Here is a 132,886-nt window from a genome sequence, read left to right on the forward strand (position 1 = left end):
ACTCTCTCCGTGGTGTAGCATGATAAGAAGCACCTATGTCAATCACCCACTCAAGATCCTAACACACACAAGAAAAAATATCATCAGAATGAGACAAAATCAAATAATCACCACCCTGCATTGTAGTTGTGATATTATCTTTTGACTCTATAGACTCCACTTCTTTTCCCTTTTTCTTGCTCTTCTTAGGTTGCTTACATTGGTTCTTGTAATGTCCTTTCTCACCACAATTATAACAAACAATATCTTTTCTTGATCTTGACTTGCTTCTACCCATGCATGAACTGCTTCTAGACTTTGACATTCCTCTGTTCTTTGAGATAAGTGCCTGTGAATCATTATGAGATGTTGCCGAACTCTTTCTTCTCAACTCCTCATTCAACAAACTGCTTGTTACTTGACTCATAGTGACAACACCATTTGGCGCCATTTGGCGCAGAATTACTGAGGGAAACCACCAGTGTCTCCCAACTTTCTGGTAATGAACTAAGAAGTAACAATGCCTGTAGCTCATCATCAAGAGACATTTTCATAGAGGATAACTGGTTAGTAATATTTTGCATTTCATTTAAATGTTTAGCAATAGAAGCACCCTCTCTATATTTTAGGTTCACAAGTTTTCTGATCAAAAAAGCTTTGTTGCCAGTTGTTTTTCTTTCATAGAGACTTTCCAACTTTTTCCAAAGAGAATATGCAGAGATTTCAATAGAAACATGGTGAAAGACACTATCATCAAGCCACTATCGAATAAATCCAATTGTTTTTCGATCTAACCTCTTCCACTCATCATCTGTCATAGTTATGGGTTTTGCACTATCCCCCTGCAAAGGTTCATACAAATCTTTGCAATACAAGAGATCTTCCATTCTTGATTTTCATATCATCTAATTGTTTCCATTTAAACTAATCATGCGAGAAACATTACTAGCCTCCATGTTCAAATACAAAATTTAAATCACCAAAACCCCTATTCTGGTACTAATTGATGGGGATATAAGTAGGAATAACCTTTGTATATGAACAAATACTAGCCGGTCATAATACGCAACGAAATTAAATGGAACCACAACTAAATAGAACACTAAAATATACGTGAAAAACCCCTTCAATGTGAAGGGTAAAAATCACGGGGCAAACTAGAGATAATCCACTATGAGAATAATGAATATACAAATCTCAATCTTTTACCCTAAACCTTAGCAACAATCAAAAGAGAATAACTGGGATACAAGGATCACGTCACTGCCTACAATATCTAAAACCTCCCTAAGTAATTACAACAAGAGTTTACTGTAGATTTGATCTAACCTGAGATGAGAACACTGCTAGATGAATGAGAATAGTCTCTCTGCATTGTCCTTGTTTTCTTCCCTTTCTTTCTCTTGTTTTTCTATCTTTTTCTTCTCCTCTTTATTGCTGCGAAGATCACCACGTTGCTGCCCTTTTCTACCCAAAAAACACAGCCACTTCCTTTTTCCAAAATGCAGCCACCACACCATCTTTATATTGACCTAGGATTAGGTTAAGAGAGGATATGAACTGTGGACTGATAAAGCTCACCATGGGCTGAACTCACTTTCGGCTGTTAGCCCAACATTAAAAACAGACAAATCATCACAATCAAAATACACAAAATATATTGGTAAATTTAAAGATCACATACCAGATCAAGTATATGTTTGTCTTTCGATTTCATATTTATAAGAGACTTACTAAATAATTTCCTTCTAGGAACATGATTGAGATGGAGTCTATTTAAGGGGCCATTGTGAGACTTTTTACCCTATGGTTAAGTAAGCTAAGAGGTTAAAAAAAAAGGAACCTAAGGTGTAGGTGCAGATCCTTAGGTGCCTATAGATCTAATGCTGTTTCTATCCAACAAGATATGGTGATAAAGATTGTATGCAACAATGTTCTTTAGGTATCAAAATTTGTTTCTGATGGAAATTGTAGAAAACACAAGAACAGCCCCTGTGAGTGTGATATTTTCACTAGTTAACAAAAATTTATTTGACGGAGGAATATTTCTGGGTTACAAATATCAATTTTAATCAAGTGGATTGACATATCTAATTTTAGTATAACATGCAAGCCATTACCTTATGCAAATAAATAGTACATCCAATTATGTCAGCTTTATAGTCGCTGCTAAATAAAGACAAGTCAATATCAAAGATAAAAGATTAGAGGCATTATGTATGGAGAACTACCTCATTAAGCATCCTTTGAAGCTCATCCCTTGCTTCAGCCACACGATCTCTGTCATTGCTGTCAACAACAAATATAAGATCCTGGGTGTTCTGGAAGTAATGCCTCCATAAAGGTCTGATCTGTTATCACATGGCCAGATTACCAGAACCTCAGTCAAACTATAAAAAGATACATAGATGGGCCAATGATAATTCACAAGAATTTTATACATTAAAAGAAATTTTAGTAGTGTTTAATTTTCTTAATTAACGATCAGAAATAGTAGATTTCAGTGTCATTAAATTATTCAATGTCAATTATTACACCTATTTTCCTAACTCAACACTTGTCTGCATCAATAAAACAGGTACATTCTAAGAAGGCAAAAATTAGCCATTTATCATGCATAATAAGAAAAATTTTAGAGATCTATGGACGTACCTTATCCTGACCACCAACATCCCAGACGGTGAAGCTAATATTTTTATACTCTACAGTCTCAACGTTAAACCCTGTATTAATGGACGTGGTTAACAAGTGTATAGAGTAGATATACAACACTGTTACTGGACTTCTTTTTCTAACAATATGGTCATAAAATTTACACAATATGCTAAACAACAAAACTCAATTTCCATCATAAGAGGGACAAAAAGTTGACAAGCAGGTTATCCAACTTTTTTAAAAGTTGCACTCGGGAAAAAAAATTATCTCCACTTCTAGTGCTATAAATGCATAAAAGCAGTATCCAAGACCATAATTGTAATTTGCGATAATATATATGCAAGAAATAATTTCAAAAACATTAGATGAATGTGATCATCTATAAGCCGAATTAGAAGAATTTGGTTGAACCGTCAACAGGAAACTCTCTTCCAAGAACTTGAAAAATCTGCACCATTGCCCCCAAAAAATGCATAAGATTCACAAGTGCGGATAAGATTCTGAAGAAAGATCAATGCTACCAATTATTTTAGTGAATATTCAATATACTAAAAAGAAAAGATAAATGCTTTGGCAACAATCAGCAAGTAACCCAGTATATATGATAAAAATCTATTACAGATAATGACGAGAGGCACGTCATTCACATGTTACCATTATGCCAAGAGCCAAGGGCATATACTTGACATTGAACTCATATAAGGTTTTTTTGAGTGATGAGAATTGGAATCCCTTCAATGACTCATAAATTAGATGTGAAATTCAAGAGGTGTGCCCCTACTTGATTCCTTAAGTCACTACTGTAGAGGGTGGATGGTGGTACCACTTATAGCAGATAAAACTGTGTACATTAATTCTTTGCATACTTTATATTGGTGGGAAACTCATGAAACAAGTATATTCCTTCTTTATCCTAGAATCTTAATCAGAAGAGCATCTAGCCAGAACAATTGGAAGAGGGGAGCTTAACGAGGAAATGTGGTATGGGGCAATGCAATACCATCAATCTATGTGGTATGCCCGCGCCCTTGCGACGACCGCATGCGGGCAGAACCCGCGTCCATGTGGCGGCCGTGCGCAGGCGATGGCAACCGCGCAGGCAGCGACCACACGCGCGGGCAGCCGCGCCCAGGCGGCGGCCACGCGCGGGCAGGAACCACCGCAGCGGCCACGCGCGAGCAGAGGCAACGTCGCACGTGCAGGCGGCGACGATGGCGCAGGCAAGATTGCCCTTGGTCAAATTACAGTTTTGCCCTTATATATTTTATTAATATCCTTTAAATCTTTTGACAGTTCTGCCCTTTAAAAATCTCATAATTTCAGTTTGTTTCCTGTCAAATATTTACAGTTTTACCCTTATAAAATTGAGAATTCTAATTTATATTTTTAATTATAAAATTGATAAATATGATTTATTATAATTATGATTATATTTTAATTATTTGATTGGATTTAATTAAAAAATTATAAATTATGATTTACTTTTATAGTTTTCTCATATAAATTATTGATTATATTTTTACATATGGTAAATAAAATCCAATTATTGTACTTGAATATTCATTTGGTTATTTACATATATATATATATATATATATATATATATATATATTTAAAATTATAAAATAATATTTATATTTCAGCATGATTTATATATTATCATAATTATCATATGAGTTTTTTTTTTGCTGATTAATATTCAATAATTATTATGGTTGTTATTCTATTATTGAACTACTTAGCATAAATTAAATTTAATAAATTTGATGAATATTATTTATAATTCATCTCCCTAAATTTTATGTGACTTGTAGCTATCAAAGTGGCTTAAGATGATAAACTTTTATGATGTGAATTACAATAAAATTTTTATCATTTATAAGATATTTTGAATTATATTTTATATTATTATATTAGTCTTGTAGCCACCTATACCAATAACTTATAAAATAATATTTAAAAAATTAATTTTAAATAATATTAAGAAAATAATATTCACAATGACATACAAGAGATTTAGATAATCTCAAAAGAAAATCTATTTCAAATAATTATGTGATAGGGTAAGATAATACTATTTTGGATATCCTTGTAGTTTATGATGGTGTAATATAGATAATATTAATAGTTCATCAAAATTTTGAAAAACTAAAAGCATTATTGTTATTTTATATTTTATATTTTTACAATGGTACTTTCGTCCATACATTCATATGTTTATAGTGTTCTAGTACTATCTGGATTAAATTATTCAGAATTGTTAGAACATGTACAACTCACACTATGCGTATTAGATCTTGATTTAACATTGCTTGTTGAAAAGCTTATAAACTGAACTGATGAAAGTACTGTAAAACAAGTTAATAAAATGAAAGCTAGGGAAAGATATGATAAACTTAGTTTAATGTTAATAAGAATGACGATTGTAAATAATATAAAGATTTCATTACCGATTGCAACTAGCGGACAATAATATTTAAAGGTTATTGAAGACTGATTTAAATATGCTGATAAGTCATTAGTTGACACACTAATGAAAGAACTAACTACGACTCGACATTCCAAGAATTCATGATCAATCCTCAATATGGCTAACAAAGATGCAAAACTTAAAGCATTAGGTATAAATATTAATGAATCTTCCCTCGTGTGGTTCATTCTTAATTCCTTTCATTCTCAATTTGACCAATTCAAGATTCATTATAATATAAATAAAGATAAGTGAGACTTGAATGAGTTAACTAGCATGTGTGTTCAGAAAGAATTGAGAATAAAACAGGAAAGTTTATATAATGTCATGACTATCACTCAAAGAGCTAGTAATAAGAAAAGAAAATTGAAACATCATCCATCAAAGAAATTTGCCGGATCTGAAAATGTTAAACAGACTAATGAAAAGAAAGCTTTTACAATAAAGTACTTCTTTTATGGTAAGAAAGGACATGTGAAGAATTACATTAAACATAAGACTTGGTTCGAAAAGAAAGGTATTAACTCGACCTTTGTATGTTTCGAATCAAACATTACACAAGTTCCTTCTAATACTTGGTAGATTGATTCTGGTGCTTCAAATAATGTTACTAATAATATACAAGGATTTTTTTCAACCGGAAACCAAAAGAACATGAGAGATTCATCATTCTGGGAAATCGTCTTAAAGCGAAAGTGATATTAGTGAGAATTTATCACATACGCTTAGAGACGGGTCATCTGATGGAACTTATTGAAATGTGTTGTGTTCCTATTATTTTTAGATATTATCTTTTTTTTTTGTAATGGTAACTCGATATATTTTATGATTCAATAAAAGTTGGTTCTGGAATTCTGTGTGATGGTTTATACAAAATTAATTTGGATTTTGAGTTTGTAAAGACATTATTGATCTTGCAATCAAGTGTTGGATTGAAACATAATTTCATTAATGAAAAATCTTCTATATTGTGGCATTCATTAATGAAAGTTCTTCTATATTGTGGCATCGATGATTGAAGCATATCTCCAAGGAAAGAATTGAAAAATTAGTGAAGGATAATATTTTGGAACATTTAGACTTTACTAATTTTGATATTTGTATAAATTACATTAATGGAAAGCAAACTAAATATATAAAGAAAAATACCATAAGAAATAAAAAACTCATTGAGATTATTCATACTGATATCTACGGACTACTCTATATTCCTTGTTTTAGTAGAGAAAGGTATTTTATCACATTTATAGATGACTTGTCCAGATATGATTATGTTTATCTAATATATGAAAAGTCTCAAGTCGTTGATACTCTTGAAGTGTACATAAATAAGATCGAGAGACAATTAGATAGAAAAGTTAAAATTGTCAGATCTGATACGGGTGGTAAATTTTATGGTAGATATGATGAATCTGGTTAAAATATTAATCCTTTTGCTAGATTCCGAGAATAACGGAGTATTTATACTCAATATACATTATCAGGTGTGTCACAGCAGAACGGTGTTATTGAAAAGTGAAATCATACTCTTATGGATATTGTTAGGAGTATGATAAGTTATTCATTTATACTTGAGTCATTATGGGGTGAAGCTCTTAGGACAGCTATATATATCTTGAACAGGGTTCCTAGTAAGTCAGTTTCATCAACTACATTCGAGTTATGGACTGGTAGGAAGCTCAGTTTGAGACATTTACATATTTAAAGGTATCTTATAGAGATAAGAGTAATCAATCCACATGAAAAAAAATTGGATCCAAGAATTATTTCAGAATATTTTATTAGTTATCCAAAAAATCCAAAGGATGTAGATTTTATTACCCAAATCTTAGTATGAGGATAGTAGAATCTAGTAACGTAAGATTCCTAGAAAATGGTGAAATAAGTGAGAGTAAAAAATATTATTTTATTAATAGTGTTTTCCTTAAATCCGAAGGAAGTAATGGTATTATGAAACTTTATATATCATTATATAGTATTTTGTTTAAGATCATAAATAGATTTTTTAAATTTACAAGCCCAACTTTCTTTTCTCTTTTCTATGAATCCTTCATGTTGTACCATATAGATTTCCTCATCTAGATCTCCATTCAGAAATGTTGTTTTCACATCCATATGATGTAACTCAAGATCATAATGAGCTACTAATGTCATGACGATATTTAACGAATCCTTTCTAGAAACTGAAGAAAAAGTCTCATTATTATCAATGTCTTCTTTTTTAAAAAAACCTTTGGCCACAAGTTTGGTTTTATATCGTTCAATATTGCCCGTTGAATCACGTTTTGTCTTAAAAACTCATTTATAACTTACTCTTTTACAATTATTGGATAATTCAACGAGTTTCCAAATACCATTCTAGACCATCAATTTTAATTCTTCTTCATTACATCATACTATCTTTCAGAATCGTTACTTTTTATGGCTTATGAAAAATGATAAGAGGTATCTTTTTATTCTTATATTATAATTTGATTCTTGTAGATATACCACATAATCATTAGAAATATATGTTTCTTTTTCCTTTAAGATCTTCTCAAATCTAAATCTCCTCAATATCAAAATTGATCCTTCAAAATTTTTTACTCCCACTGATTTAATCATTTTCTAAGAATTTTGCATTATCGGATTCTACTATCCTCGTACTATGATTAAGGTAATAAAATCTGTATCCCTTGGATTTTTTTAGATAACCAATAAAATATACTGAAATAGTTTTTGGATCTAATTTCTTTTCACGTGGATTGAATACTTTTATCTTTGTAAGACACCCCCAAATATGTAAATGTTTCAAGCTGGGCTTCCTACCAATCCACAACTCAAATGAAGTTGATGAAACTGACTTACTATGAACTCTGTTCAAGATATACATAGTTGTCCTAAGAGCTTCACCCCACATCAACTCAAGTACAAAGAAATAACTCATTATTCTCCTAACCATATCCATAAGAGTACGATTTCGCCTTTCAGCAATACCGTTCTGTTGTGGCACACATAATAATGCATATTGAGCACTAATACTCGATTGTTCTAAGAATCTAGCAAAAGGACCAATATTCTAACCAGATTCATTATATCTATCATAAAATTCACCACCCCTATCAAATCTAATAATTTTAATTTTTTTATCTAATTGTATCTCGACCACATTTATGTATAATTTAAGAGTATCAACGGCTTAAGACTTTTCATGTATTAAATAAACATAGCCATATCTAGACGGGTCATCTATAAATGTGATTAAATATCTTTCTCCACTAAACCAAGTAATATGGAGTGGTCCGCAAATATCAATATGAATAATCTCAAATAGTTCTTTACTTCTTATGACATTTTTCTTTATATGTTTAAATTATTTTCTCTTAATGCAATATATACAATCATCAAAATCAGTGAAGTCTAAATGTTCTAAAATATTGTCATTTACTAATCTTTCAATTCTTTCCTTGGAGATGCCCAAATTATTTATGCCACAATATAGAAAACCTTTCATTATTGAAACTACGTTTCAATCCAACACTTGATTGTAGGGTCAATAATATCTTTGCAAACTTAAGATCCAAATTAATTCTATAAAAACCATCACACAGAATTTCAGAACCAACTTTTATTGAATCATAAATTATATTGAGTTTACCATTACCAAAACAAAGTCAATATCCTAACTCATCAATTCTAGATAGAGAAACTAAATTTTAGAAATAGTAAGAACATAACATGTGTCAATAAGATCTATCAAATGACGCGCCTCTAAGTGTTGACGATAAGTTCCCACTAATATCATTTTCACTTTAAGACAATTTTCTATCATGATGAATCTCTTATATTCTTTTAGTTTTCGGATTGAAAGAAATCCCTACATATTATTGGTAACATGTGTTGAAGCATCAGAATCAATCCACCAAGTATTAGAAGGAACTTCTGTAATGTTTGATTCGAAACATATAAAGGTCGAGTTAATACATTTCTTTTCGAACCAAGTCTTATATTTAATGCAGTCTTTTTTCACATGTCCTTTCTTGTCACAAATAAAGCACTTTACTATAAATGTTTTCTTTTCATTAGTTTGTTTAACATTTCCAAATCCGACAAATTTCTTTGATGGATGATGCTTTAATTTTTTTTCTTGTTACCAACTCCTTAAGTAGTAGTCATGATATTATATGAACTTTCTTACTTTACTCTCAATTCTTCCTGAACACACATATTAATTAATTATAGTGAATCTTGAATGAGCCAAACTGAGAAGGAAGGGAATTAAGAATGAATTGCACGAGGAAAGACTCATCAACATTCATACCTAATGCTTTAAATTTTGTAAGGATGTGATCATGAATTCCTCGAGTGCCATCATACTGAGCAATAGTCAGTTCTTTCATTAGTATGCCAGCAAATGACTTATCAACAGATTTAAATTTATCTTCAATAATATTTAAATATTTCTGTGCACTAGTTACAATCGGTAATGAGGTCTTTATATTATTTGCAATCGTCATTCTTATGAACATTAAACTAAGCCTATCAGATCTTTCCCAAGCCTTCATTTTATTAACTTGTTCTATAATACTTTTACCAGTCAAGTCTGTAGGCTTTTCAACAAGCAATGCTAAATTAAGATTTAATATGCCTAGTGTGGAGTGCACATGCTTCAACCATTCTAAATAATTTGATCCAAAGAGTACATGAATACTAGAAACATATGAATGTATGGATGGAAGTACCACTATAAAAATATAAAATAATATTAATGCTTTAAGTTTTTTAAAAATTTGAGGAACTATTGATATCATCTATATTACACCTTTGAGTGAAATATTAACATATCTAGTGTTCACTCAAGATCATTTATGTAGGACTGATACCATCATTGTGGAATAGTATTGTTACATTTGGGTATACAATCCTAAACTGCAAGGATATCCAAAACGGTATCATCCTACCTTATAACATAATTATTTGAAGTGGATTCTCCTTTGGATTACCTAAATCTCATAATTATGTGTGTCATTATGAATATTATTTCCTTAATATCATTTAGAACTAATTCCTTAATATTATTTTATAAGTTATTAATCTAGATCACTTTGATGGCTACAAAACTAATATAATAATTTAAAATATAATTTAAAATGTCCTATAATGACAAAGCTTTTATTGTAATTCACGTCATAAAAGTTTATCATCTCAAGCCATTTTGGTAGCTACAAGTCAAATAAAACTTAAGAGATGAGTTACAAATAATATTCATTAAATTTCTTTAATTTAATTTATGCTAAGCAGTTCAATATTAAAATAACAATCATAATAATTATTGAATATTAATTAGCAAAAGAAAACTCATATGATAATCATGATAACATATAAATCATGTCTTCTTGTGAAAGAAAAATATTATTTTATAATTTCAAATATATACATGTGAATAACCAAATGAATATTATTTCATAATTAGATTATATTTATCATATATAAAAATATAATCAATAATTCATTTGAGAAAACTATAAAAGTAAACCATAATTTATATTTTTTAATCAAAATTAAATCTAATCAAATAATCAAAATATAATTATGATTAAATTCAATCATAATTATAATAAATCATATTTATCAATTTTATAGTTGAAAATATAAATTAGAATTCTCAATTTTATAAGGGTAAAGCTATAAATATTTGGCAAGATATAAACTAGAATTATGAGATTTGTAAAGGGCAGAATTATCAAAAGAATTAAAATATATCAATAAAATACAAAAGGGCAAAACTATAATTTAATCAAAGGGAAACCCTAGGGTAAAATTGTAATATTTGCCAAAACCTTATTACCTGCGCGTGTGGCGCTGCCGCTACCCGCGCGCAGCCACTACCGTCGAGGGGATGCCTCTGCCCGCGCGCAACCGTTGCGGCGATTCCTGCCCGCGTGTGGCCGTTGCCACCGTGGTAGTACCTTTGCCCACGCGCAACTACTGTGGTGGTTCCAGCCCATGCGTGGCTGCTGCGGTGGTTCCTGCATGCGCGTGGCTGCTGTTTGGGCATGACTGACTGCCCGTGCGTGGCCACCACTTGGGTGCGGTTGCCCGCGCGTGTGGCTGCTGCCTATGCGATTGCTGACGCCTACGCACGGCTGGTCGTGGCTGCTGCCATCGTGTGATCACTGCCTAGGCGTGGCCTACCCGTGCCCGGCCGTCGTTTATGCGTGGTCTACCCGCGCACAAATTTGATCTCAAGAACCTAGCTCTGATACCAATTGTAAGCATAAAATATGTAATATGCTAAATTAAATATGAAAATATTTTTTTATGCTAGGATTAAAATCAAATATAATTAGATCTAGTTTTACGATACGTACCTTTTGATGTCATCTGAAAAAGAGATCTTTGTTATGATATGTAAGGGTACCGTCTTTAGATCCAAGATCATTGTGAATCTGTAAGAGAATTAGAACTAGATCCTTCTCTTCTTTTTTTTTTTTTTTTTGTTCAGTGCCTTTAGGTCATGTCTATTTATAGGCAAGAGCAGAGGTCTAGAATAAGTAATTAGAAGAGTTACTCCCATCAAAATTATCTACTAAGGAATCCTACTTTAAGTGAATTTCTTTTCTATTAATCAATATATATCATTAGAATCTAATTAGTTATATTATATATATATCTTATCAAATTATAAAAATCACACAATCTAACAAATAAAATATTAGTTTGGCAAATCCCATAGTCCCACATCGGGAAAATCAGGCTTGTTATCTCCTATTGGAACTATAAATAAGGGTCTGGGCTTTGAAGTCAGATGCACCATAAGAAAATCTAATTGTCTGCTTTAGGCTTTTCTTATTCAGTAATTTTCGGTGTTTTATGGCCTAGGAACATCTTCCTAAGGCATTTGTAATAGTCTCTCTTTTATAGTAGTGATTTGCTCCTCTTTCGTCCGTGGATGTAGGTCAATTGACCGAGCCATGTAAATCTAGTGTTCTTGTCGCTTCTTTTATTCTTCCGCTTTATTGTCTTTGTTGGGTTACCAAAATTACCCTTTGGTAAATTTCCTGGGGCTAGCTCTAACAAACTGGTATCAGAGCCTGGTTTTGGGATCTTTTGGCAATGATGATAATAACAAAGAGTGTTGTCGAGAAATTCGACAGAAATATCAACTTCAGCATGTGGCAACTCAAGATGGAAGTCATTCTGATTCAAGACGGAGTTGATTTGACACTACAGGGAGCTGAGAATATTCCGGATGGTACGTCAAAGGAAGATCTTGCGGGTATGGATAAGAAAGCCCGATCTAACATTATTCTAAATCTCTCTGATGAGGTTTTACGGGAGGTACCTACGGAGACTACGGCTAAGAGCATGTGGGACAAGCTTAAAGCCTTGTATATGAAGAGAACCGTAGAGAATCGTCTTTACTTAAAGCAGAGTTTGTATATGCTTCGGATGACTGAAGGTACATCTATACTCTCACATCTTGATAAATTTGATTCCTTGGTTATGGATTTGGAAAATATAGATACAAAAATTGATGATGAGGATAAGACCATGTTACTTTTGTGTTCTCTTCCCCAATCTTTTAAGCATTTTCGTGATATTATGATTTATGAAAAAGAAATAATTTCGTATTAGGAAATTAAATCTGCACTAAAATCTAAGGAGCAAATAGACAAGGATATCACTGGAGAAAGTAGAGAGAATCAGGCTGAAGGTCTGGTTGTTAGGGGGAGAATGGATAAAAGAGAATTTGACAGTAGTAGATCTAAATACAGACAGAAATTTGGAATGCAGATATTGTCATAAAATGGGGCACATTAAGGCTGATTGCTTTAAATTAAAAAATAAATTAAAGTAAAAGGAAAAAATTGTTGAGAAAACTATTGAATCTGCTAAAGCTAGTGTAGCAATTGATGAGAATGTTGGAAATATTTTCTCTGCTATTGATGATAGGATGAGGTCTAAAAATGATTGGATTTTAGATTCTGTTTGTTCTTATCACATGTGTCCTAATAGAGATTTGTTTTCCACGTATGAATCTTGTAATGGTGGAATTATTTTGATGGGTAATAATGCAGCATGTGATGTTATTGGTAGAGGAACAATCCGAATTAAAATACATGATGGTATTATGAGGACGCTCACTAATGTTAGACATGTTCCTGATTTAAAAAAGAATCTCATCTCTTTAGGCACCCTAGAGGCCCTTGGGTGTAAATACACAACTGAAGGTGGAGTTATGAAAGTTTCTAGAAGTGCTCTTATTGTTATGAAAGCTTGTAGGTCTGATAACTTATATATTTTGCAGGGAACTACTGTCACAAGCTTAGTTGCAGTCTCATCATCATCATTGTCTGATTCTGACATCGTCAAATTATGGCATATGCGTTTGGGTCATGAGTAAAAAAGGTTTGAGCATATTGAGCAAAAGGGGTCTACTTTGCGGAAAGAGAACAGGGTCACTGGATTTTTGTGAATACTGCATTTTTGGAAAGCAGAAAAGAGTCAGCTTCAATTCTCCGGTAGTTCACAAAACGAAAGGTACTCTTGACTATATTCATTCAAACCTTTGGGGTCCAGCTCATGTTCAATCTAAGGGTGGTGCCACGTATATGTTGACTTTCATTGATGATTATTCTAGAAAAGTTTGGGTTTATTTTCTGAAGCATAAAAATGATGTTTTTCTAACCTTTAAATAATGGAAGGCTTTGATTGAGAAGCAAACATGTAAACATATTAAGCAGCTTCGAACAAGCAGCTTCGAACAGATAATGGCATGGAATTTTGTGAATGTGACTTTGATGAATTCTCAAAAATGAAGGAATCATTCGGCATCGTACTATTAGGATGACGCCTCAGCAAAATGGTGTGGCCAACCGTATGAACAGAATACTCTTGGAGAGAGCAAGGTGTATGATCTTAAATACAGGGTTGACAAAGGACTTTTGGGCAGAGGCAATTAATATGGCATGTTACGTTGTCAACCGCGCTCCTTCTGCGGCACTTAACTTTAAAACTCCGGAGGAAGTTTGGTTGGTACTCCTGCTGATTACTCTGATTTAAAAATTTTTGGGTGTTCAGTATACATGCATATAAATGAAGGAAAACTAGAGCCTCAAGCTAAAAAATCTATTTTCCTTAGGTATGCTTCTGGGGTGAAAGGTTACAGATTATTGTGTTCTGCTCCCAAATCCCCAAAATTTATAATCAGTAGAGATGTTATTTTTGATGAATTATCTATATTATCTTCTAAAGAAGAATCTACTAGTTGTACAAATAATAGTGCGCAGAAGCAAGTGGAGCTTGAGATTGGTAGTTCTAATTCTTTTAAGTCGAACTCTTCTACTCAAAGAATACCAATAGATGGTCCCGAGTCTACTAACACAGATGATCCAGAAGAAGAGCAATATTCCATAGCCAAGGATAGACCACGGAGAGATATTCGACCACCACAAAGATATACAAATTTGGTTGCATATGCTTTGTCTGTTGCAGAAGAAACAAGTAAAGTTGGTGAGCCTACTTCCTATTCAGATGCAGTTTCTTGTAATAATTCCGCTAAGTGGTTGATTGTGATGAATGAAGAAATTGAATCTCTCCATCAGAATAGAACTTAGGATCTTGTGAAGCCGCCTTCGGGTAAGAAAATTGTTGGATACAAATGGGTCTTCAAAAAGAAGGAAGGTATTCCAGGGGTTGAAGATGCAAGGTACAAAGCACGATTGGTTGCAAAGGACTATAGTCAAGTACATGGTGTTGATTTGAATGACGTATTTTCACTTGTTATTAAACATAGCTCTATTCGTGTTTTGCTTACTTTAGTTGCCATGTATGAGTTGGAATTGGAGCAACTTGATGTTAAGACAACTTTCTTACATGGTGAACTTGAAAAAACAAATTTATATGGAGCAACCTCATGGATTTGAAGTTGATGGTAAGGAAGACCATGTTTGCTTATTAAAGAAATCCTTGTATGGATTAAAGTAGTCTCCAAGACAGTGATATAAGAGGTTTAATTCTTTTATGTTAGGTCATGGTTACATAAGGAGTATGTATGATAGTTGTGTCTACTTTCGGAAGTTAACTGATAGCTCTTTTGTGTATTTGTTGCTTTATGTTGATGACATATTTATTGCAGCTAAGAATTTATCAGAAATTCACACTTTAAAAATGTAACTAAGTAGTGAATTTGAAATAAAAGATTTGGGAGCAGCTAAGAAAATTCTTGGCATGGAGATCAAAAGAGATCGAGGAGTTGAAAAATTATTTCTGACTCAGAAAAATTACCTCAAGAAAGTCTTAGAGAGGTTTGACATGAAAAATGCTAAGCCAATTAGTACTCCTCTTACTAGCCATTTTCGGCTATCTGTTGCTCAGTCACCACAATCAGTTGAAGAGAAAGAATATATGGTGAAAGTTGTATATTCTAGTGTCATCGGTAGTATTATGTATGCAATGGTTTGTACTCGTCTAGATATTTCACAAGCAGTCAGTGTGGTTAATAGATATATATCTCGCCCGGGTAAAATACATTGGCAGGCTGTGAAGTGGATTCACAGATACTTGCAAGGGACTTCAGATGCTTGTTTGGAGTTTGGGAAAAATCGTGACACTTTGGTTGGTTTTGTCGACTCTGATTATGCTGCGGATCTTGATAAACGAAGATCTTTGACAGGTTATGTTTTTTACATTAGCGGTTGTGCAGTTAGTTGGAAAGCTTCCTTACAACCTGTCGTGGCTTTATCTACTATAGAAGCAGAATATATGGTAGTGACAGAGGCGATCAAAGAAGTTTTATAGTTAAGAGGTTTATTTAGCGAATTATGTCTGCATCAAGGTGTTACTACAATTTATTGTGATAGTCAAAGTGCTATTCATTTGACTAAAGACCAAATGTATCATGAGAGGACGAAACACATTGATGTAAAGTTTCATTTTATTCGGGATATCATTACTAAGGGAAAGGTCCTTATTCAAAAAATTCATACGAAGGACAATCCAGCTGATATGCTTACGAAGCCTCTTCCAGTTTACAAGTTCAAGCAGTGCTTGTACTTGGTTGGTGTTTATTGTTGGTGATTGCCCATTGGGGCTTTTATGAAGAAGGTGGAGCAAGTTTTGTTGGGACATGCTAAGGTGGAGATTTATTAGTTTGGCAAGTCCCATAGTCCCACATCGGGAAAATCATGCTTGTTATCTCTTATTGGAACTATAAATAAGGGTCTGAGCTTTAAAGTCAGATGTACCACAAGAAAATCTAATTGTCTGCTTTAGGCTTTTCTTGTTCAGTAATTTTCAATGTTTTATGACATAGAAATATCTTCCTAAGGCATTTGTAATAGTCCCTCTTTTATAGTAGTGATTTGTTCCTCTTTTATCCGTGGATGTAGGTCAATTGACCGAACCACGTAAATCTAGTGTTCTTGTCGCTTCTTTTATTCTTCCACTTTATTATCTTTGTTGGGTTGCCAAAATTATCCTTTGGTAAATTTTCTAGGACTAACTCTAACATAAAATTGTATACATTAATTCTTTGTATACTTTATATTTTTGGGAACTTCATGAAATAAGTACGATGTATACCCCTTCTTTATCCTGAATCTTAATCAGAAGAGCATCTAGCAGGAACAATTGGAAGAGAGCTTAACGAGGAAATGTGGTATGAGGTAATGCAATACCATGTTAATAATAGAGACTAGAATCAGGATCAAATCATGGCAAACAGAGCAATAGACATTATAATTCTCTTTCTAGCTTTTAAAGATAGAGATATGATATCATGTGTTAAAGCAAAAAAAAAAGCACCACAATTAAAGAGTTGCCAACAAAACTACTGACTATAAACAGAAAAGATGAAGATGATGAGTGATATGAGACCGACTAATACAGGGGAAAACAAACAATAAATTTAGATGAAAGAGGAATTGTTAGAGCTAGCCCCAGAAAATTTACCAAAGGATAATTTTGGCAACCCAACAAAGACAATAAAGTGAAAAGATAAAAGTGACAAGAACATCAGATTTACGTGGTTCAGTCAATTAATCTTGACCTACATCCACGAACAAAAGAGGAGCAAATCACTACTATAAAAGAGACTATTACAAATGCCTTAGGAAGATATTCCTAGGCCATAAAACACCCGAAAATACTAAACAAGAAAAGCCTAAAGCAAACAATTAGATTTTCTTGTAGTGCATCTTGTGGTGCATCTGACTTCAAAGCCCAGACCCTTATTTATAGTTCTAATAGGAGATAACAAGTCTGATTTTCCCGATATGGGACTATGGGACTTGCCAAATTAACAAATCTCCACCTTGGCATGTCCCAACAAAACTTGCTCTACCTTCTTCATAAAAGCCCCAACGGGCAATCACCAACAATGAACACTAACCAAGTTCAAGCACTGTTTGAACTTGTAAACTGGAAGAGGCTTCGTAAGCATATCAACTGGATTGTCCTTCGTATGAATTTTCGGAACAAGGACCTTTCCCTCAGCAATAGTATCTTATTTGAATCCAACAATTTTCTTGCCCGAAGACGGCTTCACAAGATCCCAAGTTCTATTCTGATGGAGAGATTCTATTTTTTCATTCATCGCAATCAACCACTTAGCGGAATTATCATAAGAAACTACATCTGAGTAGGAAGTAGGCTCATCAACTTCACTTGTTTCTTTTGCAACAAACAAAGCATATGCAACCAAATTTGCATATCTTTATGGTGGTCGAATATTTCTCCGTGATCTATCCTTGGCTATGAAATATTGATCTTCCTCTGGATCAACTTTGTTAGTAGACTTAGGACCATCTACTAGTATTCTTTGAGTATAAGAGTTCAACTTAAAAGAATCTGAACTACCAATCTCAAGCTCCACCTGCTTCTGCGCACTATCATTTGTATAACTAGTAGATTCTTCTTTAGAAGATAACATAGACAATTCATCAAAAATAATATCTCTACTGATTATAAATTTTGGGGATTTGGGATCAGAACACCATAATCTGTATCCTTTCACCCCAGAAGCATACCCAAGGAAAATACACTTTTTCGCTCGAGGCTCTAATTTTTCTTCATTTATATGCATGAATGCTGGACACCCAAAAATTTTTAAATCAGAGTAATCAGCAGGAGTACCTGACCAAACTTCCTCCGGAGTTTTAAAGTTAAGTGCTGCAGAAGGAGTACGGTTGACAACGTAACAGGCCATATTAATCGCCTCTGCCCAAAAGTCCTTTGTCAACCCTGCATTTGAGATCATACACCTTGCTCTCTCCAAGAGTATTCTGTTCATACGTTCGGCCACACCATTTTGCTGAGGCGTCATCCTAACAATGCGATACCGAATGATTCCTTCATTTTTATAGAATTCCTCAAAGTCACTTTCACAAAATTCCATGCCATTATCTGTTCGAAGCCGCTTAATTTGTTTACCTGTTTGCTTCTCAATCAAAGCCTTCCATTGTTTAAAGGTTAGAAAAACATCATTTTTATGCTTAAAAAAATAAACTCAAACTTTCCTGGAATAATTATCAATGAAAGTCAACATATACCTGGCACCACTCTTAGACTGAACATGAGCTGGACCCCAAAGGTCTGAATGAATATGGTTAAGAGTACCTTTCGTTTTGTGAACTGCTATAGAATTGAAGCTGACTCTTTTCTGCTTTCCAAAAATGTGGTGTTCACAAAAATCCAGTGGCCCAGTACTCTGTCCGTAAAGTAGACCTCTTTTGCTCAATATGCTCAAACATTTTTCACTCATATGACTCAAACGCATATGCCATAATTTGATGATGTCAGAATCAGACAATGATGATGACGAGACTACAACTAAGCCTGTGACAGTAGTTCCCTGCAAAATATATAAGCTACCAGACCTACAAGCTTTCATAACAAGAGCACTTCTAGAAACTTTCATAACTCCACCTTCAGCGTATTTACACCCAAGAGCCTCTAGGGTGCCTAAAGAGATGAGATTCATTTTTAAATCAGGAATATGTCTAACATTAGTGAGCGTCATCACAATACCATCATACATTTTAATTCGGATTGTTCCTCTACCAACAACATCACATGCTGCACTATTACCCATCAAAACAATTCCACTATTACAAGATTCATATGTGGAAAATAAATCTTTATTAGGACACATGTGATAAGAACAACCTGAATCTAAAATCCATTCATTTTTAGACCTCGTCCTGTCATCAATAGCAAAGAAAATATTTCCATCATTCTCATCAGCTACTACACTAGCTTTAGCAGACTCAATAGTTTTCTCAATAATTTTTTCCTTTTGTTTTAATTTATTTTTTAATTTAAAGCAATCAACCTTAATGTGCTCTATTTTATAACAATATCTGTATTCCAAATTTTTATGTCTGAATTTACATCTGGATTTAGATCTAGTCAAATTCTCTTTTATCCATTCTACCCCTAACAACCAAACCCTCAGCCTGATTCTCTCTACTTTCCCCAGTGATATCTTTGTCTATCTGCACCTTAGATTTTAGTACAGATTTAATTTCCTGATACGAAATTGTTTCTTTTCCATAAATCATAGTATCACGGAAATGCTTAAAAGATTGGGGAAAAGAACACAAAAGTAATAGGGCTTTATCCTCATCATCAATTTTTGCATCTATATTCTCTAAATCTATAATCAAAGAATCAAATTTATCAAGATGTGAGACTATAGATGTATCTTCAATCATCCGAAGCATATACAAACTCTGCTTTAAGTAGAGACGATTCTCTACTGTCCTCTTCATATACAAGGCTTTAAGCTTGTCCCAGATGCTCTTAGCCGTAGTTTCCGTAGCTACATTACGTAAAACCTCGTCAGAGAGATTTAGAATAATGCTGGATCGGCCTTCTTATCCATACCCGCAAGATCTTCATTTGACGTACCATCTGGAATGTTCTAATAATGTCAAATCAACTCCGTCTTGAATCAGAATGGCCTCCATCTTGAGTTGCCACGTACCGAAGTTGACATTTCTGTCGAATTTCTCGACAACGATCTTTGTTATTGTCATTGTTGCCAAAAGATCCCGAAACCAAGCTCTGATACCAGTTTGTTAGAGCTAGCCCTAGGAAATTTACCAAAGGGTAATTTTGACAACCCAACAAAAATAATAAAACGAAAAGATAAAAGCGATAATAACACCAGATTTACGTGGTTCAGTCAATTAACCTTGACCTACATCCACGAACGAAAGATGAGCAAATCACTACTATAAAAGAGACTATTACAAATGCCTTAGGAAGATGTTCCTAGGTCATAAACACCCGAAAATACTAAACAAGAAAAGCCTAAAGCAGATAATTAGGTTTTCTTGTGGTGCATCTGACTTCAAAGCCCACACCCTTATTTATAGTTCCAATAGGAGATAACAAGTCTGATTTTCTTGATATGGGACTATAAGACGTACCAAACGATGAAAGCAAATAATTCTCACCGATGGTGGGTATGGTGGTGACGATCTCCCCGAGCTTGAGCTTGTATAAGATGGTCGTCTTACCGGCGGCATCAAGCCCCACCATCAGGATCCGCATCTCCTTCTTCGCAAAGAGGCGGCTGAATAGCTTCGCGAGACTAAGCCCCATTCTTCCCGATCTGATAGACCCATATGAAACGAAGAACAAGTTCTAAAGTTGCACGGATATAAGATGTCACAAAAGAGATACGTAAGATCACAGATCTACATCAGAGAAAGGCAGAACTCAAAGATCAACGAACATGGAGGAGATCAGACCGGAGAGAGACTAAATAGGCTATGGACCAAAGTGATTGAGATGATCGATGAGGAAGAAGAGATGAATCTTTACATCAAAGATCCATAAACAAACGCTGAAAAGAACGGATGAAGGATGCCGGAAAGCAGGGAAGGAAAAGGACCTTGATATCCACAAAGAGTCGCCATGTCTTCCTCTTCCTCTTTCTTCTCTCGTACTTCTTCGTCCGCGGAAGGAGGCTGGAGAGGGGAAGGCAGGCGCGCTATTTATGCGGGAAGCGGGTGATTTGGTAATAAAAATGAAAATTGAATGTCATAAATGCCCTCGACAAATTATGTTTTCTCCTTTATGTCCAACACCAAAAACGGCTTTTTACTTAACATATTAGACATGAAAAAATTATGTGCATGCAATCCTTCGTTTTCTCTAATTATTATCAGCTTAACTCAATCTAATCCATTAGTATATTTGGGATGAATAATTATTTTTAAGGGGATAAATGCATTGACGTTCATAGATTTGTTTACATGGGAAAAAGAACCATTTATTGATACAAATATTTTAATAGTGTGATAAATCAATTCTAAATTTAATATATTGCTTACCTAAGTCATTTATGAACGGCTGGCACCCCAATTTAATTTGATAGAGAAGGAAAATTGAGTTATTTTTTATAAGGTTGCATAACTCAGGTACTATTAACTTGGGTTTAAGTCTTAGTTTTCCATGTATCGTATTAATAAATCAGTTCTCTTAATGAGTTTGATTAATAAATAATATTATAATAAGTCTAATATTAAACTGTAAAGTTTTAACCATTAAGATACCTTCAAATATATCGGATAAGATTTCAAACCATCTTGGATAATAAAAAAATGTTTAATGAGACCTTAAATCTTCGATCTTTAATATATAAGTCTAGTACACCATCGTCGAACTAACCTTTTTAAGATGTAAAGAATATATTGATAAGATTTTGAACTCTCAACTTTTTAAATTTTTATTCATATATAAATATTTTTTAAATATCTCTTACATCAAAAGATTAAGTTAAATTATGATTAGATCTATTTTCTTTCACGTAACCACGATCAACATTAAAATCTTTTTTTTTTTACATATTATTTTTTATAAATTTTGATTTTTACATCATATAAATGATTTTTCTTTCCTCGAAAGAAAAAAAAATATAAAAGGTAAAGAGAGAGCAGAATCGTGAAAACTGAGTTTAAGAGAGAGAGAGAGAGAGAGAGAAATAATTTGTATCATCTAGAATCATGGATCCTTCCATCAACAATCTTAATTACTTTTCTCTTATTATTGATTTTGGTGTCTATACTTATAAAATAAATAAGTAAATAACAATTTTCATATTTCTATTTTTTTATTCCTCTCAATCATGGGAGCTAAAACAAGAAACAAGAGAGGTTATTCTAGTCAATACGCCCAACCACAAATATATTTATTTGGTACCTATAATAAAATGAAACTAATCCAAATTAATCACATATAATAATAGAAGGGAGTAGTGTAGCATAATTACACATATCCCTTCCAAACTTAAAATACTTTCATATATGTTATTATTAATCATCTCAATCAGTCAGACTATATGATTTACTTTAGAGAGAATAATTAATTGACGAGAAACAATATTGTTTAGAGAAAGAAATAACTTTATAGAGAGAAAATAATAATATGATCGTTTAAAGAGAGAAATAGTGTTATAGAGAGAAAATAAAACTCTTAGAGAGAGAAACAAAGTTATAGAGGTAGAAACAATGCTATAAAAAGGAAAAAAATAATAGAGAGAATACAAGGAGATAATCTATGGAGAAAAATTCTAAGGAGAGAGTATCTATGGTGAGAAAAATCTAAGAATAGGGAAAGTATAGAGACAGAAAATTGTAGAACAGCATTCATTGACAAGCAGATTTGATTGTGACAACCATTAGATAAGAGAAAATACCAAAAAAAAAAAAAAAACAATAGATTGAGAAAGATGATTGACAGAAGAGATCACTACAATATCAATTAATTGATATATAAAGATTAATAGATTGAAAGTTTGATCACATTAAAAGAGAAAATTGAAGGTATGAATGATAACTTTTATAGTTTATTTTGGATCTTGTTATTAACCTATATTGAATGAAAAAATTACCAGAGATAAAAATTATGATAATTTTTTTTCTCAAATTGAAAGATTTAAAAATAATAATCTTGTATGGTTTTAGAAATGTAATAGATAATAGAGATTCTGAGTTACTCTCCGGAGAACAGAAATAAAAACTATTTTTTTAATAAAAATGCATGGATGCTTATTTTTCAATCAATATCAGATGAAAGTATTATTTTATGGATTCTAAGTCAAAACATAAAAAATATGTCTAGTTGATCTTAGAAGATTTTTGAAAATTTTTTATTTTTTATTTTTGAAAATTTAAATAATAATTGTCTTGTTAATTTAGCGTGCTAGTGGGTTGATTTTTTTTAATTTCGGCTAAATTTCATAAATTTGATACTTCTATGAATTTTTTTAACATTTGGACTTATTAATTGGTTTGTAAGGTATTTATAAAATGTTATTAAAAATCAAATACTAGGTTACAATTTCTTTGGACTATTTAAAAATAGTATAAATTAGTCTAACTCTAATCAAAACAAGCCTAAAATTTCAGCAAACTTTTGAATTGGTCCACAGTGGATAAAAATTATATAATTTTTGAGAAATTAAACGATATTTTTGGTATTTTTAAACAATTTTTTTAGGGTCAAAATCTGTAAAATAACTATTTTAAGGATAAAAATAATGGTCATATAGATCTTTTAAATTTATTTTAAATATTTTTAAACTGCTAAAAAAATTTACATTTTATTTTTATCGTTAAAATACATAAATATTATTATTAAATTATTTTTTTACTTTATCATTTTTTTATTTTTTATTTTTTATAATTTAAAATATATTTTATTTTTATATTATAAATTGATATATATCAAAAAATTATTTAATATTATTGAAGGTTTGAAACCTCCACTAATATATTTTTATCACCTTAAGCATTGGTTTGGGGGTAGTATACCAAACTAATTTACTTAAAATTGAGGGTCGGAAGTTTCATCCGATATATTTTTTCATCTTAGATATTGGTTTGGTGATGATGTACCAAATTAACTTACTAAAGATTGATGGTTTAAAATCTCATCTGACATATTTTTTTTTTATCTTAAATACTAAATTGGTGGTGGTATACCATATTCTCTTGCCAAGGATTTGAAATCATTAACATATTTTATACTTTAAAAATTAATTGTTGGCAAGTAGTCATGTAACAAACCCTCTTATCAATGGTTGGGGATTCAAAACTTTAACTAACATATTTTAAAAGGTGCAAACTGACTTAGTTGATAAATATGTACATATTATGAAAAGTGCAAACTTAGTTGATAAAGATTTTGATAGTTTATCATAAGGGCTTGAAATCGAATCCCGTAATCAATCAGGTCTTGGATTAGTTTAATCAATTTAATTGAGTGATTTGGTTTAACTTACATGAGGGAGAGAGAGAGAATTTCTTTTTTTAAACAAGAAAAGACAAAAATAGATTGACCTTAGTTTTATCATTTTAAAATTTTAGGGCCCTTTGTGAGAATTTTTGGAAAAGGAATCTCTAATTGAAAATTTCACAAAATAAAAAACTTTTATAATAAGTTTGCCCTTAAATAATATAATATTATATCTATTGTAATAAATTTTTTATAATATAATATTTTTAATGTTAATTTTTATTTTATTTTTGGTAAATAAATAAATTATATATTAATTTTTGTTTATTTTGGATCAGTCTAATGCTCGCTTAAACTAGTCCAATGTATTGGTTCATTTGTATTGGGTTCAATAGGGACGTAAAAGAAAAAAAAAGATAAAAGAATTATTGACGGCATTTTGTCGGAGGCAAAAAAAAAAAAATAGGGATGTTATATAGGAAAAAAGAAAAAAAACAAAAGAGGGGTACTCTATGGCAAAATGATAAAAAGAGAGGTTATTATAGGCAATTCGCCCAACTACAAACATATTTGATACCTAAATCTTATCTAATTTAACCTTTTAAAACTAATTATACGATAAATGTAATAATAAAATGAAAGTAATCCAAATTCATCACATATATAAGTGAATAGTAGCATAATCACACATAGATCCTTCCAAAACTCGAAAGACTTTCATATATGTTATTATTAATCATCTCACTATATGATTTACTTGAGATATTATTTTAATTTAATATGTTAATATTAATTACGTGAAGGATTTTAATTAGTGTTGAAATCCCGTATCTCCCAATTTGTAACTTTTATAGTAATTCTATCCCCCATATTATAAATAAGATGAGATTAAGCTAAATTAAGCAGCTAAAAGCAACTGGAATCCGACTTATACCTCTCTTCCTTCTCGGAAGAAGTCCTAGTCGAATTGAGCAACACCATCTCCCCTCTCGTCTTTATTGAGGAGCCTCTGCAGCATCGATCCGGAGGAGGAGGAAGAAGGAACGCGTTGAGGAGGAAGCAAGAAGAGCAAGAGATGATCCGGAAGGGAAGCTTTTGGTCCAACACCCGACGCGCGATCCCTTCCCTTCGCCTGCACCCGTCGCACGGATCGCAACGACTGCACTGGCTGCACCATCCTCCTCTCGCGAACGAGGTGCGCGCGGATGCACGTAAAGCTCTCGACTCACCTAATTCCTATTACAGCTGACTTGTCGCGACTTGCTCTCGCAGATGGAGTGGCGCAGGGAAGAGGAGGAGAGGCTGGTGGATCTCGCCAGGCTGCAGGCGCTTGTTGATTGGAGAGCGGTTGCGGCTGAGGTGGGTCGAACGCCGGCTCAGTGCAAGGAGCGCTACGAGGAGCTGCTCGACGTTGCATGCGCGAGAGACGAGCGCCACGATCCCAGAGACGACCTGCGAAGGCTTCGTGCAGGAGAGGTGGGACCTGACGCCGAGGACGGCCGGACACCGCCGGCATGAAAGTCAATCAATCATGCCGAACACCGCATGCGGCAGACCCCAATTAGCATTCAAGTTTTGTTTATTTGGGATACGCTTGTTTGGATTATTAAATAGAATTTTGGTTTCTTAGTGTCTTGAGTTTACCCTCAATAAATAAAATTAGATGATTCTTGAAGGTTAAAGATATGGGTGCAAAGCCAATAAATTATCTCCTTTATTCTCTTCTATTGTTGCTTTTCTATGATTTCTAGATACTCACCATCCTTATCCTCAAAGTTAAATCTCACCCTAAGAGTGAGGGTGCAAAGCCAATAAATTTTCAATATGTTAGGGGGGGGAGGGGGGAATGAATTAGTATAGTGGTAAAAATTACGTCGGTACTTCGTTACGATTAAATCCGTTTCTAAAGTGATTTGCAATAAAGTAAATTGCATAAGAGAAACACAAACCAGATTTTTATAGTGATTCGATCGTCGTGACCACTTTGCCGATTCTTCTTCCGTTGAGGCGACCAGCATCCACTATCGGTTTTCTTTTGCAAAGACTAACTACCCTTTTACACCCCTCTTCTCATTTTCATAGGTTTAGAAGACAACCTTACAACCCTCTTTTACAATGTATCCCTCTCGCACCTCCCTCGGAACTCTCTCTAAGCTTTGGATGGAGAGAACTTAACTTTCTAAGGTTTACAACTTTATAATCATAAGGTTTTATTCAATATTTCTTCCTAATCTAGCTGGGGTATTTATAGGCCCCAAATGGATTCAAATTTGGAGCCCAAAATTCAAATCCCTGAAATTTCAGGGTACGGGCGGTACCACCGCCCAGATAGTCTTGGAGACTGAGTCTAGGTGGTACCACCAATCAGACTAGTGGTATCACCGTTTGATACAGTCTCAGAGATTGTGCCATGATGGTTTCACTTGTTTGGTCACTGTTTGGGCCTTTCTCTTAGCCCAACACAGCCCAAACTTGGCCCAACTATCCCCTAATTGAGTTGGCCCAATTCTAATCCCAATTATATGCTAACTATGAATTTTAAGATATTTACTAAGCTAAACAAAGTCCATAAGTCTAGGTTTCTTCCGGCGATCTTTCGGCGAACTTCTGACGATCTCTCGGTAATGTTCTAGCGGACTCCTAACAAGCTCCTGGACTTCATGATGATCTTCTTGGCGAGTTCTGATTAGCTTCTTTGGCAAGCTCTGGGACATCTCGGTCGATTCTGATAGAACTTCCGATAAACGACTGGACTTCCGATGAACTCCCAACGAAATCGTGTTCTTGACTCTCGGACTTCATTTTGCTTTATGTCTTGCTATCGTAGTTAATCCTGCATATGTAAAAACATACTTTGATCTAGATAATTATTACTAAGTATGAGTTATGTTGCCCAACATGTCATTGATCCATCGACGCATCGCCCGATTCTTCGACGCATTGTCCTCTTGCGGCCTATTGCCCAATCGGTCAGTTGACCTCTACAACTCTGATATCCTTGGTGCAATTTCCGCTCTTCTTAGCCCGATGCCCGAATCCATGGCCCGAAGCATTCTGTGGATACGTCATCCGATCCTCCGGCTAGACGTCTAATCTTTTGACATGTTCCACTGGCCCAACATGATTCTTCCTGCTTTAATTGTCTCATCCTGATCGAAGCATCCTACGTCACTCAAAACGCAGATCAATTCATAAACACTTATTAATTGGTTTTATCTTTAAAATTCGAGATTCAATAATCTCTCCCTTTTTGACGATGACAACCAATTGATGACGGAGTTTAAACAGACTCCCGGAGTTTAAATAGACTCCCGGAGTTTAAACAAACTCCCCCTATCAATATGTCATATTTATAGAGATACTTGGATTCAAAAATCCAAGTAACATATTATCATAAACTTATGCATAACATCATACTTCTCCCCCTTTATCATCAATAAAAAAGAGAAGTGCAATTAGCAAGTGTTTTTAGACATCTAAGTTCAAATCATTGGATAATAAATCTCAAGTTTTATCATCATTGCAAGCTAGCAAAAATTTTGAGTTTTACATCATGTAAGCTAGCAATATTTAAGATGTTCAAGAAGGCAACTTTTGGTTCTTGAAATATGCAAGTTAGCAATCTTTGCTTCTCTTTTGAGATGAGCAAGCTAAATGTTTTTGCATCTTCTTGACTTGTGCAAGCTAACAAGTTTGCCTCTTTTTATGATGTGTACGTTAGAAATTCTTTCTCCCCCCTTGTCATTGGCAAAAAGAGAGGTATAACAAAACAATAGTGTAATTCATCAATTTTTAAATTATGATAAAAATAAAATATCATTCTTATTTCAATATGTCATAATTGAGATAAACCTTGAATTTAAATTTAATTCAAGTCAATGTAATTTTAATCATGATTCTCATACATGATATACAAAACATCAAATATATCATTATAATAAAATCATAAGTATTGCATGCATCATTTTTGAATAAGTTAGTAACTTTGCTCATAGAAAGTTTTTCTCCTTGCAATTTGTGAGCTAGCAAATTTTACATATGAAAATTGGCAAAAATTTTTACATCTTTTGGGTTGAGCAAACTTTTTACTTCTTCTTGAAGTATGCAAGCTAGTAAAAATTTTCCCCCATTGTCATTGTCATTGTCCAAAAAGAAGGGAAGAATACAATTTTGTATCTCTTTTTTCCTTTACAATAATTTTCAAATCACGACAAAGGATGAATAATCAAAGATGAAAAATCAAGTTATGAATATCAAAATAATTTTTCATTATGAATATTTTATCATTGCATGCATCATTATCATAAGTTAAAGTATTGCATATATAATATCAAATCATCATTCATAATTATATTAATGTTTTAATCATTTTTTCAACATGTTTGTGCATCATTATAGTTTCAATTTACAACATACATAATTTTAAAACTCTACATATCATCCTTACTCTATGCATAATAGTAAAAATAAATCAATCATCATATCATACATGATACTCATAAGCTAGTAAATTTATATCATTTTAGAGCATCAAAACAATATCATGAGTATTTCATGCATTCATATCATCAATATTTCGATCATTATTTCAATCATCAAAAATGAAAGATCAAATCTAAAATTCAAGAAATCAAGAGAAACCATGATCCATTTTAACAAATCTCCTCTTAAAAAATTAACGAAAAGAACTCTTAGGAGATCATGATATAGATAAAATTCATTTAATCTTGCAGGAGAACAAGACCTCAATTCATGCATATAAAATATTATGATTCACATAGAAAATCTTTTCTTTAGTAAAATACCAAGAAAAATCATAGGAGTACAAAGAAGAGATCTTGATTAAAAAAAATATCTCAAGTAATTCCAATAAACCAAGATCATGATTTTGATAAAAATTATTCAAATTCAGATTATCAAAATTATCAATATCTTTTCAAGAAAATTCAATGAAGACAATGTAAATAGATTCTCATGAGAACTCGATTCATGCATAATGTCACAATTTTTCATGAATGTCATAAGACATGATTTATTTCAATAAATCTCTTCTTTTATAAGTGGATAAAAGAAACATAGGAGATCTTGATTCGTGCATAAGAAATCTCAAGTTATAAATTTTAAAAAATCAAGATAAAACTCATTTAAATTCAAATCATCAAATCAAGATTATTTTCAAGAGATTATATAAGATGGATTCATCACTAAGAATCACTTGTTAAAAACTCGAAAAGCTTTAGAGGTATATTCAAGAAAAATATGCATTCCCCCTTTTTGTTTTAATCTAAGTGATTTGATTTCATACAAGTATGCATTTGTCTTTTTATGCCAAACAAAAACATGCATCAACATTTAAAGCCGAAAAAGAACTTTCATAATGGCAAAGATCGATAATCCATAAATTATCCAAAAATCATTATTACTTCAAATCATCATGCATAATTTCGAAAGATAAACTCATTAAGCATGATATCAAATCATTACTTCAAATCAAATATGATTTCATGAATCATAGATCATTTTCAATCAAAATTGAGAAGCAATATGATTAATCAACATAATACACATTAACGCTTCTTAAAATCATACATAGAATTATCATTAGATTTAAGTCTAACATATTTATTCGTTTATCATAAAACATGTAATTTTTATGATCATTTTCAAAATTGCTAGAAAGATAACCATGATCCTAATTTTTTAGCATTTTCATTATATTATTAAACATGTAATTTTCAAGAAAAATAATTTTTCTAAACTAAAATAACTCATGAAAAGCATTATATAATTTCGAAATAAGGCAAACGGGTTTTGGTTACCTCATTGTAGAAAGCCCTTAAGGCACAGTTTGCCATATCACCTTTGTTGATTTTCTTCTTATATTCGGATGAGCTCAATTCATCTAAAGTCGCCTTCTTCTTCTTTTTAAGTTTATTTTTAATTTTCGATTATTGTTTTAAAAATTTCATGAGGAGTTTAAGTTCACTATCACTTGAGTTTATCCTCGAGTGGTCTTCAATTGTTCTGAGTCCGAAATCCTTCATATTCTTTGGAAGGTGGTTCTCAAGTTTTTTACGTGTATTGTACGTAATTTCATAGGTCATCAAAGACCCTATAAGTTCTTCAATTGGTAAATTGTTCAAGTTTTCTAATTCTTGAATATCCATTACTTTTGAATCCCAACTCTTATTAAGAGAATGTAAAATCTTGTTTACAAGTTCAAAATCCGAAAAACTTCTACCAAGTGCTTTTAAACCATTGATGACATTTGTAAAACGGGTGTACATGTCAACAACGGTTTCACTTGGTTTCATTCAAAAAAATTTAAAATCATGCATTAAAAAATTAATTTTTGAATCTTTAACTTTGCTAGTGCCTTCATGTGTGATTTTGAGAGTGTGTCATATATCAAAAGCCGTTTCGCAAGTAGAAACCCGATTAAACTCGGTTTTATCCAAAGCGTAAAATAGAGTGTTCACAACTCTAGCATTTAAGGAAAAAGTCTTCTTCTCCAAATCATTCCAATGATTCATTGGAAGAGAAGACCTTCGAAAACCACTTTCGATAATATTGCATAAGTTCAAATCCAAAGAAAGCAAGAAAACTCTCATTCGAGTTTTTCAATATATGTAGTTCGTCCCATTGAACAAGGGAGGACGAATGAGAGAGTAACCCTCTTGAAAGCCGAAAAGAGTCATTTCTTTTGGGTGTTAAACCAAATGAGAAATCATGAGGCTTTAATACCAATTGTTAGGAAAATAGTCGGCACTAAGAGGGGGGAGGAGGGGGTTGAATTAGTGTAGCGGTAAAAATTATGTCGGTTCAAAACTTCATTGCGATTAAATCTGTTTCCGACGAAAAACTGTTTTATAAAGGTATTAACTTTGAAAGCATACGAAAGAGTATAGTGGATGTAAAGTAAGTAAAGTGGTTTATAGTAAAGTAAATTATGCAAGAGAAATGCAAACCAGATTTTTATAGTGGTCCGGTCGTCGTGACCTACATCCACTTTGCCGATTCCTCTTCCGTCGAGGCCACTGGCATCCACTATCGGTCTTCTAATGGGCGAAGACCAACTACCTTTTTACACCCCTCTTTTCCTTTTCATAGGTAGGTTTAGGAGACAATCTTTTACAACCCTCTTTTATAAGATATCCCTCTCACATCTCCCTTAGAACTCTCCCTAAGCTTTGGGAGGAGGGAACTCAACTTTCTAAGGTTTACAACTTTAGAATCATACGATTTTACTCAATATTTCTTCCTAATCTACGCAGGAATAGCTAGGGTATTTATAGGCCCCAAATGGATTCAAATTTCGAGCCCAAAATTCAAACCCCCGAAATTTCAAGGTACGGGTGGTACCACCGCTTGCAGCCTGACACTGGGCGGTACCCCTGCCTAGACAATCTTGGAGACTGAGTCTAGGCAGTATCGTCACCCAGACTGGCAGTACCACCACCTGACACAGTCTCGGAGATTATGCCATGATGGTTTTACCTTTTTTGTTACTGTTTGGGCATTTCTCTTGGCCCAACATAACCCAAACTTGGCCCAACTATCCCCTAATTGGGTTGGCCCAATTCTAATCTTAATTATGTACTAAATATGAATTTTAAGATATTTACTAAGCTAAACAAAGTCCTTAAGTCTAGGTTTCTTCCGGTGAGCTTCCGACGAACTTTCAACGATCTCTCGATAATGTTCCAACGGACTCCCGATAAGCTCCTGGACTTCATGATGATCTTCTTAGTGAGTTTCGATGAGCTTCTTTGGCAAGCTCTAGGACTTCTCGATCAGTTCCGACAGAACATCCGACGAACTATCATGGACAAACTTCTAAATAGGATGTTTGATGTAATGCTTATGTATGTCCGTGTTTTTTGGTATATTCATGCTTTGTACAGCATGTAGAGGGACGATCGAAGGCTTAATACTCCCATTTTAGTTAGGTTGGTAGCCACTGTAGGCTTGTAAATAAAGTTTGTGTCATGTGGACACGTGTGAGAGATTTTCGATCTATAGTGGACCATTTTACCCTTTGTTGTGCAACTGTTTAGAGCTTGTAAAGTCTGTTTATAATTTGCATTGTTTATGAAGTGTTTTTAGAGATGTTTGCTTGTGGATCCCGAGTGAGGCATTTTCTCTATCCCGCTCTCTCTTTTGTGGGTCCTAAGGGACCCTGGGAGGCTTCAAAGAGGCTGACCTTTGTGGACGGACATGTAAGGGTGCCGCACGACTTAGGCAAAACCAGCTAAGGCCGTGACAGATGGTATCAGAGCGGGATAAGCACTCATAGAAACACTTAGCATGCAAACGTGGGGGAGCTAGCGGGGCTGCGTTGAGGACAATCAACACACGCACGACCGTTTGGGGGAAAACGGGCATGGAGATGTAGGGAAAAGAGTCGCTCGGAGGAGCGGGCATTTGAGATTGGCATTCAAAGGAATGGCCAACCCTTCGTGGAAGAGACACCACGAGAACAAACAATCTTGGAAGAATGTGGAGTGCACAAAGGTTGGGATGGCTGAGTTTGAGCTACGTCTCAACGCTGACAACTATACTTGATGGTGCTTAGGGCAAGCGAGGCGGTTGGTAAAGGATGAGACCATCCAAGGTGGAATGAGTTGCTCAATGACCGAAAGAGTTGTACAAAGCTCACAGAGATGAGAGGAATTGTTAACTCAAAGAATTCGGTACTCATGCATGGGCTTATATGCGGATGATAGAATGTTCGTGGCTATCCCAAGGCGACTGAAACTCGGCGCCATGGAGCATTGAAACTTTCTCTTCGGCATGTGAAGGATACATCCGTAGGAGGTTGAAGTGTGCAACAAGTTCAGCATGTTGCTAGGTCTTGAGTGGTGCAGCGGGGGCTGTATTGACGTGGAGTCGCAATCTAGCAAGTGTGTTTGTAGGAGGTAGAATAATGCACAGTTTGTTCAGCAAATCGGAGTAGTCCAAGGGGATGGTGGTCTCCGAAACGAAGAGAGATGTTGCTCCAACAGGATAGTTATCCAGGAGGGATAAGTCCCGGCTCTCCAAAGGGAGAATCATGTGGGACGGACCTTACAAGTTGAGGAGTACCTCAACAAACAACAACTCCATGAAGCTCAATGGATTGAGCAAGAGGTGAGGAGTCGTCGCATGATCTCGCTCGAGAGAATGCATTGGTAGATGCATTGCGAGATCAAGTGGGGGAGCGACCCAAAGCAACACAAATAAAGGCACACTTGGGGTCGATATGGATATCATACTCAAGGGAGGGCTGACCAGTGGAATGGTGGACGCGAGGGCCACCATCAACTCAATGCAAAAATGAGGAGTGGAGCAACTTGGGTGTAACTTGGCGAAGTACCCAAGCCGCATGAAGGGAGCCAGCATAGAAGATGGAACATGGAGCGAAGGCATAGTGCTTTCCTTGGACAGAGGTCAAGGACATGAACTCTTGCAAAGGCAAGAGCAGGATCATGTTGTTCCATGGGTCATTCATTCTGACGGAGCGGACTCATCTTGTATGGTACCAAAGACGAAGGGAGCTTCTAGGCACATGCACCTTATCTCGGAGGAGTGTTTGATGGAGGAACTAAGGCGACTCAATTTACGGAGGCGAAGTTGGGTTCAAAAGGCCTTAGCACGGGGCAAGAGGACGTAGAGGTGGGTACTCTTGAAGAATATGCCATAGTGTTACCATTCAAGTTGCCATGAAGGAAGCGGTGCGCAGCGAAGATTGTGCTGGTAGGGGTAGAGGCCCAGGATCTAGGCAATGGTGCACTAATTGCAGCGAAGTCGGGGGACTTCGGGAGCTACTAGGTGACGGACTGTCCTAGAGCAGTGCTTCATCTAGGTGTGACCCAAGAGTGAGTGGATGAAGGTCGATTGCCAAAGGAGCGAATAAAATCGAAGGTGGAAGAGACCCTGCGATGTATTGGCAGAAGCCACACATGAAGGGTTCACAATTCGAGTTCATCCCACAAGGATCAAAATGCAATAGAGATATCACCAAGAGGCGACATGGTGCAGCGGATCATGGTGGAACAGTTTGTGGCGATGCGATACACACGACATAGTCCCGTGAGGGACTAGATCATACGGAGGTATGATCGGGAGCTACTGGAAGCTCCACTTCGGTGAACAACACGATGATAAGAAGGGCTATGGATTCAAGGAGTGAAGGCCATGGTACCGCAGAGGCGGGTCTTCCGTGCGTGCATCAAATTTTGCATCGGATGAAAGCCTTGATCATCAGCATATGGGGGTTGTGTTCCACTAATGGAAAAAGTTCGAATGCAAGTACCAGTGAGTCATAGGGGAGGGACTTGATTATACAGAGGTATGATCGAAGCAGTTAGAGAGTTGGACTGCTCCAGAGCCCATATTCGCTTAAGGGAGCCCGAGAAGTCAGAGGATAAGGTCGAGTAAGCGAACATTGCTACCAAGGAAGCTAAGGAGAATAGAATCGGTGCAAACCCTACAACGTGATGGCAATGGCCATGCATGAGAGTTGTAGTCTGTCTTTCCATCGACCAAAGGGATTTGCTTGGAGAACACTGAGGTGTTGAAGCAAGGGGTCGAAAGGGGCAAGGAAGCGATGACGAGTCTAGAGGGACTTAGCTACCCAAAATCAAGCATCAGTTAGAATGGAGGTGGACTCAGAGGAGTACCACAGAGACATATCTACTGATCGTGAAGAAAATGGATGCAGATGCGAGACGACGGATAGTAGGGCCATGAGCATGGCAACGCCATGGTACCATAGAGGCGGGACTTCCGTGAAAGTCATTGATCCCTTGCTCTTATGGAGGGAGAGCGCTTGGTCGTAAAAGGGCCAAGGAGGTGGAGCATACAGAGGCAAACTCCAAGTCCCGAGACAAGGCTAAAGGGCAGAGGCCAAGGAACTTCGTAAGACCGGCGTTAACGAGCTTCTCATCAAGATAACCAAAATTGAAGGACTTCGGGTCAGGCAAGAGTGCATGACCAAGGAACGAAGTAGGCAGTACACGGTGTTGTACCTTTGCTACTCAGTGGAGTAGGCGACAGGGTTGATGGAGAAGACGGTACAATCCCAAAGGCAACCAAACCTATGAGAGAATTACTCCAAGTCAGGGTGAAAACTTCTTGTATTCCAGAAGTTCGATGGCATTGAGAAGGTGAATCACAGTAACTTACTCAACGCAAGGAGTGCAAACACTTCAAGTGCTTCAGAAGTGTGAGCAAAGAGCAGGCGAAGGCCAGTAACCAGCTCGATGCATGGAGTACAACCTCGAGGAGGCGGGCGAAGTCAAGTAACCTTTGCCTTCTCAACTCTTAAGAGAATGGGCGAAACCGAGTACCCCAATTCTCTTATCTATCCAGTAGAGGAGCTCTACATATGTTCAAAGACCCTTCGAAGATAATGGAAGACAATAGTTGTCAAATCCTCACCAACGGTGATCAGTGTTACTAAGAGTAGATTGTCCGCTTCATTTCCCAACGAAATGCCAATCGAAAGCGGAAGTGATGCGAACTTATTTGGATGTGACAACTAAGTGAAAGAAGAGTCAATGAGCAAATTTTGTGGAGGAAGGACCCAAAACTTCAGAAGTTTGCGAGACGATGCTCGTTAAAGCTCCAACAAGCATCCACCCAATTCAAGCAGCATGAGGCATTTGAGAGACTGGTGCAGTAAGGATGGTCTTTTCCTTCATCTGGAGGATCCGCAGGAACCAATAGGGATCAACACAACTCAGCCAACCCCACACTAGAGTCAGAGTCATTGGCGAGTTGAAGCAGCATGGCGGATCAAAGGTTCGACTACTCAAAAACAACAGTGGAGAGCAGTTGGGAGCTAAGAGGCGCATTACAACTAGAGCAGAAGATTGAAGACTCAGCAAAGGCGAGGAGTTGCAGTATCGACAAAGGCTTCGACGATGATGTCGAAGGAATAAGTGGAGGAGAATGTCACAGACAAACTTCTAAACAGGATGTTTGATGTAATGCTTATGTATGTCCGTGTCTTTTGGTATATTCATGCTTTGTACAGCATGTAGAGGGACGGTCGAAGGCTTAATAGTCCCATTTTAGTTAGGTTGGTGGCCGCTTTAGGCTTGTAAATAAAGGTTGTGTCATGTGGACATGTGTAAGAGATTTTCGATTTATAGTGGACCATTTTACCCTTTATTGTGCAACTGTTTAGAGCTTGTAAAGTCTGTTTGTAATTTGCATTGTCTATGAAGTGTTTTCGGAGATGTTTGCTTGTGGATCCCGAGTGAGGCGTTTTCTCTATCCAGTTCCCTCTTTTGTGGGTCCTAAGGGACCATGGGAGGCTTCGGGGAGGCTGACCTTTGCGGACCCGCACGACTTAGGCAAAACCAGCTAAGGCCGTGACAGAATGTCCGGACTTCCGACGAACTCTTGAACTCCCAACGAAATTACGTTATTAACTCCGGGACTTTATTTTGCTTTATGCCTTACTATCATAGTTAATCTTGCACATGTAAAAACACCATTCGATCTAGATAATTATTACTAAGCATGAATCATGTTGTCCGACATGTCATTGGTCTATCGACGCTTCGTCCGATTCTTTGACGCATCGTCCTCTCTTGCGACCTATTGCCCAATCGGCCAATTGACCTCCGCAACTCTGATATCCTTGGTGCAATTTCTGCTCTTCTTAGCCCGATGCCCGAATCCATGGCTTGAAGCATTCTATCGATACGTCATCCGATTCTCCGATTAGACGTCTAATCTTCTGACATGTTTCACCGGCCCAACATGATTCTTCCTGCTTTAATTATCTCATCCTGATCGAAGTATTCCACGTCACTCAAAACGTAAATCAATTCATAAACACTTATCAATTGCTTTCATCATCAAAATTCAAGATTCAACAAAATAGTACTATAGAAAAAGAAAATTGGGTTGTTAGAGAGAGAAGATAGAAAATATGAGGAGAGAAGTTACAAAGAAAAACTCAAGGGGAAAAAAATTATCTATAATATTCACAAGTTAGATTTGATCATGACAACTATCAAATAAGAAGAAGGGTACAATACCTTCGGGCGCATCAACTAGGTTTCAAACCTTGTTGGAGTACATAGAATCCATCTCAGAATTCATGGCTTCTTGTCACTTCCCGGAGTCTATACTCATAATAGCCTCCTCGTAGGTCTGAGGATCAACATCCTCAACATCCTCTCCTCTAATATGTCCCACATATCTCTCAGGAGGATGGGATACTCTATTAGACCTACGTAAAGTTGAAACTTGTGTATTAGGTACCTGAACATACTCGGGCTGTAGAGTGGTGCTTGAGCTTGGTTCTCCAATCTCGCTCAACTCTATCATTCTCCCACTATCTCCGCCAAGAATGTGTTCATTCTCAAGGAACACTACACTCTTAGCTATAAAGACCTTTTGGTCCTCGAGATGATAGAAATAATACCCACAAGTTTCCTTGGGGTATCCCACAAATTTGCATCGCTCTGTCCTTGATTCTAACTTATCGGGGTTGTGTCTTTTAACGTGGGCAGGGCAACCCCAAATCTTAACAACCTTAAGATCAGGCTTCTTCCCTTTCCATATCTCATATGGTGTAGACACTACCGACTTATTTGGAACTCTGTTCAGAAGGTAAGCTGTGATTTCTAGGGCATATCCCCAGAATGAGATGGGTAGGTCAGCGAAACTCATCATGGACTGTACCATGTCTAATAGCGTACGATTTCTCCTTTCAGAGACACCATTGAACTGAGGTGTATAAGGAGGTGTTCATTGGGATAATATCTCATGGTCCTTGAGGAACTGAGTAAACTCTGTACTTAAGTACTCACCTCCTCGATCTGATCGAAGAGTTTTGATACTCTTTCCAGTCTAGTTCTCCACCTCATTCTTATACTCTCTGAATTTCTCAAAAGTCTCGGACTTGTACTTCATTAAGTACACATATTCATACCTTGAGAAATCATCAGTAAAGGTAATGAAGTAGGAGTAACCACCAATGGCATGAGTTGACATGGGTCCACATACATCACTATGTATGAGTTCCAATAGCTCAGTGGCTCTCTCTCTAGTTCCACTAAATGGAGAGTTGGTCAGTTTTCCACGAAGGTAAGGCTCGCAAGTTGCATATGACACATAGTCGAATGGATCTAGATATCCATCATTTAGCAACTTTTGAATCCTTCTTTTATGGATGTGACCTAGCCTACAATGCCACAAGTATGCACTGTTCATCTCATCTCGTTTCCTCTTGAACACATTTACATTCATAATATGTGGAGTAGTGTCTAACATAAATAAACCATTATGCAATGTTCCTTTCGTGATGATCTTATCATCTAATAATATCGAACAACCATTGTTCTCAAAAACTAATTTATATCAACTAATTGTCAAACATGAAATGGAGATAATGTTTTTGATAATAGAAGGAACAAAATAACATGCATCTAATGCAATAAAAGCTCCACCAAGCAGATGTAGGGCGATCTTGCCAATAGCTATTATAGTAACTTTTGATCCACTACCCATCTTGAGGTCCATCTCGCCTCTCTCTAGTCTCCTAGGCCTTGCCAAAACCTGCAACGAATTGCATATATGATAAGCACTACCGGTATCTAATACCCATGTGTTATCATAAGAATCTGACAAATGGAGACTGATCATGAAAGTACTTGAAGCTTCATCAAGCTTTTGTTTCGCCCTTTCTGCAAGGTACTCTTTGCAGTTCCTCTTCCAGTGCCCTTTTCCCTTCTTAAGGGACCTTTCTGCTTTCCTTTTCTTTCTGGTCTCACCAGTGTAGAGAACTGGCTTCTCTTTCTTAATAGTACTCTCTACCTCCCTTAACATATTGAGGAGCTCTGGGAGAGTCACCTCAAGCTTGTTCATATTAAAATTCATTATGAACAGTGAAAAGGAATCTGGTAGGGATTGAAACACAATATCCACACACAAGTTATCCTCTAGGACCATTCCCAGACCTATGAGTTTCTCTATCCACTCAATCATCTTTAGGACATGGTTCTGAACCGGTGTCCCCTCAGCCATCCTAACGCGGAAGAGGCTCTTAGATATCTCATATCGCTGAGTCCTTCCCTGTTCCTCAAACAATTTACGGACATGTAGAAGAATAGATCTGGCATCCATCTTTTTATGTTATCTCTGTAACTCAAGAGTTATAGAGCCCAACATATAGCACTAAGCAAGAGTGGAGTCATCAATGTACTTCACGTAGCGAGCGATCTCATCCTCGCTTGCCCTTTTTTCGGGCGTAGGCATCACTGTATCAAGGACGTACACGATTTTCTCCGCCGTGAGAACAATTCTCAAGTTATAGAGCCAATCCGTATAATTTAGACCAATGAGGCGGTTGACATCAAGTATGCCACGTAAGGGATTTGAAAGCGACATTTTCTTAAAATAAAGATGCAGTAGAAATGAATAACATGCAAATTTTGCAAGAAATAAATTATGAAGATATGAACTTCTATCTTAATATGCTCCCACTATTTTACTAACGAGTCATGCGACACCCTCATCACGTGAAACGAAAGTCTCCGGCAAACTTCTAGTGTAAATCAGGATCCAATCAACATCTTAATGTAACCTCGAGAGACTAGACCAATCACACTAAAGCCTAAAAGGTAGACAACTCTTACCGATCACAACTTGTGATTCCCGTCTTGTTCGACCTTCGAATCATCATGGTCTCGAGGGACTCGACCAGCCATGATGCTTGGTTAAGTCGAATCTGATTTGATGATATAACCTCGAGGGACTCGACCAAGCATACCATGTCCTCAGGTCACCGATGAATCTCTATGTCATAAACAAAATAACGAATCGCGATATAGGTGAATCTCGAGGGACTTGACTAGCTCAACCTACACCAGGAATCGATTCCTACTTATAACGATAGAAGACCACGTGAATCAATATAATTACCTCACATTCACCGACTTAATATTATCGAGAGAGATGTTTCTATGATTTGATCTCATAATATGACATATCACACATATACATATTTAATATATATCTACATCGTATGCAAATATATATACATATCTAGTATGTATATAAGCAATCACACCGGATGATCATGGACCACAACCTAATGTGATTATGCCCGAGCCAATAGGCCTAATCACTTACATCAAGATCTATGTGTGCAACGGTACATCTCCATGCCCTGTGATCGTCCATCTCGTCCTCGTCGGTTCCGTCAATATCTCGATGCATCTTCATGCATCGCGATCATCGATCTCGTGGGTCCCGCTATCACAAAATAGCACTTATTATGAATCTATATTACAGCAACAAAATGAGACTAAAATTGAATCAGAAACTAAGACAATCTAATTATTTCCTTGGCTGTTTTTATCACCATATTCACCATGGACTTTGATAATACAAGATTTTGTATCTAATATGATCATTGGGTGTCAATAGCTTATGTTCCCAGCAGAATTGAAATGATGTCTCCAATGCAGAGTATTCAGCTCTTTTTTTTGTCTCACGATTCTTTGAAAATATACAAAGAACTAGATACCAGTTTGTTTTTACAATATGCAGATTGAGAAAAGAATGAGATTAGGATCCATCAAATCCTAGATTGATCTAAATTTCAAAACTTCCAAACACAAGATTCTCTCAACTGGATGACTTGGGAATTTTGAACTGCTTTTTCAGGAACTGAGAGGCCTCAGAATCACTTCGATGACATAAAATCCTTAGAAGAGTTTTCGAATCAGCTCCAAATTTGCTTCTGCCTCCTTGACTGACATCTTTCAAGTCGTCGATCAGAACACGTGTCTGTGAAGATATCATAAACCTTGTTAGAAAAATAGAAAAGAAAAGAATGATAAATAGAACAAAAAAAAATCAAATTAAATACTCAAACCATTATTTAGAATAGTTGGAGCAAAACTCATCAGATCAAAGCTATATTACAGGCTCATCTATTGAATGATTATTCCTCCAAGTAGGTCTACATGTGAATTTCTCCCTCTGCTTTTCCCCAAAAACTATTACTGTTAATGATAGGGTAGTCTACCAACAACTCGAATCCAGCATTTTGATTGTAACCTCACATTTGTCTGGTGTGGCATTTCAAATTCCAAGTGATTTGGGCAAGAAATATGAATGCCACCTGTCATGAGCATGCACAAAGAAAATATAACTATGAATATATTAATTTCATTTTAGATCTTTTGCATAACATTCATATGATAGTTATTTACTACAGTATATTCAATATTAATTTATAATAAAAATATCACACTACTTACTAGTAAATTATTTCACTATTACTTTCCACTATTATCTTTTACACAAATTTACCTATCATATTTTTTTGTACATATTTCATAATCAATATCAATTTATAAGAAATATATCATACGAATTATTAATTATTATTTAACTATTCTTTTCCACTATTATCTTCTATACTAATTTACCTATCATATTTTTCTTACATATTTGTTTTGAAAAGTTAGATATCTTACATAAAATTTATTTAATATTTTTCCAGCATTTAGCTATTTCTATTATTTTTTTATTTTGCAATGCTCTCTCAATCATTCCCCAACATCATCCAATTAATTAGATCCAACCAAGCCTGCATATCTTATGATGCTGCCTAGTCTATGGATCTTGCATAAAAAGGATGATCCATTGCATAAGGTGCCGTTAATGTGGGACCTATGATTGTTATAAGGGCTAAAATATCATTCCGGTCAAGTCGTATTTCATGTGTATTACAAATGACAAAGTCGAATGCTTTCGGCTGTAGCCAAAAGTTGTGGGGTTTGACTTGTTACAACATTTATAAGGTACAAGTAGGGAAAGAAAGCCAAGATAGGATGATATTATATGCACAAGCTATATCTATAGTAGGATAGCATACGTGCAATGGTGTTTTTAAATTAAAAACACCTATCTTATAACTGGTATTTCTCGGTGTTTCTGCTTTAGACTTGTCGAGTTATGTTACAGTTATTTTATTTTTCTTGCTATCCAAATATGATAGTGAAACAAGATAAAATACCTCATAGCTAAGCAAAGTTATTACAGGTCGAACACGTGCCACTAGATTTTCGACAGTCCCTCGAGGCAACCCATCTCCACCAGATATGAAAAATTCCTGCATATCACAAAGTATCAAATTGCATAACATTCTCGTCTTGAAGTCAATTGCTACTATATTTCCATTGTAAGTAGGAAGAGGTTCATGCAAAAGGTTCACAAAGTAAAACAAGTTGCAAATCAGTAACAAAAGTCTTTTTTGGCATAAAGAATGAGAATATAAGTACATTCAAGAACATCAGAAGTTTGAAGTTAAGCTTCACGAAATAATATCAGTTTTACCAAGTTAAAACTAATTACAAACCATAGGAGACACACTGAATATATCAAGCATAATATATATTGATTCTCAGAAGCTTATTCAGAAAAGATGAGGCAAATTTCTACCTTCAAGATTTCAAGATCATCTTCAATAAACTTAGCATCACTAGTTAAGAAAATACGTGAAGGACCTCCATCAAGTATTACCCGCAATAAGCCATCCTACACCAAGAAAACTAGAATATAAAAACCACTCTAGCATTAAGGTAATCTCCAAATTAGTATGTATGAAGTACCAATGATGCTTGGAGGAGCCCAGTGACAATGCGATCCCTGAGTGGTTCAACAATCACATCACAAAGCTGATTCAAAACCTGCAAAACCCAACAGTGACATCAACAGTATCAAAACTTGCACAGGCTCAATAGCAAAACAAGGAACAAAATAAAGACCAGATTATTTATATGATGTTAATGAGAGATGGAAAATTAAGAACACTGGGGACTTTTAAGAAGGATTCATAGTAACTACATAAACAAGCACATAATATAAGGTACTGTGTCGATTGTAGTTACAAAGTTGGTACTCTATCTAGATCATTCAAAAGGTTTGATGCCATCAAAAAGGTGTACCTCCTAGACAACAGATGAATCACTTAAAGCTAAATTCTGTCAGCAATCAGAAGATGTTGACTCACAAGTATATCTTTTAAGTGTTCCCCTACTCATTCCTCTTGTTAATATAATGTGAATGTCCATGTTTCTGAAAAATCTACATTCTTATATTATTGTTTTTATCTTTTGATGCAAAGCTATCAACTTATTTAATTAAGGTTATGAATCAAGGAGTACAAAATGGAAAGAGGCAAACAAAAGGAAATGTTATAAGTAGGATATGCATCCTGTAGACAAAAACCCACACTTCCGTGAAAAAGGAATCTCCATTACAAATTTTTTAACTGTTCCAAAGTTCTGTAGCAGACATTCTGCTTCAAGATTTCCTTTCAGATGATCATGCTGTTCCTAGCCTCCCATATCTTTCAGAATATGCAGGCAATAAGGGCATCCCATGCAAACCTGCAGTTTGCTACAATTCATTTTCCTCAAGCGGCTCAAAGTCTTTAGGCTGATGCAATGAGTATCAATGCTTCACACAAAGCCTCCCTCCCTCCAGATTTGCATAGAGATCGACAACTGAAGAGACTATGAACAACAGCTCCATCTGGATGTCCACACCAGTCACAAACTGCGTCTAGTTCTCACTCATTTTTTAGGACATGAAACAGAGCAAATTACCTTTGATGGCCAGCCACATCAAGTGTTACACTCTGTTTGGTGTTGGGCTTTTCCATAGGCTTTCCAACTGGCATATTCCCCCATAGTTCCATAATCTGTAAAAGAATGCTCTTGGAGAGGAATCTATTATCACCCAATTCCACCTAGTGTGTCCCTCATCTAATGCAAAAGCATTTACTTTTTCTTAGATAGTTTGCAATTGAATTTCAAACCCATAGTGACATTGCCATGTGTACATTAAGGTTAAATGGTTAAATTCCCTTGTGGCCAGTTTTGAGAAAACTTCATTAGGTTGCCATCAGGCCTCCACTTATGGATCCCTGTTTATGTGTTTGATCCATGTCTTCTTTTTTTGGCATCGGGATTAGTTTAGCATATAGGTGAAAGCTAACATTTACAATAAATACACACAAAAAACTCATGTATCTACCAGTGGAAACTAGGTGTTTTGTAACCTAGAAATAGGCCACACCAATACAACATGCCATTCCTTGGTTCTGCACTCATTGAAGATGACAAGCTTCAAGAATATTGATCTACTAGCAATTTTTTTATGGAATAAGTTGTCAACAAGGCTAAATTTTGCACTGCAGTTCCCATTCTGAAAGACAATATCGAGTAAGTAATAGTATGACTCTAATTCAAAAGATGGAAGTACGAGACTAAAACAACAAATAGTCTTGTGCAAATTATTCAACACGAACTATCTGATCATAGTTTTTTTGATTTTTAAGAAAGATTCGATCAAACATGACTTGTACCAATTGTAATTGCACTTTCTCAAACTTAATTTCTTCTCAACTGCCTAACAGTTCCTGAATTACCCACAAATGGATAACTTACCACATCAAAAGCATCAATAAGTACCTCCAGCCTGGCCTGAGGAACATTATGCTTATATAAATTTTCAATAAATGGCTCCCTCAAATCCCAAAAAATGATTTTTGTTCCTGAAGAAAGCATATTAGTACAGTCAACAATATATTATTAGAAACCTTTAAATTTAAGGTCAGATCTAATAACATGAAATCTTACCTGAAAATTCACATATCCTGTCGATAGCTGCATTGATGTCTTTTCTACTTCCATCAAATGCATTCTTCTGGTTCACCTTAAAGCTTATAGATTTCTCATTCATTGATCGTCCTGGATAAAAATTGAGAATATAATGCACTTAGTTATCTTTTCTTGCAAAATTCCCATTATCCTGAATTGTTTGCAATTGCAGTTTTTAAACTACAGATATAAATTTACAACACAACAGACTCATCCCTTGTCTCATTCACAAGTAGTCATTCCATTATGGTCAATACATTGATTACAGGAAAGTTCGAAATCAAAGCAAATCCACTCACTAGTAATTAATTAGTGTGTAACCTTTTAAATTAAAGAAAAGGCAACAAATAGCTACCACAACTAGTAGAATTAATAGCCGACCATCTCAAAGCATGCAAGTTTCACGACCCATGTTGACTGAAGTATTTTTATTATGTCAACCAAACATTTGGAACCCAATTGTTGATACATTGGTTTGGAGTTTCAGATACCAGATTCCTATCACAGAAGCAACTCTCTTTTGCTGCCTTTTTTAGTGAAGATTTAAAGGATATAGAATTTGAGGCATCCAGATTAGACTAATTACTGTAGAATACTGTGCTTAGATTTAAAAACTAGGTCTATCTACATGTGGAGAGACATCCAAAGTGAAGAGAGAGAGAGGGTGGACTACTACTACTACAACATTTAAAATGAAGCAATATTTGCTAGTATTCTTTTGAGTGCACATTAAAGTGCAGAGAGATATCTTTTGCTTGAGACCAAAGCACCAAGGTGTAACTGATCGCTGTTTGACATTGTGCCAAAATTTAAAAGCTAAGTCCATCTGCATTGTGATATTTGGAGAGAGCTGTGCACAGCGGATTGGTACCCATCTACTGGCACGCTTACTGGAGGGTATGCCCAATATGACAAGTGTATCAAGTGTTACACCCAGTATTGAACCAGACCAAGCAAAACTGCTCAGTCCACATACTGATAGCTCATCAGATCAGTAAATTTTGGTCCATACCAACCGATATGGTCAAAAGTAAAGTGCTTGTGCACAATACATAATTTAAACCAGGTCAGAATGCTCCAATTCTCTAAATTCCAACTTGAGACCAGAGTAGAATAAAAGGTAGGATTTTTTCTACTAAATCACTACATCACTAAATGTTCAATGTAACACTACTCAAAACTTCGCTCCAAGTCAGGTCAAACCAGCAATGGTTTCTGTAGACCTGGCCAGATTGTGGCCACTAGCCATAGAACCTGGAAAATACTGCTTCCTTCAGATGAAAGAGGAAAGATAATTTTGTGATCTCCATTGTTTCATCAAACACACCGTATTTAACTTGAGCTTAGAGGTTATAGTTGAAGTGAGAAAACATGAAGTGCTTAAGGGGAATGTCCTTACAGGAAACTGGATACACTACAACATCTAAACTCTACAAATATGAAGGAGCCACATCAGCTGAAGCTTCCTACCTTCTTTACCCAAGAGATTGAAGCACATTCTTCAGATTTTCCTTTTCATTGGTACTAGAGGCAATGAATGCAATTTTCGTTCCTGAGACCCACGCCAGATCCATGGCCAGAGGTACTGGTCTGGTCTATTTCAGCGTACCATGTTTCCAGTATGCCAGGACATACCATGGTATCTTTGGGGGAGGGAGAGGAGGGGTGGAAGAAGCAAGAGGAAGAAGGTAAAAAAGGAAACGGAATATTTTCAGAAAAAGGAGGGAGGAGAAAGAAGAAGGAAAAAAAGGAAGAGAGGGCAGCAGAGGAGATGTACCTGGTGGCAGGCAGCGATGGGTGAAGTCAATCACAAGCCGAGCACTAGTATAATATACTGAACCAGATCGGATCATCTGGTTTGGGTTGCTCGGCCTACCGGTCGAAGGTCAGACCAATAAATACTGGCCAAACCATACTGAACCAGTCAGTTTGGCAATCCTTGAGTAGATTACAATGCAATGAAAAAATTCCAAAAACAATTGTAGCCATTGCTTGAATGTAAATATTTTGATCCATTTGTCAAATATGAAAACCTATGCATACTTGAAGGTTAGTCACATTGATTACCAGGAAATTTCCCTGGATAATGTGCACATTCAACCTGGAAATGATCGAAGAAAATCTAGCTACTGTCTAACTCCAACTACAACATGCAACTCAAAATTTTTAATTCCTCCAACCCCGTTACGAGAAACCCAGCAGCAGAACCTTCTCCTTAAATTGAGGTCTTAAAATTTGTCCCAAACCGATATGTATCAAGTGGTACTGACCAGTGCAGGCATGAATTGGCATGCAGAACACTCCTCGGACTATTAATGTCTGGTTCAATGGTTACCACCTTGTAGACTTCCTGAACTGGGCTTACCATCTTGTTTTTATCTGTTACAGGCCCTAAAGTGAGCAATAAGCCCATTGCCTGGTCCAAAGACACCAAGAGACTTGGGTCCTCTTTGAGATCCCTCAAAGAGGACTAGACAATCCTCTACCTGCCTTCTTCTCACTCTACTTTCTCTTAAATCTCTATTAATTTATAGTGGACCTAGATGATCATTTTGGTAATACGAATAAGTATCTGATTATATTTACATCAAATCTATTATGCTTAAAATTTGTTTGTGTATACATGTATTCTTTAGATATAACTTCTGATCCTTGTTCCATACATGTTTCAATTCATTATTTATTTTTTTAAAATTAAAACCACTTAAAATTTATGAATCTTAACTTGAATTAGAAAGGAAGGAAACAATCCTAAAACATGGTTCTTTTAGATTCCAACTGGTTTAGACCAACCGAAACTCATGTCCTATGGCAGTATGTATCAAGACACTGCCTCAGTATGCTGCTATAAGCCGGACCCTATACGAGTCCGCCAATGGACCACTATGGTTCTGACAGATGAGAATTTTAACCTTGCTGCAAACAACTTTTGTGGCTATTTTTCCAAAATCTAGTGCTCCTAGACCTATGCTACCTTCTCATAGGCCCCTTTCATGTCTAAATAATGTGTGATTAATAATACACATCCTTTGAAAAAAAATAAAAAAAAATTAACCCCATTTAGTCAAAACAATTTGTAAAGCAAACAATCAATAATAACGTTTGATAAATCATATCCTTTAAAGAGAAGGTCATTTAATATTAGTTTAGAATATTAGCAAGAAAAAAATGATAATGCCTTAACATCCATCACCCATAGCATAAACTGCCATGCTTTTCTAATAAATAGTTCAGGACATGTCCCAAGTGTAGTAAGTGTTATGAAAAGGATGGCATAAAGAATAACAAGTACAGATGCTTACTTATGACAAAATTCTCTGGCTTCTTCCTCGTCCACCGCTCTTGAATGCTGTCTTCCAATTTATTTAATTGAGTAATCGCATACTGTTTATGGTGCAAAGTCCCTTATAAGTAACAAATTGCAACCATGTAAAATCATAGAAAGAAAACCAAAAGTATATCAGAGATGATATACAGCAGAAAAGGTCAACAGATTTACCTTTGTTTACCTCACAAAAAAAAATAAAAAAACTCACAAGGGGACTGATCTACTTTCAACCCAGTACACTTAAAATGCCATATTGCAACAATTTAGAACCATCTCAAGTGCATTATAAGTTTCTAATAGATGATAATTTAGAAAAACGACTGGAAAACTTTGTAAAAATGTCAAGAATATTAATTTTGTACATACAACACAAAATGTTTTTCCGAATCCATATGAAACATTCTGCCCATTCTAAATTTGACCTTCAATGGCCTTTAAATTTCAATATGCATAAGATAGCAAGTACTTTGTGGAAGGAAAAAAGTGCATTAAGAACCCATGGGCACTACTGCACAAGATTGGTCAAAGTTTTCATCCTGGACTCAACCAAGAAACACCAAAGGCTAATGATCCTGAGATAAATCAACAATTCTCAGCACCTGATATTACAACTAATTAAATTTAAGCATGGAATGTATTACCCTAAACACCTGCCCACAACCATGGGAGTTTAAGCCAAGGCAATCCCCTAAGAAATGGAGAGGTATAGGATTTAGATTCACATGGACTAAAACCCGTGTTATAAACCATGTACTATATGTAATGCTTAGATGTGTGTGAATAATAGTACAATCGACACATAAATGACACCTCACTGGTAAGAATCATGATGCATCATCAAATCCCAAGGTATGATCATTGAACAATTTAATTTTGAACAATTAAAACTATTAAATAACTGAGAATGAAAGTGTCTCTAATTCCATGGACTAAATCCAAGAGGATCTACGGAGAAAGATGACTTTTTTTGCAAGAAATCTGCATTTTAATTTAAACACAATGGTATACACTACAGCAGGCACTATGATTAGTATACGAGTTCAAAACTTAATCTTCTTTTATGTTGATTGTACTAGTTAACTGCATGAGTTCAGGCATGCAAAATATAAATACCTTAAACTTAAAGAGTATAAAAAATGAAGTAATTAATATAATGACTGAAGTGAAGAACCAAGGTTGGCAACTACAGGTGACATTCAAAGTCCGAGTAGACTAGCACAGGTATCATTAAATCAACTTCAGCATCATCAAAAGAAACAACAGTAGAAAATGAAATATAAAAAGCAATGCAAGAACATCATATTGAAAGTTAATAGACATGATGGTATTGGCATTATTGCTCAACTTAACAAAATAAACTTTAATTCTAAAGCTTAGATACAAGGATAAGAAAGGTACTCACATGTAGAGTATTCAATCGTACACAGAGTTTTATGGTTGTAAGTGAGTTAATCTGATATGATTTCTTCTCATCAATCAATCTAATTTCTGTTACTTCTTTTTTTACAAAAGCCTTAATTCCAATTTCCTTCCTGTATCGTGTGAGAACAGGCTCAGGTGGTATCAGATCCTCTTTATTAACTGCAGGAGCCATAGACATGAAGTTACAGTATACAAAAGGTAAACCAAGGAATTAGTAACTTGACTTGAAATCAACTTAAGTGATACAAGCAAAGATAGTTTCCACATATGACCTATCATGAACTGGTATTTCTTAATTTTCTAGAATAGCTGTTACATAATATATTAACAAAAAAAAGGAAAACACGAACGTACCACCTGCTATGTACCAAGAAGTAGGGAAATATAACAACAGTGCTATATGCAATATGGAAGAAAATGCAGGAAAATGCAAATTCAATCTTCTAATATAAACAATCAAAAGAAAAAAAAAGCTAAAATTCACACAAGCAGATTGAAATAAAGTAGCATTAATTCTAAACAGATGACAACCTTAAATACAGATATTAAACATCCCGAGTTTCAAATGAATGTCAGCAATCAAAGCAAGAAGATTAAGATAAATAGTTTAAAACAAAACAAAACCAAAATTTTCTAAAGATATTAGTCTTCACCAAGGATATCGATCTTGGGTAGCAAACCCCCACCAGTCCTCCTGACTGACTTATTTAGGAGATTATTCTATCAGTCTTTACTATCATGGCTTTAGCATGAAATGAGATATTGACAACGAGCAGTTTACTAATGATCTGCTGCAAGAACAACATTATGTTCTAAAACAATATCCATACAGTTCCATGTGGAAAAAAAAAATTGAAAAGTTTCACTGACATCTTAGTGTAATGCTAAAAAACCAGCATGATTGCTTACAACCTGTTTGATTGATAAAATTGATAAAAGTGGTAGAAGAGAAGGGAAAAGAAAGTCGGGAGAGAACAGAAACCAGCTAAGATATATTTTCTTGTTCTCTTAAAACCTACTGTTATTAATTCTGTTCGTTATGTGAAAGCAGCACACACACCTTTGCTAATTTCTATTCAGGAACCATGATTGAGAAGGCCATATTTAAAAACAAAGAAGAAAGTCATTTCTTGAGTATCATATTAAATTCACTCTTCTATAGTCACGTAGGTAAAATAGTAGCAAAGCCATGGAACCATAGGTACTAGCATACTCATCTCGGATTTAAAGTCTTGTTCTGGTGCAGACACCTGACAGACAAATCTGCATAACACTGGTTTGGGTCAGCATACTGACACTAAAGATTGGACAGTACCATCCAGACTAGAGGGAAAGAGAAAGGAGGTATGCATACTGACACTACAGATTGGACAGTACCATCCAGACTAGAGGGAAAGAGAAAGGAGGTATGCATACTGACACTACAGATTGGACAGTACCATCCAGACTAGAGGGAAAGAGAAAGGAAGTACGGAATGGGCAGTATTTACCAATTACCTGTACACAGACCAGTACTGAGCGGTTCAGGGCCTGTGCCACACAGTACACCTGGTACAAGGCTGGTACTCATCGGTATAGGACCAGCACTGATCAATACAAGGCAACACAGGGTCCAAGCTGAGCAATTTATTTATTGTTTTACAAACTTTTTTTTTTCAAAACTTGGTATGTACCAACATACCAACTCTCAGTACGAACAGATAGGGTGCAGATCCGAAACTTGACCGTTACGACACCAGTACACCAAATTGTGACCCTTAGTGATGACATAGACAAGGAGTCATAGGAGAAGAGAAGGAAGCAATAGCGGCAAAGATGCAGATGAGGAGGTGACACTGATGCAGATGATGAGGCAGCAACATGGACCAAGAGGCAGCACTGATGGTAACACATGAGGAGGAGCTTGTAAAGGAGTCATAGGAGTCTGTAATAAAGGAGCAGACAGAGGAGGAGGAGGCAACAAAGGAAAAAGATAGATAGAGAACTATCAAAATTGACAACTTTATTAAAAACAATAATCATAAAGAAGGGACCCAACACTGAAATACAACGGGTAGGTTTATTTCATAGTAAGAGATCAGAAGTACTGCTCAGTAAGCCTAATATGGTGAGCTTATCAGGTGATAAGCTCATTTTCATATTAGACTAGGCCACGTGATAGGCATACCACTTGATACAACTTGGTTCAATCAGCTCATCCTGACACGGGAGTGCCTAATTTGCTACAACAAGCTCGTCTAAATCTTGCTGATCCTATGGTATTCTCTACAACCGACAATGCTTATTCCATAGCCTTTAATCCAGACCTCTCAAATGTGACAGCCCATAAGCCAAATGAGTTACAAGCCCATTTTCCAAACCTGCTAAAGAGTTAAGGGACGTGCTTTTATAAGTTGAAAAAAACTCATACTCTTAACTTTCTAGTTGTTTCATTAATAGATGGTCTGGTGGACAGATTTAAAGAGATAATTAATTCAACTTGTCTTCATGACTAAGGAATGCATTAAAAGGCTTAGATATCAGCAGTAAAGCAATAAATTTCATAGTTCCTTATGCATGGAGGGTTGTTTCATGCACTAGTATTTATTTTGGTATTTTAGAGTTAGAAAGGAGTTCAGAATCTGATTATATTTTCATAAACTCTTTGAGTTCTCTCTTTTAACTATATCTCTTTGGTTTTCTAAAGAATGATGGGTTTAGTCTTTGTATCTCTTGGATATTTCCTTGAGTGGTGAGTCTTTTTTTTTTAAGTTTTGTATCCTTGTTTAATTACCCTTAGGGTGGTGAATTTCTGTATCAATTTGTGATTTTAAACTTAGTGAATCCATTTATCTTCATTCCAAAAGTGTTCTAAGCAAATACAACTATCAGCCTTTCAAATTTTATTCCTCATTATCTCAGTATAAGTCTAATATCAGAGCTAAAGGCTAGAGATTATAGAAAGGCGGAATGGAAAATATGTAGTTAGTGAAGGTGGTGGCCATGAAGATGATGTTTTGTCCTTGAGGATGCAGCTGCAAAGATTGCTATGTAGTCTACAAGAAAATAATGAAATCATTGAAGAACTTCGGAGAAGAAACAACTAGCATGAAAATGATGCCCAAGAGTATGGTTCTGATGATGATACACCTCCTCACCCAAGGGAGTTGGAAAGATATCGAACAAGGTATAGAGACCAAGACGAGTGACAGAACAAGTACAACTCAAAGTTGGATATTCCGGAGTTTGAAGGTAAAATAAATGTTGATGACTTTATTGATTGGCTTCATACGGTGGAAAGAATGTTCGAGTTTCATGAACCACCAAAACAAAAAATGGTAAAGCTTGTGACACTCAAACTCAGAAGGAATGCATCTTTTTTGTGGGAAAACTTGAAGAAGCAAAGGGAACGTGGGGGGAAGAGTAAGATCGTATCATGGGAGAAAATAAAAAGGAAGTTGAAGAGGAAATACTTGTCTGACATCTATAGACAAGAGATATTTCTCAAAATCCATGATTTCAAGCAAAAAGATCTTAGTGTGGAGGAATACACAACAGAGTTCAATAATATCATGTTAAAAGAAGAGCTTGTAGAACCATAGGAGCAAACCATTGCAAGATAATTAGGAGGAAATATGAGATTGCTAAAGTGGTTCAACTCTAGCCCTATTGGATTTTTAATGATGTGAGCAAGTTGGCTTTAAAAGCTGAGAAGCAATATAATTTTCAAAAGGGTTCTCGGTACGAGTCAAAAGAAGGTTATACGAGAGAAGGAAATTCCAAGCTTACTCTCCAAAGCAAGAAGGTGTCAAAGGTGTAAGACAAGAGTGAAGGATCTGCTAGCAGCAAACAAACACCTAATTCTTTTACACCAAGTGGCCGAAAATATTTCAAATGTCATGAATTTAGGTATATTACTTCAGATTGTCCAAATAGGAGGATTGTTATTTTGGTTAAGGATCATACTGATGGAGAAGGAGATGAAGCAAACGACAAACCAAAATATGATGATAATGAGGAAAAGGTTACTTATGCTTATCATGTTTTGTCTATTGTGTTACAACGTAGCTTAAAAGTGTCCTATGTGGCTGAGGATGAAAGTTGGGTGAGAAAGAACTTGTTTTATACTAACACTTCTCATGGCAAGATGTGCTTGGTGATCATTGATAGTGGCAGCTTTAAGAATATGGTATCTTTGGAGATGGTGTAGAAGCTAAAGTTGGACACAATCCCTCATCCACATCCTTACCAACTATGCTGACTGCAAAAAGGGAATGACATCAAGGTAACTAAAAGATGTTTAGTTTCGTTTTCTATTGGCAAGAATTATAAAGATGAAGTATGGTATGATGTTGCTCCTATGGATGCTTGGTATTTGCTATTGAGTAGACATTGGCATTATGATAGGAGGGTGTTGTATGATGGCTATAAACATACTTATTCTTTTAAGGTGAATGAAAAGAAGATTGTTTTAGCTCCATTACAACCTTCTGAAACTAGTCCACCAAAAAAGGAAGTTAGTGCTTTTATGTCCTATGGTGAATGCAATGGTGAATTAGAAAGGGGCGGTAATGTTTTGGCTCTAGTAGTAGTAGAGGAGAATGAACAAGACAAGGAGCCACCAGCAATCATAAAACCAATCATAGAGGAGCTTCAAGATGTTATATCGAAAGAGATTCCACATGGTCTTCCACCTTAGAGACATCCAGCATCACATTGATCTTACTCTAGGAGCTGTGTTACCTAATAAGGCAATATACAGAATGAGCCCCAAGGAGCATAAAGAACTTAAAAGGCAAGTGGATGAGTTGGTGGAAAAGAGACCAATTCGAGAGAGTACGAGTCCTTGTGTGGTTCCAGCCAAGGATGAAAATTTCGTATCGTATCGAAGTTTCGAGATTCTCTCAGTACAGTACTATTACCAAGCAGTATACTTCGGTATACCGCTCGGTATATATATATATATATAAGTAAAAAAAGGGCGACTACCTCGTCGCCCTTTTTGACACATGTGGTTTCTTCTCCCCATGCGAGTAGAAAAACGAGGCGACATCGCCTCTTTTTAATTTTATATATATATATAAGTTGGAAAAAAAGGCGACGTTGCCTCTTTTCTGCCCGCACAGGGAGAAGAAACGCCGCCTCGACAACGCTCGGTTTCTTCTCCTCGTGACGTTGCCAAGGATTCTTCTCCCCACGCGGATGAGAAGTCGCCGACGACGTCGAGGCCTCGTTGCCTCAGATAAGGAGGGAGAGCAGTGCCGGATCTCTAGGTTCTCCTCTTCTTTCTTCTCACTCAGCTAATACCACCCGGTAACAAGTGGTGACGACCGATTTAGGGTGGTAACGAGGCGGAAACAACCTCAATCGACAGTACCACCTAGTAATGGGCGATCTGCATACCGGTCTACTGACGGACCGGTACGTACCACCTGGTACGGGCGGTATTATTCGAAATTAAAATCCCTGGTTCCAGCCTTATTGGTACCTAAGAAGGATGGTTCTTGGAGAATATGTGTGGATAGCCATGCCATCAACAAAATCACAATTGGTTATCATTTTCCCATTCCAAAGTTAGATAATTTACTTGATCAATTGTTTGGTGCTTTTATTTTCTTTAAAATTGATTTGAGTAACTATAACCAAATTAGAATGAGGCCTGAAGATGAGTGAAAAACAACATTTAAAACTAAGGATGACATGTATGAATGATTGATTATACCATTTGGGTTATCTAATGCTCCTAGCACTTTCATGAGATTTATGAATCACATACTTAAGCCAAGCATTGGGTCTTTTGTTGTGGTTTACTTTAATGACATATTGGCGTACAACAAAAGCGAGAAGGAGCATATGAATCATCTTAAAGAGATCTTTCTTATTTTGAGGCAGCAAAAGCTTTATGTTAATCTAAAGAAGTGTGATTTTTTAACTCCTAATGTGGTGTTTTTGAGGTATGTTATATCAAAAGATGGAATCATGATGGATCAAAGTAAGGTAGAGACTATTCTTAATTGGCCAACACCAGCTTCACTATATGATATGAGGAGTTTCCATGGTTTTAACTTTTTTTTTACAAAAGATTCATCAAGGGTTTCGGCTCTATTGTTGCACCAATCACCGAATACCTAAAAAGTGATAAATTCAAGTGGACTAGTGAAGCTGATGATGTTTTTGAGCTGTTAAAAAGAAAGGTCACCAAAGCTCCTATCTTAGTTCTACCTAATTTTGATAAGGTATTTGAGGTTGAATGTGATGCGTCTAATATGGATATTGATTGTCTTGAGTCAAGAAGGAAAACCCATTGCCTTTCTTAGTGAGAAGCTAAATGATACAAGAAGATATTCTACTTAATATAAGGAGTTCTATGCCATTTATATGCCTTATCTCATTGGAGTCAGTATTTTTTTGCCAAACCATTTGTCCTAGATTCTGATTATGCGGCATTGAAGTTCATTAATCTCCAGCACAAGCTTGGGTAGAGTTCTTGCCAAGGTTCGTAATTTCGTACCGTACTAGAGTATCGAGCTCAGCTCGGTATGGTACGGTATACCGAGCGGTAAGTTCAGGATTGTCGAGGGAGAGCAACACCAGATCTCCAGGTCTCCTTTTTCTTCTCCCTCAGCTAATACCACCCGGTAGCGGGCGACGACGGTCAAAATCGACTTACTGACCAAATTAGGATGGTAACGGGGCAAAAACAGCCTCAATTGACGATACCGCTCGGTAGCGAGCAGTCCGCGTACCGGTCTGCCAACGGACCGGTACGTACCACTCTATATGGGTAGTATTATTCGAAATTAAAATCCTTGGTTCTTGCAATCTTATAATTTTACTAACAAGTACAAATCTGGTGTTCAAAACCTAGTTGTTGAGGCATTGAGTAGAAAGCATTCTTTATTATCAACCATCAAAGTCAAAATGGTTGGATTTGAGACATTCAAAGATCTCTATGAGAATGATGTGGATTTCAGCTCAATAAGACAAAATTATAAATCAGGTTCTTTTCAGCAATTTTCTATCTTTGATGATTTTCTTTTTCGAGCTAATGCCTTGTGTGTTCCATCCTGTTCTTTGGGACAAGTAATTTTGGTTGAAGCTCATGATGATGTTTTCAGAGGACATTTTGGTAGGGACAAGACTCTAGCTCTTGTTCAATCAAATTTTTATTAGCCTAAGATATTTAGAGATGTGGAGAGACTTGTGAAGCAATGCTGAGTGTGTCATTTGGCAAAAACAAGAAGCCAAAATTCTGGTTTGTACACTTCATTGCTAGTGCCTAGTGCTCCATGGGAGGATGTGAGTTTTGATTTCATTTTGGGATTGTCAAAAACTCATAAGAATAAGGATTCTATCATAGTTGTTTTTTATAGATACTCAAAGATGTCTCACTTTATTCCCTACAACAAATCAAATGATGCATCTCATATTGCTAATTTGTACTTCAAGGATATTCAAAATTTCTTAGTTATTTTTGGAGAATTCTATAGAGGAAGCTCGGTACATCTTTGAATTCCAGTAGCTCTCATCATCCATGAATCGATGGGCAAACGAAGGTAACAAACAGAATCTTGGGAAACTTGCTTAGAAGCTATGTTGAAAAGAACATCAAACAATGAGATCTCATTCTTCCACAAATTGAGTTTATCTACAACTGTTTCATGCATCATAGCATTAGAAAGAATGCTTTTGAGGTTGCTTATGGTGCTAATCCTACTGGTCATTTGGACTTGGTTCCTCATTCTTCAACTAACCAATTTAGTGAAAATGTTGATGAGAGAGCTAAACAGATAAAGAAGTTGCATTAGAGTGTTAAAGCAACCATTGAGAAGCAAAATGAGAGGTACATGCAAGCTGCCAACAAACACAAGAATACTTATGAGATCGAGCTACTTGGAGATTATAGAGTGTCACTAGCATTCAATGTGGCTGATTTAAGTCCTTATCATGTTGATGGAACAAATGAGGACTTAAGGACAAGTCTTTTTCAACCCGAGGAGATTGACACGGGAGTGCCTAATTTGTTATAATCAACTTGTGTAAATCTTGCTAACCCTATGATATTCTCTACAGCCCACAATGCTTGTCCCATAGCTTTTAATCTAGATCTCTCAAATGTGACAACCTATAAATCAAATGAGTTGCAAGCCCATTTTCTAAACCTGCAAATGGTCCAACTTGATTAAATAGCCCAAATTAATTGCTAAAGAATTGAAGGACGTGCCTTTATAAGTTAAAAAAAACTCACACTTTCTAGTTGTTTCATTAATAGATGGACTGGTGGGCAGATTCAAAAGGAGGGTTAATTCAACTCATCTTTATGACCAAAGAATGTATTAAAAGACTTAGATATCAATAGTAAAGCAATAAATTTCGTATTTACCTATGCATAAAGAGTTGTTTCATGCACTAGTATTTATTTTGGTGTTTTAGAGTTAGAAAGGAGTTCATAATCTAATTGTATTTGCAGGAACTCTTTGAGTTCTCTCTTTTAACTCTATATCTCTTTGGTTTTCCAAAGAGTAGTGGGTTTAGTCTCTATATCTCTTGGATATTTCCTTGAGTAGTGAGTCTTTTTTTTTAAGTTATATATCCTTATTTAATTATCCTTAGGGTGATGAGTTTCTATATCCCTTTGTGATTTTAGACTTGGTGAATCCATTTATCTCCATTCCTTAAGTGCTTCTAGCAAATACGACTATCAGCCTTTCAAATTTCATTCCTCATTATCTCAGTATCACACCCTATGGTAAGCCTAGTACAACAAGCTTACCAAGTGTTGAGTTCAATTTTAGGTTGTCTAGGGCAAAATCAAACAATCCACATACTAGTCATTGAAATTCTTGCTCCTTATATGTCATGGTTATATGGTCATTAAAATTTTGGGTCCTTTCTTGTGGCGAGTTTGTAGAAAAATAAATCCTTGTAAAAGTTCTAGCACGACAATAAAATATAGCTAATAAAATTAATAACCCCAAGCCCACCACCTGGCATAATATATGGCCAAAAATCTAGGGTTTTGAGTGTCCCGATCCCTGCTTCTTCGTATTTACCTTATAGATACAATGTCACTTTTATCTATAGTTGCATATATTTACTCAACATATATAAAGGTTCAATCTTTGACTTGTTAGTTGTTGGAGATCTAAAGAATCTAAGTGGTCCAATTCGAAATTGATGTTTTAGTTTCTTTTTATCTACAGACCTATTGTTGACAACTATTCGTCCCTCCTTGTTAGCCTCCTCCACTCTTCTCATTAACATCCTCCTCCTCCCCTATTTTCTCCTTCTCTCTCTTTTGTTTGTGCTCACCCATATGTTGGCTTACCATGTGTCAGTCCCATATGGATTCCTAGTTCCATATGGGTCTTAGACCGAGACTTGAAACCTTGATAGTGATCATTAAAATCCTAATATCATATGAAAATATGTTGGATATTAATTTAGCTCCAGTATGGTATTTAAGTAAAAATAAGTAAAAATCATTTATTCAAAATCATCAAGGATTTTGAGTAAAGTATATGACAAGAAAGAACAGAAAGTGCCAACAGAGTGATTCTATTGTATATCATTGTGATAAGACCGAATACACTGACCCCTCAGAACCTGCAATGGCAGCAGGCTCTTGCATCAGGCCACCCTTTTAAACAGAATGGAATTTCAAATATCATTGTGATTCTATTGTATCGCCTTACCCTTACAGTTACAGGTTAAAAATAAGCATGTGATCATATTAATTTATGCTCAAGATACAAAGCAATGCAAATGAAATCAATTTGATTTTCTCTCAGGAAAGTGTGCAAAAGGAACTCACCTAGTTTTTCCGTAACACCTTGTGTATAAATTTGAAACGCATTATCAAGACCACGACAAAGGCTGTTTAGTTCTCCAACACTCATTGGTACTTTAAGAGCAAAAAATTGATCAACTGTCTGCATTTAAGAGAGTTACAAGATGAGCCGAATCTAACACTCTTGTGGGAACAATCTTTCTTAAGTTTATTTTAGAACAGAAAAGGTAACTATAAAAATATGGTAATCTATAATGCGGTTATGAGTTCAGAAGGATCAATTTAACATCACCTACTAGTCAGGATATTAACAGAGAAACAAACATAACATAATATAAGATAGTAAAAGTTTCATCACTTAATAAAAATCACAAGTTTTTTTAACATTCTATGGAAGTGTGGGACATTTTAGTATTATCCATTGTGTATCTCACGACAAAAATTAATGCACTTCAAGTTTTGAATTTTCGGAATATAAGTTCATAAAGTTTAAACTACATAGTAAGAGCTTAAAAGGCACATAAACTTTATTTCAATATTTTCAAAGCATTTTCATGACTAGGTTCAAGCCCCTATTCATCTTTTGGGTGATATATTGTGTCAAAGCTTGTTTACGTCAACATTCAAATTAATCAATATTACAATACATGAAATTGAACATGTGTAGTAAATGGCACAAGTTGTATTGACTTGTATGAAAGATCAAGAAAACTTTTAAGTGATCATATTATACAAAATCTACAAAATGAATCAATGATAGGATTATAACACTTGAGGATCAATCTGTTTTTACATAGACAGACAATTTTGAGAATTGTTAGAGAATGCTTGAAAAGAATTATGCAAGATATTCCAGAATTATAAGCCACTTCTGATGCTGGAATTTTTCTTTGCATTTATACTCACAGAAGACAATTTTTCTAAACTTAAGAAAAGAAAATCAAAAGGAGAAACATCTTCTACTATTTTCTTGTTCAACATACACGATGATATTACTTTAGTATAGAAAAATATTTCAAGATCAAAGATTAACTCCTGTTTCACAATAAGTCAGTTAAGTGTCTCGCAGAAATAGCAAAGTACTTGGTGAGGAACTTGATAAAAAAAAAACTAAAGTTCCATGCACTTTGGAATATTTCTAGAGAAGACACCATACCATAGCACATAAAACACAAGTTATATGAAAATTATACAAGTAACATGCTACGCAAGTTACCTTACTAATTTACCAACTTCATACAGTCATTACTCATATTATGGTTTACATACAAGGAACTTACACGTTAACCGACCTCTTAGAGAACTTAATAGGAGACTAATTTTTTAATTAAAATGCACAGGGACCTTTCAGTTGTAGCTTTTCACTAAATTACAGTTCTCTAAATGGGAGCTTGGAATTGATGGAATTTGTTTCAGTTTGGTGCCCAATCATGACTGTATAACAACAAAATGACATTCTATGAATAATGTATGCTTCCCAGCATGGTGCCTATGCTACAGAGAGGAGGATCACCGCATCACCTGACCTATTTCTGTTTTATTTATATATACAATAATTAACTTGCACTATATATTCTAGAAAGGATAAATTATTTTTTATAGATACTTTCTAATCATTCAAAATGTCATTCATATCAGATAAAAAGATTGCATGATAGGTTGAACCTCTTCAATTATTCTGTAGACTTCGACAATGGAACTTCCATGCCGCTGTTGAGGTGATATGGGCTCCCAACCCTACAAAAGATAATTTTGGGAGACTCTTGTGTATGGTATTTAAGCAAATATCAGCATCTATGCAAGAGATCATGAAATTGATAGCATAGTCATAATGTTTCATAAATGATCAAATTAAACCATGAGAAAATAAGACATTGAATTAAGCATGAATGCGCTAAGTGCCTTGACATACAATCCCAGGAACTCATAATACAAAAATGAAATAAAAATGAACAATAAGATATGCACACACTCTGAAACAAATTTTCATTATGAACCATAACAGAGTCAAGATCGCATCAATGAAAACCATAAATCATCTCCAATATGTCCAAGAAGGGCTCAATCCCAAATTACACAATGGATTGTTTTTGTATGACATGGAAGCCCAACTTGTCAAACCGCCCATGTAAAATGACATCTGTAAGTGCCTACACTTATACTACTTATCTATGCGCCAATGGGATGCATGAAAATTATAGCACGAAGCTAAACCGTTTCCCCTTCTCTTTTTTAAAATTTATGATGAAATTTCATACATGCCACGACACTCATGTAAATTCACAAGAACCTTCACAATTTTGCAAACATGATACCTACCCTTATTAGGCATATTAACTTTCATAAAAATCCTTTTAGTTGAAACTTTATGATACCCTTACAAAATTAAACATAGTTCATCGACATATAAAATGTTGGTAAGTAACCATAATATTTGAAACTTCAAGGGACATACAAGAATTCTACATATTAAGTAAGGTACATGTGAAAATGTCCCTTCTTGTTTTTTATCTCCTCTGACAACTGGAGATGATGTAGTGGCTCTAAACCTCAAAGATTTAAGATAGGTCTTACATCTAAGGTTGCAACCAGAAAGATGAACAAAATATAAGGTTGTTGTAAAATTCAAAAAGTACACATAAAATATAATGAATTTGTTAAAGGGGGAAAAGAAGAGAAGTATTTATATATTGAAAACATGATTATTAATTTCTCTCACCTGCAGAGATGCTAGAATTTAAAGTTTAAGATCCTAGAATGATTAACCATGATGAATTAAAGGGAGCTGCTAAACGTGTGAGAAACCAGAACTTACATATGGAGTTGATGACCAATGTGGTTATTGTGAAGCTAGGTGCCTCTATAAGTTTGTTCTAACAAATCTAAACTAAGAGTGAGCAGCCCACCTTTTCACGTGTTAACATGCGAGGTAGCATGCTGATTACATGCTTTGATTCATAAATATTGCCACAGATAGGTACAGCTTTTTTTTCATGTAAAAGGCTTTTAAAAGGATTGTTAGTCAACAGACAATCACACAAACCATAGGTAATCAGCAACTTTGTGAACAACACAAATTTTTATACAAATTTTATCAGAAAACTAGGTACAGGTTCTGTTTCCCACATCACAATGACATTAAATGATGGATACGTTTGCATACATGTGTGTCCATGCATTGTGATTGTTGTGCAGCTACTTCAATTAGTTCATGATGCTCACATAATTGTTGTACCATTCATGATAGCAACTGAGAGTCCTATACATAGTCCACATAAACATGATCATCCAGATGACCACAATAATACATGATAGGCATATTGCATGAATGGATCAGTGCATTGACAGTGTAGATATGCACACAGGCTGACCCCTGCCAAGCAGATGAGCCTTTAATTGTCTGATTGTATCATCATAAGTCAGGTTCTCAAATCAGAAAAAACACATTCCAACTATAAATAAGATAAAGGTTTGACAATGAAAATGTCTCATACAGCAGGTCACAGTAAAAAAGAAGAATATCCATGACAACAAATTTAAGAGAAAAGTGAGCATCCAAGAACAGGAATATATCAGGGACAGTTGGCATGCATATCAACCATTCTCATTTGGCCAGGGACCAATATGGACTAATTTAAGCCCTCTAAATTCTAATCATCATCTGTATAACTAATGTGATAGGGTTTGCATGTACCTTGTGTGAAAAATTTATTGCTGTATTTCACATAAAATTATAATTTTTCAAGACACTCATGAACATCCAACAATCTGACAAATATTTAAACATGTCATTTATGCATTTTTTTACATATATTCAATTATTTGAAAGATATTTCACTATCTGGTTGTTTCATCTGAAGTGTAGATGCAGTTCTCATACTCAAATTGAGAGGTCTCAGACGCGGTTTATAATAAAGCCTATACCTGTCAACAGGGGGTAGTATGCGGGTCCAACAGTCAAGTAGAACAGATAACAGATTATTTCATTGGGTTCTGTCTGGCATGGACTGTACTGCCCAACAGTCTTATCATACCGAATGAACTGTCATAAACTTAGCTGGTTTGTCTAAGCTGCAGTACCCTTGCAATATGTGTTCGCAAAGGGTCAGCCAGGCCATAACCTCATGAGCAACCTGTCACGGACTTGGGATATCATTCCGCACCGCAGAACCTGTATACTAACGTATCATAACTGATGGATACCCTTGTATACATTTATGCAAGGACTATAGCACTTCTTGTCTTCCATTAAATGGTATTTTGCACTCCATGGCCGTCAACTAGAAATCAGACCATGGTATGCAAAAATAGGATTGTTTTAGTCAAGGTATGCAATACCATACCATACCAGTGTTTCGAGGTTGGCTCGGTACGGTATGGTACCAGTATACCGAGCGGTACACCAGGAGCATACCGAACGGTACACCAGGGCTTACCGAGCGATTTCCTCTTACTGTAGCACTACTACAGTGTATTACTGTAGCACTGTAGCACGGTCCGTCCGGTAGCGAGCGGTCTGCATACCGGTATGCCGTCGGACTGGTATGTACCGCCCGTACCGGGTAGTACTATTCGAAATTACATACCATGGTTTTAGTCAACGTTTATTGTACCGTCCAAGTCAGTATGGTACGTGCAGTACGAACCAATTTGACTAGCGATCAAGACACATATCGCTAGAGTTCCTGTCGACAAAACCCAACATATCGTGTGTCAGTATACCCGTATGTACAGACCCAACAAATCTACGAGTCTGGTACCCGAAATGGCGAACCCTAGTTTTAGTCATTTTTCCCTACGTGTGACACTATCTACCTACAACGCTTATGTGTTTTTACATACCATCAAACATAAAATAAAAATGTTGCAACGGCAACATAGGGTTGAGTCATGCATTGCCTATGAGAAAACACTCAAATATTGGAAAAACAATGGAAAACAAGACCAACAACTATAGGTCATTGATGGCTGACAACAATAGGTCATAGACCGAACACCTTAACTACACTGCTCCATGACATTCTCCTCCACTTAACTACACCTTAACACCGTAACAATAGAAAACAAAACCAACAACAATAGGTCCTTATGAAGTTTTTCCAGATACTACAACTCCTTTGCTGCATCTTCAATTTTTCTTGGGCTACAATGTGCCTCCCGACTCCGTTTCTCGTTTGTTGACACTATCATTGAATAGTCACTCTCCAATGATTGACTCTTTAGTACTTATCGATCCCTCCGAGGAATGAAAAAGAAAAAGACCTTCACTTTTGTGTTAACCTCAATCTTCTCACGCCAACTGATCTAGATGGATGCTTGATGGAGCTTTAACAAGCATCGTCTCATAGAATTTAAAGTTTTGAAGCCTTCTCCTATGTAAAATTTAACCAACTATTCTACTTTTGCATAGCCATCGACTCCAAGTAGGTTCACATCGCTGACTCCAAGTAGGTTCACATCGCTACCTTTGGTGATGACAACTACCATTGGTGAGGATGTTGTTGTCTTCTTCAAAGTTCTCTTCAAAGGGGCTTTGAAGTTGCTTTTTCTAAGGTCTCCTAGAAGGAACTTTTAAGTTGCTTCTTCTTAGGTCCCTTGGAAGAGACTTTGAAGTTGCTTCTTCTAAGTTTTCTTCGAAGGGACTTTGAAGTTGCATAGCTCCTCTACTGAATAAGTAAGACAAATAAGGCACTAGGTTCTATCGATTCTCTCAAAAGTTAGAGACTTAGTCTACCCCCTTCAGGGAAAAATGACTAAAACCAAGGTTACTTGACTTAGTCTACCCCCTTCAAGGTTGTACTCAGCGCATCAAGTCAAATACTAGCCTTCATCTTCTCTTTACTCACACTTTTGGAGCTAGAAGTGTCGTCATCCTTGAATATAGTTGGTTTCCTTGCCTCATCTTTGCCATCGAACTTTTGGAACACAAGTGTTGCAATCCTTGCATAGAAGCGATTATTATACTTCACATCTCCTTTGTCATTTCACTTCAAAAATGCAATGTGTCACCCTAATAGGTTTGGTTGTCCCCATGGTGTTGTATCTCTTTTTTTAATCATCTTCGCTGCCTATTCCTGTAAGTAGAAAAGAGTACAACATTGCATGCTTCCTACCTCGTTCTTTAGTCGATCACCATCGCATTAACTCGAAGTCCCCCACTTTTAGTTGATTAAACAAAAAAAGGTCCTTTGACACAAGTCTTATGAATTTTCTTTGGCCTCTGCCCTTCTGCATTGTCTCGGTGCCTAAAGTCAACCACTCCATTCTCCATCGCCTTAGTCCGCTTTATTGACCAGTGCACTCTCTCTTTATAAGAGCAAGGGATCAATGACCGTTCGGAAGTCCCACCTCTATGATACCATAGCGTTCTCTTATACCCATAGCCTTACTATCCGTTGACTTGCATATATATCTCTTTCCTCGCAATCATAGAATTTAGCACTATGATATTGTGGTACTCTCTCTGAGTCAACTTCCATTCCGACCGATGCTTAATTTGGCTAGCTAAGTCACTCACTCGGAAGATTCACCTCTGAGGTACTATATCCCATCTACTAATGTTCGTAGTCCATCAGATGCACATATAGAAGACCCACCTCTCTAGTACTATGGCACTTACTCATTAAGTCTATAGTCGTTCTTCTAATGTAGATTCGTTGCATACACGAAAAAACCCACTTCTACGATAACATGATTAAGTCCGTCTGGGACTTACTAGTGTGTCGTTTTGCTTGAATTGGTCGGATGTAATCCCTTCGTTGCTCTTTGTGCTAGAACTCAAAGTGCAATTGTCTCTATATGGCCTCTGACACTTTCGATAGTGTTTGCTCCAATAGCAATCAACCTCTAACCACCCGATCCTCGGCCACCCACGGACGAAGCTTAGCTTTGGGTCAATCTGTTGCCTAGTAGCTCTCAAAGTCCATTGACTTCACTGAAGACTAGTGCGACATTAGTCGAATTCTATGACTCTACCTCTAGCACAATCTCTATGCATATCGCTTCTCTTACAACAACTCGAATGCTAGCACATTAGTAAATTCTTTAAAAGCACCCGCATCTATGACCTCTTAATCCACGCTAAGGCCTTCGGACTCCAACTTTGCCTTTGCAAGTTGAGTCGGTCTCGCCACCATCATACGTTCGTCACTAGTGTCATCGAGCTCAATTATATGTGTAGCAAAGCTCCCTTCAACTATGGCACCACACGAGACTCTGCATTGAAATAATGGTGGTCCTTAGTCCATTGTTGCACTAGTCAACCTTCTATTGAGCCCGATGTTCACCTTATCGGCTTGATTTGTTCCTTTATCTTTAGCATTGTCTATGTGCACTCCTCAACTTGATCTCTTAATAAATCCATCGATGCATCATTTCATATGAGATCTTGCAATGATTGCCCATCGCTCGCTCGCTCCCAACCTCCTTGAAGCTTTAAGGAGCATCCATTTTGCCATGCTTGTCCTTCTGCTTGGAAGAGAATGCCGCAAGGTTGAGTATGCTTGCTTCTCAAAGGCATCTCCTCCATCGTGTGCATGGTCTATTACATAAAGAAAACATGATATCTCAAGATTTATCCTCTTGGATATGTATCACATTGGAGTAACTTTTCTCTTCGCATACTTTTCTTAAGCAAAAAAAAAAAATTTCATACTCCATGGTGTCAAACTTCGATTGCCTTAGGATGGCCACGGATAATCCTTTGCCCGTGTACAAAGCCTTTGCATGAATACTACATTCTTTTGAGTCATCAATTCCCTCACCACCATGAGTCCTTGCACGAACTCTTTCGATCACCAATTAACCATTCTCCAACTTACATGATCTCATCCTTTGCAAAGCGCTCTCAGTCGCCTCGAGGAACGCCAAGTTAGGTTGACGATGTTGAGTTGTAGCTCAAACTCAGTTATCACAACCTTTGTACGCATATGCATTCTTCCTAGCAAGCTTGTTCTCGTGGTGCCTCTTGTGTGAGAGATTGGTTGTTCAATGTCCATTCCACTAACTGACTCCATTGTCCATGTTTTTATACTTGTTTTCCTAAATGGTCACGCTTATGAATTGCCCTCCAAGCAGCCTCGTTAGGTCCTCACATTCCATGTCAAGTGTTTGTTAATGTGCTTGTCCCGCTAATAGTTACAAATTTAGTTGGTTTTACCTAAGCCATACAGCACCCTTACGATATTCGCCTAAAATTGTCACTCATAACCTCATACCATAGGGACCAACAAGGAAAAGGCAAGTTAGTGGAAGTAAAACTCAAGTTCGCATAAGCAAATATTTAAGCAAACACTTATGCAACAAAATATAAAGATGTACTTTGCAAGCTCCGAATGATTATGCAACAAAAGGTCTAAGACAATCTGTCATATATAAAGTCATTGTGCACAAGTGCCCATGCGACACCAACAGGAAGATCGAGTGACAATCCATCCTTGAGAGATATAATCGAAGCCTCATTCCATTCTAATGCTACCGAAGGGGATTTGGGGAGCTAAGACAATTAACATTTCACAATACAAGATCATCAATCAGAATACAGTTGGTGGCATGCGAAAAAAGGTTGTTTCAGCCATTTTTTCATGGGCATGATGCCACTGTCTACAAAACACAAAAAGAAACACTACCAACGACAAAATGGGATTGACAACACTACTTCATTCCCCTTATATGTTGCCTACGAGAAATCACTCGAAAATACTGAAAAACAACATAAAACAAGACCGACAATGGGTTAGAGGCATGTATCGAACGCCTTGAATGCATAGCTCTGTGAGAAGATGGTAAGTAGACTGATACCAAACTATAGTCCATCCTTTTTCTTTTTCTTTTTATTTTCTCTCTCTGGCCTAGGCAGCACCAAGGTATTGATTGTGTACCGACCGAAATTGTCTAGTCAATGTACCAATTGACCATCAAACTAGTAAATATAGATCACCATTGGTGAGATCGAAACCAATCCATACTGACTGATGCAATCAAAACTCATCCTTGTTATCAACTTTCAGAGCAAAGTTTTATTTCATGGCACCGCCCCCACAAACCCGCTAGGGTTTCCAAATAGCAACTAGCACAATATGCACTACCATCATGGTTGTCATGATGAAATGGGGTTGCCAGAAAAGGACACACAACTATCAATGTCACAAAACTAACCCTCTTTATCTTGTTTGATGAGATGAAAACAAGGTGCACTAGGCAACAAAAGGAGAGGATGAAGCTTCATGATCTCAAATCCATAAATCGTACACTTGATGCTAGTTCATGGTAGGATAGCCTATCAGGCCATATAGAGCAACTGGATCAAACCACACTAGAAACCCTGTTTCAAGTTGAAACCATGCAGCAAACAGTTCAGACCATATGTCTGAAAATTCATGGCACTAAAGTAATTGTTTAGAAGTTCCTTCCTGGTAACACCCAGCTGCCGATCAAAAGCCTTAAGCTAAGAAGTTGAGCAAAACATATGGCAATGTAGTGTTAACACTTAACATATTAAAAAGTCTGTAATTTTCACCATATTATTTCTAGGTATGATTTTGCAGGTTCATCCCAAATACAATCTTATTGACGGTCATCATTGGTTCTTAACCAGAATTGAAGAATTTTCAATCAGATGCTTCCTATTCTTATTGATGTCCTTATCAGTAAATAATCATTCTTAACAACAAACAACACTGCAGAAATAGATAACTGTGTTACCAAGTAAACTAAATGCAAAAAAATTGCACTTTGTTACCAAAAACTGGAATTATAGAACCATTATAAGTTAAACTTCTCGAATGACAAGAATGCCCCAAAGGAAATTTAGAAAGCTAATAACACGAGTCAGGAAGAAACCTAGTGCTTCACATAGATACATCAGTAAAGTTGACATAGAAATATATAATATATGCTACTGAGCCTTTTCAGCTAGTCAATTACTGAAACCGACTTACCTCCTGTTCAACAGTCCGCTTGACCCACCCTATGATTCTGTCGAGCTGTGAGTTTACCCAGCGCAATACTAAAGTACCAGATACTTTCTCAACCTTAGAAAAGAAAGAAAAGAGTGGCCATCAGACAATGTGTGTGAAATACAAAATGTCTCCAAGACAATAAGTTGCTTCTTTACATCAAACTCCAAACTTATGATTTCTTTGAAATCAATTTTTTTAACAACATCATAACTACATGTATAAACAAAGACAACGCTAAGAATTAAAGAAATTTTACTAATAGCACAAAAGAAACACAATGTGACGTCAACACCAATGAATATCAACAAAAAAACATAAATTTATGTCTAGCCATTTGGGTCAAGGCTTCAGATTCCTTGAGACCATTTTTCTAGAATAAGGATAACGATGAAGATTCAAATGTTCCTTCCCATTATTCTGTTCACATTTTGGCCTTATTATGCCTCTCCTAAAATCTATAATTTGAATCAATACAAAATTTCTTGCCAATATGTAGCCATTCCCATTCATGCAAAGTGGTCGCTTTTGTTTGATTTAAAGTTCCTCAATGAAGCTCTTGCAGGTCGTCTTTTTCAGATATACTTTAACCACCTTGTATTACCAAGTAAAACTTGTTATCATGTTGTACATTAGATTAAGTAGAGCTACGTAACCAACAATGTAAGCAACTAACACTAATGATTATATGATTTTAGTACAAGGTATGCAATTTCGAATAATACCGCCCGATACGAGCGGTATGTACCGGTCCATCAGCTTACCGATACACGGACCGCCCCTTACCGAACGGAACGAAATATATATATATATATATATATATATATATATATATATATATATATATATATATATATATATATATATATATATATATATACAGTGTCTGCCATACCGAATCGTACCGCCCGGTACGGGCGGTACGTACCGGTCCGATAGGCCAGCGGTCCGCACTGTAGCAGTGCCGGTCCGCACTGTAGCAATGCCGGTCCGCACTGTAGCAATGCTACAGTGCTCGATACACCGTACCGTACCGGTACCGAGCCCAGGTCGAAATACCGGTACGGTACGGTATTGCGAACCTTGTATATATATATATATATATAAACGAGGAGACGTCGCCCCGCATGGAAGAAGGAAAAGGCGACGTCGCCTTTTATAAATATATATATATATAATCTTTTATATATAAATATATATTTATTAATTTATATATATATATATATATATAAACGAGGCGACGTCGCCCCGCTTGGGAGAAGAGAGAGTATATATATATATATATATATACCGAACGGTATGCCGGTCGGTATACAGTTTCGTACCATGCCGAGCGAATGTCGAAACTCCAATACGGTACGAAATTGCATACCTTGCTTTAGTAATTGGTTATCTACACAATTTTAAAACCTATTTTAAATTTAAGAAATGACTTCTATGGAATAAACTATAAAATCACCTAATAGTAGGACAATCCAATATGGGAACCTATAATGGTCAACCAAAAGGAGGGTTAGAAGAGATCGTATGTGGTACAGAATGGGGGTCAAACAAGAAAATAGCCTCATGCCACCATCAGATGTTGATGCTGATGACAGAAGTATGAAGGAGCAAGAAAGAGCATATGGTGCCAATGAGCAGTTCTGACAATGACTTGTGAAATATTGTGGTAGGTAGAGTGTTCAGATATGAAGGCAGTGTGTGTGAGGAAAGTTAATGTATTGGTCAGCCTTTGGTAATGATTATTGCAACAATCAGAACAGGGTGAAATGGAAGAGTTAAAACCAAGGTTTACAAGACCATCCACTACAGTTCAATATAGGTGGTCTTTACCAGTTCAATAGCCTATTCATATGTAGACCAGGGTAAACTGGGCAGTTCAAGCCCGGTATGGGCTTGTACTAACCGATAAAGGACTTGTCCCAGCTGGTGCAAGCTTGCACCAAGCATTCTCCATATTCTTTTAGTAAGAAATTTAGCTGAAAAGATAAGTATATCAAATTTTATTTGTTGACTTTATATCAAATTTGATATACATATAATACTTTGTCATCTCCTCGTCCACTCCCCTCCCGATATATCATAGTGGTGGCGAGGCTGACTAGTACATACTGCCAATTTCATACCTTGTCACTTGGTATTGTAGTCCTTGCTGCAAACAACGAAATAGGTGATATTTCTGTACTCACATAGGTTATACCGTTATAGTGGCAAAGATCATGTAAATTAGACAACATGACCAACCAAAGAGAGAATTAAAACAATTAAACTGACAAAATCAGGAGTAAACCAACCTGATACAGAGCTAATCTTTTCCTGCAATAATCATCCAATCCATCCTCTCCTAATGCAGAAGCAATTACTGACATCACATACTGCTCAAGACTATCAGCTACTGGGAAAACAGATACAACATCCTCTGTAAGATGCTCCGCATGATCAAGAAATGGTCTCTGAAATGACATAGCAAAGTTCCCAGAGCTCCATTAAACAAAGGTGGGGATCAGAAAGGAGTGCCAAAAAGTGCATTGTTATAATAATATATTAACTTACCAACTTATTGCCATAAAATTTATGAAGTAAGGATGCAGAAAAAACTGCTGCCTTTGGATGCCATTGTGATAATATCGGTGCAAACATGTTTGAATCTTTCTTTAAAAGTCTCTTTGTCTCCTCTGCCAGAGATGCTAAAACATGTTCATGCCCTGTATCTGACTTAACATCCGTAGCATGTGTGATCTGTCGAAAAACATATATATAATGAGTTCATTACATGGCAAAGTACAAATAAATTTGGTAAAGCTAAAAATTTGTGTTATCTCTAAAAGCAATTGAAAGACAAAAAAATTACAAAACAAAAGCCACACCAAATTCATGCATGAATCAGCCACAGATAATTTCAACACATTAGTTGAGAAAAAGGCATACAATTCAAATAAGTCAAAGCACATTTCATGTCAACCTCTAGGACATATAGCTACCTTTAAAATTATTAGAGGAGTACCTTGACAAGTTTTCCCTTGTTATCAAATTCCAAAAATAAGTACCTTGGTATAGTTGGCCAATATTATATTTTTAGTCTTCAAGATTTACATCTGTATATAACCTAGTGAACGTTTTCCAAATTTTTAACACAAGAAATTGTACAATATAGTACCTAACAGAATCCTCACATAATTACATTTCTTTGTTAATATATTCATGTGTCTTGTTTTAAATGGATCCAAAGCTAATGTGGATGCTTCAGATGTTAGCAAAATTTGGTTAAATTGTGACTGAACAGATATTCTAAGATCAAATACCCCGACCAGCTGCGGATTGATGTAATCCACGAGAAACTAGAGTTATTTTAAAAGGTTTATTCAAGCTTGCAATTCATACCATCCAAAGTCTATGCTTCAGAGCCACTAAAGTAATTGACAGGTGATATTGAATCAAACTTTTAGTTGCTTAAATAAATCATTGTATAGGTTGGTAAGTAAATCATGATGGCCATATTTAGTAATTTAGGATTAAATGTAATTAGTTGGATCTTTTATGGATTACCAGTATTGTAAAGTGTAAACAGACTATTAGATTTTGAGATTACAGATTATTAAGTCACAAAACAGATGCCACATCCTTTGTTCCTATGAAGTTTCTTATACTTCCCTTATTTCATCCTCTCCATTCCTTTTCACAAGATTCCACATTCTGTGACCTTGGGCCTATTATGCTAAATTGCTAACCATGTTTGTATCGAAGTGGTGTTTGAGAAAGAACCAAGGACCAAAAAGTTCACAGTTCAAAATACCAACCATGAAAATGCATGCAAGGCTCAGAGAACCTCCAAATGACGATCTCTTTCTAATGGTCATAGTACAAATCAGTGATTTAAAAAGCGCTAGGTGCCAAGGTCCCAAAACACCCAAGGCACTAGGCGCTCGCCTAGGCGCTCACCCGAGCGAAGCGAGGCGCACTGAAATATTAAAATATAAAAAATATATAATATAATAAAAATATATATAATTATCTAAATAAAAATATGATATTAAATTAAAAATATACTGTTAACAGTAACAGAGGATTAGCTTAAGATTGTTGCGGTAGCGCTGCGAACGACAGTAGTGGCAGCAACGGAAGCTGCGAATAGCAACAACGGTAGAAACCAAGGTTCGCTGTACCGTACCATACCGACGTTTCGATCCGGGCTCGGTACGGTACGGTACCGGTGTACCGGGCGGTACATCAGGGCGTATCGAACGGTATGCCCTAGTGTACCGAATAATTTTTTATTTTTTTCATACTGTAGCAGTGCTACAGTATAGTACTGTAGCACTGTAGCGGTACCGGGCGGTCCACGTACCGGTAACCTGTCGAACCGGTACATACCGCTTGGTACGGGCGATATGCTTCGGTACGGCAGACCTTGGTAGAAACTGCAGACAGTAATAGCGGTAGCGACAAAAGCAGCGGACAGCAGTAGTGACAGCGACGAAAGCTGTGGACAACAGCAGCAGCAACGGCAGAAGCTGTAGACAGTAGCGGCGAAAGCTGCGGACAGCAGCAGCGGTAGTGGCGGAAGCTCCAGAAGGGCATCCGTCGGTGGCGAAGGAACCTGTGGTCCACTCCCACGACAGTTGAAGGAACTGTACACGGAGCGACAACGGAAGGAAGCTATGGGAGTCGTCGGACTCATCTGTCGACAACAGAGGAAGGCTCAGTCCGCTGTGTCTGCGGCGGAGGCAGCGGCAGAAAGCGTCGATGGCGAAGGCAGAAGCAGCGCTTGGGTTCCTCGAGGTTGCGCGGGCGTGAAGGGTGGCTTTTGAGGTAAGAAACTACGTTATTTAACTAAACCAAACTTAAAAGTCTGGCTTGGTTCGCTTAATTGAATCGGGCACTCGCCCGAAGCGCCCAGCACCTGGTCTCGGGCGAGCGCCCAAGCGGTGTCTCTTTGAAGCGCAACGTCTAACCCTTAAACAAGGCGCTCAGGCCTCGCCTCGCCCGAGTGCCTAGGTGAGCACCCTTAACGCCTTTTTAAATCACTGGTACAAATAGGAAATTCATTTTGTAAAAGTGATTCAGCAATTTAATATGGTTTTTCGTCTAACTCCTATCCTTCTAGTGTTAAAATAATAGGAATATAAATAATAAATTTCACTTGTAAAGAAAAGGTAAACTTGAAATCCCCCAATAGTGTCTCATTTCAGAATGGAAAGCAACCAATTCTCTTTTCATAAGTATAAATTAGGTCCATGGTTCTGGGCTACTAGAAATTTCTAGAACTCTCAGTTATGACTTACTGTGACACGATGATACTGGAATGGGATTCGTATCCTTCCAAAGGATGCACATACAATCCAGCATGGGCCCTAAGTCATATCATGCTGGCTATGTATGTATGGTGGCACATTAACAACATACTCCATGCCAGCAGAAGTTAAACCCTTGATCAGAATTCAGATCTACTCCAAAAGATATAAATCATAGATATACACTAGTCCAAGGACAATTATGTAATTTGATAGATGATAAGATGATGGAGAATTGTTTTAAGATGGTATGGATATGTGCAAAAGAGACCAATAGTTAGAAAATGTGAAACATATAATATTAGTTGCATGAGAAGAAATGAAGACCTAAAAAGACTTTATCTGAAACTATAAATTTAAATCCTCTTAATTTATCTAAGAATATGGCTTTTTTTTTACAGAGCTAAATAATGAAAAGAGATCCATGTAGTTAAAGACAGATTCTTTACAGAGATTTGTTTTTGTTGTATCCAAAACTAGGCCACAATTTAGATCTGTTTACAGTTAGCATGGTAACATTCAGTTCTTACCTAATGATACAGGATCCGTCGACAGATACATTGGTCTCTATAGTATATATTATGAGGTTATTATCATCATCTACCTCAATTTTCTATTTCCATTTGTGTTATCTTCTATAGTGCTAGTCTCTTTGCAAATTCTTTTGTTTTTCTCTCCATTGTCTGTTAGAGCCTGCTGTCTCATGTGATCCATAAAGCATGTTGGTTAACAAGGATAACTAAAAGTTATTTCATAGTTAAAATAACAAATTCTGTGACACCGTCTCAGAAATAGAACAAATAAATAAAGAATTAATGATGCAAACATGACAGGTATGGATATGTGCAAAAGAGACCAATAGTTAGAAAATGTGAAACATATAATATTAGTTGCATGAGAAGAAATGAAGACCTAAAAATACTTTATCTGAAACTATAAATTTAAATCTTCTTAATTTATCTAAGAATATGACTTTTTTTTACAGAGCTAAATAATGAAAAGAGATCCATGTAATTAAAGACAGATTCTTTACAGAGATTTGCTTTTGTTGTATCCAAAACTAGGCAGCAATTTAGATCTGTTTACAGTTAGCATGGTAACATTCAGTTCTTACCTAATGATACAGGATCTGTCGACAGATACATTGGTCTCTATAGTCTATATTATGAGGTTATTATCATCATCTACCTCAATTTTCTATTTCCATTTGTGTTATCTTCTATAGTGCTAGTCTCTTTGCAAATTCCATTGTTTTTCTCTCTATTGTCTGTTAGAGCCTGCTCTGTCTCATGTGATCCATAAAGCATGTTGGTTAGCAAGGATAACTAAAAGTTATTTCATAGTTAAAAACTTAAAATAACAAATTCTGTGTAACTGTCTCAGAAATAGAATAAATAAATAAAGAAATAATGATGCAAACATGACAGGTAATGGCAGAAAAACAGATCAGAGACAAATTTGGGAAGTAAAAGAATTAAACCAATACTTGACTTGCAATATTTACACTACAAACTTTTGGGAGATCTTTAGTCTATTTGAAACTAGCAAAATTCACAGGAAAGGAATAAAGTAGCATGGAAAACCAAATTATGGCATTCACACAGAAGACTCACTCTTGCAAAAGCATTTTTAATAGAATTAGAAATGTATATCTCAATCTGGTCTTGATCCAACGAATCCGTCACCTGCTTCAAAAGAATACAAGTCCGCATTAATTTTTTGAAAAATAATATTAATAATAACTTAAAATTTATAATTTTTTACTATTTTTATTTGGTTTTATAACATGTTTACAATTAGTATTTTAAAATAATCAAATATCTCCTTGCATGGTAAAATCTTCTGATATGGTGAAAATCACATTGTGGGACCAGAAACAGTATTGAAATAGAACTGTAAGAAAACAAACTTGTTCGTTTTCCTCAAGTAAGATCCTTCGAGTGAGCATTCCCACTGTTACTATCTCTGACATCATAGATGGTCCCTGCAAGTAATAGACAAGTCATCTAAAATGAGAACAGCAAAACTAAGTATGAGACACACAAGGAGGGATTCAATATAACTAAGCAAATGCTAACCATCGAACTGCACAACAGCTTGTTAAAACAGATATCAACTACAGAAGATCCAGTTCAGATGTAATGTGATATTAGAGTACAGTATGTTGAATCTCGTATTTTGATGATGAAACCACTTGATATGTGTTTATGATTTAAACTGCATTTTGAGTGATGCAGGTCTACTCGATCAGGATTAGACAATTGACGCAGGAGGAATTGACGTTGCGCCGGAGGATATCACGTCAGGATATTGGACGGCAGAAGGCTTCGGACGTTGGGCATCGGGCCAAGGAGAGCGGAATTGCGCCATGGATATCGGGGTTGCGGAGGTCAACCGCCGATTGGGCAACAAGCCGCAAGAGAGGACGATGCGCTGATGAATCGGACGAAGCGCCAACCAATGACTTGTCGGGCAACAGAATGTCAATTCGCGTTGTAATAATTGTCTAAATCGGAGTAGAGTTTTGGCTTGTATGTGCAGGATTAACTACGATAATGACAAAGACATAAAGCGAAATAAAGTGTCGGAGTCAAGCGTGAAGGATTCGTTGGGAGTTCGAGAGTTCGATGGAAGTCCGAAGGTTCGTCGGGAATGCTGCCGGAACTAGCCGAGAATGAGTAGGGAGCTTGCCGAAGGGTTTTTCGGAAGCTCGCCGGAAGGTTCGTGGGAAGTTCGCGGAGCTCACTGAGAAAGATCGGAGCTTACCAAAGAAGCTCGTCGAAACTCGCCAAGATCAAATCGTGAAGTCTAGGAGCTTGCCGGGAGTCCGCAGAATGGTTTCCGAGAGTTTATCGGAAGACCATCGGAAGTTCGTCGGAAGCTCGCTGGAAGAAGTCTTGACTTACGGACTTTGTAATAGCTTAGAAAATGTCTTTAAATTCGTAGTTAGCACGTTAATTAGGGTTAGGATTAGGTGTTAATCCTATAATCCAAGTAGGGGCCAATTGGGCCCGAGTTCGGACTGGTTTGGGCCAAGTTTGGAGCCCAACTAGTGAGCTGAATTGGTCTAGGCGGTGGCAACGCCAGATTAGGCGGTGGCACCGCCTAGAACCCGAGAACCAAGCGGTGGCACCGCTTGGCTGGGCGGTGGCACCGCCAGTCCACTGTCAGTGTCAGACACTGACAGGCGGTGGCACTGCTAGCATTGGGAACCAAAAAGAATTCAAATTTTGGAGCCCAAATTTGAATCCTCTTGAGGCCTATAAATACCCCTCAAATCTCAGCTGAGATAAAAACCTTTTGAGAAGCTAGAAGTTGAGAAAAGCAATAGTTTGAGTTGAGAGCCTTAGAATAGTCTTTGCAAGCCTTGTTTTTCATATTGCTTAAGTGTTCACCTCCTCCCATCTTGTTGAAAAGAATTGTAAGAGTGTGAACCACTTGTAAAGGTTGTAAGAGGGGTATTAGTCCTTCCCCTACAAGAAATTTGCTAGTGGAAGTTGGAAGCCTCTTCAAAGAAGGCTTCGCAAGTGGATGTAGGTCATTTTGACCGAACCACTTTAAAAGCTGCTGCGTTATTTGGTTTGCATCCTACTCTTGCCATTTACATACTGCAAACTTCTCTACTTAGTTACTACGCTTCCATACGTTTCTAAGTTATCAAGCTTCTAAAATCGGTTTCCATTGATATTGCTTTTCATCGTACGAAATATTTCCCCAAAACCGAAGTTTTAATCCGCTGCACTAATTCACCCCCCCCTCCTAGTGCCGCTCCGATCCTAACACAGTATAAAACCATCACCTGAACTGCTAGAATCACATGAGAAGTACCCTTTTTAATAATTGATTATTCCAATGAAAGACATACACCCCACGGTGATCCATAAGAATAAAGCAATTTGCTATCGTTACTTCTATTACAATTTCAAAAGTCATAGAAAGATCTATATGTCCCAACTATTTGGAATCAGCTATATGCATCTTTCCTCACCATTAAGCATTGTATAACACATGGTCTTAATTAAATTAATAGCATTCAACTTTTTTTCATTTATAATTTTTATTAGTCTTCATAAATCTCCTTCTACATCTCTTCCACCATAAATACTAATTATCTCACACCATCTGACCATGGTATTTATATATCTCATCAGGACATGTTTATACCATCTTAGGCAATTCTCCCCACTTTATTCTCTGAGTTGTGCCTATTTGTTAACAATTGAAAACATTTGGTTTTCCATCTTTTCTGGTAACTCCATACATCAACATTTGTATCTTAATGGCATAAAGTATTTGTACATATTGCTTCTTCTTAACCGTCCAACACTCGTATGCATAAGAATGCCTCACCTAACAACTGTCTTATAAAATTTCTTTTAATCTAAATAACCACACAAAACATCTAACTCTGTTCTCCACTTTAATCACCTAACTTTTATGTCATGAGTAAATATTCAACAATCTTTTCAACTTGTTGAATGATAAACACAAAATACCTAGAACTTTTACTTATAAAAAATTCTTCTCCATCCATTATAACTACACCATCAGCTTTTTTTAGTATAACTGAAATTATCTCTCATACATTCAGCCTTAGTTATACTCTCTTTTAAAATCACTAGTTTCTAAGATTGTCTTTATGATTCAAATTTGAATTCACATAAACAAAAACAATATCATCCACAAATAACATGTATCATGAAGGTTTATCCTATCTATGATTAGTATGCATGTCTATTATCAATGCAAAAAAGGTATGAACTTAAAGCTAACCTTTGAATTAATCTTATAGCCATAGAAAACTCATTATACACTTATCCTAGAGTTCTAACACTAATGCTTGGAACTGACATTGGCAGTGTTCTTTTGATATTGGCAGTGTTCTTATAAGAACAGTTTTCATCAATGCTTGGAACTGACATTGGCAATGTTCTTTTGATACAATTAAAGATCTATAAGAGTGTTCATTAAATTTAAGACAATTATGTTCATTTGACCTTTCTTTATCCTACAAGGCTCTCTTAAGCCAACGTTTTTAATGTATTGCAGGATAGATAGATTTTTGATGTTCCATTTTTCTCTTAAGCCTACTTTTTAAATCTGTCTACCATTCATGAACAGTTGAAAGTTTCTGATTTGCTTCATAATGGTCAATGGAATAATGTTACGTTTTAGCAGTGTTTTAGCTCTAACATTTGCAGGCTTATTTGTGCCGTTGAGGTAGCTCCTTCTTGTGAGTTGTGATAACAAGTGGATATGGAAAGCTAAAATGGCTCATGAGTTTATCCTGTCTAGGGATCAACCTAGCTCTAGGGATGACTCAGTATGGCCCGAGTTCTGGGAATTTCCTGCAATTCCAAGGGCCCTTATTTTTGAATGGAAACTTTTACCTAAAAGATTGTCTACATCTGTTCGATACTCTCATTGGGTGTGGGGCAGCCTCATGTGTGTTATATGTGTGGGGATGGCTGGGATGACCAACAGTGTATTTTCTTTGATTGTCCTTATTCTCAAAAGGTTTGGGGTTTTTTAAGCAGCAAGTTGGGTGTGCAGTTTAGATTGTTTGCTGATTGGAAAATTGGATCTTGGGTCAAGGAAGCTTTGATCTCCCTAAGTATCCTCGGTGAATCCTTAGAGCTGTGATTGCTCATTGCCTGTGGCTGATTTTGGAAGGCCAGAAATGATATACTTTTCAACGATAAGAGGGCAGGTATTTCATCTATTGTATACATGGCAGTTTCATATATTACAAACTGCAGTTTATTTGTACAGTCTGGAGTAAGGAAGGAGGTACAGCAGGTCACAGTGGCATGGTAAATACCAGAGGTTGGATGGTTCAAGCTCCTTACTGATGGACCATTCGACTATCACAGTAAAACTGGCGGGCTGGGTATCTATGCGCAATTTTGATGGATGTATTGTTACAGGGTGCCACTTCCTCATGGCTGGCAACTCATGGACAAATGAGTTGGAGGAAGTTAAAAGGGGCATCAAGGTTGTGAGATGGAAGGTGTTACCAATATAATCATTGAGATATATGCTAAATTATTGGTGGATGTCTTGAAGGCAATGGAACCCCTCCTTGGAGTATTGCAAATGAAAGCAAATCTGTGCTGCATTTCTTGAACCAGTTTGAAGACTGGAAGGCTGTACATGTTCTTGAATCTTGAGGTCAACCGTAGTGCCCATTGGCTTGCTCAATATGCGAAGAACAGAAGGATGGTTGGCATCTCAACTTCGTCATATCTTGTGCTTCGAGAAGCATGGGTTACAATGTAACAGACTTGTTTCTTCAGTAATATAATTTCGTTTTCTCTTTGGCATTAAAAATAAAAAAGGGTGTGTCCAGGTGCAAGTAAACTGTAGACATGGGTTTCTCATTACTATTGTACTTTTAACTCATTATGAGCTAACATATTTTATATGTTAAATACCAAACAATAATCAGTAATACTGAAATTTTGACACCTGATGAACACTAGAATCAATAAGCTCACATGCCGACATTATAAATAAGTGAGGGGAACGAACCTCTGAAAAATGCAGATGATAGTCAGCAAGCTTTTTATCAGCCCATTTTTGAATCGGAAATAAGAAAGACTTGAAAAATGTGAAATTTTGCCAAGCATCTTCACTTTCAACTGAGCAACAGAGACTTTTCAAGTGTAACCTTTCCTGTGGACCACGTTGTTCCTTCAGGGGTATTCTCCTCAAGTGATGAATAAGAAATTGCAGGAGTTTCTGTTCCCCTGTAATAATGAACTTAATTTTGACAAAATAAACACAGGTTAGGCAGTTAATAGATAAAAGATCCATGGCTAATACAACATAAACCTTGAGTATGAAGAAGTCCTAAAAGAGGACAAAAACTTTAAAAATCATCATATATTACAAGTTTTCATCATGATATGATACAACAAGTTTTTTAATGAAATACAACGGTCACTTGATGAAATATCATTAATATGATACAGTTCTACTCTTTTCCAAAACTAAAGGGTAAGTAATCATTAGGTAAGAACCATAAGCACATACCAGGATTTGGATAGAAATACCATAAGCATTCTAAACAACCAACAATTGGGCACTAGCTGAAATGAATGATAAATCGAAGTCATTCGAGAAAGACAAAAAACGCATTAAAGATAACTTTGAATATTGTACATGTAAAAACTCCCTGCTCTTCACTTCGTGAATTTTTTGTATTTTTTCCAATGAAAGGCTTTATGTTTCACATCACTTGCTTCAGAGGGTTGTTGGATCTAGATGTGCAATGTTCTTCACACCGTGATTCATGGTAGATGTTGGATCTTCAAGCACCTTATACACTATTAGAAATGTGTTTGTACATACATTTTACCTAAATCTCATTACTCAGAAGAGTCATAGCCCTTCCCCTCTCCAATTCCAATTTGCAGCCAAGTGACAGGCGGTGACCAGTAGACGCAGCTAGCTGGGGAGAAGGCATCAGTGGCAGTGATACAACAAGGTGAATTCTTTACTCTTCTTGGTTAATCTCCCTTTCCTCTTCACCTCATCTTCCTCTCCTGTACTGCAAGATCAGCTTGATCTGGTAGCCAGCAACTGGAATATGGAAATTCTAGCAAGATTGTAAGTGATTTTGGGGTTGGGGTAGTTGGAGCAATAACTCGGCCAGATCAGGGTTGGGAATATTGGCCAAGGCCTTTCAGATTTGCTAGATTAAATCACAACGGGTCAATCAGGAAAAATCTAGCCACAATCAGGAAAACCTAGTCAAAGGTCAACAAGATATAAATTTACATGTGATTAAACTTTCATGGATAAATAAATACTCATGCTTCTTAACAGAACATTAAAATCATGAATTTACACCTCGAAATCAAAAGTAAATTACAAAATGTTAATGTGACCCAGTTGAAGTTATATTTGGAAATTCAGCAACATAGCCCATGTTTTAGCTAGGTCCAGAGTGGCTCCCCAACAAAAAGGTGCACTTTGATAATGAATAGAGATCTTTGTAGAAATTGTTTTATTGCCTCCTAGTCCCAATTTGCAATATTGCCTAGATATATTAAATTGAAAGACAACCAAATAATTTTAGCATGATTAAATTGGATTGACAATAAATCACAATAGGCAACATGTCTCCAATGTAACTGTGGGAAAAACTTTTAGTTGCCTCACAAAATTGGTCTAATTGTAAGCATGCTGAAATCCTTCAGGATGCATTTTATCAGTGTCATATGAAATCCACTAAACATTTCAAACAGAACAAAAAAAAAAGAGAAATTGCACAGACTATAAACTTAATGACACTAAGCAGTAAAATTGGAATGGACATCCAACATAAATGGACAGCTTTTAGCAAAAAAATTCTTAAAGCCATAGCCTTGTCCAAGTGTAAAAATACAATCCATAAGGAATTTTGACCTAAAGAATCCAAATTAGTACATAACACAGAGAACACTTCGATACAAGGTTTTTAATTTCGATATGTACCACCCGATTTGGGCGGTACGTACCAATCCGAGAGCCTCTCGACACATAGACCATCCGCTACCAGGCGGTACAAAATTTTTGACCCCGTATCGGGCAATACAGGGCTATATCGGGCAGTAACGATCGAAATCCAATAGTTATCAACCAATATTAGGTTTCAAACGATCAATTTGACCATTGGAGGTAACCTAAAGGGTTTTAAACCCTTTCCTCCCCACTCTTTCAATTTGTTTCATTCTCACAATCTCTTAAACTTTCTCAAACTCTTTTCACTCGTAATCTCTCTCTTTCTCTCATATTTTCACTCTTCTAAACTCAATAAAGTAACGATTTGTAGAATGGACCAAATTTAATAAGCTAATTTGGGAGGATTAAGAAGAAGAACCTTTTAATCAAAAGGTATGTATTTGCTTTCTAGATTTTATTGATTTATGAGATGATTAAGTCTATTTGATGTGATGTATGACTTAATGTCTAATATGTCGTTTGATATGCTTTCGATGGTAGAATAATATTAATTAGGGAGTAATTAAGGTCTTTAATGTTGTGATTAGTGTATTTAATATTGATTTATTCGAAATTAGACACTTAATAGATCGAATGTTTATATTTCATACATATTAAGGATTGGATCATATGTTTGTGATGGTATAATAGATTTAATTAGGTTTTAATAAAAATTTTTAATACTATGATTAATGGTTTTAATGATAATTTAATCAAAATTTCATCGATATTGGATCAATTCAATATTTTTAATACCTATTAGGGTGTTTGACATGTTTATAGTGTTAAAAGAGAAATAATTAGTAGGTAATTAAATATATTAATAGTGTGATTAGTGTATTTAACGATGATTTCATTGTACTTTGACTATATTGTAACAAAATTACATATTTAATGCTTCTTTTATGTGTTTAACATATTTATGATGGTAAAATAAAGTTAATTAGATTTAATAAAGTTTTTTAATGATGCGATTAGTGGCTTTAATGATGATTTAATCAAAATTTGATCGATATTGGATTAATTCAATGTCTTTAATACCTATTAGGGTGCTTGACATATTTATAACTTATTTGATTTAAATTTAGTAAGAACATGAGACCAAAGGAACAAACATATGATGACGCTTGGGCTCATATCTGAAAGATGGATGGGAACCATCATTATTAGCAATGCACTTATTGTGACTACATCGACAATGGTGGAGGAATCACTCGGGTGAAAATACATTTGGTCGACAAGTATCCTAATATTACAAAATGCAAGAAGATTCCGACGGATGTCCGTAAATCCTTTCAAAATAAATTACAAGCAGCAAGAGAAGATACAATAACAATGAAAACAAGAGATGAAGAAGAATACTATAAAACAACGCAGGAACCGGATTATGATGATTATGAGGGTCACGATGATGAAAGCAACCTGAATCTCACAGTTGGTATTCGTGCATCACTGGAGCATCAGTATACATACGAGGAAGCAATGAGGCATCGACGACCTGACTCATAATGGAAGCATGGCGGTGGCAATGGATCTGCGCCACAAGGAATCCAAAGGTCGGCCAACATAAGGCAACCAACTGGCCCTCCTCAGTTAAGTCGAACTAGTAGCATGAGGTAAGTGTTAGGACTCTAGCTAGGAGAGTCCTAATTAAGAGGGATATTCATGTAAAACATACCTAAGTCGACCCCTATTAAAGAGGTGAAGAGGCCGGCTAGGGTTAGGAGGTTGTTTCTTATAGAAGAATTAGGAGTTGTAAAGGAATAGGAGTCTTGAGTAGAAGTCCTATTAGAAGTTGGTTAGAAGTAGGAGTCCTATTAGGAGTTAGGGTTTAGAAGCCCTATAAATAGCTATGTATTCCCCCTTTTTTTATAAGCAATAGATGAATCTTTTCTGCAACCTTTGAGCAGCAACTTGGAGAGAGGAACCCCTATAGAGTTCCAAGGAGGCCGATCCCCTAAAGAGATCAACCCCAAGTTTAGAATCTGCAAGGGTTCTAACACCTGGTATCAGAGCAGCATTCTTATCTTGCTGCCCTTCTACAGCCATCCATCAGCCCTCCACAATCGCCCAAAGCAATTCCCACAATTGCTTAAAAGATCGTCGCCAAATTCCGTCGTCATCTCAATCACCGCAGATCATCCTTTGATCTCCCCGTGAATTGCAACAGGTTCTGATTTCCTACCTTACTGCTACTGCAATTTAGTTATCCTTATTCTAAAATCCAAAAAAAAATTGTTCCTATATTGCTGCATAAACTTTTCGTCCCAAAGTATTCATCTCTACGACGAAAGATACATTGCAGAATTTCAACCGCATAGCACAGACCGTTTAATCTTGCTACTGCATTTTTTCTATCCGAATCTCTACGATTTTTTTATGACAGCTTTGACACTTCCTAACAGCATATTTCCCTTTGGTCTTGTAAAAAAATTCTCAATATAAACTATTATTTTTTATGTCTAAACTGCTATACTTGAAAATCTGCACTGTAAAATTTCAGTCGCATAGCACAGATTGTTTGATCTTGCTACTACGTTTTTTTCTATCCAAACCTCTACGAAATTTTTATGACAGCTTTGACACTTCCTAACAGCAGATTTTCCTTTGATTTTGTCAAAAAATTCTCAATATAAACCATTGATCTTTTACGTCTAATCTGCTATACTTGAAAATCTGCACTGTAAAATTTCAATCACATAGCACAGTTTGTTTGATCTTGCTACTACATTTTTTTTGTCCAAATCTCTATGAAATTTTTATGATAGCTTTAACACTTCCTAACAGTGGATTTCCCTTTGGTTTCGTCGAAAAATTCTTAATATAAATCATTGATCTTTCACATCTAATCTGCCACACTTAAAAATCTGTAATGCAGAAAATTTCAACCGCATATTGTTGCCTTAACACATCTATTTGCAATCTTTTTTGAATGAAATTTCTTATACACTTCATAGATCATCTTGGCTTCCATCTAAGATTAATCTATTGACGAATTCATCTCTAAAAATGATTTTGTGTTGCTACAATTTTTCGTCGCAAACCGCTGAAATTTTTCGACGAGAATTCTGCTATCGCAACTTGCACCAATTTCCTTGCTGTTATACTGCCGAAATTTTCTTGATTAAATTGGACATCCTTGCTGTCATATAAACTGAGATTTTGCTGTCAATTCCCTCCTCAAATTTCTCAAGTTTTTGGTGGAAATTTCATCGAGAAACTGTTGTTTCTTCGACGACAATTCTGCTCTTACAAGACAACACAATTCTGCAGCAAACTTCCACTGATTTCTATCAAACCTTTGCTGCCATCTACCACATATCTAAAACTTTCATCTACAGCCCTAAAACTCCACCAAACCACACCCTCAAACTGCACCCAAAACAGCCACAAAACAAACCTAAACCGCAGCCTACATCCACCGATCCACCAACCCTTTCGACCATCACTTCTCTCAACCTATACATGCCTTTAACCCAACAACAAAAGAGAGATCTTAACATCACATATTTGGAGGCATATACTATGGTATCTGAGGAGGCAATCAATGCTAAATCCGAAGCATTCGAGGTGCGACATTAAGGTCGCCGACGGAGGGATTTTGAAGTATAATCGTAGGCGCCCACGAGTGAAACTTTTGCTGCAGGACCAAGAGATAATTGCATATTTCTTCCTCCTCCCTCTTGATGATCATGAGGCCATACTCAAAATTGAATGGTTGACGACATTAGGTGATGTTTTTGGAATTTTATGAAACTAATTATGAAATTTTACAGTAAGGGGAAACAGGTGATATTGCACGGGAAACGTGGGGGCGACGTAACGACGATTTGCATACAACAAATGGAGAAGGTTTTACATAAAGCATGCAGTGACTTTTTGGTGCAACTTGAGCTGCAAACTAAGAGAGAGCCAATAGAATTTAAAGATCCAAACCTACTTCCTTTGCTTGCTGAATTTTCAGATATATTTGATGAACCGCACAACCTACCTCTTACCCATCGGCATGATCATTATATAACGATTCTTCCAAGCAAACCTCCAGCAAATACTCGGCCATATCAGTATCTATATCTCCAGAAGGATGAAATAGAAAGGATTGTAAAAGAGATGCTCGAAACAGGAGTTATTCGGCCAAGTTGCAGCCTCTACTCTTCACCGGTGCTACTTGTACGCAAGAAGGACGAAACATGGCAAATATACATTGATTACCGAGCTCTCAAGGGCATAACCATCAAGGATAAATACCCTATTCTAGTAGTAGATGAATTGCTAGATGAAAAGGAGCACAAATCTTCACAAAGCTGGACCTTTGATCCGGGTATCATCAAATACGAGTGTGCGAAGAAGACATACCGAAAACTGCCTTTCGAACACACAACGGCCACTACGAATTTTTGCTTTCTTCAACAAAAGGTGGAATATCTTAGGCATATCATATCAGAGGAAGGTGTGACGGTGGACCCCTCCAAAATAGAAGCAATACAGAACTGGCCAACCCCGAGGAACATACAATTGCTACGTGACTTTCTCGGTTTAACAGGCTACAACCGCAAGTTAACGAAAAACTATGGAAAGATCAGTGCACCACTCACTTCTCTACTGAAAAATGATACTTTCCAATGGTCAGACAAAGCCTCTACTGCCTTCAACAAACTTAAGGCAGCCATGACGACGATGCCGGTGCTAGCGCTACCAAATTTCAGCCGACCCTTCATCATTGAGGCCGATGCATCTGGAGTCGGAATTGGAGACGTTCTCATGCAAGATGGTCGACCACTCACATACACTAGCAAGGCATTGTCTCCCTCCCATCAAAACATGTCAACATATGATAAGGAGATGCTCGCTATTGTGCACGCAGTAACGAGGTGGAGATCGTACTTGATCGGGCGATGCTTTCAAATCAAGACCGACCATAAAAGCCTAAAATATTTCTTAGAGCAGAAGATATCTTCCCCTGAGCAGCAAAAATGGGTAACAAAACTTCTTAGACATGATTGTGAAATAACCTACAAAAAGGGGAAAGAGAATGTTGTTGCAGATGCGCTTTCACGACTACCTAAGCAAGCTGAATTTTTGGCCATTTCACTTTCGACTAGTGACTTCCTTGAGGATATTAAGAAGGAATGGCAAGAAGATCCGGAAACCAGTAAGATCATAAAAAAATTGGAGGAAGCACCAAGCTCCGTGGCTCATTACAATTGGGACTCAAAAGAATTACGTTATAAGGGATACATTGTGCTTGTGACAAATTCTACTTGCAACTTCACGAGCATATTTTGGACAAAGTTATTCCATATGCAGGGTACTAAATTGAAAAGGAGTACGGCATATCACCCACAAACCGATGGCCAGATAGAAGTTGTAAATAGATGCTTGGAGATAGCCCAAAGTCACCCACCAAATATGACTACCCAAGGAGAACTCCAGACCCAGCCAAGTGCCATTATTGATCGACGGATCGTGACTCGACGACGACGACCCACTACTGAAGTGCTAATACAGTGGGCGAACCTACCAACAGAAGATGCCACTTGGGAGAACTATGACGACTTGAAGATCAAATTCCCAGAATTCATGAATCGTCAGCCTCGAGGACAAGGCTGATTTGAAGAGGGCGGGTCTGTTAGGACTCTAGCTAGGTGAGTCCTAATTGAGAGGGACATTAATGTAAAACCTACCTAAGTCGACCCTTATTAAAGAGGTGAAGAGGCCGGCTAGGGTTAGGAGGTTGTTTCTTAGAGAAGAATTAGAAGTTGTAAAAGAATAGGAGTCTTGAGTATGAGTCCTATTAGGAGTTGGTTAGAAGTAGGAGTCCTATTAGGAGTTAGGGTTTAGAAGCCTTATAAATAGTCATGTATTCCTCCTCTTTTGATAAGCAATAGATGAATTTTTTCTGCAGCCTTTGAGCAGCAACTTGGAGGGAAGAACCCCTATAGAGTTCCAAGAAGGCCGATCCCCTAAAGAGATCAACCCCAAGTTTAGAATCTGCAAGGGTTCTAACAGCAAGGTGGACTCCGTGGTTTTATCAGAGGTCTTGGTAAGTGGCCCGCACCATATATTGTTAATATCGATCCACGAATTGACGATGCATATACAAAAGAAAAGAAGTTTGATAGTGAGAAGGCAATTGCAAAATTGTTCAACTTCCATAGGATAGCAACAAACACAGCCCAAGGTCCATATTGTCATAGCATGGTCTCCTCTATTCAAAAGTCTGGCACGAAGATCTAACCTCAAACACCAAGGGAGATCCACAGCGTGCATTTAGATTAGGAGGTAACAGAACTAAAAGATTGGATCAAATCCTTCAAGAGGCAACGGGACGAATATGGGGTGACACTGACGTATGATAGTTAGACAGGGCCAACAAAAATAAGTATCATCAATTTTCTTGTTTATTGCAATAGACAAGTGGTGTTTCATAAGTCAATTAATGCTTCTGACAAGATTCAACATACAAACTATAATGAAAACTTAATGAACACCGTAGTAGAAGAGATCGAACCATAGTATATTGTCCAAATAATCACCAACAATGGAGCGAATTTCAAGAAGGCCAGTTGACAATTAATGAAAAAAGAAAAACATTGATTTGGACTCCATGTGCAACTCATTGCATGGATCTAATGTTAAAGGATATTGGTAAGCTACCATCAATCAACAAATGTGTAGCTCGAGCACAATCAATTACAAAGTTTATATATAATCATCATTAGATCCACTCTTTAATGCAAAAGTATGCAAATAATGAGATACTCAGATCTAGAGTCACTCGATTTGCTATCAATTTCATTGCTTTAAAATCATTATAGCAAAAAAAGGCAGGGCCTTAAGGCAATGGTCACCTCACAGAAATGGTCCAAATCTAAGCATTCGAGATCGAGCGATGGAAAGATAGAAAGACTATTCTTTCTTCTAGATTTTAGGAGACGGTGAATAAAATCATAAAAGGTGTGGAACCACTTTATGTTGTCCTTCGTAAGGTCGATATGGACAAGGGTCCACAAATGCTTTATCTTAAACAGATGCTAATTACAGCAAGAGATAAGGTTAAGAAAACATTCAAAGATGATTTTAAGGCTGACCAATACTTAAAAATCATTGATTGTAGGACTGAAGTTTATATGGACCAAGATATCAATAATGTAGATAAATTCATATTCAACGTAATTTAATTCATAATTTTTTATTGTATAAAAAAATTCCTACTAACAAAATTATGTTTTGCAACATATTGAATTATCTAAACCCGACAATTCAATTTCGATATAGTCTTGGAATGCAAAATGATTTACTATCAATACTAAGAAATGTTATATTTCAACCAATGATTTAAATAAACGCTCGGGCGCTCACCTAAGCACTCGAGCGCTCGCCTATGCACTCGGGAAAGGCGAGGCGAGGCCCGAGTGCCTCATATAAGGACCAGGCGGCACGCTTCAATGAGGCACCACCTAGGCGCTCGCCCGAGCCCAAGCATCGTGTCATGAAATTAGTTGATTTTGCCTAAATCGTGCGGCACCCTTGCGTCTCCATCCGCAAAGATCAATCTCCCTATAACCTCCTATGGTCCTTAGAACCTACAAAAGAGAAAATAGGTTAGAGAAAGCGTTTCACTCAAGATCCACAAGCAACCATTTCAGTAAACACTTTATAGCCAATGTAAATTACAAATATAGACTTCGCAAGCTCTGAACGATCGCCTATCAAGGGGTCCAAGATGGTCCACTACAGACCGAAATCCCCACAAGTGCCCACATGATACAACCTTCGTTTATAAGCCTAAAATGGCCACCAAAGCCAACCAAAATGGGGCTGCTAAGCCTACGACCAGCTCTCTACATGCTGTGCAAAGCATGAACAAAACTGAAAGGCACAAACATACATGAGCATTACATCAAACACCTCGTTTACAACTTTGGGATGGTTGAGTTTGAGCTACAGCTCGATGTTGGCAACTAGACTTGATGGTGCTCAAGGCAAGCGAGGCGCTTGGTAAAGGATAAGACCATGTAAAGTGGGATGGGTTGCTCAGCGACCTAAAGAGTTGTGCAAAGCTCATAGAGGTGAGGGGGAATTGCTACCTCGAAGAATTCAATACTCATGCAAGGGCTTATATGCGGATGATAGAATGTTCGTTGTCATCCCAAGGCGACCGAAACTTGACGCCATGGAGCATTAAAACTTTCTCTTCGACATGAGAAGGATACGTCCGTAAGAGGTTGAAGTGTGTAGCAAGTTTAACATGTTGTTAGGCCTTGAAAGGTGCAGCAGGAGTTGTATTGGCGAAGAGTCGCAATCTAGCAAGCGTGTTTGCGAGAGCAGAAAAATATACAGTTTGTTCGACGAGATGGAGTAGTCTAAGGGGATGGTGGTTTGAAACTTTCATAGGAAAGGAGGCAAAGAGAGAAGTTGCTCCAACGGGACAGATATCCTAGAGGGATAAGTCCCGGTTCTTTAGAGGGAGAATCATGTGCCACGTATCGCATATGTTGAGAAGTACCTTAAGACAATAACTCCACAAAGCTCAATGGACCGAGCGAGCAGCGAGGAGTCATAGTATGATCTCACATGAGGTAATGCGTTGATGGACGCATTGCGAGATCAACTAGGGGAGCACCTCAAGGCAATATCAAATGAAGGCACACTTGGATCCGATATGGAGATTGGACTCAACGGAGGGTTGACCCGTGGAATGGTGGGCGCGAGAGCCACCATCAACTCAATGCAAACCGAGGAGCGGAGCAACTTGGGTGGAACTTGGTGAAATGCCTAAGCCGCATGAAGGGAGCCGACATAGAAGATGAAACGTGAAGCGGAGGCACAAAGCTTTTCTTAGACAGGGGTCAAAGACATGAACTCTTGTAGACGCAAGAGTAGGATCATGTCGTTCCATGGGTCCCTCATTCGGATGGAGTGGACCCATCTTGTATGGTGCTAAAGACGAAGGTAGCTTCGAGGCACATGCACCTTATCTCGGTAAAGCATTTGATGAAGGAACTAAGGTGACTCAACTTGCGGAGGCAAAGTTGGGGTCAGAAGACCTTGGCATGAGACAAGAGGACACATAGGCAAGTACTCTTGAAAAATATACCATAGTGCTACCATTCGAGTTTCTATGAAGGAAGCGATTCACAGCGAAGATTGTGTTGGGGGGGATAGAGGCCAAGGATCTAGACAATGGTGCACCAATTTCAGCGAACTCGGTGGACTTCGAGAGCTACTAGGCGACAAACTGTCTCGGACCTGTGCTTCGTCCGAGTGTGACTCGAGAGTGGGTGGACGAAGGTCGATTGCCAGAGGAGTGAACACAATCGAAGGTGGCAGAGCCCACACATGAAGAGACCATAATCCAAGTTCATCCCACAATGATCAGAATGCAATGGAGATGTCACCAGGAGGCGACATGGTGTAGTGGATTGTGGTGGAATAGCTCGACGCAATGCGATAATCACGGGACAAGTCCCGCGATGGACTGAGTCATACAGAGGTATGATTGGGAGCTATTGGGAGCTCCACTTCGGTGAACAATACGACGGTAAGAAGGGCTATGGATTCAAGGAGTGAATGCCATAATACCGTAGAGACGGATCTTCCGTGCTTGCATCGAATTTGGTATTGGACGAAAGCTTTGGTTATCAGCATATGAAGGTTGTGTACCACAGAGGGGGAATTCTGAATGCAAGTACCAATGAATCTCATGGGGAGACTTGATCATACAAAGGTATGATTGGAGCTACTGGAGAGTTGGATTGCTCTAGAACTTATATTCTCTTAAGGGAGCTTGACAAGTCAGAGGACAAGACCGAGTAAGCGAATGTTGCTACTAAGGAAGCTAAGGAGAACATAATCGACGCGATCCCTGTAACATGATGGTGGAAGCTATACCTGAGAGTTACAGTCTATCTTTCCATCGACCTAAGGGAACTGCGCGAAGAACATAGAGGTGTTGAAGCAGGTGGTCGAAAGGGCGAGGAAGCGATGCTGAGTTTAGAGGTACTTAGTTACTCAAAACTAAGTATCAGTTAGAATGAAGGTGGACTCGGAGGAGTGCCACGATGTCGTAGAGGCGAATCTACCTATCGTGAAGAAAGGGATGTAGATGCGAGGCAACGGATAGTAGTGCCATGGCCATAGCAGCGCCATGGTACCGTAGAGGCGGGACTTTCGTGGAGTCATCGATCCCTTACTCTCATAGAGGGAGAGCGCTTAGTCGTGAAAGGGGCCGAGGAGGTGGAGAATGCAGAGGCAAACTCAAAGTACCGAGGCAAAGCTGAAGGGTAGAGGCCAGGAAACTTCGTAAAACCGGTGTCAACGAGCTTCTCATCAAGATAGCCAAAATTGGAGGACTTCGAGTCGATCCAAGAGTGCTCGACCAAGGAACGAAGCAAGCAGTATGCGGTGCTGTACCTTTGCTACTTAGAGGAGTAGGCTGCAGAGATGATGGAAAAGACGGTACAATCCTAGAGGCGACCAAAACTATTAGAGATTTGCTCCAAGTTGGGGTGAAAATTTCTTACATTCTAGAGTTTCGATGGTAATGAGAATGTGAATTGCAGTAGCTAACTCAACGCAAGGAGTACAAATACTTCGGGTGCTTCGGAAATGTGAGCAAAGAGTAGGCGAAGGCTAGTAACCAGCTCGATGCATGGAGTATAACCCTCGAGGAGGCGGGCGAAGTCAAGTAACCTTTATATTCTCAACTCTTAAGAGAATGGGCGAAACCGAGTATTCCAATTCTCTTATTTATTCAGTAGAGGAGCTCTGCACAGGTTCAAAGACCCTCCAAAGTAGCCTAATGGAAGATAATAGTTGTCAAATCCTTACCAACAGTGATCGGTGCTACTAAGAGTAGAGTGTCTGCTTCATTTCCCAACAGAATGCCAATCGAAAGCAGAAGTGATGCGAACCTACTTGGAAGTGACAACTAAGTGGAAGAAGAATTGATGAGCAAATTTTGCGGAGGAAGGACCCTAAAAAACTTCAAAGTCTGTGAGACGATGCTCGTTAAAGCTCCAATAGGCGTCCACCTAATTCAAGCGGCACAGACATACATGAGCATTACATCAAACACCTCGTGGTGCCCCTCACACTAAGGGTTGGCCATTCCTTTGAATGTCAATCTTGGATGCCCCCTCTCCTTTGAGCAACTCCTTTCCCTACACCTCAACGCTCGTTTCCCCTAGACGATCGTGCGTGCTGGCTACCCTCAACATACTAAGTGTTTCTATGTGTACTTGTCCCACTCTGATACCAAATATCACAAACTTAGCTGGTTTTTCCTAAGTCGAGCAACACCCTTGTGTGTTTATCCGCAAAGGTCAGCCTCCTTGAAACCTCCTATGGTCCCTTAAGACCTATAAAAGAGAAAACGAGTTAGAGAAAGCGTTTCGCTCGGGATCCACAAACAACTATTTCAGTAAACACTTTATAGCCAATGCAAATTACAAATATAGACTTCACAAGCTCTGGACGGTCGCACAACAAAGGGTCCAAGATGGTCCACTACAGACCGAAATCTCCACAAGTACCCACATGACATAACCTTTGTTTGCAAGCCTAAAATTGCCACCAAAGCCAACCAAAATAGGGCTGCCAAGCGTACGGCTAGCCCTCTACATATTGTGCAAAGCATAAATAAAACCAAAATGTATAGATATACATGAGCATTACATCAAACACCCCGTTTACAACTTTGTCCGTGACAATTGAGTGCTTCGGGCGTGCGCCCAGTTCGTATAAGGCAACGGGGCGCCTAGGCGGTTCAGTTTAATTTATTTGGTTTGATTGAACCAACTAACGCAGTTCCTTACCTCAAAAGTTGCCATTCACGCACGACCCCAACTCCCCAAGCCAACCCTAGCGTGTGTTTTCTCCCGCTACCTCGGCCGCAAACGTAACGAATCGAGTCTTCCTCTGTCGCTAACCGAGTCTTTCTCCTGTTGCTTCCGTTGTTTTCCATTGCCGGTGTTCGACTTTGTCCGTTGTTGTCCGCTACTTCTGCTGTTGCCGCTGTTGTCGTTCGTAGTGCTGCTGCGACTGTCTTAAACTAATCATCTACTGCTGTTGCTTCTCACCGTTGCTTCTCTTCCAACTTTCACTATTAGTTTCACTCGGTGACATTTTTTATCCCTTTTATTTAAATAATCATATTTATTAATTATATTATATGTTTTTTATATTTTACTATTTTAGAGCACCTCACTTTGCTCGGGCGAACACTTAGCGCCTCGAGCATTTTAGGACCTTGGCGTCTAGCGCTTTTTAAATCACTGACATCGACTCTTGTCAAACACTATTGATGCAGCCTATGCTATTATTGAGGGTTGATTATTCCGAGAAACAATTGGTACATTCTCCGACGTTGTAGTTGTATCGTGTCGTTACACGGATCCTGGTGAGCAAAAGTCACACACATATTGATTATCAACTATATTTATTATTAATTATTTGTTATGCTAATAAATTCTTATTTATATCTTTTTTTAGTCGAGTGGTGGTTACAATTTGGAGATGACACACCAAATTTAAGGAAGGTTATCGTTCGTGTACTTTCACAGACAACATCTGGTGGTTGCGAACGTAATTGGTCAACGTTCGCATTGATTCACCCAAAGGTCCACAACAGACCATCCTATAGACGGATGAAGAAACTGGTATATGTCCACTATAACATGCGGGTAAGGTTGCGATGTGTCGAGCTGGACAAGGAGCTAGAGGAACCAGAGATTGATCTCATCGACCTCCAATTCTACAACGAAGATTCAGAATCAATGTTAGAGTGGATCAAAGTGACAGAGAACCAAGAGGATCCTCTACTTAATGAGGCGAGAGATCCTCAACGTCCTTCGCGTTTTATCACCAAGCAATAAAAGAAGAGGAAGCACATCCCCAGTAGGAGGAAAATCCATCTCGATCAGAACATGATGGAAGGGGCCAAATAAGATCGAGTCAAACTGCTCTAGAAACTAGAGACACCCATCCGTCACAATCGTCCGCCCATAGTACAAAGGCAAAGGGGAAAGCAGTAGCATCAGCTGCACCGTTAGAAAGAATCGAGTCAGGTGACGAGATACCTTCGCAATCGTTTTCAACAACCCACTCGGTCCAAAGACATGGCAACGATATGAACAACAATGCCTCGACCAATGATGGCAATGGCGCCAGGGAGTCTATGGTCCCATCTACACAATTTGAGGATGGTGCATGGACCGACGAGTAGTATTTTACACATACCAGCTAAGATTCAAATCATGGAGCTCAACGAGGTACTAGTCAATAGATGCGATAGAGCCTACATGATGTAGACACAAAGCAAAGCTCATCGTATTCACAACCGTCGTATTATGGAGAATCTTATGGCCAACAGTAGTATAGTGATAGTCATACTTCTCCGAGCAACAGTATGATACGGAACAGCAAATCAATAGTTAAAGTAGAAGTTTTGGCATTCACTATACTCTATATCAATACATGTCACATTCGTCATTGCCTTAGGAGTCACCTCGGACACATGTGATTCACGAGGATCAACCTACGATCATCACCACATTGATGCACCAATGACATACGGTGTCTCAATGCACTGTCATAGGATCAACTTCAAGATTAGGTCCGACAAACATGTCATATTGATATACAGATACATAGGATCGAGGACCCCGATCCATCACCCATGGAGTCTCGTTATTCGTCTTGGTGATAGAATCAGGTATATCCATATATTAATTACTTAATTCATTTGAATCTTAAAGTTTAAGTTATATAAAAAATAATTTAACAATTTAAATTTTTTTTAAATAATTCAATATTAACAAAAGAACAATACAAAACAAACCGAAATTGCAAACCTTACACAAGGCTACTCCTCAAAGCCCGAAAATGATATGTGGCACTATTCTTACCTAATTTACATTTTCTTTTAGTCAAAACAATACTAAATGTATATTTATTTCTAACTTAAAAGTCATATCCTAACCTTTTTTTTCTTTTTTAAGGTGTTTTCGGAGGGTTTTCACAAAATTTTAGACATACCGCCCGGTACATGCTGGCATACCGTCAGTACACCTCGGTACGTACCATACCAAGCAAGGCTCAGTGTGTCGGTACGAATCGAAATTGTAAACCTTTGATATACATGACCCTTCAGTTTTGCTAAGTACATGATAATATAGCTTATCAAGTTTTATAAATATTTATAAACCCCTTAATTTTCCCCAACAACTAGAAACCATTCAAATTTGTCATGACTCATGAGGCTTAAAAGAAGGTTATAAAATGCCACAAGGTTGGTGCTTTGAGAATTTAAGATATCAAGGAGGACATACCATGTTCTAAAGTAGCATACTTCTAAGTTAATACTTCAAAGGCATATTACCAGCAAATCTTTCTATTAATCATTTTACCTGTCGAAATAACACCCATGCGTAACATGTGTCATGAATTGTCTCTGTAATACCTAAAGTTCGCCAAGTTGACTTTAGGAATTCAAGAATTTCCTCCACCTCCTGGAATTAGAAACCAAACTAGAAGTGAATAAAAGACACATAGAAGATAAAAGCTATAATGACAGAGTTTCAAATATTCAATATTCAGTGTGAAAGAGTTAACCAAAACCTGTGTAAGCTTTCCCTCATCCAAGATATCGAAAACACTAGAAAGCATTTTTTCATACAATCTAACATTAAGGGGATAGCCATCAGCCCAGTGGCATACTTCTCCAGTCAAATCACCCCGAGCTGGTCTCTCAGCAAGTGACATCGCAATTTCCCTTACAGATCTTAGACATTCTGTACGCTGAAGTTCAGCAGCAGATGGTGGAAGTAACTGGGAAATTTAACAACGATAATCATGAACTTATATATCACCAACGACATTTTATGTAATATTATAAAATACAATTAATATAAATGGATACAGCATGTGAAACACAGAATGCACTAAACTGTCTATAATAGTTCAGAAAAGTACACACCTCAGACTCTTCAATCTTTTTCAATAGATTCCTGAACTCATTGGCCTTGCGCCCTGATTCCCCAAATCCTACCACTGGATGATTTATAAGACCTTCTTCAAGCATATTCAGCTAAGGAAAGGACAAATAAAAAATGAGTACACGAGCAAAATGACTTATATAGTTCAGTAAAAATGGTCAATTACCTGCCTCTTTTGCCACCGGAGAAATGCTTTTTTGTCAGAAAATTCTGTTTTTGAAACACAACACAACAGTTCCAGTGGAATCAAGAGATGATCCATTCGCTTTCCCACTCTGTCAACAAGAGCATTAAGTAAACCTTGCCTTGTTCTGATATCCATCGACTCTGAGATCTGCAAAAATTAAAAATACATATGTCAAACAAAAATGACATTAAAAAATCAAGGGAAGAAAAAACAGATTTTCATAACAATGAGTAACAGAAGGAGATGGAATCTGCATGCCAAGTGATGACCATATGAAAATAGTTTCATCTAAGTATTTATTAAATCAAAAATAACTTTCAGTGGAACTATTCAAATTCACCTTCTATTTTATAACTTAAACAAAGATAGGTAATATGGAAATCATTTTCATAATAAAAAATTCAAGGCAATTGATGTAATAGTTCTCAGCGATCAGATGATTATGAGCATAATTTTCCTATAAAACACTCATTTTCCAGTTGTAACTATCTGGGCCAGTTACTTGGAATTCCTTCAGACATTCTCAAGGATTAAACAAATGTTATGTACTGATATAGCATGACAATTAAGCATCAAAAGAGTTCCTTTTAGAAGTTATATATTGGAAGTCCATGAGGTTACTTAGCTGCACATATTTCAGAACTCTGAACACAAGACCAATAAAGGACAAAAGGTTGACTTTTCACAGGAACAGCAGTCTATTACTCAATATTGGAAAAAAGGATATTTGTTGTAACAGGTAGATAGATATAAAAATATGAAATTTACATCACATTTATAACATAGTCTTTACAAATAATTAAAAGATGAAATACAAAAAGGTAAGAAGCATGCCTCCAGCTGTGCTCGCAATATCTCTAACAGACCTACTAATCCAGCAGCACGCGGAGATTGGGATACAATGCTTTCGTTCTTACTATGACGAAGCTTCCTCATCAATTTGGACTTCTTCTCTTTCTTTTTTTCTTTCGATGGTACTATGAGACCCCTAAACAAAACCAGGTTACCACAAAAAAGTTTAAAATGTATAGCTGATAATTTGCAAAGGCAAAGCAAAGTTTAAAATGTAAAGAAATGTTAGTTTTTTTTACTAAAGGGCAAAAGAAGTTTTCAGACAATAGACATTGAATCAGCATATACCCTGATGCACCAGCAGAAGCTACGAGGATCTCATAGGCAGTTTCTCGAAGATCATCATCAGTAATACCTGAAATCACGTCAAAGATAAGTAAAAGTGCCACTATTATGAGTTAGTTACTTTTTCAATAGTAGTTCTAGCACTAGGAACACATCCAACATTCTTTAACGTATACATTTATATACTTTATGTTATATAAAGTATGTACTTCCAAAGCTAAACTTATTCCATAGTTCATGGTCTCCACTATGTGGTAACAATATATAGGATCTCAAACTGATTTCATAAGAGTAAAGTAGTACAGCAAGATCTATTAAAGGTTAAGATCGCTTCCTTCTCTCTTGGTCATTCTAATGTGTACAAAAGAGACAGTGAACTAATAGTGGCCATGCTCATGCTATCAAATTTACAGAGGAAAAAGATTATGTGCTTTTAAATTGCAGTTAGTACATTCCAATTTCACATTCTGGCAATTGCTACAGGCTTATGATCAAATCTGCCTACTTTTGATTTAGACATACAAAATGTAGTGTCACCCTATCATTTTAGTTGAACAGAAACTGTTATGCTAGTTATTTAAGAAATCAGTCAGCAATATGATCCTTTAAATCTTTCAAGTTTTCTTAGACTCTCTGCTTGATGAAAAATTTGCAAACTAGGTTCTTAGGAAAAAAGTCCCAAAACATGGTCGCACAATGATTCAAAAACTTCCACAAGCATAGTGTGTACAAGGACAAAGTAATTAGCAAATGGGGATAGAAAAAATGAGAATATTTACTTTCAAATGTTAATTTGTCTAGCATTTTATTTTATTTAGAACTCCTAAAGGAAACTTTTTGCACAAAGATCCTTGCGGGTCAGGCACTTGGGTACCAGCCTGAGACATGCCAAAGTACATACCACAGAATCAGATAGGACCATTGTCTACTGGTATGCTCTTGGCACTATCTTGCCTATATTAAGAAAAGTTTTTGGCACAGTACCATGCCCCAATGCCAGCACAGGGTGGCACATTCTGACTTAAGATGATGCCAAGACTTAGGATGGGCAAAATGAGGACATGTAATGGAGCACTCTCATGGGGTTAAAGATTTGAGCAGCTTAGGTCCAGGGTCAAAATGGCAATATCAAATTGTGGTGAATTATACCAAGCAGAAGCAAAACTAGCACTGTGATGATTGTACAAGAAACATCACCAGAAGAAATGAGATCAGGAGAAGTAACCTCGCAAATTGCAAATTAACAAGAAATTGTTGGAAATAAATAGACCACAATAAAAGCATAATAGTTTATTTGTGTTCTTGTCATTGGTTTAGAAATACACAAGCTGACCAAGATTGTGATGCTAACTGAAATGCCCGGATTATAGATGCATTTTGCAATCCTACTCACACAAATTTGTTAGCCTATCAACTAAGAAAGTTGAATTGACAGACAGAAAGCAAGGCATACTTGCCAATCTATTAACTAGAAACCAAATAATATGATGTCTTTTCCATTTCAAAGAAATTCTGAAACAACATCAATGAAAAAATACACAGTCCAAAATGACAACTTGCTCAACAAATACCTGACAACTGGTGTACTGTCGATCAATAGGTATTAAAATGAGCATCAGATTTAAGAAAAAGCAGGTCATCAATGAATGTTTATGAAATATTTTTCCACATTTCTCCCTGTAATGCTACAAAGTGGTTGCAATAACTAGATAGCTTACAGCTAAATAGTGCAGTTAATATCTTGTCAATCAATTTACTTTTACTAATAGAAATATAAAATTCATTATTTATCATGAACAACATTTTGTTAATAATCTAAATTTTCAACTCATTTTGGGTTGCCTAAGCAAGATCCACCCACTGAACAGATGACTAACCACAAATCAAAGCATGCTAGTAACCCAAACTCCTTGCACAAAATATGTCAACTTATACAAGTCAAATATTAAGCAGAAAAGAATGGACATTTTTAATCAAATTACCTGTCGCAAATAAAGGCAACCGCGGAGAAATATCACCAACATCACTTGGCTGCGGTCTAGAATTCCTGAGACTATCAACTTCTTCCTCTTCTTCGTCATCCTCAAAGTCATCAATATCATCTACAGTTAATTCTTGATCATGTGGAGGCTCAAATGACTCTGGTTGTGACACATTTGACACAATACATGATGATGTAGCAACTGGAATAGAAGGTGGTGCCCGACTTGGCGGTGACCCAGAAGATTCAGGATTTGTGACCAAAAAGAATTCTTTCTCAGGCCCAATATTACTCTGATCAAAAAAAGACATTAGATCATACCGAATAGAACAATGCAAACATGCAAGTAGTTGAAAGAAACAAAAACAAGACAGAATGATGATAACCAAAAAAAATATCTTTAGATGTGATGGTTCTACCTCGACAAATGAGATATGTGCTTCACACTCATGACTCATGCACACACACACATCCGCAGAGAGAAAAAAGTGAAAAAGAAAACCCTCCTCCAAAGAGGGGAAAGCACTATCCATAAAGAAAAAGAACCACTCTTACACTCTCTCTACCTTTACATATCCCTCCATGAATAGATGTAGGTATTTGCATGCCTATAAAGTTCAAACACTTCAAAATGCTTGACATCTCTAGGCTATATGTGTGTCAATGCTTGACATCTCCATGTCATCTCAAATATTAAAAAGATGCATAGAGATTAACTATTGCGGTCCAATGCACGCTGTTCTACCAGTGAGGAGTCGAGGGAAGGTCAATGTGAGTAGTCTTATTCCTGCAATTACAGAGGATGTTTTTGTGACTTAAATCCTCGTCATCTAGGTCGCGAAGGATCAACCTTACTATGAGATCAAGCTCATCCTCATGTGGATTAGACAGTTGCCATTATATTTTTCATGTGTTTGAAGTATTTTTGAAAATTCTACTATTGTATAAATTTTGCATCATGATCATATCCTCTATAAAAGAATAAGACGAAAATACATGTATTTGATACTTCGTACATGTTTCATTGCCTACTTTTACAGGATTTGTCATTGGCATGTCCTTATTGTTTTGTGTCAATATTCATGCTTCATAGTCGCATACTCTAAATTGACTACCATCTCAATTGGTATTCCATGATTTTCTCCTACACTACTACAACTCCACTATTTTCTCAAATATTTTTTTATTTATGGCTTTTTGATAAGATAGACAACCCCTTTTTATAGTCACATACTCCCAATTGACGAGCATCCCAATTTTTTTTTCATGATCTTCTCCTACACAACTCCACTATTTCTCTAATTTCTTTTTCTTTCTTTGGATTTTAAGAAGACAAAACTTTTTTACTTCCACCTCACCACATCTTTAGAGTGAACCTTTTTCCTTATCCCATTATATGTAATATAAGATAGAAATATGACTTTGAACCTATCAACCTTTAAAACCATACTTATGTCCAGTGATTTCAATAGGCGCTCGGGCAAGGCAAGGCGAGGCCCGAGTGCCTCGCTTCATGTCCAGGAGGTGCGCTTCAAAGAGGGGCCGCTTGGGCGCTCACCCGAAGCGCTCGGCGCTTGGGTTCGGGCGAGCACCCGAGTTAAACCAGGTGACCCCAATGCTTTAGTTGGTTCAATCGAACCAACTAAAGCACCGATATCAGCCTCCCAGCATCCCTCTTGCGAGTTTCCCAACCCTAACCCTACTCGCGATTCTGTCGTCAGCATTTCCTCTCCGTTGTCGCTACCTCTCTCCGTTGTCATTGCCTCTCTCCGTTGTCGCTGCCACTGCCACTGCCACTGTCGTTGCTCGCCGCTGCCACTATCGTTGCTCACCGCTATTGTCGCTGCTCGCCGCTCCCGCTGTCGTTGCTCGCTACTACCGCTGCCGCTACTCTCAGTCAGCAGCATCGGTCTTACTCTTACACTGTGCTCTCGCTACCGCTGCCACTGCCACTATCATTGCTCGCCGCTGCTATCGCTTCTTGCCACTGTCGCCACTGCCGCTATTGTCTTACTCTTTCTCACTCTTCTCACATCGGCTCGATAGTATACTTTTAACAGTATACTGTTAACTGTATACTAGTAACAATATTTTCTATTTATTAGATTAATAATATATTATTTTAATTTTAATACTGCTATTTTCTATTTATTTAAAATTATTGTTATTGTTTTGAATTTTGAGACATTTTGTTAATGTGATATTATGATTTTGCAAGATTTTCTTAATTTAATATTATATTTTTTATTTAAATAATTATATTGATTAATTATATTATATATTTTTATATTTTAGCGCCTCGCTTCAATCGGGCGAGCGCCTAACGCCTTGGGCGTTTTTGGACCTTAGCGCCTAATGCTTTTTAAATCATTACTTTTGTCGCATCACCTTCTCAAAGCTTTCATAGTTCATTTGACATGATTTTAATGAATACAACTTTTGTCAGTAGAAATATAACTTTTGTTCATGTCAGTAGAGAAGTACCTATCAACTTTTAAAATCATACTTTTGCACATTACCTTCTCAAAGTTTTCATAGGTCATATTCCCAATTGACTACCATCCCAATTTATTTTCCTTTATTTTCTCCTACACAACTCCACTATTTCTCTAATTTATTTGTTTTTTCTTTGGATTTTGAGAAGACAAACTTTTTACTTTCACCTCACCACATCTTTAAAGTGAACCTTTTTCCTTATCCCATTATATGAAATATAAGTAAATATGACTTTTGTTTATGCCCGTAGAAAGGTACCTATCAACTTTTAAAACCATATTTTTGTCGCATTACCTTCTCAAAGTTTTCATAGTTCATTTGACATGATTTTAATGAATATGACCTTTTTCAGTAGAAATATGACTTTTGTTCATGTCAGTAGAGCTATCAACTTTTAAAACCATACTTTTACACGTTACCTTCTCAAAGTTTTCATAGTTCATTTGACATGATTTTAATGAATAGTTTGTCAACTCCTTAATAAAGCATAAATTATCAGGGAAAAGTTTCTGCACATCTCCATGTTGGTGAAGTATAACGAATTGATTAGCATGGCATGGCACAAGCCTAATGTCTACTGAAACAAGCCAAGCAATGAAAAGGCATGTGATAACATGTCAGGGTAGGACCATGAATCTAATTGCTTGCTACTAATCACTTTACCTTATTTGTCCATAAGTATAATGAATTGATTAGCATGGCATGGCACAAGCCCAATGTCTACTAAAACAAGCCAAGTAATGAAAAGGAATGTCACACACACACATACACACATAGCACAGGCACAATATCTGCTAAAACAAGCCAAGTAATGAAAAGGAATGCACACACACGATGTTCCCTGGGTCACTTTTTGTCATTTACTATCATTAAGCCCGTTATTGGTGGGTACACACACTTTTTGTCATTTACTAGCAATAAACCCATTATTGGCGGGTACACACATGCACACACGTACATGATGTCCCCTGGGTCACTTTTTGTCATTTATTAGCAATAAACCCATTATCGGTGGGTACACACACACCCGTACATGATGGCCCCCGGGTCACCTTTTGTCATTTACTAGCAATAAACCCATTATTGGCGGGTTCAAACTAGATGTGTAATTTAATTTAATAAGCACCAGCTAGATGCGTAAATTCATTAATCAACTTTAGCACCGGTTTTCAATTTTAACAAGAGGTAGCATTTTCATCTTCCAAGCATACAACTACTTGTTATAGTAGCTCTGATCTCACAACAGTCATTGTTTTGACGCCATTTTGAGTTATTCATGTTGCAGCTTGAATTGTTTCCTATTAGTTTTGAGCAACTTTACACATCAAAACTATTCTCATAACTGCATGGCCCAACTATTTATAGTTCAATCATTTGACAATAGTCTCATCACATAGCTACACAAATGAGTTGGCAATGATGCCAATTAACCCATCCTACATGCTTTCTAAGCATGGGCAACAATACGAGAATTTCACAAGTTCCAACATATAAACAACGGCACATCCTAGCTGCTTCAATTCTGAACAAAATGCTAAAAAAATCGCCTCTCAACAATGATTGAACAGAAATTCCAAATATTAGAACTTTCATTCATCAAATCCTGCCATCTCAAAATTCCACCCTACTTTTCATCTCTCTATTGTCCGAAGATGTATTAATTCTCCAAGCCAACACCTTGAACAATGAACATCTTACATATATGTCTTTTACATGTGCTATTCACTAACTCATCCAGCACCTCGTTAAAAAAAACGTTAATCTGCCTTAACATCTTAGAAGTTTAGGTGTATTTTAATATCTCTATCTGCAAAGATCTTACCATTTTTCATGTAACTTTGTGCACATTGTCATAGGTAGCCAATTAGGTGACTGTTTACCAAAAAAGTTCAGCAGATCAAAACAAAACGATTGTAGTAGTCTCCCATCTAGCATCTAGTGTGGTTGATATGCACTCCATATTACTATTATTTTTATCAGTATACTGTTTTAATCCTAAGAAGCATTAAAAGGATAATGTGATATTAACCATGTACCATAATGGGTTAACCACTTTAATAACTTATCACTTACCTTTTTCCATGAATACAAATATCACTCTGTAGTTTCACAAATTTCCTGTAGCATATATTTACTCATTAATTATTTGAAGTCACAAAATTATTTTTTTGTTCGTAATTGGTTCATGTAACTCTGGATATGTTAATATGACTTAAATATGTGTCTGCATATGCACCACTAGTTACATCTAACCATGACTTACAACCCAACATTTTATAGATTTTAAATGGGTACAAATATCATTCAATAAGTACTTAATTTGATCATAGTATATGTCACTTATATATAATATAAGTATAATCACATCTTCTTTGTCTAAATATTTTAACATGAACCGAATTGTGCATCTGAATATGCAACCAAATTTACATAGGCTATTCGACGCCTCAGTCATGTGAAACACATGTCCAGGGACCTATTCGACGCCTCAGTCAGGTGAAACACATGTCCAGGGAATTAACAAAAAATTTAAGCTTCATCAAGAGTTGGAAAATTTATCAGAAAGATGAAAGACAACAATGATGCAGCATATTATGTACAAAGGCGACAAAGCTTACTGTTGCAGGATAGTCAAGACTGTCATGATAAAGCCTAATGGCTTCCGAGAGATCAAGTGTTTCGCCTGCAGCATCAAAAGCTCTTTCACAATACCACTATAAATTAGCATCAATGGACAATATTGATAGTACGGTTTTGGTACCTTTCTTGGTGCAGTTAAGAACATAATCAACACTGACTTGATCTATATCTACGTCATCCAAGGAAATTGCACCTGGTGGAAGTACAACTTTCTTGATCAAGCTACCTGAAAGAATATAATTAAGAAGTATGTGGCGATCACGTCGATAGCGCTGCAGAAGCTCCAGAACATTCTCCCTGGGGCAATTTCAAAATTTAATCTCATGCTGGACATTAGCAATTCAATCAAATGATCAAGAAAGCATACTCTTCCATGGATGCGAGATGATTCTAGGGTCAAATTCTTTTTAGCATAATTGCATGACTCCAGAAACTTCTTCTGTTTAGCTGCACCAACTGCATAAATTGTGCGTAGGTTAAACTGAACAGAAAAGGCAGTAAAATTCAGGCAGCAAGCGCCTTAAATTTCAGAACTCAGAGACCAGTTTTGTCAAAACAATGTTTGTAGAATACAGAATGACAGATCTCATCAGAAAATAAGCATGCTCTCAAGTAATGGAACTTCCAGTGACAACAAGAACTTTTATGCTCCCTTCACCTCCCCCATAATCAATGGGATGTAATGATTACTTGATATTAAGCTTAAGAAAAGATCGACTGGACCCACTGGAGTATCACCAGAAAATGCTTAGGTATCAAGATAAGAAAAAGGAAACAACGGTTGCTCCCAATCCAACATTTCATGTGCCCAGATCTTTATAAATGCATCAGAAACACTACGTCGAACGAAGATATCCGTGATAAAGAAGCAGTGTAAAAGTAACAATGAACGGAAAAACCCTAGATAGAGCCCATTTCAGATCATGAGATCTCACGAACAGCCCAGTAAAATCCAGAATTATGCCAAGAAAAGCCACAACGGTAGTGTATTTTCATCATAAAGCCTCAGCCACGATCGAATTTCTCTAAAAACCAGCGTCGCATTTCCCCTAACATCCAAGATCCACAACACACAATACCTTGCGAAGAAAAGTAAGCGAAGCATAAAAGAGGTCCGTGATGCCAAGAGACGCTTGCATATTTCATGAGGCACTCCAAAGATCACGCATTACCTGTAGAATCTCACGGTAAAGATGGTTCCTCTCGATCTCGCTTGAGAAGGAAACGAGAAGGCGAAGCCAGAGAGGGACGAAAACAGGGGAAAGGAGAGGAGGGATCGGGAAGGCATAGATTTGGGGAGGGTGAACATAGTCGGCGCCGGACCGTAGCAATTCATTTCCCCGATTCTAAGGTCACTCTAAAACCTTACCGTTCTATGATTGTAAGAACGAGCGGGACCCACTTAAGAAGACTATGCTCGATTCAATTCCATGGAAGGTATCAAAAGAGTAACAACAGGACAAGGTGGAAACGATCAAGTCACGTGAGGAGGAGCTGTCAACGTGTCCAGATCGACTGCAAGTCCAAACAGGCGACACGCATTCCTACCTATCATAGAAGGTGACGATGGGATTTGGTGATTCGGAGTTGGGTTGGAAGTGTCCGGTGTGGCAATGATTGGATGTGTGATCTGTGAGCTCCGTAAACTTTTACTGGGTAAGTTGGTGAGACTTTGGTGGCTGATCAACTCAATCTTATCTCTTTTTTTTTCCTTTTTTTTCTTTTTTTTTTACTTTTTCAAGTTCGTCTCACCAAAACTTCTTTTCAACTTGGTGACAACAGGCAATTTCTCTAAATTGGATCTTTTTCTTTATATTTCAGTCAATTTATTATTTAAAAATTGTGGTTTATTTGGATCTCTCTCTCTCTCTCTCTCTCTCTCTCTCTCTCTCTCTCTCTCTCTCTCTCTCTCTCTCTCTAATTCAGTAGAATATAATATGTTCAACAACATTGACACCCAGAAGTGCTGTTCCTTAATTGGAAACTGGATTTCTTCTGGACATATTAAGCATACGAACCGTCATGGCCAGTTATATACTTAATTTATCCTAATTTATTTATCGATATATTGTATTGTCGGACCAATAAATTCTCTCAATTATTCCCTAGTTCTGATCGATATTATACTTCAATGTAAAAATGTACAAATATTAGATGTCATAGAAAACTAATTCTTCTAATGTAAAGGATGGTGTAAATCCTACTTATTTATATAAATAATATCTGGTTATATTTGCAGAAATATCATTTATTTTATTTTATTTTATTGTATACATAAAAAATCTCATGCATTTTATTTACTTTGCGCCGACATTTATTATGAGCTACTAAGAGAAAAATGCCTCGAGCGGCTGCCTCCAGGTGAGAAACAACAAAAAAAAAAAAAAAAAAGGGAGAAATATATTAGAAATTAAACTAAGAGCAAAATGTTAGCCAACTCGAAATTTGTTTTATTGCTAAATAAAGCAAAATGTACCCCTTTTTTTTTTATACTTTCATAATCCATAAAATAAATACAAAAAATTATTTCATAAAAATGGCCCTATTTTTGTTAATTTGTGACGTAAGCCCCCACGCAGGGATGCAATTTTAGAGTAGTTCTGCGGTACATAGACCGGATTTAAATCAATCCCATGTATTTAGGAAGGGTAACATGATCTGCTGCTTAGTGTTTTTGCCTAAAGATGTAATTTTCTAAAGATCAATAAACACTAGGGTGGGGATGACATTGCTATTTCTAAGCCCACTCTTTCCTCTCTTAGTGATATGAAACAATCAATATTGCCTATAGGTAATTAATTATCTTGTGCAAGAAAAAAATATTAGATTATTATATATTAAGTAATTATCTCCTCCTCATTATAATTAACTAACTAGCGAAGATATTACTGACTGATTCAATGCACTATAAAGGAATTAGAGAGAATCAAAGATGTTTGCGGTAACATATGGTAAGTACGTAGTATTATTGTATTATGATTGGTTCTTACATCCTTTTTCTTGATTCCAAACAAGCTTGCTATCATTGAAAGGTTAAATTTGGCAAAACAATGATACTTAAACCACATCAAGTCGACAAATATCTTGCTCCAGAAACTATTATGATGTTCGATGATAATGTTTCTATTAACCTTGGCATCTCAAATCTTTTATAAATGACAAATGTCACAAGTTTTTTTTCTTATTCTTTGAACACCAAGTGATGCCGTCGGTGACAACAATAAAGACACAAGAACTTTCTTATGGTAAGAGCTAAAACGAATTGGATAGAAATAATGGACACCAAAATTTAAGTACCTCACATATTCCGACAAACATAGCTAGTTAGGTTTATTTTCCCAGCTAAGATGGCAGTCAGAGACATTCCCAGCCAAAAACGAAAAACAAGTGGGGAGAAGCATAATCATCAATATACAAGTTGATAAAGTGTTGGATGTCAATCATATGTGCTACTCATTTAATGAGAAGCATCACTATATATACAACGATTTATAGATACATGATCTCTGTCCCCGGTCTGCAATCGTAGGCTTTCGGATGCCATTTTCTGAATCCACTCACTCCTAGTCAAGCTGTTAGACAGCAATTAAGAAAGTCCAAAAACTTCCTCTTCTTCTTCTTCTTCTTCTTCTTCTTCTGCATACATTCATGTTGATTTGTTCAAATTATGTGGTGTGGGGAAAGAAGTGTATAGCTTTTATTTGTTGAGCAAATTAGTGCGCATCGATGTCTATGTTTAGTTGCCAATAAGACATGGATACATCAATCAATCTTCCTTATTATTTCAAACTATTTTCATCTTCTGATGAAATGAAAATTCATGTAACATGAGTTTATTGTAATGGTAATGCAAGAAAGTAATCGATCAACAAGAAAGTGAAATTTAGGTTTGCATATGAAGTTGTCTATATCGGAAGAACAGACCTAACAAATGTTCATATGATTCTGTAATTAACATCCGGTTACTAAGGTAAAGGACATATATAGTAGTAGTCATGTTTTGCTTAATGTTAATTTGATACAAAATCTAGCATGCCTAATACAGGTTAAGTTTGGCTTTAGCATTTCCTACTTGAACAAAACCACTTTCAAGAGTCAAGATGATCAGAGTTTATAATCAATTCTCCACCTTTTTTTGATGAACTATTAGGTCTTTGCATCCATCTTACGAAACAAAATATACTGATAACAATCAATGACAAGAGACTACTAAACACCCAAGAAACAGCTTGAAAAGGATCAAAATTTAGTTATAGTGGCTTTCCAATATGATTTTTCTACGTTTGAGCTTCTGCAATTTGATCAAAATTAGGAATAGAAATCATAGGAGCTTTTTCCTTTTTCTTTTTTTTTTTTCTTTTCACTTAGACGTTCAGATGGAGAAGAAAAAAATATTGATTTTAATTTGAAACTCAACAAGAAGAGTGAGCAAAGATGGCAATTTAATTGTAATTACGAAACAACCGATTGAGAAGAAATATACCTTGACGCTGCCGTCATCTTCATGCTGTTGGACTTGGATGTGCTCCGATTCGTTCTCAAGGTCGATTCGATTCAAACGAATCTTGTGCCGTTGTCTTTTGTCCGCACGAGCTCGTGAGAACACCATGGAGTAATCTGGTGTGCCTGTCTTTTGAGCCCACCCGCCAAATCGAGGAACAGACATCAAACCATTTCTCTAAAAGAAGATATAACACAAAACATTTGCAACACTACCGTAAGCACAAGGAGGTTTGTAATTAAGTTAGATGCTAAAGGGAACAACATTTGAATTTAGTAGTGTAGATCGAGTTGTGAGGATAAAATAGGGAGGCAATATGTCAAGAAGTAAAAGCAATGCAACATCTTGATGAGGTTTATGCATGACAAAGAGACTTTAAGAAGCTAAGAAACCCCAAAAGAAATTATTGTAGATAACTATCAGGTTATTACAAAGAAAAAAAGAGTAAAATATATAGATTGAAGAAGAAAAACTGAATTTATAAATTAGATTGAAGAAGAAAAAAAAAAACAATGCGATATGGTTTATGTGAAAATATTTAGTATAGAAATACGAGGATAAAAATAAGGGAAGCAATGTGTTCTAAGTTTAGATTGAAAAATAAATAATAAAAAAAGTGCAAGATTTTGATAGGGGTAAAAGAATTTTCTATTAGTAAATTTTGAGATAGTCAGTCCCTTATGCATTGGTGATCTCATCATCTACGAAGAAAAGTAGGAAATTTTATCTTATTTCAGAAGCAGGAAAGAAAGAAAATGACATATAACACACAAACACACACACTCTCTTCATTTTATTTCCAACTAATTAATCTGCTACATAAACAAGATTGACAACAATAATAAAAAAAAAAGAAGCAGATGATAATTTTGTTCACCAGACGGAAATATCTGAAGATGATGTTTTTTTAAAGGGAAAAATCAAAGCACGTATTGGATCTGCTTTCGAAATGATTCAATGTGCTGCAGCTACATTCTTCCTCTTCTTCTCTTAATCTTTCTAAATAAAACATTCTACTGAAATGATTGATCATACAAACGACCAAAAGGCAGAAATGGGAAGAATAACGAAAAGAAGAGATTAATTGAACATCAAGGACAACAAGAGAGAGAGAGATTAACTACGATGTTCAAAGAACTCAACGAAATGGAAAGCATTGTAGGAGAGTTTTCCGATCAGTATCTTCTTCTTTAAGAACGAATGGCATACCTCCTTGACGTTCTCCATGGTTGCCTATGGAGAGATTGGAGATGTCTTAGACGTCGCTGTATGTAGCCAATCTGTTCCTTCCCTTGCATTTATAGATGTAGCTCTGCACGCCAAAAACTAACTACAACGATAAGAATAACAACAATAATAATAATAATAACACAGCGAATCCCATTTATATATATATATATATATATATATATATATATATATATATGAAGATAAAAAGATGAAGATTGACACAGTGGATCTGAAAACGGAGGGTTTGTTAAATAAAAAAAAACAGAAAACCCATGGGACAGAGAATGATAATGGCTCTTAACGATTTTGTTAAGTGATTTTTTTAAAATATAAATAGCATTAGTTTTACAATATACAAACCATGAATCTAACAATTGATATGGTCAACGCCAACTCTAATATGACACATATACTCTAATTAATTCCTATAGAATATGTCATGTTAGTTATTAAAAAATAGAAAAAGCACGACTATATGATCCTATTTAATTATATAAGATATATTATAAATATGATTAGATTTTGATTATGATTATTAGTAAATAAAAAGAAAATTAAATTAAGGTAAGATTCATTAAGAGATGGGAGAAATTCTCATAATAGACAAAATCTCTAGGGGCTAAAGTAGCATATCATAGAGAACACAACACAGTTGAGAGATTATAGTTTTTCTCTCAACCTCTCTGAATCATCATTCTAAGTGGTTTTATAAAAAAAATAGAAAAAGAGGAGAAGGAGAATCTAAGTGGAGGAGAATCTAGTTCTTGTTGATTAAAGATGAGGCCTTCGTAGATTATACAGTGATCCTTTTTCGTATCACATCAAAAGATAGCTTTGTAAAATTAATTTAATATTATTTGATTTAAATTCTAACATAAATTTTCTTTCACATTACATATAGTATATAATAGTTTTATGCTTACATGTATATGTCACATCATAAAAATATCTAAAAGGATATATTCTCTAATTAAGCTGACTACTACATGAATGACAATATATAAAATGATTTTCTCATGTCTAGGTTTACAAAATGAATTCAACTAACTTGGTCTGTCGGATAAACCATTGATATAATTTTTATAAGAAATTAATATAAAATATAAATATTTTTCATGTTTGAACCAAAGTGGAACCAGAGACATGAGATATGAATGTTTTTCATATTCAAAAATATTTTTCTCTCATCCAAATTTAGAATACTCAATAAATTTGCTCTCTTGAACGTGACAAAGCTAACAAAATGGGTTGGATCGGATTAATTTTGTTAAGTTTAATTGATAATTAAATTTAATCTTATCAATTATGCTAAAATAATAATATAATTAAAATGAATGAATAAAACGAGAAAAATCAGTTAAATATTTTAAATGAGAAAGACGGAGGAAAAGACTCATGGTGGATAAAAAAAAAAGGAGAGTTTCTTTTAGAACGATTGAAAAATTCATGCGATGGAGAATAATGATGAAAAGAATAGAAGGTAATGAAGCTTTATTGAAGTAACTTAGCTTGAATACATTAACATGTCTCTCTCCTATTTATACAGATTAGGATTTATTTTCTATCATGCCCTCGTAAGATGGTGCTCCTGTCAAGGATACCAATCTTGGATCGATGCAAAGAATGATTTACGAGCCAAAGGCTTCGTGAGTAGGGCAAGAGCAGATCACTACTGCTGTTGTTGTTGTTGCTGTTGCTGTTGCTGTTGTTGCGACTGCAACGACGACGGCTGTAGTAGAGGAGAAAGCTGTAGTAATAGAAAAAGCTATAACAATACTGTAGCAGAGGAATAAGCTGCAGTAGAGGAGGAAGTTGTAGTAGAGGAGGAAGTTGCAGCGATGTTGTAGCGATACTATAGCAGGAAGCTACAGCATAGGAGAAAGTTGCAATAGAGGTACAGCAGAGGAGGAAGCTGCAATAGAGATACAGTAGAGAAGGAAGCTGCAATGATGCTACAATAGAGAAGAAGGCTACAGCAAAGGAGGAAAGGTGGAGCAGTGTTGGTGAGTGTAGCACTAGAGACGCCACAGTGGAAGGGAATGAACATTGATGTAAAGTGGCAGTGGAGAAGATAGTTGCCGTTCGCCGAGGAGGAAAGATTTATCGGTGCCCAACGATGGAAAAGCAGTAGTAGAAAGCTTTTTCTTTTGCCGTCGGAGGTAGAGAAGCAACAGATGAGTCGACAGCGAGAAGAGAGCTTGCTCAAGTGGCTTTGATACCATGATGAAAAGAATAGAATATAATAATAATTATTGAAGAAACTTTATTGAAGAAGTAAAGAAGCTTTATTGAAGTAACTTAGCTTGAATACATTAACATGTTGTTAGAACCTTTACAGATTCTAAACTTGGGGTTGATCTCTTTAGGGGATCGGCCTCCTTGAAACTCTATAGGGGTTCCTCCCTCCAAGTTGCTGCTCAAAGCTGTAGAAAAGATTCATCTATAGCTTATCAAAAGAGGAGGAATACATGACTATTTATAGGGCTTCTAAACCCTAACTCCTAATAAGATTTCTACTCAAGACTCCTACTTCTAACCAACTCCTAATAGGACTCCTACTTAAGACTCATATTCCCTTACAACTCCTAATTCTTCTCTAAGAAATAACCTCCTAACCCTAGCCGGCCTCTTCACCTCTTTAATAAGAGTCGGCTTAGGTAGATTTTACATGAATGTCCCTCTTAATTAGGACTCTCCTAGCTAGAGTCCTAACAGACCCGCCTTCTTCAAATTAGTCTTGTCCTCATGGCTGAGATTCCATGAACTCAGGGAATTGGGTCTTCAGCTCCTTATATGGTTCCCATGTGGCACCTTCAAGTTGTAGATTATTCCAATGCACTAGTACTTCAGTAGAGGGATGTCGGAGACGCATCATGATCCTGCGATCGAGGATGGCTTGTGGTTGGGCTTGAATAACTCCATCCTCAGTTGTGTTGGGCAGTTGGATCTAGGGTGACTCGTGTTCTCCCAACTTGGGCTTTAGGCATGATACGTGGAAGACAGGGTGAATTTTGGCATCCTCAGGTAATTTAAGTCTGTACGCCATGGCTCCAATACGCTCTGTGATCTGATAGAGCCCATAAAAACATGGGGATAGCTTCATGGAGGCTTGAGTATTGATAGAGAGTTGCTTATATGGTTGTAGGCGAAGATAAACCCAATCTCCCACTGAAAATTCTCTTTCACTTTGTCGTGTGTCGGCTTGCTGCTTCATTCTAGCTTGAGCGGTAGAGAGATTATCTTTTAATAGTTGTAAGAGTTTGTCTCTATCAATCAATTCTTGGTCAACCTGATCTACCTCGGCCGAGCCAATTACATACTTTGGAATCACAAGGGCTGGTCAACCATACAATGCTTCATAAGAGGTACATTTTATAGATGAATGATATGTAGTATTATACCACCATTTAGCCCAGGGAAGCCATTTCGCCCACTCTTTTGGTCGGTCGCTAGTGAAACACCGGAGGTACGTCTCTAAGCACCTATTTACCACCTCTGTTCGGCCGTCAATTTGTGGATGATACACTGTGCTCATCTTGAGTTTGGTGCGTTGTAACTGAAATAACTCGGTCCAAAATTTACTAGTGAAGATCCTGTCACGATTACTTATGATGGACCTTGGCATCCCATGCAGTTTAACAATATTTTCTATGAAAATCTGGGCAATACTAGCAGTAGTGTAGGGATTTCTCACAGCACAAAAATGAGTATATTTCGTAAGTCGATCAACCACCACGAGAATCGTGCTTTTACCTTTGGAAGATGGCAGCCCTTCAATGAAGTCCATGGAGATGTCAGTCCACACTGAGTCTGGTATGGGTAGTGGTTGTAGCTTCCCTGGATTTGCCATAGTTTCACCCTTGTGTTGTTGACATACATCACATTGTGCCACATATTCAGCAATAATTTTTTTCATCCCTCTCCAATAAAAATTTTGCTTCACTCTTTTGTAGGTTCGTAGGAATCCAGAGTGCCCTGCTAAAGGTATGGAGTGCATTTCATGCAAGATGATTGTGATGCAAGGGGAGTCATGTATAAGCACAATGCGACCTTTGTAGCGTAGAATCCCTCGAATCCCAAGTGTAGTGGGCTATTGCACTTGGATCATCCTCTAATTTTTTTATGATGTTGCTAATCTCTGGATCCTTCTTCCATTCTTCCCTAATGTCCTCGAGGAAACCGGTGGTAGGAAGGGAGATGGCTGAAATCTTAGCTTGTTTAGGTAGCCGTGAGAGTGCATCTGCAACAACGTTTTCTTTCCCTAATGTCCCACTATCACATCCACGCTCCCGCTGCATCTCCTCTTGTGATTATAACTTAATCATATGCATGCAGGCTCAACAATAAACGAGAAATATAATGGAGGCTCACAGACCCCAATAATAATAATCACAAGTACGCACATCACACGGTCCATGATCATCTATCTACACATCATACATCACATATATAAATCATCATCATGTAGGACTACTAGATAATAATAAAATAATAATCATTTAAAATTTTTAATTAATTGATATTTTTTAAAATCAGGGACATGTAGGAAATTTTGTGAATTCTAATGGGTATTTTTTGTAATTTGGGCAAAAAGGAAAGAATGGGAATTTCTCAAATTCACAAGGGCAAAACTATCTTTTTGCCCAAAAAACCCTAACCATCTTTCTCCCTTTCCCCTACTGTTGCCGCCACCATTGCCACCCTACCGGCGGTGGCTTGTGCGGCGGAGGGCGAGGGCGCTGCCCGTACCTGCGGGCGGCACGCCCGTTGGTGACGTCGCCCTGCAGGTGGGGGCCCCCGTGGGTGAGCGCCCCTATAGGTGGCATTGCCCCCGCGGGAGGGCGCCCGTAGGCGGTGCTGCCCCGCCGAGCGGTGCCCCTACGGGCGGTTCTGTCCGCGGGTGCACCTCCCGCAGGCCCTGCCCCTTGTCGGGGCAGTGCCCATAGGTGTCGTCCCTTGCGGTGCAGTGCCCTCCCTTGCGGGCACTAGTGCTTGCGGCCTGCTATAGGCAGGACGTTGGCCGTCGGCCGTTGGCAACTAGCAGCCAACCGCCTGAACGTAGATGGCCAAAGCTGCAAGCAGCCTTTGGCCACTTTTACGTAGGCAGCAAGGGCAACAACATTTGCTGCCCTTTCTCGCCTTTGTTGTCAACGATCTTGATGACAAAATTCCTTCTAAAACACAATACATGTAGTTTAAAACCAATATTTCGCACGAACAACCTGGCTCTGATACCACTATTAGGAAATCTTGGGGGCGACATCACATGCACAGTGGAAGAACAAAAAATAAAATCCCCAATTCTCAAAGATATGTTCGTCATTGTGCAAATATTAGTATGCAAAATCCACGAAACTTAAAACTACGTATAAGATAAATTTTGTTACCTAGGGAGATTGTATATCCCTGAATCCTTACAGATCTCTAGGAGAAGGTGAAAGAGGTCAAGCGCCCTCCTCTTTAGTGGTGATCCACACAGCAAGGTTATGATGACACTCCTCAAAACTCCAGGCCTACTCTGAGGTGGAGAGGGGGAGGAGAATAAGAGAGACAAGCAAAAATACTCTCACCTATAAACAACTAATTCCCTCCTATTTATAGAGGTCCCCTATCAACTTAACCCTAATAGATCTTGCCCTATTAGGTATTAGATCTCCATCCAACTACCCAAGCCTCTTAAATTAATGGATCTCTATCCAATAATCTCTCATGGGCACTTTTATTGAATCTCATCCATATGATCCAATAATTCAGGGGCTTATTGGATATCCAATAAGATAGGGACTCCGACGGATATCTCATATCCGAACCTCTACTCATCGCAATGCCTACCATATGTGTGTGACCCTCAAGGCCCAAACTCGAGCTGGCCGTGAGTTATACATGTCAGAACTCCTTCTGGCTTAGTGAATTATTATCTCCATAACAATTCACTCGACTCATCGACTGTGGACGTACTAGGTCACTACGCCACTGTCCCCAAACGATACAGGGGAATCTAATCCATTGGATCTGCCTGTTCTCAATTACCGTATACCAATAGTCCCTCATCCATCTAATATCCCAGAGACCGTATGCCGGGCATGATGCTATCAGACCCATATGGTTTCTACTCGAGTCTTACTCTAATCGAATTCTCTCAGAGAACTCTTTCTCTCTCAATTCGAATGACCTTGGCCAAGGATTTGTCTGAGCAAGAACACATGAGATATTCCTCTCATGATACCGAGAGTGAATGATCCTCTATCGACACTTAATAGCCCTCGTAAGATTGATTACCACTCCCGATGATCGGCTATACTAGATTTGGGACATCCAAACCTATAGGTCCGGTATCAAAGAGTGAAGCACTCATATAGGATATCCTTGCTGTCTCAAGTCTAAGGACCAGATACATTATTGGGACTTTGGAATCGCTATTTGATAATAAGACATCATCAACCTTCTAGCATTCCGTAAGCAGATCAATTAGTGAACTCATTCTCCAATGAGCACTTGTACTATATCTCTAGTCTCCCAACATAAGCAACTATGAGACCAACTGCATCTATCATATGGATAGGTATACAACACACCAGTCTGTCCGGTTATCTCGATGTCTCTCTTGAGTAACCTATGATCGAGATTATTTAGGATCTGTGTTTAAAGGTGAATCAGTCTTATTATTGTGATCTCATTACGATTCGATTCTCATTGTGTAGATCCAAGGACATCACATTATATATATGCATATATGCAACAAGTAATATAAAGTGATAAATGCCAAAAATATAATAATAAAAAAGATTGCATGTTAAGTCACACGTGCCATCACTCACGTGATTGGCTTGCAGGGCACATATGACTAGCAAGGACATCTTTAGTGTCTTAAGTCTATGGACCAGATACAACACTATGATAATGGAATCGTTGTTTGATAATAAGGCATCATCAACCATCTAGCATTCTGTGAGCGGATCAATCAGTGAACTTATTCTCCAATGAGTGCCTGCATTATATCCCTAGTGTCCCCACACGAGCAGCTACGAGACTAGTTGTCTCCATTATATGGATGGGTATATAGCACACCAATCTGTCTGATTATCTCGATGTCTCTCTCTCGAGTAACCTATGACTAGGATTATTTATGGTCTATATCTAAAGATGAATTGGTCTATTTATCATGATCTCATCATGATTTGATTCTTATTGCATAGATCCATGGATATTATAATATATATTCATGCAATAAGTAATATAAAGTTATAAAATATTAAATAATATAATAAGCAAAAAGAGTATGTGTCATGTCACACGTGTCATCACTGACGTGATTGACTTGTAGGGCACCTATGACTAGCAATATCTTATTTGACCTAAACCCAATCACTTATTGATCCCCATTAGAATCCTTTGAGACCACATGCATCACTATGTATGATTTCCAACAACTAAGTGGCTCTCTCTCCAGTTCCACTAAATGGAGAGTTTGTCAGTTTTTCATTAAGGCAAGGCTCGTAAGTTGAATATGACTCATAGTCGAATGGATCTAGATATCTATCTTGTTAGGATCAAGAGCACTAAGGGGGGGGGGGGGGGGGGGTGAATTAGTGTAGCGGAAAACTTTCGATGATTAAGACTGTATTCGTACGATAAAAGTGATTTTGGTAAGAAAGCCGATTCGTAAATCACTTTAACTTGTTATTAAGCGAGATGCAGTTAAAGCAAATATATAGAGGCAGTTTGCAGTTAAGATAAACAACAGAATGTAATAGCAAACTGGAATATGATGTTCGTATGATAAAACTGATTTCCGTCTTAACGTCGATTTGGAAAATACTTAACTATGAAACATGTTCATAAATGAGCAGAAGGCAGTAAGCTACTGAGGAGGTTTGCAGTAAAGATAAGATGCTCAAAGTAAATGCAAACCGAGATTTAGAGTGGTTCGGTCAATCTTGACCTACATCCACTTTTGGCTTCCTCCACCAACGAGGTCACTAACGTCCACTAGAGGCATTCCTTCAATAGGCGAAGGCCAATCACCCTTTTATAGTTTCACTCCTTTTGACAGGCTTAGGAGACAACCCTTACAGAATTTTCTCTCCTCTCTTGACAAATCAAAACTTGGAAGAAAAGAGGGAGGAGAACTTCTAACTCATACAACACTTTTGAGCTCTAAAATCATAGAGTACGATGCTTTTGGGTTGCCCTTTCATTGCTGAGAGGGTGGGGTATTTATAGGCCCCAAACCAGTTTGAATTCCGAGTTTAAAACTGTTATCTCCCGAAATTTCGGGGTCTAGCGGTTGCACCGCCTGACTGGGGTGGTTGCACCGCCCAACTTTCCTAGGAGACCATCTCCTGGGCGGTGCCACCGTCAACCCTGGCGGCGCCACCGCCTAGCAGGAATTCTGGTCCGAATGGATTGATCCATTCGGCCCAATTTGGGTCTATCAAGGGCCCAATTGCCCCTAGATTAAGTTAATGGGATCACCTCCCATTCCTAACTTAATCTACATGTTAACTACGATATTTCTTAAGACATTTACTGCAACTTGCTCTAGTGCGTCAATCGCTTTTTCCGATGAGCTTCCGGTGAACTTCTGGCGAACATCCGACGAACCTTCGGCGATGCTCCAGCGGACTTCCGGCAAACTCCTGGACTTGCGACGATCCACTTGGCGAGTTTCGATGAGCGTCTTTGGCAAGCTCCTGGACTTCTCAGATTTGTTCCCCCAGAACCTCCGACGACCGTCCGGACTTTCGTCGAACTCTCGAACTCCCAACGTGATCATAGTCTTGACTCCGGTGCAACTCCTGCTGCATGTCTTACTTCCATCGTAGTTAATCTTGCACATGTAAAACAAAACTTTGATCAAGACAATTAATCCTAAGCAATTAACCAAGTTGTCCGGCATGTCATTGGTCCCTCGATGCTTCGTCCGATTCTTTGGCGCATCGTCCTCTCCTACGGCCTATTGCCTAATCGGCTATTTGACTCTGCAACTCCGATATCCTTGGCACAATACCCGCTCTTCTTGGCCCGATGCCCGAGTCCATAGCCCGAAGCCTTCTATCGATACATCGACTGATCCACCGGCCCGATGTCCAATCTTCTGACATGTTCCTCCGGCACAACATGATTTTTCCTGCTTTAATTGTCTCATCCTGATCGAAGCATCCTACGTCACTCAAAACGCAGATTAAATCATAAACATATATTAAGTGGTTTCATCATCAAAATATGAGATTCAACAATCTCCCCCTTTTTGATGATGACAACCACTTGATGACGGAGTTAACCTTAACTCCCGGAGTTTAAACAAACTCCCCCTATCAATATACCATATTGATAGAACCTTGAATTCAAACTGAATTCAAGTCATTGTAATATTCATCATGAATACTTGTAACACGTCATCATGAACTTATGCATAACATCATACTTCTCCCCCTTTGTCATCAATAAAAAGGAGAAGTCCAACTATTCTTGTGTTTGAAATATAAATTTAACTTATTGCATGAAAAACATAATATCAAGTTTTATCATCATGCAGTTTTGAAGCTAGAAAATTTAGCAAGTGTTACATCGTGCTTAGAACATTCAAGCTATCGAGTTTTAGATATGCAAGTTTTACAACATACAAGATAGCACTTTTGCTTCTTTTGAGATAGCAACTTCTACATCGTGCAAGCTAGCAAATTAGAGATGTTCAAGAAGTCAACTCTTGCTTCTTGAAATATGTAAATTTTGTCAACTTTGCTAGATGCGCAAGTTAGCATGTTTTACTTCTTGAGATAGACAAGATAACACTTTTGTAATTTTTGTTTCTTAAGATGTTCAAGATAGCAAGCTCTATATCTTGCAAGCTAGCAATGTTACAACATTTTAGAACATGCAAGCTAGCAATTTAGAGATGTTCAAGAAAGCAACTCTTGCTTTTTGAAATATGCAAGTTTGCTAGATGTGCATGTTACCATGTTTTGCTTCTTCTTGAGATTTCAAGCTAGCAATTATCGGTGATGTTCAAGATAGCAAATTTTTCTCTTTTGAGAAGTGCAATTTTTTCTTTCATCTTGAATTGTGCAAGCTAGCTAGTTTGCCTCTTTTCATGATGTCCACACTAGAAATTCTTGCTCCCCCTTTGTCATTGTGGAAGACCCTTATATCAATTTCCAGATTATGATAAAGGTGGGTAATCATTCTTATTTCAAAATTCTATAATTGAGATAAACCTTGAATTCAAATTAAGGCAATTTTAATCATGATTCATATCATATGCAATACATCACATACATCATAATAAAAGGCATAAGTATTGTATGCATATTGCCAAATCATCATGTATATAAAATATAACATCATCATTACATGCATGATTCCAAATCATCATTCTATCAGAAAATGATAATTATTGATTTTCATATTATTTAAAAAAAAAAATCAAAGTGTTGCATGCCTTTTTATCTAAGGGGAAAAATCATAGTGTTGCATGCATCATTCCAAAACATTTCAAGCCATGCAAGCCATAAATACAAAGAAATCATGTCATGAAGGATAAAATCATTTGAATACCAAAAGACATGATTCATATAATAAATATCTTCTTTAAATAAAATATCAAGAAAAATTATAGGAGTACAAAGAAGAGATCTTGTTTTAAAAGAAAATCAAGTAATAAATCCAAGAACTCACAAGGAAAAATCATGATTCATTTAGAAAATCTCCTCTTATGAAAATATCAAGTAGAATCGTAGGAGATCGATTAATGAGAAATTTTGATTCATAATAAAATCTCATGTATCGAATATCAAGAAATCAAAACGATAATTTATATAAAAAATATCACAAGTTATATTCAAGAGAAAAATCATCATTCATTTTCAACTTATTCAATTTGTCAAATCAACATTTCTTAGATATGCATGATACCAAAACATGGTTTCAAATGTTTGACATAAAATATGCATAAATTCAAAAATTAAAAGGAGAAGGGAATAATTCATAGGTACAAAGATTTCAACCATCTCATAAACAAATGTAAGACTAAGTCATGAATCTAAAATTTCATGAATCAAAATGATCATCAAAGGTAATCTCATGTTATTCCAAGAAATCAATATCATGATTTTGATAAAACTCATTTCAAATTCAAATAATCAAAATCACTTTTATGATTCACAAAATTCATAACATAGGTAGATTCATGATTTCATTGATAATATATTTTCCCTTTTTTTTTAAGTATTTCATTTTAAGTGATTGGTTTCATGTTAGCATGCTTTTTCATTTATGTTAAATAAAAACATGCATCAACATTTAGGATCGAAAAATGAATTTCATCATAAAACCATCAAGATCAATAGATTCTCAAAAATGAATTGTTATGATCAAGAAAATCCGAAAATGAAATTTAACACTTTCATGCATTAGGACATGGTTTTGCCGTATGTTTTTCAAATACACTCATGAAAATAACACATGCTTATCATCATGTATAACTTAAAATCTCATGCATAAAATTGTCAATCATGGTATCAAAATGTTTAATAGTACATCATTATGCATTTCTTCAAAGATTTTATTTAATCAAAATCGAGAAATAATAATGGAAATCAACATGATACACATTATTACTTCTTAACCACATATAGCATGATATTAAACTTCTTAATATTTTCATTAAGAAATCAAGCATGGTTTTAATCAAAATCAGAAATAATCAAGATACACATTTTTTCTTCTTACGAAAAACATACATATGATCATTAGATTTAAATCTAACATTTTATTCCATTAGCATAAAACATGTAATTTTCATTATTATTTTTAAAATTATGAGCATAATCATATTCTTACATTTTCAATTTTTTTTTAATATGTAATTTTTAAGAAAAATAATTATTCTAAAAAAGAAAATGCATCATGGAAAACATCAAGTAATTTCAAAATAAATTAAGGGGGTTTCGATTACCTCATCGTTGAATGTCGTTAAGGCATAGTTTACCATCTCACCTTTCTTGATTTTCTCCTCATCTTCGGAGGAGCTTAATTCATCCCAATTTTTGTTCTTCTTCTTGCGTTCAAAGCAAGTAATTCCATTCTTTTTGTTTTTTAATTTTTTTTTCATTTGTAGTTTAAGTTCATCATCACTTGAGCTTATGCACGAGTGGTCTTCAAATGTTTTATGTCCCAAATCCTTCCTGTTCTTTGGAAGGTTATTTTGTTCATCATGTGCATTATGCACCATTTCATATGTCATCAATGAACCAATTAGTTCTTCAAGTGGAAAAATATTTAAATCTTTTGTTTCTTGTATTACGATTATTTTAGGATCCCACCTTTTTGGAAGGGATCTTAAGATCTTGCTTACGAGATCAAAATTCAAAAAAGATTTACCAAGAACTCTTAGATTATTGACGACATCCGTGAAACGAGTATACATGTCGCCTATAGTCTCGCTTGGTTGCATTTGAAAAAGCTCAAAATCATACAATAAAATGTTAACTTTCGAGTCTTTGACTCTACTAGTTTCCTCGTGCGTGATTTCAAGTGTTCGCCAAATATCAAAAGCCGTTTCGCATATAGAAATTTGATTAAACTCATTTTTGTCCAAAGCGCAAAATAAGGCATTCATAGCCTTTGCGTTTAAAGAAAAATACTTCTTCTCCAAGTCCAACCATTCGTTCATTGGTTTAGAGGGAAGTTGAAAATCATTTTCAACAATATTCCATAAATCTAAATTCATAGAAATCAAGAAAACTCTCATTCGAGTTTTCCAATAAGTATAGTCCAATCCGTTAAACAACGGTGGACGAACAACCGATAAGCCCTCTTGAAAGCCATGAAGAGCCATTTCTCTCGGGTGTAAATCCGAAATAAGAAATACTGGGCTCTGATACCAATTGTTAGGATTAAGAGCACTAAAGGGGGGGGGGGGATGAATTAGTGCAGCGGAAAACTTTCGATGATTAAGACTGCATTCATACGATAAAAGCAATTTTGGTAAGAAAGCCGATTCGTAAATCACTTTAACTTGTGATAAAGTGAGATGCAATTAAAGCAATTATTTAGAGGCAGTTTGCAGTTAAGATAGGCAACAGAATGTAATAGCAAATTGGAATATGATGTTCGTACGATAAAATCGATTTCCGTCTTAACGCCGATTCAAAAAATACTTAACTATGAAACACGTTCGTAAATGAGCAGAAGGCAGTAAGCTACTTAGGAGGTTTGCAGTAAAGATAAGATGCTCAAAGTAAATGCAAACCAAGATTTAGAGTGGTTCGGTCAATCTTGACCTACATCCACTTTTGACTTCCTCCATCGACGAGGTCACCGACGTCCACTAGAGGCCTTCCTTCAATAGGCGAAGGCCAATTACCCTTTTATAGTTTCACTCCTTTTGACGGGCTTAGGAGACAACTCTTATAGAATTTTCTCTCCTCTCTTGACAGATCAAAACTTGGAAGAAAAGAGGGAGGAGAACTTCTAACTCATACAACACTTTTGAGCTCTAAAATCACAGAGTAAGATCAAGCTTTTGGTGCTTTTGGGTTGCCCTTTCAAAGCTGAAAGGGTGAGGTATTTATAGGCCCCAAACCAGTTTGAATTCCGAGCTCAAAACTATCATCTCCTGAAATTCCGGGGTCTAGTAGTTGCACCGCCTGACTAGGGCGGTTGCACCGCCTAGCTTTCCTAGGAGACCATCTCCTGGGCAGTGCCACCGCCAACCCTGGCGGTGCCACCGCCTAGTAGGAATTTTGATCCGAATGGGTTGATCGATTTGGTCCAATTTGGGTCTATCAAGGGCCCAATTGCCCCCAGATTAAGTTAATGGGATCACCTCCCATTCCTAACTTAATCTACATGCTAACTACGATATTTCTTAAGACATTTACTACAACTTGCTCCGGTGCATCAATCGCTTCTTCCGGCGAGCTTCCGGCGAACTTCCGGCGAACATCCGACGAACCTTCGGCGATGCTCCGGTGGACTTCCAACAAACTCCTGGACTTGCGCTAATCCACTTGGCGAGTTCCGATGAGCTTCTTTGGCAAGCTCCTGGACTTCTCGGATTTGTTCCCGTAGAACTTCCGACGACCGTCCGGACTTCCGTCGAACTCTCGAACTCCCAACGTGATCATAGTCTTGACTCCGGTGCAACTCCTGCTGTATGTCTTACTTCCATCGTAGTTAATCCTGTACATGTAAAACAAAACATCGATTGAGACAATTAATCCTAAGCAATTAACCAAGTTGTTCGGCATGTCATTGCTCCCTCGATGCTTCGTCCGATTCTTCGGCACATTGTCCTCTCCTATGGCCTATTGCCCAATCGGCTAGTTGACTCCGCAACTCCGATATCCTTGACACACAATACCCACTCTTCTTGGCCCGATGTCCGAGTCCACGGCCCGAAGCCTTCTATCGATACGTCAACTGATCCACCGGCCCGACGTCCAATCTTCTGACATATTCCTCTCACACAACATGATTTTTCCTGCTTTAATTATCTCATCCTGATCGAAGCATCCCGCGTCACTCAAAACACAGATTAAATCTTAAACATATATCAAGTGATTTCATCATCAAAATACGAGATTCAACATATCCGTTAGCAACTTTTGAATCATTCCCTCATGGATATGACTTAGCCTACAATGTCACAGGTATGTATTGTTCCCCTCATCTTAATTCCTCTTGAACACACTTACATTCATGATATGTGTTGAGTAGTATCTAGTATAAACAAACCATTATGTAATGTTCCTCTTGTGATGATCTTATCATCTAATAATATTGAACAACCATTATTCTCAAAATCTAATTTATATTCACTAACTATCAAATATTAAATGGAAATAATATTTTTGATAATAGAATAAACAAAATAGCATGCATCCAATATAATAATAGCTCTACAAAGTAGATGTAGAGTGACCTCACCAACAACTACTAAAGCAACTTTTGCTCCATTGCCCATCTTGAGGTCTATCTTACCTCTCGTCTCCTAGGTCTTGCCAGAATCTATAATAAACTATAAATGTGATAATCATTACTAGTATCTAATACTCATATATTATCATAAGAGTCTGACAAATGAAGACTGATCATGAATGTACTTGAAGCTTTTCCGAACTTTTTTTTTACACTTTCTGTAAGGTACTCTTTGCTGTTCCTCTTCTAATGCCCATCTTTGCCATAGTGGAAGCATTGGCCTTTATCCTTTGTCGGGTCTTTCTTAGCAACCTTAGCTTTACCTGGTCTGCCCTTGCCCTTCTTAAGAGATTTTTCTATCTTCCTTTTCTTTCTGATCTCACTAGTATAGAGAACAAACTTCTCTTTCTTGATAGTGCTCTCTGCCTCCCTCAACATATTGAAAGGCTTAGTAAGAGTCACATCAAGCTTGTTCATATTAAAATTCATTATGAACTGTGAAAAGGAATATAATAGGGACTGGAGCACAAGATCTACACATAGGTTATCCTTTAGGATCATTCCTAGACTTGTGAGTTTCTCTATCCACTCAATCATCTTTAGGACATGGTTCTGAACCGATGTCCACTCAATCATCCTAGGATGAAAGAGGCTCTTGGATATATCATAATGCCGAGTCTTTCCCTATTCCTCAAATAGTTTGCAGACATATATCAGAATGGATTTGACATCTCTTTTCATGTTGTCTTTATAACTCAGGAGTCATGGAGCCCAACATGTAATACTAAGCAAGAGTGGAGTCATATATGTACTTCACATAGCGAACGATCTCATCCTCAGTTACCCCTTCCTCGGGCGTAGGTATCATTGTATTAAGGACATATGTAATTTTCTCTACTGTGAGAACAATTCTCAGGTTGCAGAGCCAATCAGTATAATTCGGACCAATGAGGTAGTTGACATCAAATATGCCATGTAAGGGATTTGAAAGTGACTTTTTCTGAAAATAAACATGTAGCAGAAATAAATAACATGTAGAATTTATAGAAAAATAAATAATCAAGATATGGACTTTTATCTTAGTCCGCTCCTACTATTTTTCTTGCGAGTCATGCAATACCCTCAGCATGTGAAACAAAAGTCTCTAGCAGACTGCTAGTAGGGATCAAGATCCAATCAGTATCTTAGTGTAACATTGAGGGACTTGACCAATCACACAAAGCCTAAAAGATAGACAACTCTTGCCGATTATAACTCATTGTGATTCTCGTAGTGTTTGACTTCCAAACCACTATGGTCTCGAGGGAATTAACCAACCATGATGTTCAGTTAAGCCAATACCATCATTATAAGATGAGTCCGATTCGATAATATACCCTCGAGGGACTCGACCAAACATATCATTTCCTCAGGTCAGTGGTGACATCTCTATGTCGTAGGCAAGATAGTGAATCACGATATAGGTGAGCCTCAAGGGACTTGACCAACTCAACCTACATCGGGAATCGGTCCTTACCTATAACGATAGAAGGCCACGTGGGTCAATCTAATTGCCTCACGTTTGTCGATTTAATATTATTGAGAAATGATATTTTGATTTGGTCTCTTGATATGACGTGTCACACATATATATTTAATATATGTCTATATCATATGTAAATATATATACATATCTAGTATATGTACAAGCAATCACACATCACATAAGCAATCACACCAAATAATTATGGACCACAACCTAATATGATCAGGCCCGAGCCAATGGGCCAATCACTCACATCAAGATTATGTGTGTAGTGGTGTATCTCCATGCCCTATGATCGTTCATCTCATCCTCGTCGATTCGGTTAGTATCTCAATGCATATCCATGTGTCGTGATTGTCCGTCTCAGCCTCATGGGTCCTACTATCGCTTCCACGCTCCTACTGCGTCTCCTCGTATAATTATAACTTAATCATAGGCACACAGGCTCAATAATAAATGAGAATGAAATTGGAAGCTCGAAGGCCCCGGTAATAATAATAATCACATCACATGTACACACATCACATGATCTATGATCATCTATCCACATCATACATTACATGTATATATCATAATATAGGACTACTAGATAAATAATAATAATAATTAATTAAACCTTTTAATTAACTAATATTTTTTGAAATTAGGCACATGTAAGGAATTTTATAAATTATGAGGGGGTATTTTGGTAATTTAGATAAGAGGGCAAAACCTAAAATTTCTTAAATTTCGAGAGGTAAAAATGTCTTTTGCCTATAAACCTCGGTTCACCTCCTTGCCTTTCTTGCGTTGCGACTACCGCTACCCCACCGACGACGACGATTGTCGTAGGGGGAGGGGGGTGCCCCGCCCTTGCCCACAAGCAGCGTCCCCTCTTGCGGGCGCTGTGTTGCTTACAGGTGTCGCCCTTGCAGATGTCATCGTTGTGTGCAGGCAGCCTGCCTGCGGGGAGGCCATCGGCCCCAAGCCGCAGGCCACAAGTCGTCGGCCCTGAGCCGCCGGTCGCCGTATATAGCTAAGGCTGCAAGCATCCTTTGGCCATTCTACGAGCACAATAAGGGCATTAATAGTTGTTACCTTTTCTTGCCTGTTGTGTCAATAATTTTGATGATAATATTTATCTTAAAACATAACACACACAGTTTAAAACCAATCTTTTGCACGAACAACCTAGCTCTGATACCACTGTAGGGAGAAAATCTAGGGGCGATATCATATGCACAATGAAATAATGGAAAATAAAAACCTCAAATGTTTCAAAAAGGTATTGGTCGTCATGCGAAGATTGGTGTGCGAAAATCTGCGAAACTTAAATCCACATATGAGATAGTTGTGTTTTACCTATGAAGATCGTATATCCTTGAATCCCTACAGATCTGTAGAAGTGGATAAATGAGGTCAAACATCCTCCTCTCTATTGGTAATCCACATAGTAGGGTTGCGACGATGGTCCTCTAATCACTACCCAAAACTCCACACTTGCTATTCGAGGAGAAGGAGAGAGGAGAATAGGAGGTGAGAACCAAGAAGCCTCTTGCCTATGGGTCTTTGGTTCCCAACTATTTATAGAGGTCCCCTGTCTACTTAACCTTGATGGATCCTATCCTATTAGATATTAGATCTTCATCCAACTACCCAAACCTCTTAAATTAGTGGATCTCTATCCAATAATCCCTCGTTGGCTCTTATTGGATTTTATTCATAGGATCCAATAATTTATGGGCTTATTGGATATCCAATAAGATATGAGCTCCAGCGGATAACTAATATCCAAATCTCTACTTGTTGTAATGCCGACCATATATGTATGACCCAATAGGCTCAATATCGAGCTGGCCGTGAGTTATACATGTCAGAACTCCTTTAGGCTTAATGAATTATTATCTCCATAATAATTCACTCGACCCATCAACTACGGACGTACTAGGCCACTCTTAATGACCAGTTGTACTAGATTTGGAACTTCCAAGCCTATAAGTATGGTATCAAAGAGTGGAGTACTCATATAAGATATCCTTGGTATCTCAAGTTTAAGAACCAGATATATTATTGAGAAGACAAAATTGCTATTTGACAATAAGTCATCATCAACCATCAGTGAACTCATTCTACAATGAGCACTTGCATTGTATCCCTAGTATCCCCACATGAGCAGTTATGAAACTAGCTATCTCCATCATATGGATGGGTATACAGCATACCGGTCTGTCCGGTTATTTTGATGTCCCTCTTGAGTAACCTATGACCAGGATTATTTAGGGTCTATGTTTAAAGATGAATCAGTCTCATTATCGTGATCTCATCACGATCCGATTCCTATTGCACAAATCAATGGAATCACAATATATATATTCATGCAATAAGCAATTTAAAGTAATAAAACCTCAAATAATATAATAAGCAAAAAGAGTGCTTGTCATGTCACACGTGCCATCACTCATGTGGTTGGCTTGTAGGGCACTTATAACTAGCAATACATAGGGAGAGTTTAGCTTAAACTCCATCATCAATTGGTTATAATAATAAAAAAAGAGGAGATTATTGAATCTTGGATTTTGATGATGAAATTAATTGATAAAGTTATGTTCTAATCAGCGTTTGAGTAACGCAGGACTAACTTCGATCATGGAAAGACAAATCGATCGAAGCAAGAAAAATCAAACATTGGGCCGGAGTGGATTATGTCAGAAGGTTGGATATCGGGCCGTAGGATTCATCGACATCCCGGAAGGACTTCGTGCCATAAGTTCAAGCATCGGGCCAAAGGATCGGACATTACGCGGAGGAGATCAGATGTTGTAGAAGGTCAATATGCCAATTGGGCAATATGCTGAAGGAGAGGACGATGTGCCAAAGGATCGAACGAAACACCAAATGAACCAATGACATGCTAGACAACATAAGATTCATGTTTGTAATTAGTATTGTCTTGATCGAAGCAGGTTAGGTCACAATTGAGTTAGTTTTAGGTGTAACCATGCCAACTTGATTAAGGGCTAGTTGAGCCTAAATCCGGGTTAAATTCGGCCTATTGAAAGCCCAATTCAATGTTCTGAAGTTGGCCCAAGCGATGGTACCACTAGATCAGGCGGTGGAATCACTTGTGAGATAGTGTACGTCTCTGGGAAACCCAGGTGGTGGAACTGTCAGTGTCAGGCAGTGGTACCACCTAGATTGGGCGGTGGTATCACTAGTTATCAGACTAGTAAGTGATGATACCACCCAGTAATGACGGTGATATTGCTAGGACCCGATAAACCTAGGATGAGACCTTTTTTTGCTCTCTTTTTGAAGTCATTTGGAGTATATAAATACCCCACTCTTTTCTGCTTGGGGAAGCAAGAAATAGAGTAGAAAGAGACTATGATTCTGAGTTGAAAAGTTGTAAAAAAGTATCAAGTGTCCTCCTCCCCCTTAAGTTTTATAATCATTCTAAGAGATGTGTGAGACTTATAAAGATTGTCTCCTAAACATATGAAAATGAGAAAGAGTTGTAAAAGGGTAGTTGGTATTCACTCTTTGAAAGAAGACTGTTAGTGAACGCTGATGGCCTTGATGGAAGAGGAATTAGGAGTGGACATAGGTTGCAACGACCGAACCACTAGAAAATTGGTTTGCACTTTCGACCTACTTTTCATTATCATAATTTATTGATTCAATTGTCTACTACTCTCACTTGCCCTCTAAGTTTAAACGCTTTCCGATATGGGTTTTCTCGAATGAAGTTTTCGAATCATCATAATTTTTATTGAAAGCGCTAATTCACACCCGCCCTAGTGCCGAAACGGTCCTAACACCTGCGACGTTTGGTCCTCTTTCTAGTGCGAGAATGATGATGTTATGAATATTGTTGATTGGTGAGTCGACCCGATTAGTTCACTACTGAATGTATTGGTCCATCCTCGTATCTCCTCCATGTTGACATGGGACTGTTGAAATGGTGAACTGGCATAAGAGGTCCGTGTGGGAGGCTACCTACCGGGGATGCTCTAGCTTGGGA

The 132,886-nt window shown here is 36.9% G+C and overlaps 1 protein-coding gene across 2 annotated transcripts; it reads right to left on the reverse strand.

Annotated features, from left to right (window-relative positions):
• Positions 1-40,649: 40,649 nt before the first annotated feature.
• LOC135605172 (protein unc-13 homolog) lies at positions 40,650-108,039 on the reverse strand. 2 transcript variants are annotated; one of them, XM_065094948.1, is made up of 27 exons: positions 107,881-108,039; positions 107,076-107,164; positions 106,830-107,005; positions 106,687-106,751; positions 101,574-101,865; positions 99,595-99,661; positions 99,289-99,442; positions 98,434-98,601; positions 98,249-98,359; positions 97,891-98,100; positions 97,680-97,781; positions 81,313-81,543; positions 76,691-76,765; positions 76,395-76,466; positions 72,044-72,229; positions 71,785-71,943; positions 69,473-69,565; positions 61,200-61,271; positions 59,559-59,676; positions 49,746-49,924; positions 48,318-48,399; positions 44,995-45,105; positions 44,803-44,909; positions 42,961-43,038; positions 42,791-42,886; positions 42,366-42,461; positions 40,650-41,128 (listed from the first exon to the last, which is right to left on the reverse strand). In XM_065094948.1, exons 2-27 carry the CDS (start codon positions 107,081-107,083, stop codon positions 40,967-40,969), a joined length of 3,270 nt encoding a protein of 1,089 aa, XP_064951020.1. In that variant the 5' UTR covers positions 107,084-107,164; positions 107,881-108,039; the 3' UTR covers positions 40,650-40,966. The 2 variants fall into 2 exon arrangements, with proteins under 2 accessions (XP_064951020.1, XP_064951021.1); XM_065094949.1 differs by having other exon boundaries at positions 107,788-108,036.
• Positions 108,040-132,886: the final 24,847 nt, after the last annotated feature.

The sequence above is a fragment of the Musa acuminata genome, chromosome BXJ2-2 (genome assembly GCF_036884655.1).
Source record: "Musa acuminata AAA Group cultivar baxijiao chromosome BXJ2-2, Cavendish_Baxijiao_AAA, whole genome shotgun sequence".
Lineage (NCBI taxonomy): Eukaryota > Viridiplantae > Streptophyta > Magnoliopsida > Zingiberales > Musaceae > Musa > Musa acuminata.

Bases quoted from the DNA above. Each gene is read 5' to 3' on its own strand.
- LOC135605172 (XM_065094948.1), bottom strand. The intron at 81,544-97,679 runs GTAAAATGATTA...GTCAAAATTAAG, and splicing joins CATGGGTGTTATTTCGACAG to TTCATTATTACAGGGGAACA. The intron at 72,230-76,394 runs GTGAGTCTTCTG...GTTTTTCGACAG, and splicing joins TTAAAAATGCTTTTGCAAGA to ATCACACATGCTACGGATGT.